General features: G+C 32.4%; 5 protein-coding genes across 6 annotated transcripts; 2 read left to right on the top strand and 3 right to left on the bottom strand.

Annotated features, from left to right (window-relative positions):
• Positions 1-16,363: 16,363 nt before the first annotated feature.
• Positions 16,364-19,069, bottom strand: LOC134714240 (uncharacterized). Its single transcript, XM_063575481.1, has 2 exons — positions 18,983-19,069; positions 16,364-17,567 (listed from the first exon to the last, which is right to left on the bottom strand). Exon 2 carries the CDS (start codon positions 17,517-17,519, stop codon positions 16,602-16,604), a length of 918 nt encoding a protein of 305 aa, XP_063431551.1. The 5' UTR covers positions 17,520-17,567; positions 18,983-19,069; the 3' UTR covers positions 16,364-16,601.
• Positions 19,070-25,304: 6,235 nt separating this feature from the next.
• LOC134716134 (tetraspanin-33-like) lies at positions 25,305-51,147 on the bottom strand. Of its 2 annotated transcripts, XM_063578922.1 has the most exons (8): positions 50,986-51,131; positions 41,984-42,187; positions 38,854-39,030; positions 37,870-38,004; positions 36,141-36,185; positions 35,311-35,430; positions 30,760-30,837; positions 25,305-29,609 (listed from the first exon to the last, which is right to left on the bottom strand). In XM_063578922.1, exons 1-7 carry the CDS (start codon positions 51,064-51,066, stop codon positions 30,760-30,762), a joined length of 840 nt encoding a protein of 279 aa, XP_063434992.1. In that variant the 5' UTR covers positions 51,067-51,131; the 3' UTR covers positions 25,305-29,609. The 2 variants fall into 2 exon arrangements, with proteins under 2 accessions (XP_063434992.1, XP_063434991.1); XM_063578921.1 differs by lacking the exon at positions 30,760-30,837 and having other exon boundaries at positions 50,986-51,147.
• A 7,545-nt stretch (positions 51,148-58,692) lies between these two features.
• Positions 58,693-76,007, top strand: LOC134716133 (biorientation of chromosomes in cell division protein 1-like 1). Its single transcript, XM_063578919.1, has 13 exons — positions 58,693-58,917; positions 61,855-61,979; positions 62,635-62,843; positions 64,367-65,242; positions 65,714-66,120; positions 66,689-66,839; positions 67,364-67,550; positions 68,304-68,539; positions 68,811-69,105; positions 69,980-70,489; positions 71,880-71,930; positions 72,823-72,873; positions 73,787-76,007. Exons 1-13 carry the CDS (start codon positions 58,792-58,794, stop codon positions 74,697-74,699), a joined length of 4,137 nt encoding a protein of 1,378 aa, XP_063434989.1. The 5' UTR covers positions 58,693-58,791; the 3' UTR covers positions 74,700-76,007.
• A 3,940-nt stretch (positions 76,008-79,947) lies between these two features.
• On the bottom strand, positions 79,948-90,838 carry LOC134716132 (zinc finger protein Pegasus-like). Its single transcript, XM_063578918.1, has 3 exons — positions 90,722-90,838; positions 83,569-84,051; positions 79,948-82,565 (listed from the first exon to the last, which is right to left on the bottom strand). Exons 2-3 carry the CDS (start codon positions 84,041-84,043, stop codon positions 81,310-81,312), a joined length of 1,731 nt encoding a protein of 576 aa, XP_063434988.1. The 5' UTR covers positions 84,044-84,051; positions 90,722-90,838; the 3' UTR covers positions 79,948-81,309.
• Positions 90,839-128,575: 37,737 nt separating this feature from the next.
• On the top strand, positions 128,576-135,734 carry LOC134716131 (kyphoscoliosis peptidase-like). Its single transcript, XM_063578917.1, has 2 exons — positions 128,576-128,835; positions 135,033-135,734. Exons 1-2 carry the CDS (start codon positions 128,722-128,724, stop codon positions 135,573-135,575), a joined length of 657 nt encoding a protein of 218 aa, XP_063434987.1. The 5' UTR covers positions 128,576-128,721; the 3' UTR covers positions 135,576-135,734.
• The last annotated feature ends 8,445 nt before the right edge of the window (positions 135,735-144,179 follow it).

Here is a 144,179-nt window from a genome sequence, read left to right as displayed (position 1 = left end):
AGCCATCAAAAAAAAATTCCACAATGGCCGCCAATATCAAAATGGCTGCCAACAGTCATGAAGCAGAGTCCAAAAATATAGTATAATTTATCATTTCAAAATAAAAGCACAAAACTTTGCATATCGCTAGATATGATGCTAATTAATCTTTTCTGAATATGGAACAATAAAAAAAACATAATAGCCGCCAATTTCAAAATGGCCGCCAACACTCATGAGGCAGAGTCCAAAATATGGTATAATTTATCATTTGAAAATAAAAGCTCAACCCTTTGTATATTGATAGTTATGAGCTTATTGGTCCTTAATTAATATGGAACAATCAAAAATAATTCCATAATGGCCGACAAATTCAATATGGCCGCTAACAGTCATGAGGTAGAGTCCAAAAAAAAATATGGTATAATTGATCATTTGAAATTAAAAGCACAAAACTTTGCATATGGCTAGTTATGATGCTAATTAATCTTTTTTGAATATGGAACAATCAAAAATAATTCCTAATTGGCCGACATTCAAAATGGCGACCAAAAGTCTTATTATCAGAAACTATATCGTGTCTAGAAAGCTATTAACAATCAACAAATATTTGTTCTTTGCAAAACTTTCAGGATTTCAGGTCATCAAATCTTGAATTACATACGTTTTGTTAGTCTTTTGAAATTTTCGATTCAAATTAGCTTCACTGATACGTTATTTGTAGACGAAACACGCGCCTGGCATACAGAAGTTATCCGCAAGGAATATATAAACCAATTTACGATCATAGTTCTTACAACATGCCTACTGAAAAGACGTTCAGGATATCAAGTGTAGAATATGACAAACCGACTAATTCAAAAAATATTGATTGGGCAAATAATATTGATTGGGTAAATTGCATCCTATGCCAAGAAGTTATAGATGAAAAACTTAACTGACCATTTGATTCTAAACGTCTCAATGGTGTTGGTGCTGGTTATCAATCTTTAGCTGACAATATTAAGAAGTTTCATGAATAACGATTGATACCGGACTGCATTAGTGTGTGCATTGAAAACTTAGACGAGGGATCTGGAATAGCACAGTCTTTCATTGACCACAAGGCAAGTTGGCACAACTTAAAACTGAACAGGAAAAAGTTGAAAAGAGCAGAAAAACGAACCTCAAATGAGAGAATAAAGGATAAAGCAACCACATCTTAATGAAAAACTAGACACATCTTTTCCGTTCAGTCCACCATTAACCCGGTTGTGTGCTTTTTCTGTAATGAAAATGGCCAATAAACCCTTCATGAGTCCTCAACGTTTGGACAAGATACACGTGTGAGATAATGTGCAGTAAAATTAAATGACACGTTGTTACTTGCAAAGTTAGGCGCTGGTGATCTAATTGCACAGGAAGCAAAGTACCACTCTAAATGTTTAGTTTCTTTATATAATCTTGCATCTCGAATTGAAATGAAAAATGATAATATGGAATGTAAGAAGGAAAGTCAAATCCATGGTATTGCATTTTCAGAACTAGTCTCTTATATAAATGAAACAAGGTCATGCGATGAGACCATAAGTGTTTACAAGTTGTGAGATCTATGTAAACTTTATACGGAAAGAATAACATGTCTAGGTGCAGATGTTTCATCTCGAGTTAATCGTACACGAATAAAACACACAATTTAATCTTATTTCCCTAACTTAGATGCTTATCAAAAAGGCCTTGAAAACATTCTTCCTCAGTTCAAAGATGTGTTTACTTCATCTGCTGTAGACAACATTGATCACATTCAAGCAGTATCTCGTTAAATGATTCATTCCATGGTACAGGTATATCTTTATTCAAACATATTTCAGAGGATGTTCAGAAGATGTACTAAGATTCAGCGAAACAGATATCCAATTAGTAGAAGGGGAACTTTCAATGGATATGTCTTTATTCCCAGCTGCATTAAAAGGCGAATTCAAATGCCTGAACAGCTGTGAAAGGTTTTGTCACTGGAAAGAACTTCCGATATATTTCAATTCATGGATTGTGCCTTGCTCTAGGACCATTAAATAAAAATTCTTTCCACTGTTCCATTCATTTACCGGTTGTGACACAGTCTCAGCTTTTTCTTGGAAAGGTAAGAAATCAGCTTGGGACACATGGTCCGTATATGAGGTGTTATCAGAAGCATTTCTGCAGGTTATTGAGAATTCAAATGAAGTGGAAATTTCAAAAGTGTTAAAAGTAATAAAACGATATGTTGTGCTTTTATATGATTGTTCTAGTACAGCTAATATGGTGAATGAGTTAAGAAAACAGTTATTCACGCAGAAGACAAGAACAATTGACAATATTCCTCCAACACGAGATGCACATTTTCATTAAACATACGAAACGTGCAGCTTACCAAGGTTGTGTTATTTGGGGCAATTGTTTAGTTGCAAATCCAAGTATGCCATCACCAGATTTATTTGGTTGGCAAAAGCTTGATGGTATTTGGGTACCATTCTGGTCTGTGCTTGCTGAAGCTTCAATGTCATGCCAAGAGCTTATCCAATGTGACTTTAAGGTAGATTGATGGTATACCGCCATCTTGGATTGTACAATCACAGTACAAAATCGGTCTAGTTATTTGCCTAAATCTGCAAATTTGGAGACAGATTTGCAATTCAATTGTTAGAAGTTTTTTCTATTTAAAGAAAACTTGTTAATTAATTGTATTATACAAAATATTTTAACAAATATCATTTTCTTTGGTTTTAAATTCATTTTTTTTTAATGAGCCATTTAAGGGGAGATAACTCTTTTAGTACAAAATTTATACTGGGCTAATAGGGAATTTTTTTATATTTACTTGTAGCAAGAAAACAAGTTCGGTGACACCATGTTTTCTTTTTATTTTCTTAAAACATATTATGAAACCTTTCTTCTCACAATTAATTTCAAAATTCTATCTCATAGAATTTTTTTTATGCACACTAATGTGATTTTTCATGAACAAACTAACCAAATTTTGGCAATTTTCAATGACTCATAGCTTGAAAAATAGTACGGTGACCCATACTTTTTATTAATTTTTTTAAAAGAGCATAGTAAAATCTTCATTTTTGCAAATTATAAAAAAATTCTGTCTCAAAAAATATATACTGGTGATCTACCTTAAGAAAAAATGTTGAGGAGCATGTAAATTCTTGAAAGCAGCATTAAAATGCACAGCATTATGTAACTGCTCAACGGACTGTGAAAGAGAAACTGATTGAGACTGTGCTTTCTTTTGATTTTCCTGTATTAGTATTATATTTTAATTATAATTTTAATCTGTTGATATGTTAAATAGTTATTTGTGAGATTTTTTTTATTCATTATCTAATTTCTAAAAAAGAAATACTCTTTGTAGGATTTAATACTGCCTATGTTGGGGTTTTTTTTATTTCAGGAACATTGTGAAATTTTTGAAAGTCATTACCTATAACTGTGAAAAATGAGAACTCGTCAAAGACGTCATTTTGAGTTGTATCAACCATTTTTATTTCATAGTTACTGTCACATGTTACATTAAATAATAATATGCTTGTATATACGTGCTTGTATTGAAATAAATGATCCATTATATTTTATTCATTTTTATACCATGTTTAAAAACAAACGTCAAATTTTGACATGTTAAACGGCGCCATTTTAAAAATATTATCTATGCACCCAGGTATTAATTATACATTGAAGGCCTTTGTCGATATCAAATGATCAGTTTCATGGATTTGGTAACTTTCTATCACACAATGATGGTGTACACATACACATACTGTCAAACTTAGACATTTTGACGCGCCATTTTGAATTTGGACGCCATTTTGGTGATTTCTGTATTGCAAGGTTTAAAAAAATAATAATTGACATATCTTAATTGTATTTCCTTAAGTTTGTGACATCTTCTGAACTTATTAAATTTGGAAGACTTCATCAAGTGAATTATGTTATACTTATGTCGGCCATCTTGAATTTGGCGGCCATATTGGAACTTTTTTTCGTGGTTCTATGTCTGAATTTTGTCTATGCCCCTTAATCTTTCACTTTGCCAAGATTCATGCTTTTACCATAAAGTGATCAATTATTCTGATATCCGCTGGACTAATATACAAAGACTGTGATGCGTGCCATATATAATAGGATTAACACCGTCACAAAAAAAAAAAAAAACTTAACAATAGGTAAAGAGCGATAATCACTTTTGTCGTTAACAAACTGCTTTTGTAACGATATTACTTGTAATATATTATCCTTTGGAACAATCTAAAGAGGTTTCTATTAAAATGAAATGATTTCTTTTGCATGGGAGAGTTAAACAAGATGTGGAAATGAACATCGCGTTGTTACTGCAGGCAAGCGATACAGTTTAAATATGTGGCACTATATTAATTATAACGGTTCTTAAAGAGACTTAAGATGCACTTAACTAGTACCACGTTTTATGTTGTTATATTTTCATTTCAGTTGCATTTACTTCGTGCGCTACCGGTAGTGTGTATGGAAGTGGATCTATAATCAAATTTCAAAGTGTGAAATTTCAAGTTGGATTCAGTAATGGTTCTGTTTTTACAAGCACGGGGAAATTCAAAGCAAGTCTTCAAGGTCTTTATCATGTATCAGTGTCGATTTTATCAGACACAAGGGACGGCAGATTTAACATTTATAAAAATGGTGAATTGATTTCTAATAACTTTATTTCACGAAGCGGTGTTTATGAAATGGCAACTGCTGTTTTGGTTCACCATCTAGTCATAAATGATACTGTTTGGGTTCAATCATCAAGTAGTAACCTAGATGTTAGTGGAGAAGGGTCATGTTTAACAATTGTAAAGATAAAGTAGTTTGTATGGTTTTTAAACAAATACAATAAAAATATAGTCTGAAAGCTAAACATACCTTTACACCGACTTATTCAGAAATGATAAAGATACGATACTTTTATCTCATCATTAAAGATGATATATTTTGATATTAAAAGTAACATCACAAAAATACAGAACTCAGAAAAAAACTCAAAACGGAAAGTCCCCAATCTAATGGAAAATTAAAAAAAAAAAACGATTGTAATTGTGGTACAGCATGTAGAAAGTGGTGAATTAAACCTAGTTTTATAACTAGCTATTCCTCTCACTTACATGGCAGTAGCATTTATACTGATTCATTCATATGAACTTTGCATCAGACATAAACACATTTATTCAAAATCCAGTTGTTGGCATGGTACGGGTCATGTACTTCTCATATAATCTTTATGACTGTATGATACTTAACCCTAGACAGGTGGGATTGTGCTTGATTTCATATGATGAAGCCATAGTCCTACAATTAGTTCTATTGCGGTCTGAAGCTGGCATGTCAGTATATTTCTAGTAGTCCTTTGTTAAGATATGTATTATTGTCATTTTGCTTAGTTTCGGTTGTTACCCATACTGACATCGGACTTAAACCTCTTTTAAACTGAGTTTTACTTTGCGTATTGTTGTAAGTTTGTTTATTATACATTTGCTAGAGGTATAAGGGAAGGATTGAAATCTCAAAAACATGTTTAATCCCGCCGCACCCCTCCCCCTTTTTGTCCCAAGTCAGGAGCCTTCGGGCTGTATTAGTCTCACTCTTGTATGTTTTTTTTTTGTTGAAGTTCATTAATATGTGTGACGTTCATTTTTATTGAACTAGTACACATTGCGTTTATGGGTCAGCTGAGGCCCGCCTCTGGGATCGGGATTTTATCGCTGTGATGAAGACAACATTGGTGGCCTTTCGCTGTTTTCTATTCTTTAGTCGAGTTGTTGTCTCTTTTACTCATTCCCCATTTTCATTTTTATTTTTATTTAAACATCTTGATGAAGCATTTTTAGTTTTTTCATTTTTTTTGTATCTAACAGTTTATTTACCTTCCGTCAAGTTTTTCTTTTGCTTTTCCTTTTTGTTTCTTTTATTTAATCTAATTTTGTGTCTCGTTTTTTTTTTTTTGGATACTTATTTTGCGATTTGACATTATACGATAAATAATATGTTGGTAATAGTTAGGGATGCCGCTATTTCACTACACATTTCTTAATTTGACGATACATAAAGATATATACTATTCAAAGTAGGGTGCATCCACGGTCTATATGTCGACTACCGAAAGAAGTCATAAAAATACCATTCAATAACGAACTTGAATGTGATGAGCATTTAAAAATGTTGCTTTTGTGAAGCATAATTACCAAACGGTCTTCGAAACATATAATGGCAAAGAAATGGGAGTGACATATCATTTCAAGCGCACCTGAATATCGTTTGATTTAAGTAAAGTTCTCCTGACCTTTTTTTATATAATAATTGTCAGAACTTCTGTACATATACTTACATGATAGTAACATAGTTTTTTATTGAAATCATCGGTTTACATTTTAAAATGATTTTGAAACAGAGATTTCCAATCCTGTCAGCAAAGTAAACATAAGATAATTTTGACTATTTTGTTACTGGCTATTTAATCATCGTAACATAACATTTAAGTATTGCTGTTAGCTATTTGATTATTGTAAAAAGTAAAATCACAACAATCAGAGGAAAATCCAATCGGACAGTCCATAATCACATGGCAAAATCAAATGACAAAAACACATCAAAAACGAATTAACAAGAACTGTCATATTCCTGACTTGGTACAGGCATTTTCAAATGTAGAAAATGGTGGATTAAACTTGGTTTTATAGCGCTAAACCTCTCACTTTGCTGACATTAAATTCCGTTATATTTTAAATGATGCGTGAAATAAACAGACATAATAAATAATATAGTCAAAATATGGGTACAGCCGTCATCATCGTGTAACAATTTTAAAAGGAACAATTGAACAGAACACAAAAACATCTATCCACAAACCACATTCATTGATTCGCGTGTCTGACATCAGAAAATATATACGTAACATATTTTTGTCGTTCAATGTTTATACAGACAATTTTAAAATTTCACATGGGCAATTTTTGCAGACATGGTTAAAAAATCAGAAGTAAGAAATGAATTAATTTCAGAAATAAACCGAGATTTAAAATAGTGCAAAAGTTATATAGAATTTATAAGAATCCACAAATAGTTCATTCATCTACGCGATTGAATAATTTTGGTATCAGCTTGAAGTATACATTCATTACACTTTTGTTTATAAACTTTCTAAGCAAACTAAAATATCTAGCAGACATTGCAACCAGCTGACATATTCCCTGACTAATAAGGTGGATATTATATAAAAAAAAAAGAAGATGTGGTATGATTGCCAATGAGACAACTATCTATAAAAGACCAAAATGACACAAACAACTACAGGTACAACTATATGCCTGTCTTCGTCCATTATACACTGACCCATTTCCTTCAATACTTCAGGATCATGCATACGGTATTCATATTTTATCGATTCTCTTTCCGGATTGTTCCTGGAAACATAGACAGTTGAACTTTCTTTGAAGGTGTTGCATAATATGTTTTCCATAGAGATAAGGCTACACATGTGGCGGCTCCCGTATATTGTTTCGTATATTTTCAATATTTTTAGTTATCATTTGTTAGATTTTATGTCATGATAGACTTCGATTCTTCCACATAAAACAAAAAGCCATCACAGTAAAACATGCCCAAATACACATATTCGGTTTTTATAGTTTTTACTTCTTTGTTACCAAATAAGCTGATAAAGAAATAACACAACTAATGCCTGCAGTAACTGAAATAGTTTCGTTGTCTATTCAAATAAGTGTAACTGCAAATGACGATTCTGTCGAAATACTACCGTAATACTACTTGATGAAACTTCCGCTATTTTATATTCGAATTTGTCACTAATAAGCTACAAAGATAAAATCCAGGTGTAAGATCTGTTTTTATATTCTGACATTCCTGATTAATCGCTTGGAATTCTTCTTAAATTTCTGTTTCAGCCTTTTCCCCACTGATTGCAACTGTACATGGTTGAGCATTTTTTTAAGTCTGAAAGGACAAGATCCGGTAAGGGCCGATTTTTGGCCTCAAAGTTAAGGTTCATCTGATTTTAGATTTTGGACACTTTTCGAACACTAAAGTCAAATCATATAGTGTATGTGAAAGATTTGATTTAGTCATTAAAGACGCTAAAATTCAAGACAAAATATGAAAAATCTATTAAATATGCTATAAAGTGTCACTTTTCAGATGGTTTTTTTAACAAAAACGAAAGTGGCCGCATACGTCTTCATTCTCAACCTTTATATATGTTACATATAATCATCAAATACAATTAACATTTAAATACTAGCATTAAGAATGAACATAAATGCGGCCACTTCCATTTCAGACGGAAACCGTCTAAAAATTAACTAAAATGCTAAAGTTTCGAAGATTTAAGTAAATTAGCATGACTTCCTGATGCTAGTTCACAATAAATGAACATAGTACTGTCAAAAACATCCCATATTTATATAACAGATGTATTCTTTTTTCCAATAAATAGCTAAAAGTTCAATTTTGCCGATTTTGTAAAACTGCCATTACTATTAGCTATTTATTGGAAAGTAGGGTTGTTTAGGAGAAAAAGGGGTCTTACTAGGACGGACGGATTTCCTATATATATTTATACTTGTTGTTTGCTGAGCCTTAGGTAGGCAATTTTGAATATAAAGGTTTTTCATATTTGGCCATATGATGCGCCATAAAATGATACAGAAAAAAAACAAGAGGCAGAAATTACCAAAGGGATATAAAAACTCACAAGTCGATAAAAAGCTGACAACGTCATGTCAAAATACGAAAACCGACAAAAAGACAACATTCTACAAAACATAGAAATTCAAAGACTGAACAACACCATAAACACCAAAACTCGTTGATGATTTAAAGGGATATGCAGATTCTGCTCAACGTATGGCACCCATTGATTAATTCACAAATCACATTCTAAGTCTTATCAGTGAGGTCATAATTTGGAAAGTATGTCATTGTGGAAACGACGATTGGAACGTATTCCTTGTCATCTGGTATAAAGTTTCTATATATGTTGGCGGTTTTTTTTTTTTGGTTTTTTTTGTAGAGTCGTGTTTCTGTTGTTCCGTTAGTTGGTGATTTGTGACTTTTGAACAGCGGTATACTGCTGTTGTCTTTCTTTATACAGATATATTACACGAGGGTCATAATGGGGTACCCTCTTAAATAACGATCAACCAACTCGTGATGACGTCTGTAAAATGTTCGAAGGGATCACTTCAATTTTACGCGCTAAACATGTTCACTTAAACGTGTAACATTCGGTTAAACATGTAAAAAAACATAAGGTTAATGTACATGTAAACCCAATTTGAAAGCAATATGCAATTCTGCAGCTTACATAAATATAATTTTATTGCACAATAAAATATATTTAAAAACATTCACGGAGTTCAAAACTGGTTATTGGTGTCTTATTGCTTTTGTAAAACTAGACATTCGTTCATTATTAATGTGGTTTTTTTAAAAGAATTTTTTTTTCAATCTTTCTTTACGTTTAGAATAGAAAATACTAGCTTTAAGGAAAGAAATAGAATTCATATGTTGCAAGAAGTTATTTTATGTACTCTGACAAACCTTTCATCAATTCCATATCTGATTCACAACACCCCTAAAGTAGGACGAATGAAAATATATTTCCCTTATGAAAAGATATAATTCATGCACCTGCGCATGCTTTAATTACATGGTTTATTCTTATTGATATATTACACCGTGTAGAACGCCACATGCGGGGTGTCGGCTATGTTTGACATGGGGTGGCAATTTTGAAGCGACAAAAAAGTAACAAAGTAAGTTCAAGCATCAAAATTTCTTATTTCTAGACTTCTCAGTACCATATAATGTATTGCACGGAAGGAACTGCAACATAATCTATTTCCTGAAAGTACAAGCAGTCAATTTCAGTGCTCAGTTTTCTCAAACACCTCGCCCTAGTTTTCCGTGTTGCAGATTTTGAGGCTTTATAAGCAAATTTCTGTATAAAAACTACTTTACACAACTACCCTCCGTATTATTTATATATAATTGTATTCCTCTCATGGATTTCTACCAAATTCCAGTTTCTCAGTTAAAATTAATTGGTTTTAAAACTTTTATTCATCAAAATATAAAGTGTCGCCCGGGGTGTCAGATTTTGCATCTCAAGGGGTAGAGGCTTGTCATAAAAAAAGAATACATTTTCTTAGAAATCGGTCTCTTTCTGATACTATTTTATTCAAACACATCTACACTGTTATGATGACAAATTACAAACTTAAGGTATGTCATTTGGTCCATATTTTAGTCTTTTAAGTAATGTGGGATTTTGGTCCTCAATGATCTTCAACTTCGTACTTTATTTGGCCTTTTTAACTTTTTTTGGATTCGAGCGACACTGATAAATCTTTTGTAGACGAATCGCGCGCCTGGCGTATACTAAATTTAGTCCTGTTATCTATGATGAGTTTATGTATTGATAAACATAGCAAATAAAGCCTCAAAATAGAATAATAATTGGATATGAATAGAAGTTTAATGTTATTTGTTTTATATTATACCTTAAAATAACAAGAATATCAACAAATACACTTAAGAATATGAAAATTACACGTATGAATGAAGACAGGTGTACACGATTTATTATCAAATCATTAATGAGTTAAATTGAGTTGCATAGGAATACAAATAATTAAATACTTTGAACAGACCAATCTTTAATCTTTCTATGATTGATTTTTTTTCAATTCCGTAAAAGCAAATTTATATTCGAGATCGTAAATGTTAAGTAATTGTATCAGATTATTTTCACAAACTGATTGACGCCCAAATAAATTACTTTTTGTTTAGACATTATATAAATGCATAAACGTATATATTTTTTTTTTAAGGAATGGAACGAGAAGGATTTGAAATAGACCACGAAGATGAGGTTGGCGAACAGTTTGTATGTCATGTGTGTACCAAAATATATAAGCTCGAGTCATCCCTTTATACGCACCTAAAGAAACATAACGGAGAGGAGCATCCTTGTAGGAAATGTGAAAAATCATTCCGTACCATGGACCTATTAAAACAACGCAAAGGAGGGACACACACATAAAAAAACTACCCACCTTTGTGCTGAGTGTGGTGTCTGGTTTAATTCAAAAACGGCATTGAATAACCATGTGAGGTTTAAGCATAGACAAAAAACATTGGTGTGTTCAATTTGAGACAAGGATTTTAAAGACAAATATGCTTTAAAACGTCACCAGGAGTCGAACGTAAAAACAATTGCAAACAATCTTTCAGGGATGTTGTACAGCTCCTTAAAAATTGTAAAGTAAAACAATAGAAGGACAAAACAGTAAGAATGTGACCTCTGTAAAAATAAATGTTTGTTCAAAACATATTTGCAGAATCATTTGATTTGTAAGCATCAAAATCCTGAAAAATACAGATGTGCTTGTGGGAAAACATAGTCGTATTCCAGCTCACTGAGGAGGCCCGAACGAATGTGTCCAAACAAATTCATCTTGAAGCACCATCTCTTTAATGCCTATAATGGCAGGGATATTCTATACCATTTCTTTTTTCGATGAACAAAGTTCAAAAGACCTGGTGATGAACTATGATGCAATTTGGCTGGTGGAGGTTTCGGGAAGATCTTATATTGAGGACTATTTTGTGATTTTCAACCAGGTTTGGGTTTATTGAACCATAGCCTTGACTTTTGTCTGACCATAGTAGTGACTAAAAAGGGAAATAAACATTTACCAGCTTTAAAACTAAATATTTTGAGCCATTTTTTACAATGCATGAAATCAAAAGCACATGTTTTATAAGACTAAAAACAGGTAAAATGAAGTACCCTTATTTTGTCATAGTATAGAAGTTGTGTTTGAAATAAAATGTATCATATGAAGACTAACTTACATGCAAATAGATCTTTTTTAATGACAAGCCTCTACCCCTTGAGATGCAAAATCTGACACCCCGAGCGACACTTTATATTTTGATGAATAAAAGTTTTAAAACCAATTAATTTTAACTAAGAAACTGAAATTTGGTAGAAATCCATGAAAGGAATACAATTCTATATAAATAATACGGAGGGTAGTTGTGTAAAGTAGTTTTTTATACAGAAATTTGCTAATAAAGCCTTAAAATCTGCAACACGGAAAACTAGGGCGAGGTGTTTGAGAAAACTGAGCACTGAAAACGACTGCTTCTACTTTCGGGAAATAGATAACGTTGCGATTCTTTCCGTGCAATACATTATATGGTACTGAGAAGTTTTAAAATAAGAAATTTTGATGCTTGAACTTATCTTGTTACTTTTTCGTCGCTTCAAAATTGCCACCCCATGTCAAACATAGCCGACACCCCGCATGTGGCGTTCTACACGGTGTATTAGCTCTATAAATTTTAGATTTTCAAACAATTTGAATTCGAACATCTATTCAAATATATTTTGTCAAATTGCGCATCTGGTTCCAACAAAGCTCTTGTCCGGCATTGGTAATACGAGTCGTTTTTTTTTTATAAATTTAGTCTTTCAATTTTTACTAAGTTGTTGGTCTTCAAATGTTTTGGCCTCAAGCATCACTACGGAGATATTTATTGTTGAGATGCGAATCTGGTGCAGCAAAATAATACCGTTAATTTTATAACTCTGCCAAAGTTTCATATTTCTACCAAAAAGGATTTATGTCTTGTAAAATATTTAATTCCATATACTAGTGAAAAAAAAAAAAAAATCTTCAAATACAATTTTATAAACTTTGTGCCATTATTTTTTGTCACCGTTTTAGTAAGATACTAGTTTTCAGAGAAAAGATTAAAAAGTTTCAGACCTAAGCACAGAAGTCTGTCAAAATTATTAAATATAGTAGATATAATCATAATCATAAGAACATATACTTTCAGAGGAACAGAAAAGTGTATGTTTAATGAATCAACGTATAGCACTGTTTTATATAATTATATAAAAGCCCCTGACGAAACAATGCTTTCTATATTCTATATTTCTACAAAAAAAAATGTATGTCTTGCACAATGAAATATTTCTAAGTCTTTATTTACACACTGTGTATACTCGGAAGTTATATACCATACTTGTTAGTGATGAGGTGTTAACTATTGCAAATGTCAGTTACCTTACACTTATTGATTACCGCATCTTTGTGTGACCTTGTAAATACACATACATAAATAAGAATAGATTGTTTATTATTCGGTGCATGAACTTTAAGTGAACGTCTTTCTCAGTTTACTGCTTAACCTTGAAATAAGTATGACATGTTAAAAAAACGTCTTTAACCGAATGTGTACAAAAAATGCGACAGTTTATTCGGAGAAGTGACATTTTTTAAATGGGTAAACGATCTAGACAAAACACTTAAGTACGATTCTTTTTGTTTCAAGTATTAAAAATATTAACAAGAGCGGAGGTGTGATTAAATAGTTGTCATAAGCAGTCAGTGTGCCTCAAATTTGACAGAAGTAACTCAACAATTTCGATGATGTATTGTTGACTTGCTAGTTGAATTTAATCTCAGTTCAATTCGTATTCATGTAACCTTCAATTAAACCCCTGGAAATTGGTAACGCTGGTACTTGGAGTGTCCAGCTATAAAATAAGTTAACTGCAGAACAAGGGTGAACCATTTTTTTGACTGGTTCGATCAACACACAAAAATATACTACAGGTAAAAACGATGATTAAGATTTCCATTCGTTTGATGTGTTTATGTATGTGCTTTTGATTTCGCCATTTGAAAAGGCACTTTCAGTTTTGAACTTTCCTTGGATTTCAATATTTTTATTATTTTACTTCTTAATATGTTATAAGTTTAACATGAGAATTGGGGTCAAATTGGCAAACACGAATCTGACAACTAGTAAGTCCCCTTTTAGATAATGTTGTTCAGCAATACAGAGGCTACATATTCAATCGCTCCATACTTTATTTGAGATGCTATCATTTGTAAAAGTACTGATTTTGGCATTATTCATAAAAAAAATAACGAACAGGTTTGTTTAAGAAGTGATGCTTTGCGTGTATTGTTTTGTCTTTAGAAATGATTGTTTAACATTTATAAAGTAACACAACTAAAAAAAATGAAGAAGGAGACCCACCACAAAAAAAATATATGTTGATTTGTTGTTAGTGGTGTTAATTGGCATTGTATAAATGTTTCAGAACATTGGGTTAATCTATGGCAAAGTAAAGTTAGGGTGTAGAAACGACAAATTTGCTATTTGTTTTCATTTATAAAGGGACCCTACTTCAAAACAAAAAAAAATACCCTATTCAAACCTTATCATGATTTGTTTGGTAGTAATAAGCATAATATTTTAGTTTCATAACATGTGGTTGAGGTAAAACCATTTTCGGGAAGTACAATCGAAAGGACGGACAAGGTTAAACCTTAATTCCCACGCCACACAGCGGGGGCGCGATGAGAACTGTTTTTGGTCGATGCCACTGCTGGTGGACGTTTTGTACCCGAGTGATCACCAGCCAAGTAGTCAATACTTTGGTGTTGACATGAATCACCACTGGGTCGATGCCACTGCTGGTGGACGTTTCGTCCCCGAGGATATCACCAGCCCAGTAGTCAATACTTAGGTGTTGACATGAATATCAATTATGTTGTCATATTTTAAAGGAGTAGGTCCAGTAAGACCCCTTTTAGGCCCCAAAATATAGCAGTTTTACAAAATTGTTAAAAAGTGAAATTTTAGTAATTTATTGGATAGTAGAATGGTTCTGCTACATAAGAATGGGCTGTTTTTTGACAAGGAAATGCACATATATTGGGTACTAGCACTATTAAGTCATGCTAAATTACTGAAATCTTCATAATTCGAGCATTTTTGTTAAATTTTAAACGGTTTCCGGGTAAAACGAAAGTGGCCGCATTCGTGTTCATCCAAAATATTGAAATGGAAGTTGTATTTGATGATAATACATAACATATATAAAGATTGAGGATGAACACGGATGCGGCCATTTCTTTTTTGACAAAAACCATCTGAAAGGTGACGTTTTTTTCGCATATTTGGTAGATTTTTCATATTTGAGCTCAAATCGGATCGTTTTTAATGATTAAATAAGTTAAAATCTTTCACATAAATTAATTGAATCATATCAAATAGACACTTAAGTGTTTAAAAAGTGGTCAAAATATTTCGTCAGATGAAACTGAAATTTGAGGCCAAAATCGGTCCTTACCGGACATACTCCTTTCCTGTTGAATTTATCGAAAAACTAAGGATTTTCTTATCCCAGGCATAGATTACCTTAGCCGTATTTTGCACAATGTTTTGGAATTTTGGATCCTCAATGCTCTTCAACTTTGTACTTGTTTGGCTTTATAATTATGTTGATATGAGCATCACTGATGAGTCTTATGTAGACGAAACACGCGTGTGGCGTACTAAATTATATTCCTGGTATCTTTGATAACTATTTACACCACTGGGTCGATGCCACTGCTGGTGGAAGTTTCGTCCTCGAGGGTATCACTAGCCCAGACGTAAATACTTCAGTGTTGAATTGAATATCAATAATGTGTTCATTTTCTTAAATCCTGTTAATAAAACTTTAAATTTATCGAAAAACTATTGATTTTCTTATCCCTGGGCATAGATTACCTTAGCCGTATTTGGCACAATTTTAGGGAGTTTTCGATCATCAATGCTCTTCAACTTTGTACTTGTTTGGCTTTATAAATATTTTGATATGAGCGTCACTGACGAGTCTTATGTAGACAATACGCGCGTCTGGCGTACTAAATTATAACCCTGGTACCTTTAACTATTGTATCAGAAAAAAAAACTTTCCTGTTTATAAAACTTTGAATTTATCGAAAAACTAAGGATTTTCTTATCCCAGACATAGATTACCTTAGCCGTATTTTGCACAATGTTTTGGAATTTTGGATCCTCAATGCTCTTCAACTTTGTACTTGTTTGGCTTTATAATTATGTTGATATGAGCATCACTGATGAGTCTTATGTAGACGAAACACGCGTGTGGCCAGAGACATATAATACATGTATTATATATGTCTCTGGTGTGGCGTACTAAATTATATTCCTGGTATCTTTGATAACTATTTACAGCATCTGTCATACTGTTCGGGCCAAATTAAGCAGGACTCGTCTAGTTTGTTTTCTCTTATTTCACTATGAGTACAAATCATTTTTTTCTGAATAATGTTCGTTTCGAAAATTGATATTTAAAGAAGTTCATTTAGCGTTAACCATCGCAATCTCATCGTCAGGGCGCATGCTGTTTAGAAAGCATAGCTTAACTAAAATGAGTTGCAAAACTGTAAAACAATTCTGACCACTGTATATAAAATAAAATATTTTAATTTCAATTAAAGTTCGTTCAGCGCATGCAATTCGCACATATTGTACAAATGTAAACATGATCATTGTTTTGTTACGCCACATTTAGTAACATGAAAATAATTTAAAATATCCTTATTCATATAATGACATTCACAAACTGTTTATAGATTCTCAAACAACAGTGAAAAATATGTGTTTTCTTATAATGAGGCGATGTCTTTTCGTGTCTAATACAGAACAATAAGGGAAAACAGGCCACAATCATAACAAATATGTGTTCACAAATTTTGATCAGCTTGGTGTTCTGGTTTAGCCTTCTTGAAAATCATAAAATATGGACTAAGTTCGTCATCATCTGATAATAAGTTAAGTATCATAAATCGTTTTGTTTTTCTGTCATAATCAATAGCACTCGGATAAATAAGCCCGTCATCTTTGCCTAATAACTTGCGACAATTGTCATATGAACATGTATAAAGAGCTTGGGCCGATACTAATATCACCTGACGTAGTTCTGTGCTAACGACATAAACATGTCCGTCTTCATCCATTGTACACTGTCCTTGGTCTTTTATTACATCGGGCTCGTATATCTGGTATACTTTCTCTGCATATTCTTTATCATGATTAATCTTTAATACCAAGACATCTGCATTTTCATTTGAGGTATAGCACAGTCTGTTACCGAATGAGGTGAGATGGGACTTGCAATGACTGTTGTAGTGTTTACCATTCAAATAATTTAACATTTGTTGGTTGCCATTCGATAGATTTAAAGCAAAGATACATTCCCATTCAACCACAAAGTATAGGAAGCCATCATAGTAAGTTATGCCCCAGCACCCAGTCTCTTCAGTTTTTATGGTTTTTACAACACTGTAACTAGACAAACTGATTATGGAAATTAGACGAGTGCTGCCTCCAGTTACAGCAATAGTTTCATTGTCGATGGAAGTAATTGCAAATGGTGTTTCTATCGAAATACTTGCGCTGAGAGTTCCGTCTATTTTATAAATCACCACAACATCATCCATATGATTAGCAAATGCAATGTCAGAGTTTGGCAGATACAAGCAGCAGGTATAATTTCCAGGTTTAATATCTACTTTTATGTTCTGATACTGAAGTTTGATGGACTTGAATTCTTCTCGGATTTCTTTACTTGTCTTGTTTTCCCATTGATAGCAAGGTTCCATGGTGTAGCAGTGTCTACTTGCATCAACACTGAAATGTCGTCTTTAGATCTACAATCAAAAAAATGCTTTCTAATTGTCAAGTTTAAAAACATTTCTTAATCAATTTTACTAAAACTGACCCTCAAATATTCAGACTAAACCCTTTCTCTTTATGGCTGTTTTAATTTGTTTTTGAAGTCTCATTTACGGCAACGAATTTTTGCACAATTTATCAATTTTGTATGCAGTTTATTTTTAACTTTATCGTTTGTTCCTAGAATCCGATGCATTTCGAGCATTTGCTAATTTATTTTCCTGCCATACTATGATGCTTATTACTAAATTAAGCAGTAACTCGTTTATAGTTTTTATGTCTAGACAAAGAAGAAATTGTGTGAGGTTCGGGTTATTTTGCAATTCCCTTATTGAAGGAACTCAAATTTCAGAGTGTTTTGTAATGATAATTTTTTTCTGGTATACAGAAAAACTAATGAATTATGAACATACGTTTATAATTTCCTTCAAACATAAAAATGTAAACCGAGTGTTCATAAATAATCTTGTGTATATCTAAGTATTTATTTAATGTGCAGCAACACCAATTAAAAAAAAGATAATGTTTAAAACATCTACCCATCTATAACTTCGTCCTTTTTGTCTATGGATAGCTTTATAATTTGCAATTATACCACATCCCTTTATTTTAGTATACAAAGAACACAGAATACTACTGAATAGGCCATGTTTTTTCCAGACAAAAACAGTACAATAACTTAAGTTGTCGTAAATTGAAGGTTTCAACATTTGACCACCAAAGATATATAGTTTCAAACGTCTCGTATTTCATAAAATTACGCTTTTTCAGAGAAAAACATATTTCTACTCATATTAAAATAATATAGGGTTAATGTACAAAGTACAACAATTATTATATTTCTAATATCAAATCATCTGTATGATAAATCAATGTGCTTTTATGCATTGTTTATTCCATTACAATATACGCTATATAATACATATACCTTCAATTTAACAGTAGCTCAGTTTTGATATTTTGGAAACTTACTTTTCAAATTTTCAAATGTATTCGCTTTGAGCATCACCAAAGAGACATTTATTGTCGAAATGCGCATCTGGTGCAGAAACAAAAGGTTACAGACGAAACGCGCGTCTGGCGTAAACATAAAATTTAGTCCTGGTATCTTTGATGAGTTAATTTACTGTGGATTCATTATTATTCGTTGGATACCAATTTTCGTGGATTTCAGGGGTACAGGTAAACCACGAAATTAAATGTTCAACGAATGACAAATTTTCTATAGGCTTGTAATGAGTTGTATGCAGACATCGGCAAAACCACGAAATTAACTATCCACGAACATACAATTTTTCCCTTATCCACAAAAATAGGTACCCACCAAGATAAATGAATCCACAGTACTATTATTGTAACTAATCGTCCGTGTTATTCTAAAATCACTTACCTGCTTTGTCTGTGTTGATGTTTGATACTATTGTAACCGTCTATGACCTTGTAAACCAACGTATTTTCATAGAGATGTGTGACCTTGTAACTATTCTTATATATAAAAAAAATATTGATGGTTTAGCTTAGTCTGATACTCGTCTGCGCAGACGTATTTACTTTTAGATAAACTTTGTGTATAAAACCTCATTCACAGATGATGTATTTTCATTTAAACGGTTTGGAAGAAAATATTACTTTATTTTTGAATTAAAAATGATTACGATATTTTTTTTCAAATTACGGTATTTAGTAGCTTTGTCGCTGACAAGTTATTGATTAATCTAAAATCCATGACCTCAAGTAACTGTTGTTTATATACATATAAAAATGTTTTATTTGCGCCTGAACTTTGCATACACTTTAACTTGAATAGATAGTTGTCTCATTGACACTCATACTATATCTTCTTATTTATAATCAGTACAGGAATGAATATGAAACATGAGAGTTGTTTAAAATGCACTGATTATCCTCCAATTTCACTCCTTTAAACAAGATATTTGTAACATGGTTTTCACTGGTCAAAACAATTCAAATACCGTATTTACAAATCACTGATAACACTATTTCAAATAAAAATAAAATTGCTAATCTATTATTTTTTTGCATGCATGTTAGCATGTGTAAGTTTTTAAAATTTTGTATTATGTATACGTGTAAAGGAGAAATTAAGGAAAATGTAATTGAGACATGCACCCAGAAAGAAATTCAGGGACCACTATACAAGATGGGCATACTATGTTCGATTTTGGGGAACCTTGCACGAAAATGATAAGTATACCATAACAGTAAAAATGTCCTTGAAAAGTAATGGAATCATAGTCGGTCAATATGCGTATACAGTGTTTAACTTCTTATCTTTAATCTGTTCAAACTAGTTGACTCTATAGACTTATACTTTTCTTGTGATAACGGACATTATGCATTTAGTAAGTTTACTAACACGAAATTTGCTCATTTATATGACACTAGAGTCTCAAAATTAACGAATAATTTATTGAATTTCATATAAAAACGAAAATTAATGTGTTTTGGTTTGTAAAAAGGGTGGTGCATATATGCGGCATTTTTTAAATGAAACTGCGTGATGTTGAAAATTGGACTTAGTACAATCATGTACAAAGGTTAAATAGGTCTATCTTATGATTTTCTTTCGAATTTTAGCTACACACCTGCTTTCGACTTAAATCGAACCGTCTGAAAAAAACAAGAATTTTGCACTGATTCATTTTTGTTAGATTTTGATAAATATTTTACCATTGGTCGCATACATTTTTTTAATAATGTATACAGGATTTTAATAACGATAGTCGTTCATTTCCATAATTGACTCACCAAACTAACTATAGTAATTAACTAATATGCCTTTTCATGCCGATTGGAATATTAGGCAGACACCAGGTCTCTCCATTGTTGTCTATCCTTTGCAATATTCTCCATTTCACCACAGGTCTTTCACATGCTTTTAAATTCAGTGTCAATTGTCCTCCTCCGTGTTTCTTTTAAGTTTTCCTCTGTTTCTTTTACCTTTTTTATGGTGTCCATTTCAGAGCTGTTTTTGGTAACGTTATCCTGGTCTTTTTTAATGTATGTCCTAGCTATTTGAATCTTCGTTGTTTTATGGTGGTGATCTTTGTGTCCTGTTCTTTCGTGCAGTTCTGTCTTAGATATCTTTGCTTTAGCTCAAAAAAGGCTCATTTAAACTATTATTATCAGTTTGTGTCCGGTGTCTGCCGTCATCATAGTCGTTGACAACTTGTGGTCGTCTACAGGTATTTCCACATTTCACATTATGATCTCGTCTAAAACCACAGGGCCAGCTAGAACCAAAAACTGGTAAAGTGTCCTTGGAAATGGGGTTTTATATATCATACTTAAAATGACAGATATTTTAAGGTGTTTTGTCATTTGTCAAATTTTCCATTTTGAAAGCTGTCTCACGTGTTGTAAATTTTGCTTTTCTTTGCTGCTTTGAACCATGTATTCAGATTTGTTCTCTTCGAAAGACATATATCACTCGGACGGTATTGCCTCGGGAAAAAGAAAATGTTCGTGTGCTAACAAAATGACTTGTGGAGAGTTGTCTCATTGGCAATCATGTCACATCTTCTTTTTCTATGTGATATATCAAGTATACAATTGAGATAAACATAATACAAGTACGGGCTAATTGGAGATGTCACTGCGACATATTCACATTTGTTTATACATTTTCTATGGCATGAGCCTATGATTCATAAATCGATTAAACGATTAAACGAAAGATACCAGAGGTACAGTCAAACTCATAAATCGAAAATAAACTGACAACGCCATGGCTTAAAATGAAAAGGACAAACAGACAAACGATAGTACACATGACACAACATAGAAAACTAAAGAATAAACAACACGAACCCAACCAAAAACTAGGGGTGATGTCAGGTGCTCCGGAAGGGTAAGCAGATCCTCCTACACATGTGGCACAGGATACAAAATGCATGAGAAATAACAAAATGGGTTTCCGATTCTAATGTTTAAGGTAAAAAAAAATGAATCTGAACGCTATGACAACTCTAGAAGAGCTTAAATTAACATAAAGAAATAACTAAATTCGACTTGTTGATCTGCTTAACATAGAACAGCATGTAAGGAAACCAAATATTTGCCAGTAAAGTCAGAAATTCGCTATTATTAGATATCAAGACACAGACCATAATTTTACAGGGCATTTTTCTTCAACTGTTGGCCTATTCAGCTGTAGGAGGGTTTATACTTGATAGTAAGAACAACGGTGGAATTCAAACGGCGGTAAATGGTCAATATTTGACTCCTACAGAATTCCACAGCACCGTAAAGCAATTACAACAGGAAAACGATGAATTGCGACATAAAATGGAGCAAAACCGAATCGAATCTGATAAAACATTAGCTGTACTGACTTCTCAGTTGCAGATAAAATTCAAAGATCTTGAAAAAACCTTGACCGCGGCTAATGATACTGCAGAAATGTATGAGTCGACACAGAACAAATACTCCGAGCTAGCCAAAAATCATACAAATTTACAAACTGAATTTTCAAGTTTGCAAAAGGATTACGTATTGTTAGAAAACGAACTGTCACAGACAAATTTCAAAATAGTGTTGTTGGAAAGAAAGTTTGACACATTTAAAGACATAAAAGCTGTACAACAACTTACAGATTTGACTGCTTTGAAGCAAAAAGTCCAATTAATAGAGAAACAGACGCATTCATTGGAAGTCAATGAAAAAGCCAGAGGTCAAGACTTTTTAGCCTTGTATAACCAGACAGTTGATATGAAAGTAAACGGAAAAAATCGTTTCCTACAAATGGAACAGAATATATCCGATATTCGTGAAACAGGTATCATTATTTTTTTCTGTTCGTTGGAAGCTAAAGCATTTAAAACAGAATACAATATAGATGTTTTACTCCACAACTTTTTTCTATAATATAATATTTTTTGAAACAAGAAATTGAAATTCAATGCAGTAAGGTACATGTATTTGAAAATAATTCCAAATAAGGAAACGTGGTTTTATTGTCAATGATACTAAAGAATATGTGATCAATTAAAATGTTACAAAATGGGCTTTGATCTTCGACAATGAGTAAATCCAGTACCGGTGTGTAGTATGTAAACGGCCACCGAATGACAAACTATGAAACAATTCAAAAGAAAAACAAAAACAAAAATCATGATTTGAACTACAAATGGCTATTGATTTGGAAAAAGAATACAGAGTACAGAATATGGGAGGGTTAAATATGTGCGTTATAAAACTATTCCAAATTATTCAATTATTAGTTGTAATTGGCTTTGAACTAACTTTTGGTAACAGTTGATATTTAAGATCAGTTCTTTGTGTTTATAGCCTCTATTAATATGTTCTTGTTGTTTTGGGGCTAAAAGCTCTTATGAGTCAATACATTTCAAACTCATTCAACAACTACCCGAGTTGGAAAGATAGAGCACATAATTCAAAATATGTTTAATCGCCATATTCTTTATGATCATGGCCCAAGCAGAGATAATATATATTTAAGTGGTCTTCGTTGTCTGGTTATCGGCTATCCGTCATATTTTTCTATTTGTTTATTGTTTTGTCATGAATCAAAACATTATTTTTTTTGTTTGAATTGTTAACATTTTGTCATGTCGGGACCGAAAGCTACTATAAGCTTTGAAAAAAAATTAAAACGTTATGTAACAGACTGTCTTGTATGTTCAAGTTTAATCATCTTGTTATTCATTTTGTAGTTGCAGTTACCGCTTGTGCACAGTCACCTCTATTATACTTTGACGCTGGATCAATTATAAAATTTCCTTTAGTAAGAACTCATATCGGAACAGATGACTTATCTGGATTTCAAAGTAGTGGAAAATTCAATTGCACAATGGAAGGACTCTATCATCTTACGGTGTCTATCTTATCGCTTACAGTTGACGGTATCTTTGACATATATCATAACGGTATTCATGTACACCATACTTACATTTCCAATGATGCCCACTTTGAAATGAGTACGGCCACATTAGCTGTTTATATGACGATGCATGACACTATTTGGGTTCAATCTAACACCAAGCGTCTTTATGTAGACTACGAAGGATCCTGCTTTACTATCATAAAAGTTAAATAAAGTTGTTCCTTATTTGAATTATTTAGCCGTCCGAACACTCTGTGACCCTAGAGATCAAACTTTATTTTTAGACTGATAGGTGAATACATCTCTCATGTCGGCTAAATATGTCGCAATGTTAATTGTTTCCTCAAGTGGTATACCCTTTGCCATTGCCGTAAATGTACTGGTAATCAGTTTGCTTTTGAAACGATTGATAATGATAAGATATCAATGGATGGATAGCATACATAATGATATTTTGATTTCTGTTTACAAATTTCCTCTTGTTATTTCATTATCTAGTTACTATAAGTGCATGATCTGCATATCATTCCTGTGTACCTGGAATCCTCCCCTGTTACTTTGTCGGGGCTCAGTCTTTAGTTTTCTGTGCACCAGTATTTTTTTGTAGACTGCTGTTCGTCGTTCTCTTTTGTCGACCTGCATTGCAGAACCTTTCTATGAAATAAATATATGTGCTTGTTCTTATTGTAATGCTATTAAATACAATGTAATTTTCCACAGAAAATGAATTTCCAACATTTTCCCGGTAAAAATAATTGATTTTAGATAACTTTTAAACCGTTCCCAAATGCATTGCTACAAATTACATAAAGATCCTACAATGATCGCTTACAGTGATGGTATCACCAGTCTAGTAGTCAGCACTTCGGTGTTGACATGAATATCAATTATATTGTAATTTTTATAAATTTCCTGTTTACAAAACATTCCAAAAAACTAAGGAGTTTCTTATCCCGGACATAGATTACTTTAGCCGTATTTAGGAATAAAGGGTCTTCAAAACTTTGTACTTGTTTGCCTTTGTAACTATTTAGATCTGAGCATCACTGATGAGTGTTATATAGACGAAACGCGTGTCTGGCATATTAAACTATAATCCTTGTACCTTTGATAACTGTTACAGTGCAGATTTTCATATAATTTGTATTTCGAAGTAGCATAAATCCTTAGAACTCATCCTATACACTCCTGCGAAAAAATATTATATAAATTTCATAGAAATCTGGCAAGAATTGTATGGATAAATGCCTTTACAGGACCACAATACATATTTCACAAAACACCAGTAAAGCACAAATTTTAAATATAACAATACAGTAACTGACAACTGGGATAGGCATACGAACATGTCAATATAATGTATTATATATTTAGAAATTATGTGTATATCATGTAGTACATGCCCTTGATATAATCATATTTATTCTTGAAAATGTAGATAGCAAGTCTTTCATAGAACTGTTTTGTGATGCATAGATATAGGAAGATGTGGTGCATTCAGCAATCATATGCTGCATCCGTTTCCTTACTTTTTCCATTCTTTTTTTTATGTACAAGAATGTTTAATTTTCATCAGTCAATGTGTCATTAAGGGTAATATATTTGTCTGAGGTTTCCATCTTTATATCCCCACCAAATCTGATATGACATGAAGAGCCCTATGCCTATACATATTTTCATATATTTTTTTTACATGCTTCCTCTTAAGGTTAGTTTGTGTCTCTTTCACACTTTCCCTATTTCTATTCTCAATTTTATTGTGCTTATAATTTCGACTTCCCTGTAACTAGTCACTGACTGGAACAAGTCATTGGTTCATATATGGATAAACAAGAAATGTAAGGTGTACCAAAAAACCATTTTATTTTTCTAAAAATATTCTCCTCTGTTTTAAATGTAGATTACAAATTGTAACAATATATAAACATGAAAAAACTTACATTGCCAAAAATGTAACAAGCTCTAAAAAGAGTAATATCTTTTATACAAACTGTTCAACAATTCTAAGGTTGATTTCATTCAATTGTATTTTGTATCTTTGTTGGTTTCTTTCTGACATAAAATGTTATTTATTGGGGAAGGGGGTGTGATTTAAATAAATTAAGTTCATTGAATAGTTCTCAGACAGAGAATTTGTTCTTTTTTTATCTTGAAAATTGAAATCTATACTAATCAGTAAATTTATATGATGAACATAATATTTGAGATATGTTATTTTACATTGTGCAGATTCTGGAGTTTATATTTTTGATATTTTATATATATGTAGATGGGTTTGAGATTCTTTTTTAGTAATAAGTATTGTACAGTAAGACAAAAAACAAATGACATTTTCTTTCTAAAAATATTGATCTTAACAATACTGTTAAGATTATGAGGTATAATAATAGTTCAATGAGACAGCAGCCCAATGACTTAAAAACAGTAAGAAATATTAGGCCAACATGATTGTGAGGGTCTGGATGGGGTTTACAGAATACAAAAAAAAATGTGTCAAATGTACAGAAAAAAACCAAAAAGCTTAGAGAATAATAGAGTGCCAAAATGTAAAGAATAGAGAATAATGGGGAAAAGTTATAAAGAAAAATGAACAACATTATCAAAATAAACAGAAATGAAGAACCTACCATCCAGACACTTATTTCTTCAATACAATATCAATACTGAAAATATATTTTTCTCTTATTAAACTTGAATATTTAAATGACAAAGTTAATTTTATGTAAATGACAAAAAAATGACATAACATTGGTCCAAATTTTTGTAGTATAAATTAATTACATTATATATATATATATATATATGTAGCTTATTTTAAAAATAATAAACAGACAGGAATATTAAAATTATCAAGTACATTTAAATTAACATTTCAATAAAAAAAAACTTACATCTAAATGTCTCAACTACAGATCAATATAAAAATCTCAGAAAATGAGTATTTAAGGAAGTATCTGTAAATAACTGTACCACCTATGTATATTCTACTGTACAAACTCTTAGGATAAAAAGTTTGGGAAAAAAATATCAAAATATTTGTTTAGTCTCAAAAACAGAATTTAATCTAAAGGTGTGCAAATTTATATATTATAAAGTATAAATCAAGATTAATTCCTTTTTTGGAGACCAATTATTGCTGATTCTGGAAATATGTTTGTGTGTGGTTTTTTCTTTGAGAACTTGTGGCTTTTAGAAATTCTTGTTACAAGGCAATACGTAATTCTTATGTTGTTGAATATTTTTTTTAAATTGCACTTTTTACACAAAAAATATGTAAAAGTATAAAACACAATGGAAGACTTTCAAAAGACTAGAAAAATTTGGCAAAAGAAGTAAATATTTATGTCACATGTATATTTATGCTTGGTACCCTTCAATGTTTCTTATTGAAAAAAAATGTGTGTTTTATTCCTCGTGAAATAACTGACAAAATAAAGCCAAATTTTGTCATTATATAAACTCAATATATAGTTAAAACATATCTGATTTTTAGCCTTTTGCCTAATGTCCAGTGGCAAATATAACAAGCATATTAAATATTTATTAAAAATGCTAAATTGATGCAAATCTATGGGCAAAAGGATCATAACTCTCTGAGAAGATGGGGGGAAAAACATTTTATCATTTATGATAAAGAATAAGATAATCCTGCACCTTTATATTTCTCTTTCAAAAAATGAAGATATGTTACATATAAACGCTATACAAAAACTGAGATTTACAATAAAGATAAAATAAAAATGGCACTAAAGACAACACATAAGGAATGAATAAAAGTTTGAAACTTCCTTTAAAAAAACACTTAACTTCAATGTGATGTATTGTGTAGGTATGTACATTAATCTCAGCTTGGTAAATCTGTCAGCAGTACATCTATACAGTGATATTCATTAATATTTAAGAAAAATGTTTGCAATAAATATATAACACTTCTACCACAATACCACATTGAATTTGATATTTAGCAACCTGAGATTCTAAAATATTCAAGTTTCATGTTGCAAAATTTCCTAAGCATTTTAAAAAGTAAAGAAATGTATAGTACTAAGAAATCCTTAATACATGTATATGGTAACACCCAATTCTGTAATAATTCAATTCAAAACTTTGTGTGCAGTGTTCTGAAAAGATTCAGAATGAAATCACATGCAACAATTTAAACAATTTGTTGCACGTCAAAAAAGAACATTTAAATGGTTCAAACCAGTTTAAACCCTTAAAATAGAGAAAAAAAATTGTTGTGGAATGTTAATTGGAATTTTTTTAATCTGAAAAGGGAGGGACAGAACGACAAACAGACGCACAGACACAAACAAACATAATGCGCCTCTTCTATTCTATATGAGCTATAATCATAGAAATTCTACCAATAGAAAAATTCCTGTGATGAATTAAAGAACAAACATCCGAAGCATAATAATTGAAGGAAAAAAACACAGTTAAATTATTTGACTCTTCATATTGGATGCTAAAAACATATAAATTAACTTATTATAGATACCACAAGTTAAATTTTATATTTGTGCCAGACGCACTTATAAGGCACTTCTTTCCCCCTTATCATTCAATTAATTATGATTTGTTAAATGTAAGACAGTTACCACATTTTATGCGTTAAAAAAAAAACAACTAAATTTTAAAATTTTCTAAAATCTCTTTTAAGGAATCTTTCCTACCAATGAGAATGGTAAAGGGTTATTTCGTGCAGGTGCAAAGTGTTTTGACATTTTTATTTCACGTGCAGCCTTCAAAAAGGTTTGTTATTCACCGTATTTCATGAAATAGGTTAAAAGATCAACATGCAAGAAATTTAATTGTTCATTCATCTTGAAATGGCAATTTTATTTTGTGTTCTTTCTTGCAGATACCCTCCTTTATACCCCTCACCAATATACATTTAGATTAAACAGATAACACAAGGTATAATAAATCTATGAACATGACTAATATACAAGACTAGTATTGTGCAGAAATGACTACTTATATAGTATATCAAATATATATAAAATGTGTAAAAATAAATAAGAATGTATTCAATTCAATGGAAAATAAATTTGAGACTTATAAAAAACAACAGGAATTAAATATATAAACAAATTAAGATAAAGTTTTTAGGAAAAAGTGCCTGTCTGGCAGGTCTGAAAATCACTTACAAAAGTTTAACTCAATAATGGGAAGTTCCTGACCAAATATCTTAAGATTCCTTAATGCAATGTAAAAGACTAGAAGCTGAAAAAAGTGTAACAAGTAAAAATAGTTACCCAGTCAGTGTACATAAAAAAATAAAGTATTATCAAGTATCATCAAACAGGAAGTAGATTACAAGCAAACATAAAAATAACTTACTCTGAACAACACAACATAATTCTAACTCAAATTCTTCATATTTTCTTACATTAGAAGTTGAGTAAAATGTAAATAGAATTAAAGAAAAGCAATTGAGCAGACTTTGCAGTACATACGCACCAATTCCTGTACTGATGTATAATAAGTATTTACATGATTAAATCAAAGTCACTATGACATGGAGACTCATATTCACTTGTACCATCAAATCCCACAATTTGAAGAAGACAATACCATTGGAGCAACTCACAAACCATATGTCCAAGATTGCTGGATTGGTAAGTTCCAAAAATGCCATCAAACATCACAATAGTCTTTGATTAACCAATAACTAATAATGATAACAATTAATAATCAACTTTTCAGGGTCATGGTCATAATTTTATATAGACCACTATTACAATTTATAGCCTTTTCAAGACTTATCATCCATCAAATTTATATAATACAATACTTTTGAGTTTTGTTTTGTAAAAAATTCCACACAAATTTATAATTTATGCAGAGTCAAAACTTATCTGGCAAGATTCACTTCTTAATATCATTTGGCAAGTTCATGACAGGCACATTTTGTTTTGTCACAGGAAATGACAGATGACAAAAATCTTATAACTACAAATACAATATACAAATGATATATATAAACAAATAACGTATAAAATGTGATATATGATAACAAATTATAATTCAAACTCCTTTTCAATAAATGAACCAGTGTAACTTCCTATCCCTGATATCTTATCCATCTTTCCTTCTGGTCCAGTATCTGTCCTTCAAGCATTCTTGCTAGGAATATTCCAACTAACTGTTAAAATAAAATACATCACTGTCATTTTAATATGCTTTATAATTCAAAAAGAAGCATAGTCTTCCACTACTCACATTGGCATACTTGTCAAGTTATTAAATAATTATAATACAGATGTTAGGCAATGCATTGTGATGTTGTTAAATAATTACATTAGATGTATGTTTCATTATAATATGTTATTCTGATTGGCTAACTGCACATCACATGTTATTCCTTAATCAATTTCAATACACAATAAAATTTATCATTCGTATTGACATGAAGTCTCACAATAAAGTGCACAGGTAAATTTAATAAAAACTTGATAAAAATAGTGTTTCATGATCCAAGCTAAAAAATGTAATTATAAGTATTGAATGCTTCTTTTTGTAACTTCATAGGGTTTTAAAATTGTTGGCGGTGCCCACACTTTTAGAATGAAGCGCAAATGTACTTTGGTCAACGTTTTTACACCCCAATGAAGTTATGAAAAGAAGTATTCAATTCTTAATTGAAACAGGGTCAACACAGTTGGATTATTACTTTCATATATATTGAGGTATGAGCTTCATATTGAAAATTATGGTAAAGAGGATAAGAGAATATGTGGAATATTTATCACTTTACATGTGTACAATAACAGTAAGACCACTTTCAGCAAAACTATATTTTAGTCCCCTCCCCCTTTTTTTGCCAAAACAAATTATTGAATATAAAAAATGAAAATGCAAGAGGACACTGACTAACTTTAAACTAGGAGACTATAGATTAATTTTTGTTGCTATCTGAAGTCTCCTCTTATCAGTACAAACGTGCTTACATTGTGGGGTTTCATGTTTTTTGTATAATTTTTATATCACATTTATACTGAATTTTCTGTAATTCTAAATATATATACAACTCAAGTAAATGGCATATAGAAAACCGAAGCTTTTCATTAAGATACAGAAATTCAACAAACAGTTTGAAGTACATTTGATTTTAGGCCAATTTTGTCGCAAATCATATTGTCTCCGTTAATGGCATATATCAAGCCTGTGTTGATTTTCACCTTTGTACACTCTTCACTAATATTCCATGCTTTACCTAAATGGCCTCCTGGACTTAACTTTTAAATTGAGAAAAAAAATCAACTACTTCAGATGTTATCAATAGAAAAGTTTACTTAGTTGGGTAAATTCCATCTGGCTTTTTGATCCATAATCTGCCCTTCCAATGCTCTTGATAAGCATATTCCAAAAATCTACAAATATATATTCCACATCAAATGTTAAATGTGAGTTCTAACTGTCTATAGCTATACCCATCAGATATTTAATATTGCTGTATGTGAATTCAATTAAGTATTCGAAAAATTTCAACTACAAAGTTAGACCTTAATTTGACCAGTATCATATGAATCAAAACAAACAGACATAATAGAGTCCCTTTTTTTTTTGTCCATTGATACTTGATTTAGAATAAATTGTAGTTCTTCAATTCCACTTTGATAAAAATCCATATTTTGAAGGTTTTCCCCTGAAAAACCAATTTAAAAAAATTATGGTTACTGGTATTAATCTAGGTAGATGGGTGTCCTAATAAAAATTGATGAAATTTGGCAAAATGATCAAAGAGCTTTTTTCAAGCTACAAGTTGTTCAAAATTTACACTATTTCATAGATTATTTGTTAAAAAACAATTTTGTGATAATATAAGAAAGCTAAATGACAGATTATTGCAAATAATTATGAGAAATCGGCGTTTGTAATGTGTTTTCAGAACATAGAAAATAACAAGAGGCTGTCACAACGACAGCAAACCGGATTTATTAACATTTATTTGTATCCTGTCAATATCACAAGAACCATAACTGATGAAAGGTGAAAGTGAAATACGTCAATATCAAATTTGGCCTCCATTTTGTCATCAGTATCAACATATTAAAATTTATAAAAAGCTTAGGTTGAATGGTTCATGAGTAAATGCAAGGACACGACTGGAAATACCATTTTTCAATCTTTCAAGAACCATAACTTCTGAATGGTAAAAGTCAAAATCGTCATTATTGAACTTGACCTCCATTTTGTCATTAGTAACAACATATTAAAATTTGGGAGGCTTTGGTTGAACAGTTCATGCATAAATGCACAGACACGACTGGAAAAGCCATTTTTCAATCTTTCAATAACCATTTCTCTGGAACAGTAAAAGTCAAAATCGTCATTATTGAACTTGACATCCATTTTGTCATCAGTAACAACATGTTAAAATTTGGGAAGCTTCAATTGAACAGTTCATGCATAAATGCAAGGACACGACTGGAAAAGCCATTTTTCAATCTTTCAAACCATAACTTCTGAACGGTAAAAGTCAAAATCGTCATTATTGAACTTAACCTCCATTTTGTCATCAGTAACAACATGTTAAAATTTGTGAAGCTTTGGTTGAACAGTTCATGCATAAATGCACAGACACGACTGGAAAAGCCATTTTTCAATCTTTCAAGAACCATAACTGATGAACGGTAAAAGTCAAAATCGTCATTATTGAACTTGACATCCATTTTGTCATCAGTAACAACATGTTAAAATTTGGGAAGCTTTGGTTGAACAGTTCATGCATAAATGCACAGACACGACTGGAAAAGCCATTTTTCAATCTTTCAAGAACCATAACTCCTGAACAGTAAAAGTCAAAACTTGACCTCCATTTTGTCATCAGTAACAACATATCAAAATTTGGGACGCTGAACAGTTCATGCGTACAGACACGACTGGAAATGCCATTTTTCAATCTTTCAAGAACCACAACTCCTGAACAGTAAAAGTCAAAATCGTCATTATTGAACTTGACCTTCATTTTGTTGTCTGTAACAACATATTAAAATTTGAAAAGCTTTGGTTGAATAATTGATGAGTAAATGCACGACCAACATTTGGTTGCCGACCGCACGCGGTATATCCCCAAATCAGTAACCTACATTTATGTCACAAAAATCCGGTTAAAAATTGAAGTTACAGAACTAATTTTCTGTTTTTTCTAGATTCATTCATATCTTTAAGGTGAACCCGAATGATACTGGTCTGATTAAAGGTATAAAAATATTGAAAAAAAACAAACTCATACAGCAATTATTAATCATCTGATTATCCTTTATGCAGCAACATTAGCAACATTAAGTATATTCAAAACCCAGAGTTCTATAATTAGGTCATTACCATGGAAAGTTACAAATTTTTCCATTTCTGTTTACAAGTTTTCAAAATTAAGTGTTTTATTTCAACAGTACAATGTATAACTTTCTTAACATTTAAGAAATGTGTTTGAAATCAGATATCTCAATAAGTGTTAAATAAAAATACAAAATGAAATGATAGCTATTTTTTATAATTAGGAGAGCAGGTCATTCAAAACATCATTTATGCATGTATTTAGTAGGAAATATATTTAAAACCACTTTTCATATATTCATAAAATTTTATGACAGACAATTTTAAGAGAAAGACATAGCTAGGAGTCCTCAGATGAAGGAAACACAAAAACAATATTAGTCAAGTTGCAATGCATATTCTCAGGTTTGTTGAATAAAAATTGGTAATAGTATTCATGCTCAATCTGTCTTACATGCTTACATTGACCATATTAGCAATTTAGGATTCAGGAAGTTTATCTATGACAAGAAAGTGTTTATCCTCAACCAACTGGGTATATAAATCATATATGACAAATATATATGGCAACTGCATGTAGCAGAGAAAGTGCTCAGAATACCTAGTAAATACAAATTCAAAATCATAACTCTGTCAACTACCATTTAGCCTGTAACCCAATTCGCAATACTATATATGTATACATTTATACCAGTACACCAAAATGTTAGTGTTATGTTTACCATTCAAAGTAAGAAAAGGTAAATTAAAGATAAACTGACCAAAACTCCTTCCTAAACATGTATTTACAAGCATTGCAAGAACAATCATGCCATGTATAATTTTCATTCAATTCCTATATGCAAGGGCTGTAATTCTATCAAAAATTTGTCAACCATGATAAAATGTAAAGTAAATCTTTATTTCATTGATGTTTGATAACATATATGAACCGACATCAGTCTCATATCTGGAAGCCAAAGAAAGAAAAGTCTATACACCTGATATAAAATTTCTGCAAATGGTGGAGGACCATAAAATTTAACATTTGACCGTTTTCTTTCCAAACCATTAATGTACATAACAATCAAAAACCCTGAATATTTAAAACGTAATTTAAAATATTTTAACTACCACACTGTATTTTCTGAAGCATTCAACTAATCAATATTATAAATGCACAATTAATGTATATTTTAACCAAGGTAACAATAGGGTAAATATGAGCTAACAATGACCTAGCATTGTCATCTGATGGTTTAAGTTTCAACATACTCAATCATTTTGACCAATAAAACTTGATATATAGATCATACAAAATATCAAAGTACAGGAAACAAAACATTAAGTGAAATACGATGGTCCTATCTTATATGGTTTGTGAGCAATCTTTCCATATTTTAAAGTAACATGTTGGAATGACAATAATTGGGAATGTGTTCAAATTCTAAATCCACTAAAAAGTAAAAAGGTATAAGGTAGACAACTGTATTTCATCTTGACATACTGGTGTAGCTAAAAGATCAACAAAGTCACATTAGGATATCATGTTGCATGCAAAAGTTTTAGGTTCGGTGGTATAATATATATCAGTCAGTATACAAAGTTAAAGCAGCAACAATTTTTCTTGGATAATATCAGAGTATATGATAAACCATGCAAAATCATCACATGCAGTCTGCTGTATCCAATTGTGTTCATGCAAAATATATGTTTATGCTACATGCCATGCCTTACAAAATGATCACTATTAAAGTATTTTTTTTTTAAAAGGATGTTAAAATGGTATCTCTCAGTCCAGTTTTAAATGACATGCATATAGAAGGTTGTTTAAAGCAAAACTGACATCCCAATAAACAGAAAAGGTTTTTAACAGATCTAGATAATGCATAAGCAGAAATAAGAAACTTTCTGGTCATAATGGATTAAATTGCGGTGCTTTACTTAGGAATAAAAAACAAAACTTTGAGTTTTTCTTTGTCAGAAATTCAAAGATGGAGGTCATGATATGAGTGGTAAAATATCTGTTAGAAATGAGAAGGTAGAAAAGTTGAAAGGAATCAATTGTTATCATTATAGTAATTACTTTCATGTGTCTTTTTATCAAGTTTAAGAATTGTTTAGAATAAAATACCTTTGACATAATTGCAACTTTTTATATTCATAATATCTTTTTAATCATTAAAGTAACAAAAATTAGATATTCCTGGATATGTGTGGTTAACATTTAACAGGAAAAACACCCTTAGTTTCCCTTTTTTCAGTGCCATTGATGAATGCTAAATTTAAAAAAAGGTAAAAATGATAGATGGCAAGCGTTGCAATGAAACAACACTTATTTTCTATTAGAAGCAACCTCTTTTTATTGATTACAGTCTGATCTTGATCAAAACAATGTTATTATTGGAAAATTAAAAACTAAGACTGAGATCTCTGATTGCAAAAAAAAATTAACAATTAACAAATTCTCTAGTTTCCATGGAAATGACTTAACTAATGCATCTAGGTTTGAATATATACAAATGTTACTACAGCAAAGTTACTACCTACCAACAAAGTCAATGACTTTCTACCTAAATACCTACCATTGGCAGAAGAATTCCAATACATACACCTCCAACTATTGGTAAATTGTTGGGAGAAAAGACCAGAGATAAAATGGCGTCCACACATCCCTGAGTGTATATCAGTGAAAGATCTCCTGCCTACAAAATAACACTGATATTGTTAGTTCATTGTTCAATAATAAAAGAAAAAATTAATATCATGCAGGATTGAATATTTTCAATTGATAGTTCTGAAAAGGCCATGTATGAAAATTTTTAAAAAATGTGACAGGAAGCCAAATTACCAGGAGAAAAACACTAATCTAAACAGGTAAATTAGTAATTAGGAAAGGAGCCAAACATACCAGCAATGAAAGGGGGTTAACTCACAACCTCAGTGTTGACAGGATAGTAATGGCTGTAGATAGACTAATCCAAGGTTTATAACAACTTCCTAAATATATCCATTCTATACATCTATAGGAGTACACATGTATCAGTTGCTATTCTTGATACAATTTTCAGATGATAATAGTTGAAATTGTATATACATTGTGTATGTAGATTTTACCACTGAATCAATTGTGATACGATATGTATCCACTCAAGACAGCTAAATTTCAGATATTTGAAAAATTAACTGTCTCAAGTGGATAAATATTCTATCACACTGGATACAATGGTAGATTCTATATTTAATTGATGTTATCAATTGTTTATATGTACATTTGTATGTTACCTAGAAGTTTATATTGTTGGGAAAGGACCTTTTAAGTTGTGAAATCTTGTATTTATTTTCTTTGTTACAATTAAGCAAACAAATTTGATAATGTAATCTAAAATGTTTCAATGATTATATAAGTACTTACTGAATTCAAGACATTTCTTCCACACAAAATATTAGTCATACCAGACTGAAATAAAAAAAAATATAATTTAACTCAAAATCTTCAATGATCTGCTTTAATACTTAAAAGTAGAAATGTTTAAATGTCATTAATGGATGTTTTTATATTCCTAAGGAGTAGGTCTGGTAAGGGCCGATTTTGGCTTCAAATTTCAAGTTCATCTAACAACAGATTTCAGACACTTTTTAAACACTTTAGTGTCTATTTCAGTTGATTCAATTAGTTTATGTGAAAGATTTTAATTGATTTACTCATTAAAAATACTCCATTGTAGCTTAAATATGAAAATTTTATCAAATATGCCAAAAAATGTCACTTTTCAGATGTTTTTTGTCAAAAATCAACGTGACCCATCCTATTCATCCTCAACCTTCATATATATTATGTATTATCATCAAATACAACTTGCATTTTAATATTAGGAATGAACACAAATGCTGCCACTTCCATTTAAGACGGAAACCATCAAAAATTTAACTTAAATGCTAAAATTGTGAAGATTTCAGTAACTTATCATGACTTAATAATGCTAGTACCTGATATATGTATTGTCAAAAACTGCCCATGTTTATGTAGCAGAAGCATTCTTCTTTCCAATAAATAACTAAAAGTTTACATTTTATCAATTTTGTAAAACTGCAAAAAGGGGTCTTACTGAACCTACTCCTTTCTTCTATTTCTTTTTAGGATCTTTCTAAACTCAAAGTATAACCTCAGCATAATTGTAGATGTGTATAGTAATTCAAAATGATGGTGAAAATATAGGTAACATATTCTTATCATTAAAATGGTCATATGCATAAACCAATATGAAATCTAAGAATAGAATATAATGCAATCTAAATACACTTTTCACCATAAAAATAAGAACATGTTGTATAATTGTCAATGAGACAACTCTCTACCAGGGCCCAAATGACATAAAAGTTAACAACTCTATCATGTACCTGTTTCAACCCATGAGCATGTTGTAAAGTTATTCAGTGGGTGTTGTTTGTTCCTGTCAGGTCATTAAAGATTGCATATTTTGGCGTTAATATTGATTCACTTATAGGGTCTTTGCATCGGAAATAAACACATTTATTCAAAAACCAGTTGTTGGCATGACACGGGTTATGTTCTTCTCATATATGTTATGTTGGTATGATACTATACCCCTAACGGGAAGGATTGTGCCTGATATTCATATGATGAAATCATAATCTTTCAATCAGTTTAATTGAAGTCTGGAGCTGGCATGTCAGTTAACTGCTATTTAGTTTTGTATTATTTTAATTTCAGTTTCTTGTGTACAATTTGGAAATTAGTATGGCTTTCATTATCACTGAACTAGTATATATTTGTTAAGGGGCAAGCTGAAGGACGCCTCCTGGTGCGGGAAATTTCTCGTTGCATTAAAGACCTGTTGGTAACCTTCTGCTGTTGTTTTTTTCTATGGTCGGGTTGTTGTCTCTTTGATACATTCCCCATTTCCATTCTCAATTTTATTGTTTTAAGTTTTTGGTGGATGGTTGTGTTTAGGTCTTTGGCATGTTTGGTGGATAGTTATGGGTTGCTTTTTATTTTTGGTCTTTATAAAGTTTATAGTTGTTCATTGGTAATTACAACTCATGTCCTTATCTTTATAAAACAGAGTTGGAAACCTGCCTTATAAGTATCATCTGAGCCACCTTTTTACAGAAACTGTTACCTTATAAGTATCTTGTACTCTGCAACATGAGTGTGGTACACTGCAGCGGAGTGAATTAGTCAGCAATGAACTGGAGCAGTTGTAATATTGATTTTTATTCCAATCTTTGTATGACTCTACTCCACAGCATTCAAGCTGAAAAAGTATTTATTATGCAATCAAATATTAAAGCATCCAGATTCTGAAAGAGGTCAAATCAACACATTGAAACTTTTTATATCAGAAAAAAATATATTTTGGGTATATTAATAAAGAAATAGCAAAATGAATTTCTCTATGCTCGTCACTTTTTTCACCATTACAGACAATTACTCCCAATCTTGTGTGGAACCCTGGATTAGCTGTGATTAGCTCCTCACTTCCTTGCAGTTCACTTTGCCTTTTCATAATCTTAAGGACTTTTTATATTCTAATTGTTTGTACACCAATATGAAAACAACTTTAAGTTGTTAGTTGAATTTCCATTGTTTAATACGTGTTAAAGTCATAAATATTTATCAACTTTTATAAAGGTATAATAATAGTTTTTGATATGAATGTAGTCTCAGCATCATTTTTTTTTTGGTTTGACAGGAAACAAATGTTGACATAGCAATATATCTTGCCTTTACATAATTCAGACAGTTTAATGCATTACATTGAAATTAAAATTGAAATACTTTAACTTGTTAAGTGTACGCTTCACATTCAAAGTCAATGAACCATGACTGAAGATACATGGTCAATAGTCTCTGCATAAATGAGAAATTTCAATGCTTATAAAACTGCATACAGTAAGTAAGTAAGTAAGTATTTTTTATTGGTTTAAAATCCAAAATTACAGGATGGATTGATACCAAGACAATACAAATTTGTTATACACAAACATACAAACATATATATATCATAACAAATTTATAAATATTATATGAGGAGGTGGTACCACACATGAACTAAATACCGTTGTGCTAGGGACTAGCATTTAATCTTTAGATATATATTTACCTTTTCTTGAACCCAGTCAATGACTGCCTGATCATCTCTATCATCCTGGTATTTAGTAATCAAACTGTCTTTCAGTACTTGGTGTTTCAGGAAATCATTTACTTTGTCTTTCAAAACAAATGTAGCTACAGCAAGGCCAATCAAGAACAAAAATATGATGATCATAATATAATAATACTGAAAAGAAAAAAAAATCTTATAAAAACATGTACAATGGATATATACTTTATTTTATATCAACACTATTACAATAAAGTCATAAATATTACATTAATTGATTTTTCTTGTCAAACTTCTATTCAACATAATTGGTTTAAGGGGAGATAATATTAACTTACAAAATGAACAATCAATCATTCTAATTATAATGTCCCTTTGTTGCCCAATAATACCGTTATGAATAATAATTAAATCAATTTTAAGAAAAAAAAATATTCTGCATATGTTACAATAGACATGTTTTCTTCCTTTTATGTCCATTCAACATTAAAAGTGCTTATATGGTATTAGAAAAGAGTGTTTGGGCCTAAGCTTGAGGGAGGGAATAATAATTTCAGACAATATAAAGGGATACATGAATCAGGGATAAAATTAAGAATGAAAATGGGGAAAGTGTCATAGAGACAACAACCCGACCATAGAAAAAACAACAGCAGAAGGTCACCAACAGGTCTTCAATGTAGTGAGAAATTCCCGCACCAGGAGGCGTCCTTGAGCTGGCTCCTAAACAAATATATACTAGTTCAGTGATAATGAACGCCATACTAAACTCTTAATTGTACTCAAGAAACTAAAATTAAAATCATACAAGACTAACAAAGGCCAGAGGCTCCTGACTTGGGACAGGCGCAAAAATGTGAAGGGGTTAAACATGTTTATGAGATCTCAACCCTCCCCCTATACATCTAGCCAATGTAGAAAAGTAAAGGCATTTACAATATACATGAATCAGGGATACATGTATCCCTATGTTTAAACATACAATCACTAAAACAAATAAACATTCTTAAACATTGATGAGTTTTCATAAATGATTCTAGTAATTAACCAGATGCTCCGCAGGGTGAAGCTTTATACAACCCCAGAGGTTGAACCATGAACCGTTGGGGCAAGTATGGACACAACATTCAAGCTGGATTCAGCACTACATTTAGATTGTGATTAAATAGTTGACACAGCATAGATTTCTGACACAGAATGAATGTGGGTTCATGAACTTAAATTTTTTTTTTGCCTTTGAGCAATTCACTATGCTGTTGAATATTAATCCTCTCAAAAAACTGTTTGAAGAAATTTTCATTTTATTTATGAAATCTGAAATGAGAAAACATGACCCCCCCCCCCCCCCCCCCCCCCCATTTTTTTTTTCACATCTCATTTCAAATTTCTGCTCATTTAAAAACATCATAAAATATTAAAATGTAAAAAAAAGTGCTCGTTATCACTGAATGGTAAATATGGTTTTAATTTTTCAGTTGGTAGTAAAAGTGAAAATACAAATATAGAACAATGATTTAAGTTGATTCAACTACTATTCTTGACAAAGAAAGATTACTCCAATTGAAAATTTGTTGCTATTGCACAATATTGTGCAATTAAATATTTCTTGATATTGCGCAATACTGTGCAATTGAAAATACTTGCTATTGCACAATACTGTGCAATTGAAGATTTCTTGCTATTGGACAATACTGTGCAATTGTAAATTTCTTGCTATTGCACAATACTGTACAATTGAAGATTTCTTGCTATTGCTGAATACTGTGCAATTGAAACTTTCTTGTTATTGCACAATACTTAATATACTAATTTTGAATCCTGATTTGAACCAACTTGAAAACTAGGCCCATAATCAAAAATCTAAGTACATGTTTAGATTCAGCATATCAAAGAAGCCCAAGAATTTAATTTTTTGTTAAAATCAAACTTAGTTTAATTTTGGACCCTTTGGACCTTAACGTAGACCAATTAGAAAACAGGACCAAAAATTAAGAAATTACATACACAGTTAGTTTTGGCTTATCAAAGAACCCCAATTGTTCAATTTTTGATGAAATCAAACAAAGTTTAATTTTGGACCCCAATTTGGACCAACTTGAAAACTGGGTCAATAATAAAATATCTAAGTACATTTTTGGATTCAGCATATGAAAGAACCCCAAGGATTCAATTTTTATTAAAATCAAACTGAGTTAAATTTTGGACCCTTTGGACCTTAATGTAGACCACTTTGAAAAGGGGACCAAAAATTAAGAATCGTAACATACACAGTTAAATTCGGCATATCAAAGAACCCCAATTATTCAATTTTTGATGAAATCAAACAAAGTTTAGTTTGGACCCTATAGGCCCCTTATTCCCAAACAGTAGGGACCAAAACTCCAAAAAATCAATACCAACCTTCTTTTTATGGTCATAAACCTTGTGTTTAAATTTCATAGATTTCTATTTACTTATACTAAAGTTATGGTGCTAAACCAAAAAAATGCTTATTTGGGCCCCTTTTTGGCCCCTAATTCCTAAACTGTTGGGATCTCAACTCCAAAACTCTATCCCAACCTTCCTTTTGAGTTCATAAACCTTGTGTTTAAATTTCATTGATTTCTATTCACTTATACTAAAGTTATTGTGCAAAAACCAAGAATAATGCTTATTTGGGCTCTTTTTTGGCCCATAATTCCTATTCAGTTAGAACCAAAACTCCCAAAATCAATCCCAACCTGTCTTTTGTGGTCATAAAACTTGTGTCAAAATTTTATAGATTTCTATTTACTTAAACTAAAGTTATAGTGCCAAAACCAAGAAAATGCTTATTTGGGCCCTTTTTGGCCCCTAATTCCTAAAATGTTGGGACCAAAACTTACAAAATCAATCCCGTTACCTTCTTTTTATGGTCATAAACCTTGTGTTTAAATTTCATAGATTTCTATTTAATTAAACTAAAGTTATAGTGGGAAAACCAAAAGTATTCGGACGACGACAAATACGACACAGACATTGTTACAACGCCAACATGATACCAATATACGACCAAATATTAAAATTTTTGCGGTCGTATAAAAAATATATATGATGCATATAGAATGTATGAGCTGTATAAACATGAAAATATCAAAACATAAAAACTTACAATTTTTAAAAGCAAAACATTTTCTCTTAAGGCACCGATACAACCACACAAGGATACTATGAATATTGTTATTCCGATTAGAATTAACGCTACAAAAGCAAAAGAAACGTTTTCTAAGGCATCATCCAGACTTGTTATTCCATGATATTTATTCTTTTCTATGAAAGCCCATATTCCTGCTCCTATAAAAACACCACCTATCATCTACAAAAGAAAGAAAAATAGATATGTAATAGATATGTAATAGAAAGAAAAAGCAAGAGGAAGTTTCTATAGGCCCACTTGCATTACATGTTTCCCAATTTCATATTCAGTGGAAGGCAAAATCTGGTGATCTCTTCATTTCAAAGGTTAATATACATATTTTTAAAAAGGTTAACGCCATAATGAACTATAAGTTTATGTATGCATATGTCCACTACAATAAACATGATAAACAGCCTTAAACCAAACATTCAAACTTATGCAGGTTAAACTGATAATTGAATGTAAAAACTTGAAAGCATGATGCCCCTCTCCCCAGGAGATCATAAGAACAATAATTTCTGAATTTAAAGTAAATCTGAAATACAATTGTTAGGGTTAACAGGCCCGTAACCAGGAATTCCCAAGGAGTTTGGGGGAGGGGAGGGGGGGGAGACTCACTTACTAAACTTTAACAGTCACAATTTTAAAACAGAACCTTGATCATGACTTTAACAGTGCTTATTTGTTTTCAAGGGGGGTTCATTCGAATTCCCCGAACCCTCTCTGGCTATGGGTATGGTTAAACCATGTACATGTAAGAACCAGATGCTCCGCAGGGCGTAGCTTTATACGACCGCAGAGGTTGAACCCTGAACGGTTGGGGCAAGTATGGACACAACATTCAAGCTGGATTCCGCTCTAAATTTGGATTGTGATTAAATAGTTGACACAGCATAGGTTTCTGACACAGAATGAATGTATTCAAATGAACTTAAAATTTTTGTTTTCTCTTAGAGCAATTCACTATGCTGTTGAATATTAATCCTCTCAAAAAAATGTTTGAAGAAATTTTCTTTTTATTTATGAAATTTCAAATGAGAAAAATTGAACCCAATTTTTTAATCACATCCCCCTTTCCCTTATTCCAAAACTAATTTCAATTAAAATATTCTAATGGAGTTTGCAACAATTACTACTCATTTAAATACATCATAAAATATTAAGATGTAAAAAAACTGCTTGTTATCACTGAATGGTAAAGATTATTTAAATTTATCAGTTGGTAGTAAAAAGTGAATATACATTGTATATTGTATATAACAAAGATTTAAGTTGATTCTGGACAAAGAAAGATAACTCCAATTAAAAAAAATTCTTGCAGATATTTCTTGCTTACTATACTGGACAAAGAAAGATAACTCTTAATTTAAAAAAAATTTGCTATTTCACAATATTGTGAAATTAGATATTTCTTGCCATTGCACAATACTGTGCAATTGAAAAGACTTGCTATTGCACAATACTTAATATAATAATTTTAGATCCTGATTTGGACAAACTTGAAAACTGGACCCATAATCAAAAATCTAAGTACATGTTTAGATTCAGCATATCAAAGAGGCCCAAGAATTTAATTTTTGTTAAAATCAAACTTAGTTTAATTTTGGACCCTTTGCACTTTAATTTAGACCAATTTTAAAACTGGACCAAAAATTAAGAATCTACATACACAGTTAGATTTGGCATATCAAAGAACCCCAATTATTCAATTTTTGATGAAATCAAACAATGTTTAATTTTGGACCTCGATTTGGGCCAACTTGAAAACTGGGCCAATAATCAAAAATCTAAGTACATTTTTAGATTCAGCATATCAAAGAACCCCAAGGTTTCAATTTTTGTTAAAATCAAACTAAGTTTAATTTTGGACCCTTTGGACCTTAATGTAGACCAATTTGAAAACGGGACCAAAAATTAAGAATCTACATACACAGTTAGATTCGGCATATTAAAGAACCCCAATTATTCAATTTTGATGAAATCAAACAAAGTTTAATTTTGGGCCCTTTGGGCCCCTTTTTCCTTAACTGTTGGGACCAAAACTCCCAAAATCAATATCAACCTTTCTTTTATAGTCATAAACCTTGTGTTTAAATTTCATAGATTTCTATTTACTTATACTAACGCTATGGTGCGAAAACCAAGAAAAATGCTTATTTGGGTCCCTTTTTGGCCCCTAATTCCTAAACTGTTAGGACCGAAACTCCCAAAATCAATACCAACCTTCCTTTTGTGGTCATAAACATTGTGTTTAAATTTCATTGATTTCTATTTACTTTAACTAAAGTTATTGTGTGAAAACCAAGAATAATGCTTATTTGGGCCCTTTTTTGGCCCCTAATTCCTAAACTGTTGAAACCAAAACTCCCAAAATCAATCCCAACCTTTCTTTTGTGGTCATAAACCTTGTGTCAAAATTTCATAGATTTCTATTGACTAAAACTAAACTTATAGTGCGAAAACCAAGAAAATGCTTATTTGGGCCCTTTTTGGCCCCTAATTCCTAAAATGTTGGGACCAAAACTCCCAAAATCAATACCAGCCTTCCTTTTATGGTCATAAACCTTGTGTTAAAATTTCATAGATTTCTATTCACTTTTACTAAAGTTAGAGTGCGAAAACTAAAAGTATTCGGACGACGACGACGACGACGACGACGACGACGCCAACGTGATAGCAATATACGACGAAAATTTTTTCAAAATTTGCGGTCGTATAAAAATTATAAATATTTAAAGATTTTTCCTGCCAGTTTGACATCATAAAACAGCATGTGCTAGCTATAGGATTTTCTTACTGCAATTTGAACTTGCTTTACAACCAATGGAATTAGCATTTTTTCCAATTTTAAATGGACACAATTTATGACACAATATATGATATCAACATATGTTGAGCGTACAAAATACATACATATTGTTAATTGATTAAATGCTTTATTAACTAATCCATACATGTATATTGTGTCTAATGCAAAAGTCGAAATTGTGGTTGAAAGGTGGATTTACAAAATGTAGATAAGGCATAACTTGGTTTATTTAATAATGTGACCAGATGACAAGAGTTCATACATATACATGATATATGTACAAATGTGTGTTAAGTTCTCAATAACTAAACAAGTACATCTACTTTATATGATCTGAACCATAACATTCCTTGTTCCACTTAACAACCCTCAGTAACCCCTGACAGAAGTTTGACCTAAGCAAAAAAGAATGTCAGTCATAGAAAACTTTCATATCCATATGTTGGTCAGATAAAGAAGTAACTTTTATGGATCCTAAAATGTTCTGCCTTTGAAAAAAGTGACACAAGCAAATCATAGGCGGATCCAGGGGGGACCTGGGCGGCTGGGCCCCCCCTTTTGTGGGAAAAAATTGGTTGATTATAAAGGGAATCATTGAAGCATGACAGGGCCCCCTCTTAGGTCAGTCAGAGGTCCCCCCTTAGGAAAAGTTCTGGATCCGCCACTGCAAATTAAACATTCATGTACAAGTACATTGTACATATATATACATGTATATATGAACACGACCAAATTGTTACAAATTAAAAACAGATTTAATCACATAAGTATCTAAACCTGAATTAGACAAATAATCAAGCACCAGCTGGCCATTTATTAGGTCATATCTGGTAGTTTTCCCGTTGGAAACAACCAAACCAAATGAGACAACAAATGGTTAAAATATGATTTCAACAATAGACAAGTGTGTATTACATGATCTGAATTACCATACATGTATATTAATAAGACAAGTTGTGGACTAATTTGATTGAGATTCATCATAATACTAATAGGGTTCTACTATTATCCTCCAACATGGTTAAATCTGAACTGTGATCTGGATGGTTTGCAGGTCAGGTGACCTTGCTAACTGGCATCTCAATAAATGGCTTGTGAATGTTTTAAGATTTTTTTATTTTGCTAAAAAAAATACCTGGTGAAGCAGTTCGTAATTTCTGACCTTGTGAACTGGGGGAACCTTACTGGACTCCTTACCATCAGCACCAACTTCAATAATTACTAAGTAATGAATTTAAAAAAAAATCTTAAATAGCATGTATATTAAAATCAAAATCTTATCAGAAACAAAAAGCTATTTACTTTATATGGACAAATAGAAAGAAACTAAGGTCCTAAATTAAAAACTTAATTTGGTAGAGTACTTTGAATACATTTGAAATAAAATTAGAAGATGTGGTATGATTGACAATGAGACAACTCCCCCCTAAAGACCAAATGACGTAAGAGTTATATTTTCACATCTTTTCTCTGACACACCATCATGATCATGACCTCATTTAATTTATGACCATGTTTATAATTTCCTTATTCAGGTTATTTATCCCTTTATAGTTTTCTGTTAGGTAAAATATTTTTATAATGTTCAAATTGAAGATATTATCCTTCATAAACTATGACATATATTAGTTTTACCTGTATATTATCATAACAAAAGATAATTGAAATTCAAACATCAATGAAGTATAAAAATACATTATAATGTCTATTTAAGTAAAACTGTACCGGTTAATGTAGTCATTCAAAAACTGTAAATTTGACTTTGTGCAGTTAACATTATTCTGGATTATTATAATATATGTGAGTTAAAACAAATTTGATACGAAAAGTACAAGATTAAATCATATATATTAGGTACCATTCCTTAATTATTTTCAGCTCTAATATGTTTTGGTCCTTGATAAATGTAAGAGCTATTTCAAACTTAAACTAAGGGTGTTGAAGGCACTCTTTTCTCTTGATAATCTAGGTTAGGATTTTCAAAATAATAGTGAGAATATCTTGTTTTGAACCACACTGCCCCTCTATTATAAACATTAGGTGTTGTCTGACCACAAAGTGAAACGGTGACAAAACCCTTCAATTAATTCTGATCCTGAGGTTGTTAAAGTTTCACATCATTTGTTAACCTGCATTCTAAATATTTTGACCTCAAGGACTAGTGTTAACATCTTGATAATTATGTATATCACTAATTATGTTTTAAAACGTCTGAATGTACATGATGTATATTATCATGCACATAAATAAAGTGCCTAGAAAATGAAGTGGGCTGGCACCTGTACTTTTTAATTCTAACTGCTATAACAACACCGCCTAGCATTGCTCAGAGACCCTATCCCCTCCTCTAACTCTAGCTTATAAAAATAAGCTTTTGTTTCAGGAGGTGGTACCTTCCCGTAGGAAATAAACAAGGATCTCTGATACAATACACGAAGTTACTTGTATTATTTTTAGTGTACAGAAATGATCATCTACTCATCATGTTCATGTACAATGTACATGTATATATATATATTGTTTCTAATTTGTATGTTTTGTTTTGGTTAAATACTGTTTGCAAATCTTTTTATCTTTTTATCTTTTTAGTTTTTATTTCTTTTCTTCAAGGAAATCTATGTTAAAGTGGATAAAATGAAAATTTTGAACTAAAAACAATTCTGGTCTTTTAATGAGACAAATGTTGCAAACATGTGTGTTTTGTGCATTTTTATTCACTTTACACCAACATGACCAAGTTACTTCTGCCTATATACATGATATAGTTACAACCATTATATATTCAAAAACAAAAATCTCCTTCAAGCTTATGTTATTTCAGTAACTAACATGATGAACATATATAAAATGACATGAAGAAAACATCTGCAGGCTGTTTGACATGTATTTTTGGTTGACCTTTGTTGACCTTTGATGATGTTTGTCATTTTCAATCAATATTTTGTATGGTTCAGTTGAATAAGAAAATATGTTAATTTACAAACTAATGAGCTTATTTTTCTTTAAAGATGCAAACTACAATTTATTTGTAGTTCACACAATATTTGTGTTTGTAATTTTTGTGGACACATAAAAGATCCAACATTAGCATGACATCAAAGGCATTTTTCTTTACAATGCACATTTCTTCCCTTGAAGGACTTCTTAGGGAGACTTAAGGTTATGAAAGGTTCTTATGTACAATTTAAATCAAAACTTCATTTCATATAAATGATCATAACACATATGTAATAACAGTCCTCAAAAACTGAACAAGTTTTAATCATTTTTCAATGAGGTGGAATTTAGACATTTCATCAGATACATTAAAATCTACAATTAAAAAAAGAAAGAAAGACGGAACACAGAATAATATGGAAAAAAGGTTTATGCTACATTTTCTTAGAAGTCAATCATAATTTTCTTAGTTGACTTTCCATGCAATTATGACATGTATGAGATTTTTTTTAAATAATTATAAAGAAATACTGAATTAAACAGAAATAAACATATCAAACTTTGAATTAAACACTAAGCATGCTAAGGACACAAAAGTTAAAGTTTTAGGAGTTCATCTCTTAGGTCATATGTACACATGCTATTGCCTCAGAAAATATAAGAAATTGAAAAAAAACCATCTGAGTTAAAAGAGGGCTTAAAATATAAAATATTTAAACTGGGTCGACTCATTAAGAAAAAAAAAATAGCAATACACTATACATGCACTAATCAAAACATGATTGAGATCTATTCATCATAAAATAAAAAGTCAGAATCTTTCTTCATTTTGAAACAAACAAAAAATATAGCAATACATTCACTAATAAACTTGGGTCATTAATGCTCTTCAACTTTGTACTTGTTTGGCTTTATAACTTTTTTTATCTGAGCGTCACTGATGAGTCTTACATTTGTATGTAGAAGAAACGAGTGTTTGGCGTATGAAATTATAATCCTTGTACATTTTGTACCTGAGATAAATTATTTACACCACTAGGTCAATGCCACTGTTGGAGGACGTTTCGTCCAGAGGGTATTACCTGCCCAGTAGTCAGCACTTTGGTGTTGACGTGAATGTCAATTGTATGGTCTTTTTATAAATTTCCTACTGTGGATTCATTTATTTTCGTGGGTACCAATTTTCGTGGATTAAAGAAAACTTACATGTTCGTGGATATTTGATTTCGTGGTTTTGCCGTAGTCTCCATACAAGCCTATAGAAAATTTGTCATTCGTTGAACATTTAATTTCGTGGTTTACCTTGATCCACGAAATCCACGAAAATTGGTATCCAACGAATATTAATGAATCCACAGTATTACAAATCTTTGATTTTTTTTCGAAAAACTACGTTTTTTATTTACCCAAGAACAGATTACCTTATATTAGCTGTAATTAATTAATGCTCTTCAACTTTGTACTTGTTTGGCTTTATAATTTTTTTATCTGAGCGTCATAGATGATTCTTATGTAGACAAAAAGCCCATCTGGCATATTATTAAAATTATAATCTTGGTACATGTACCTTTGATAATTCACTAACCAAAATATGATTAAGATTTATTTAAACAAAAATGTCTTACTATACTTATCCTTGACAGTGAAAGGGGGATGAACAAATGGGCGTGAACATGGGTTTTTTTTACGAAGGGACACAGATTCTTGATCATGAGAGCCCAGGTACAATGTAGTCAATATGCAATCAACCATCTAATTTTTGTTCAAGAATAATTAAAAATAAAATTCATGTATCGAGGCATAAACACCAAAGATAGCCAATGAAAGGTTTGCATTCAATTGTATAACTGTTCCGGAACCGTATGAGTATTTGGACCATACGCGTATGGTCATGACCATATGCGTATACTCATATGGTCCGACCGTACGCGTATGGTCGGACCATATGAGTATTATACTCGTTTGGTTATTAACGGGCCGGACCATATGAGTATTTGGACCATATAGGTATTTTTTCAAATATACAATAGAAATAATACAATAAACTTTATCTTAAAAACAAATGTGTTTACAAAAAAATGTATTAATTTTACATGTCAAAAGCTACATAAACATTAAATATTGATGCCACAGTCAGTTGATCTTAGTTTTCATCGCTAATTGTATTCGTGTATGCTTTTGTATACTTAAAATGAAATTCACACGGTACCATACATGTAGTTTTTCTGAGATTGCTTGTTTTGGCTGCGTGCAGTGATATCGACTCGGACAATTCCGATGTGTCTACGGTGTTTTTGAGAAACTCTAGATCTCCAATATCGTAAAATGAATTTCACAGATCAAATTAGATAAAGACAGTGGCTATTTCAATGCTATTTTACCGTCTTATAATTAAGATTAAATAGAAGTATAGAAAAAAAGAATAGAAAAAAATAAAGAAACATACACTTTTAATATTTTACTTTTAAAATGTCTTAAAAAATATCATGATCTTTAAAAAATATCATGATCCTTGCTGGTGATGTTACCTACTTTAAACAATAGAATTCCTTGTACAATATGTTCATTTAATTTTGGCATCTTTTTATAATTGTACTTACAAATAGTAAGAAATATTAACTGTACGAAACTGTTTTTTTTTTAAATATTTTTTTTTTAATATACATAAAATGACATTTTAGTGACGTAACAAGCAGAAGGGTCACACCTAATGAAGAGTTTAAAAGTATACGTGTTGATTACCCCACAGGCACTAGACGTTCTGTCAATAGCATGAAAATATTGGCAATGGGAAGAAAATAGTGTCCATATATAATATATATATGGACACTATTTTCTTCCCATTGCCAATATTTTCATGCTATTGACAGAAGACGTTCTGTCAATAGCATGAAAAAATTGGCAATGGGAAGAATATATGGACACTATTTTCTTCCCATTGCCAATATTTTCATGCTATTGACAGAACGTCTAGTGCCTGTGATTACCCCGACCAAACGCGTACGGTCCGACCATACGCGTATGGTCGGACCATATGAGTATATACCCATATGGTCATGACCATACGCGTATGGTCCAGATACTCATATGGTCCGGAACATAACCAAAATCAAATTACTTTAAAACTGTGAGTGTTTATAAATTTTTAAAGAAAGAGGGGGGTCAACCAGAGTGTGTTTTTCAGTTTTTTTAAAGTATAGAAAACTTCAAGCAGCGAGAAGTAACTTACCCAACATAAGAAATTCCAGAAAAATAATGTGTATTTTACACATGGACTGATAAAAGTGTCATCTGTATTTAAACATCCCATCTTTTACTTTTACGCGGAAATCAAATTCGTGTGATTGTTTATTTTCATTTCGTTCCGGAAGTAATCTTTTGTGGTCACGCCCACTTTTGTTTGTAAGGCTCAAAAAGGGGTGCGTGATATTTATTTTTGTAAACAGAAAATTTGATAATCAAATTCGTATTCTTTTAAGACGAACGCTTAAAATTAAAAATGATATTCAAGAAAAGTTGTGATTGTTAATGGATAAAATCGGATATGTATATATATATGAAGTATAACTGTCTAATAACACATCAACAACACTGACAAAGATGCAGCCAGTTTAAATTTTGTATGTATAATTTATCATGGAATTGAAATAGAAAACTAAAAAATAATATTTTTTATGAAACGTTAATAGATTTATATAAAAAAGCAAACAAACTTACATGAAATGGTTTATCTATTTCAATTCCATATGTTCTTATAATTTATCATGCCATGTACATCTTTTATCACTAAAAAAAATCAACATAAACTACAGTCATGGGACAAAAGTGAGTTCTCACTAAAAAAAAATGTCCTATCATTTCAACCAAAATCGATATTTAAAAAAAAAAATACCAACTAACTGTATGAGCGATTTTTATAAAAAAAAAAGATACCTACAGTAAAGATGTAAAAAAATGTCTGAAGTTTTATTGTTTATTTAGACTGACATAATTTTCTTGAGTTTTGTTTTCATCATCTGATAAGTTAAACACAAATGCAAATTTTTACGATTTAAATTTGGTTAGAATGATAGCAAACTTTTCAAGATTTTTTTTCATTGTGTTTATCTCGTCAGAAAATTAAAATGAGCATGAATAATATTATAACCAAATAAACAATAAAACTTCAGATATTTCTACAACTTTTGGTATCTATATTTAGAAAATCGCTCATAGCTTAATCTGGCGCAATTTAATTAAAATATTAATCTCTGATTTCGTTATACTACATTATATGCATAATTACATTGAACTTGGCGTCTCTTGGTAGCTACTGCTCTAATAAAAATAGATATATCGGATGAAAAGGAGAGATATGTGTCAATGTAGCTTACGTACATTCACGCAGACAAACACACACACATCATGAGACAAGAAAGCCATATATATTATACAAATATAGCCTTTGTATGAGGTCGATACAAGGATATATTGACCTGAAAGAAGTATATTGACTGAGGACGAAGGCTATATTTGTTATATTATTGATTTCCGACCATATTTGTATTAAAATCGTCATTTAGGTTTGTTGGAATTTTATAAATATTACATCAATTTGTCTCCTTGACAATAACAACATATTAGTTGTTATTTAATTTACTTTTTTTTAGACATATTATATATTTGAAGATTTTTTCCGTCAAATTATTGATCACAGATCTCATGTGTTTCACAACGTTAAACAATATCCTGAAATTCATTACATGACGTCACAAAATATATCGGTTTTTAGATATTCTAAAAATAACCGTGCGATATGCATTTTGCCTGCCGGTCAATATATGCTTTTTGCTATACGCCGTTTTCTCTCTACCTTCTCAAATATAGTTTAACATGTGACTATGCCTAAACAAATCAAATTTGTTAAATAATACGAATTAATAATATATAGACAATAGACAATAGACAATATTTTATTCGCACAAACACATTTACATTAAATGGTTATGGCATACAAAATGAAAATTAAGACAATAAACTTACAATAGTTAAATTGATTACAATTATATTAGAGTGACAGTGGTATTCACAGCAAAGAAGAAAACAGGCTATAAATATCAACAGTTAACACATTATTAATGTTCATGAACAATTGAAAAAAGAACACAAACAAAAATTAGGTTGGCATTGCATATTAAAAGAAATACAAGTTATACAGATGTTCTTAATAAAAGACAATCATTAATATACTTTATGGTGATTTTTATAATGACTGGTAGACTGCTATTCAAAAGTACAGTCAAATGCTTAAGTGTTATAGTGGACTGCAATTTAATAAAATTGAAATTAAGATTTTTATTAATATTTTGTATATAGGTATCCCTTAATGATGTATAGCATGGACAGATTGAGAAGAAATGGTATTCATCCTCAATTTCTTGTCTGTTACAGGATAAGCAAATGCGTTTACTTCTTTCAATGTTGGTATAACGCCCTCTTTCAATTGCTAGGGAATGTGCACTTAGTTTAAATTTACTGAAAACTGATCGGTCAGTTTTGAATTTACATATATCAATATATGGGGGCCTTTTTCTAATTCTTTTAGTATGACAAAAGAAATTTAATTTTTCACATTTATTGATAGAACAATTTATAATTTGATAAGCCTGGTCATAGATTCTTTGTTGGATACTATTTATGTGATATTTTAAATTAAAAGTATCAAAAGTGAGATGACCAAAACCTAATTTATTTAACCAGTCTTTTACAATGTTAACCCATTTACTTGTTTTCTCTACATTATTATATATTTTATGGACTAAAGTATTAGGCGAGTTTACAATATGGTTTAGAAATTTTATAGCTGAAAGCTGAATTTTAAAGTACAAAGGGATTCTGTTTGTCTCAGTTAAACAGGCTACATTTGTTGTTTTGCACTTTACACCTAAAATTTCTTTAATAAATTTAATATGTAAATGTTCAAATGGATCTGAATCTTTGAACACTTGGCTTACACCCCAAACTTCACTCCCATAAAGAGTTATTGGAACAACTAAAGTATCAAATAATTTTTCAAGCATACTGCAGGAATTATCTAAAGAGACTGTTTTTTTAATTTTAAACCAAGCCTTTCTCCCTTTTTCCATAAGATTTTTTTTTGAATGACTTAAACTATATATTATTAAAACGGCGTATAGCAAAAAGCATATTGACCGGCAAAATGTAAATACTAAATAATGCAATACATACATTTGTTGCAATAAAGTCATATCAAAACATGTAGAAATTATTTCTAAAACAAGTAATTTCAGTATAATGCTACTTGTATCGGCACAAGCAAGGCTCCATATTGAAGACCATGCCTTGACCTATCATGGTTTACTTTTATAAATTTTGAATGGTGGGTGGGGAGTTGTCTTAGATGGCATTCATACCAATTCTTCCTATTTTTATAAGAATAAGATCGAAGATTTTTTAACTTTATATGTTAAGGTAAACATCTCATTGTATCATAAATTTGATAAAACATTATACAATATAACAAAGTCAATCACTTAAGCTTCAAAAATCAAAAATGTTTCAATCAACTTCAAATAATAGTCAGTTATTTAAATTGCATATAGATCTATGTGTTTTTTTCAGTGTCGGCAACAAATTAATTTTATTGCAGCTGGAGCCGGTAAAATAGCAATTTCTGTAGAAATGATCAAATTGTAGATTAGCGGATGATAAGCACATACAGAATGTGGTGGAGATGAACATGTCTGTGATCGCCTAAAGTAATATACCATAATCTGACCAGCTAGTGAATGGTGAAACAGTACAACATAAAATTGAGAATGGAAATGGGGAATGTATCAAAGAGACAACAAGCCGACCATAGAAAAAACAACAACAGAAGGTCACCAATATGTCTTCAATGTAACGAGAAATTCCCGCAACCGGAGACGTCCTTCAGCTGGCCTCTAAACAAATATATACTAGTTCAGTTATAATGAACGCCATACTAATTTCCAAATTGCACACAAGAAACTAAAATTAAAATAATACAAGACTAACAAAGACCAGAGGCTCCTGAAGTTGGAACAGGCGCAAAAATGCGACGAGGTTAAACATGTTTATGAGATCTCAACCTCCCCCCTATACCTCTAGCCAATGTAGAAAAGTAAACGCATAACAAAATGTACATTTAAAATTCAATTCAAGAGAAGTCCGAGTCTGATGTCAGAAGATGTAACCAAAGAAAATAAACAAAATGACAATTATACATAAATAACAGCAGACTACTAGCAGTTAACTGACATGCCATTTCTCGAATTTAATATGTACGTACGGGAAACAAGGAACATAAAAAAAATGGATGTTATTACAAAGGATATTCATAAGATATACTGGAATTGTCCTACAAAGGATATTCATAAGATATACTGGAATTGTCCTGGATCTCACAGATATTAATATGTTTATGTGTTGATCTATCATGGGTATATATATATTTATATTAATGAAATCATTCACCGAATACAGAACCACCATTTTACTAGTGGTCGACCCCAAACTTCAATAATCTTCAATTTCTACCGAATATGGGCTGTCAAAAATGTTTCTAACATTCCAATTTCCAATAACAGTTAACAGCAAATATATTATCACAATAACTTGGCAGAAAACAAACAAATTAAAAGTTCAATAACAGCTAACAATATATAAAAAAAATAACAGCTAACAGAAAATATATTTTCAGAATAACAGATAACAAAGAATTAAATTGCCCCATAACAGTTAAACCCCTTGCCCCCCCCCCTCTCATTAAATTTGTATTTACGCCAGACGCGCGTTTCGTCTACAAAAGACTCATCAGTGACACTCGAATCCAAACTGAAAGTTAACTTTTGAAATGCTAAATAAAGTACGAAGTTGAAGACTGCATTGAGGACAAAAAATTCTAAAAGCTTTGCCAAATACAGCTAAGGTAATCTATTCCTTAATGGATAGACTAAAATGGGAGCCTCTTAAAGATCGCCGCTGCAAAGACCGACTCACTATGGCATACAAGATCCGCAATAAATTGGTGGATATTGACCCCTCTAATAATTACAAACCCGGAGATTCAAGGACCAGAGGAGGCCACCGCATACACCAACAGCGCACTCTAAAAGATCAATACAGGTACTCCTTCTTCCCAAGATCAACCAGGGAATGGAACACTCTACCGGGAAAAGCCACAACAGCAGCTACACTAGAAGAGCTCAAGGCCAGCCTTACCATCCTGCCAGAGGCCTTGACAGGATCTTCACACACCTAGAACTCCTTTGACCCCAGATGTACATAGTTTTATTTGTAAATTTTCTTGTAAATAGTTAAATAGTTTTTATTAAGTGAGGAGGGAAGGCCTCATGATTTAACGAGCAAGAGTCATTTATACACTCAAGAAGAGTCCGACTCTGTACTAAAAGAAGAAGAAGAAGAAGAAGAAGAAGAAGAAGAAGAAGAAGAAGAAGAAGAAGAAGAAGAAGAAGAAGAAGAAGAAGAAGAAGTTAAATAATTTGTTGAAATAGAACTAGTTAAACATTATTTAAATATCACATGAGTTTAATCAATAAATATTGACTCTATCAGTTCTTATCAGTACACGCAGCTACTGTTCTCGTGAACACTAAAACTGCTGTTTTTATATCCTCATTGTTTTCAACACTTAAAATAACCAAGTTTACAAATTTATGTTATTGACACCTTGTAATTGGTCATCCACAACTCATAACTGCAGCAAGATGGCAGATATCCAGCATGTGGGAAGCAGGTATGTCGCTGTGATAATTGCACGTATTGTTGGTCATCACCATTCCACTATAAGTCGTTTTGAGAAAAAAATCATGCAAGAAACGATGTTAAAAACCTTCCAGGGTCAAGAAGACCCCCTATAACATCTGCTAGGGAAAATAAAGCATAAATGAAGGTTGGTCAGAAGGAAACCCATCGCAAACACTACAATCCTAAAAAGAGAATGATGACCATACAGGCGCATTTAAACAAGAACTGTTCGAGATCGGCTCATCGCTGCTGGTTATCGTGTGAAATTATCATTTCGGGGACCTTTGCCTACGAACAGACACACAGATGCCCGTATCCAATATCATGCAGAGCTCGCCAAAGTTGGAAATTAGCGTCGCGGAGGAAGATCCATTGTTCCAATGGAATTCAGTTTATGTTCCTTGGCCCTATCGTAGCCCGAATTTGAACCATATCGAGCATATATGAGACACTTTTTGGCGTAAAGTGCATGAAAGGACGCCCCAGTTCAAACAAGTCATGAAATAAACAATATCCTTCGTCAAGAATGGTATTACTAGCTTAGTAAAAAATTAGTCAACTTATGGCAGGAATCAGAAGACGTTAAGATGCGGTTATCCGTTTGAATGGAGGCTGCGCATAAAGTACTAATTCTTTGGCGTATAACGACCAACAATGATGTGAACAACCATCTAAAGATTTATTTTGAAATGTCTGACATTGTAAAGTTCGAGTACAGTAAAAGTTGTAAAATGCATTTTTTTGTACAAAAAACACTTCATTTTGTTAAAAAAATTTTGGTTAGAAAATTAATTTTTTTTCTACATTTTTTGTTCGTTTTAAAGTCAATGATGTCATTTACTACTTTTCAATATTATTTTACTAATATTTTATCATATTCCATCCAAAATAAGAGACTGATTTTTCAAGTTTTAAAAAATCAAGGTGTTGCAATACTTTTTTCATGTGTATATAAATATGACCATATCAATGATAACTCATGTTAGCAAAGAAGTGCTGACTACTGAGCTGGTTTGCACCCTTAGGGATTAAAACGCCACCAGCAGCGGCATTGACCAAGTGGTTATTAATACACTCATCATTCAAAACTCTAATGAATGTCTTATGTCTTCATTTAGTTTGGCAAGTTGTTGGACAACTTCCAAATGAAAGTTTTCAATGTACTTATTTACCTTAAAAATAAATTTGGAACAAAGGGTATTCTTTTGTTTCAAGTTATTCAATTTTCATCTTGGACTATGATTCTAACGTCAGTATATCAGTCCCAGATGTCATGCCTAAACTTCTTCAATTAAGATACTTTTGTCGCATGTGATCTGCAAATGTTGGGACATATTTGCTATTAATAAACATGGACTTTTTATAAAAAAAAAAGTTAGTACAGAGAGTCCCTGAATTAAATTATTGACATGTAATGTGTAAGAATGTTAATTTTTATAAAGAAAAATAAGTGATGATTACATAATACAGAATGTTTGGACAAAAAAATCAGATAATTGTGTTTCAGAATCAATTTTTTTTACTAGTTCCTTTTTATAGGAGATAACTCTGATTGTTTTTTTAAACACTAGATGATAGTTAAATTTTCAAATTTGTTTAAAGCTGGAACAACTTTTTATTTCTATTTTCTTAAAGCATATAATAAAACCTATCTTCACATATTTTAAATTCGAGTAAATGTAATGTGTAACTTAATTTATTTGAATAATGTATATATGCTCCAAAAAACAAATTGAATTCGTTCTATTCGTTTACAACTATTTTGAAATGACCCCATGTCCGTTTTCATGCAATTACAACGGATTCCATTGAGTGTGTAGCCAAAGGTAATATCTTTAGTTAGATTGCTTGGTGAACCATGAAGTCATGTTAGGTTAGTAGGTAAACTATCCTTCTTAAGAAATAGACTAGTCCGACAGAAAACTAATCGATCTGTCTGTTGGACTGCTAATTCGAAAGGAGGGTAGTATAACTGACCAAATAATGAATTAACGGTTCAGTTCACAAGCAAGCTAACCAAAAATATTACCTTTCGCTACACACTCAATGGAATCCGCTGTAATACTTTTTGAACTTTCGATCCCATTCAGGGCCTCTCGTCTAACAGTTCGGAAAAAAGTTTTAAAAATCCGTCATTGGACATTTTTTAAAATATCTTGGCGTCATCCGGCCAAAAAAATGAAAAAATGAAATTACAAAATGAAATGGTTTTCAATCAATTATTTGAACATTCTTGTCAATAACAATGAGCTCAAGTACGAGTACAGATGCAGACGAAGAAAGGAGAGTTAAAGATATCATAGACACTTTGAAATCGGAAGGACTGTTTGATCAGTTTAGGAAAGAATGTCTAGCTGATGTTGACACAAAGGTATCCCAACAGAAACACATACAACAGGAGAGACATATACTTTTTCTTTAGTTACATTATCTGCCATGTCATATAATCCCAAATGGCATTGCAACATTATCTTACATGATTTAGTGATTTTGAAACAATAATCATAATATTAAGACATCAAGCTAAAACAAATTGTACATGTCCAAGAACCTTGTACTAGCAATGACTAGTAAAAGAAAAACGAAAACCCTAATCCCAGCTAGTCAGAGATTACTCTGACGTCCAGCGGCTGTTTTGCCAGACAAGCTGGGGCCGTGGGACGTCAGAGCTCGTCCCACATGAAAAAGTGGTAATTTGCCTGTCCAAAATAGATGTTCTGCTTTGTCACTTCTGGTGGGTATCGGGACCGTTCGCCCTAGTAACATGTTTGCCCTGGGTCTGTTTGCCCTGAGTTCGTTCGCCCTTAGAGTCCGTTCGCCCTACTAAAAATATTAATATTCAGGCATTTAAGTTGAATAAACTTAATCAGATATATTTCTATGGTATATATTCTTGAAATTTATGGAAACATGGAAATATCTAAAAGTTTATGGCTTGTTATAAAGGATCATTAATTTATTGTTTTATGACAAAATAATTCGGATCACTGCTTATTGTGATACCTGTCTTTTGATGGATTAATAATATTATAAAAACAAATTTGTTTTGATAATATATTCAGCTTGAAATTAATTTTAAAAAAATGTACGAACTGTAAAACAGATTTACAAGTTCATTCATTATAATACTCTGAGACTAGTCTAAGTTATACTGCATACATTAGTGAATGACTGAATACAATTATTTTGTTAACAAATATCAATAAAGATAAATACATTGTATTCCAGTATTCTACTGCAATCAAAGGGAAAATGATGAAATTGATTTCGGCAATATAAATATTCGGTGAATTTTTCAACAAACATATTTTGTTCAAATACATAAATTTATGCCACTAGACAACAATTAGAAAAAAATAATAATCAGGGCGAATGGACCCTGGGCGAACAGGTATCAGGGCGAACAGGTACTAGGGCGAACGTGAATCAGGGCTTACGGACCCGGATTCCTTCTGGTGCCAACTAACGGCCTTGGAATAATATAAATTGGATATCAATTTGTTAATTTTTCATTGATGTAAGATTCATTTACCTGACACCCTTTTTTTCTCATATTTAGACAGTTTTCACAGTGACCCATTGAATGATCGATTCAGACATTTTTACTTTAATTTTCAAAAGATATCAAGTTACAAGGGACTTCACGATCGAAACACAATTTAAAGCAAATATTTATGCTTTTTTCTTCTCTTTTTACAGGAGATCAGTATTAATCAATTAGTAGCCAACTACGATTTTTCAGCTCCTTTATAGGAAATCAATGTTAAGCATTTAGTAGCCAACCCTGATAACAATCGGAAGCTCTCGGACATTTAGATTACTTGTATATATATAGTAAATGAACGAGGTGTTAGATTATGTTTTCATATTTACCTAGGGTCATAAATTTGCATAAATCATCTCCCATAATCAATTGGGTCTTACATACTTTTTTCTCGTTGATCACATTACAATCTTTGAAAATGAAAGTTAAAATGCCAGAAACGAATGGTCACTGTGAAAACTGTCTAAAAAAGAGAAAATGAGTGGCAGGTACATGTAGATGAAACTTACATAAACAATGATAAACATGAAAAATGAACAAATTGATACTCGATTTATATTATTCCAAAGCCGTAAGTGGGCACCAGAAGCAACGAAGCAGCAGATCTTTTTTGGACGGGCAAATATCCACTTTTTTATATCGGACAAGCTTGGTGGTCCCACTGCCGCAGCTTGTCTGGAAAAACAGCTGTTGGGTGTTAGATTAAACTCGGACTAATCCCAGCTAACTCCAGAATCTGTCCCCCTCAAACTATTGATGTCATACAACAATCACTATTCATTCTGTTGTGGCATCAGTTTATTTTGTGTTATAGCGTAAAAATTTTACAGGAACCTGTTGAATGGTGAGTAATGGTGGACAAATAGCCAAAAGGTGTATTGGAGTCCATTTGCTCCAAAGTTATTTTAGTTTTTCCCCTACACATATACATGTTCACTCCCCACATTTATATAAAGGGAATAAATTTGAAGTCTGTATCAATTTTTTTTTTTTTAATTCTATTATATTTTAATGTTCAAAAAGAAATGGAAATACTGTATCATTTCCAATGTTCATTTTTGTAAGTGATACTCAAAGTCCCAGGAAAGAAAGGAAGAGATTACATGTACTGCCCAAATGTGGAAAAATAAAAAGTTTACGATTTTGAGTTGACTCAGTTCATTAGTACATAAGAAATTATAAATATATACATTTTCATTTTTGTATTTATATTTTTTTATTGATTTTTCTACTGTAAGAGGGGACCTTGTCTAATAATCATGATAGTTGCTATGAAATAAAGAATAAAGAATAAGTGTCATAATGACAGAAGTTAATTTGTCATAAGTTTGTCTCTTTGATTTAAAATTGTGTGTCAGACATTTTTTTTTACAAGATTTTGTTTAGTTCAGTGTGTTGTGGATTATTTTGATGAAATGAATAATGATCATGATGATTGTTTTTATGATGATCAAAAGACCAATATTCATTCATCTAACTCAATCTAAGCCGTACGGTGGCCTATAATTGTTAATGTTTGTGTCATTTTGGTCTTTTGTGGATAGTTGTCTAATTGGCAATCATACCACATCTTCTTTTTTATAAGACATTTAAAAAAAGGAGAACGATTCTAAAAGGCTATCAAACTCATCTTGAGATTACACCAGTGCATTTATTTCCATTGAGGCCATAATACTAAATATTGCTTGTGAAATGACACTTGAGTTACTTGAAAATGTTTGCATTATGGAATTTTGATAACAAATTTTATCTTTTTATTTACAGCCAGCCTATCAGAATTTAAGACAAAGAGTTGAAGGATACGTATCCCGATTTCTATCAAGACAACAATGGAGTCCAAGTCTAAACAAAAACCAGCTCAGAGACAACTTAAGAAAGCAAATTACTGCGTAAGATTTTCCAATGTTTATACCCGTAACATGTACATGAATAAGAAATTTCCCTAACATTCAATGAGTTACTTAAGGCTATAGTTGAACTAGAGTTGTCTTCCATTCATGTCATTTATACATGCACATTTTAGCTGAAAAAATGGAGATTTATTATATATAAAAATAAGAAGATGTGGTATGATTGCCAATAAGACAACTCTCCACAAGAGACCAAAATAACACATGAATTTATAATTAATAACAACTTCTTACTGAACACAAGTACACACTTTCTTTTATAACGAGTCATTTATGCACAATTTGTGTTTTGGGTGTTTAATTACTACTAAAAGTTCACAGCATACATTTGGTAAGAAGGAAACATTTTAGCTCTTAAGAAACGATTTTTTTTACAGTGGGTTAAAAAAGCACATGAGGGACAAATTTATGTATAATTAATGGGTAATTGATAAAGACACACATGGTTAATTAACCACTGATATAAGTGAATTACCCATCTTTTTCTTAAGGCTTGTACGCTGAAATTATTATCATTTAAGCTATGAAATCAGATATTCCCCCCCAAAAAAAACTTTACCCAATTAATGAAAATGGAAATAATAAAAAAAAGATTACGTTTTGAGAAAATTTTCACTTTGCGCATGTTTTACAGATCTGGGATGTTGGCTAATGGTGTAGAGAGAGTGATAGAACAAGTCATAAATCCTAAAATACTTCAGCTGATTAAACCAAAGATTGATGAAGTTGTTTGTAGTCATCTGGGTATTGATTCTAAAGAAAGAAAAGCCCAACAAGAGGCCCAGAAACAACAGCAGAAAGAAACGATGCAGAGTTTAATGAGCATAAATATGTCTCAAGCTGGTAAAAAATTGGTGAAAATAGATAGGATATGGGTAGGGAAATTGGTGAAAACAGACTTGAAAAAAATTGCATTGTACATAAAATTGAGAATGGAAATGGGGAATGTGTCAAAGAGACAACAACCTGACCAAATAAAAAAAAACAACACAACAGCAGAAGGTCACCAACAGGTCTTCAAAATAGCGAGAAAGTCCCACACTCGGAGGCGTCCTTCAGCTGGCCCCTAAACAAATATATACTAGTTCAGTGATAATGAATGCCATACTAATTTCCAAATTGTACACAAGAAACTAAAATTAAAATAATACAAGAATAACAAAGGCCAGAGGGTCCTGACTTGGGACAGGCGCAAAAATGTGGCGGGGTTAAACATGTTTGTGAGATCTCAACCCTCCCCCAATACCTATAACCAATGTAGAAACAAATATAAAAAAAGGATTGGTATAATTGCCAACTACATCTATCCACCAGAAATAAATAAAGTGGATTTACATTAGCATTTAAAGGTCGCTGTTTAGAACAAACATAATTTAGGAAATAATTCATCATTTTATTACCAGTTGAATACGTTTCAGATTTCAAATTTGTGACTCTTACGATTTTCAATTAGAACTTAAATAAGCTGTGCTTGAATTTAGGATGTACTTTTTGGGTATAATTTATACAATTATAAAAATAACCAAATTTATTTAGTGCCATATTAACAACCACCACATCTTTTATAAACTTTTATACTGTACAAGAATTCAATATTGGACAATATATTGTAGGTCCAAATAATTACATTAGATGCAAGTTTCATTATAATACGTTATTCTGATTGGCTAACTGCACATCACATGTTATTCCGTAAACAATTGCATTAGACAATAAAATTTACCATGCATGATAACACGAGGTCCCACAATACACCTTATCGCTTTTTTTCCGCCATTACTGGATACCACATAGGTTCCAGTAAAAGTTTGACGTCACAATACAAAATATCTGACGCCACAATGAAAAAATGATGTATGCGTCAAAAGTTCAAGCAGCCGGGATTAGCGATTAGATGTATAAAGTGGACAGGTGAATTAATTTAAACTGGATAAAAATCGTGTTTTCATGATCCTAGCTAAAAAATGTATTTATAAGTATTGAATGCTTCTTTTTGTAACTTTATAGGGTTGTAAAAGCGTTGACCATGCATACTTTTTTAGAATGAAGCGCTTCCTCGCTTCATACAAAATGTACTTTGGTCAACGCTTTTACACCCTCATAAATTTACAAAAAGAAGCATTCAAGTCTTAAATGAAAGTTCAGAATTTATAATTGATTTTTATGTTTGACTGCTTCATTTACTAATATTCTTTTTAACTTTATATAACAAATCAGGGTCTTTCCAGATTCTTTCTTGTGGTTTTAACAAATGATCTTTTGTCTTCTATTGGAAGATTATACTTACAGTGAACTATTTACTAGTTTTTGTTAAAACTTTACTTTGGTTTACATAAATTATTGTGTATTTTAAATTGTATTTTTAGAACAAAATCAGACCAGTACTCCCAGTAGTTTTCAAGGAGAGCAATCAACAACACCGGCAGCTCCAACCTTCTCATCACCATATTCACAAGCTATCTGGACTCAACAGATGCCACCACAAGTAGCCTTTGGTGGCATGATGCCAAATTATCCAATGGTTCCCCCATTTGGTGGATTTCCACCCTTTGGAATGCCCCCTCAGATGTTTCCATATTGGAATAATTTCATGTTTCCACAGCCGATTCCAGGGATGCCTGGAATTCCAGGGATGCCTGGAATTCCATTCCCACCACCTATGTCTTCAGGGGCCACCACCACGACAGTCACATCAAGTCAGTTCCCTGTTTCTCCAATACCTCCAGTACCTAGTACTCCAACAACTACAACACAGACAACAGCTGTTGACACGCCCACTCCTCCTAAATCATCCCAACCACCGTTACCCCCCACACCACCACCCCCAGGAACAGAGGATATACCGGTTGTTATACCAAAAGAAGAAAGTAAGGACAAAGTAACTAAAGCTTTGTTTAGTAAGCAGGAAGAAAAGGGCGAAACATATGATATTCCTCTGCCACCTCTTGCCAGGTCAGCTGGAAAAGTGAAAAGTAAAATGGGTATTGTTGTTGAGAATGAGGACAGCAATCAAAGCTATGAAATGGACATTGATGAAGATGATGAGGGAAGCCAAGACACAAAAAGACCTTATAAATTTGCCTGGGATGAGGTTGTTGATGCAGACCAGAAATCTGATATCACCATTAGTTCTGTCCACACCAGTGATTTATCATCATGTGACTTTGACGAGTTGGGAAGTGGGAGTGATAACGATATGTTTGATTCAGATAAATCTGCATCAGAGGATGATGAATATATAGGTAAATAGTACACTTAATGATAATTTTTCTCTTTACATACATGCAGTGACAAATCCAGGGGGAGGGTTCCAGGGGTTGGAACCCCCTTTTTTTGGACAGTCAATGCATTTGAATGGGAACATATAGTTGCCCCCCCCCCCTAATTTCCAATTAACATTGTTTTGTATAATGAGATGATGAGTCATTTAGGATTTATTTTCTGAATGGTTCAGCATACAAGTTCCTTTCTATACAACAGAATATACACATTAGACTGAAAATCTCAGATAGGCTAAATAAATGGAGGGAAAATAGATGTGTTTGGAGAAAGTACACAATACACATAAATACACATAAGAAGTTCAGTTAAAAATACTTTTTTCGATGATGGTAAGGGATAAAAGGTGATTGTTTGTGCTCTACCTGCCTATAAAGACTGGTAGTTCTAACTCACTTTAAAAATTTAACATAAATTTCTTTTCATTATTTCAGAGAGACCACAGGCAAGTCCATTATCTGTAGCTGGAGATAAAACACCAGATATAAGTGAAGACGAGTTTGAACATGTTGAAGATTTAGAAAGCACAGAGGTTCCTCCAAATACCAGCACAGACATTGATGTTCCAGAAGAAGAGTTAAAACCATCTGCCAGTATAGAAACAGAGGTACCTCCAACTACCCACACAGAAGCAGAGGTTTATCCAGCTATTAGTACAGATATTGAACAGGAAACTCCTGCTAGTCACCCTGAATTGTCTATACCACTGCCACCTACCTCTGAAGTGGCAACTGCTGTAGAAGTTGTCTCCCCTTCTAAACATAAGAAGTTAATATCACTGCAGTACAATTATAGTGATAGTGAAGACGAAGAAACTAGAGAAGCCAGGAAATCAAGAATAGTTAGTATATACTTGTTATATAATTATAGGGGGATATGGAGGGAGTATATACTGGTTATATAATTATAGGGGAATATGGAGGCAATATCAATGAGAAAGCAACCCAACAACATACAATAAGCACAATGTCATTCTGTTAAAAATCACCCTTGGTTGGTTGAGTTAATAACAGGGATGGAAGAAGAAATATAATATATAAATGTTTTTTATTGATCTAGGTTTGCAGTTTTAAATAACTGAAAGAAATAAATTCTTCCTCAATTGATATTAATTTTTTTTTTAAAACAATATTTAAATAGAAATTAAATTGAATTGGATTGCTATTCAATTATTCATTAACATTTAAAACATCAATTAAAAAACCAAAATCACTTGCAGTGACAATATTTTATTCAAAACATTTACTTACAACTGAATAATGTGATTCTGAAACGTACCCTCAAAGTGAAAACATACTGTGGTGCAAATTTGGTGGATCTTCTTGTGGTAAAGATAAATTTTTTTCTAAAATTGATGTGTTTTATGAGGATTATTATGTATTAAATAATTATCTTATGATGTGCTGCAGGCTAAAGAAAAAGAAGAACGGTATTTGAAAAGAGCACAAAGAAGAGCTGAGCTTGAAGCCAAGAGGAGGGAACGAGAAGAAGAAAAGGTCAGGCTTAGAGAAGAGAGAAAGAAAATTAAAGAACAAAAAGCTGACGAAAGCACAGATAAAGGTAAATTGTACTGTCAAGATGTCAAGGTTATGAAGCATAGAATAATGAAGTAATAGCTCCCAAGTTTACATACATTCTTAAGCGTTTTTGTGAGATGCATGATATTATTATTAGTAATAATTTCACATCAAATAGCTTTCAAATTTAAATGTTTTAATTATCTGGTATAAGAGGAGTTTTTTAAGATGTGACACTACTTGCACCTGATTGAAATTACAAATTAATTTGTGCATTTATAATTATGAATCCTTGATCTTTCTATGTCACTGGTTATTATCTGACTTGCAATATCGTTACTAATGTAATAACTGTAAATTTTGATATTATTGCGAGGTCTCATTAATGAGAATAATGTCACTAGATGAATAATGCAATAAAGAACTCCCATTCTGATATCGAATACATATACCAGTAACTGTATTCAGATCTTCATAAAATCACATAAATTCAACTTTCCTCATCATGACCGGTGAGGAAAGTGGAATGCAAAGAATGTTATATTGATTGAAAAGATCTAATTGTAGCTCAAACAGATTCTAGTGAGAGGGTAGAAAGGACAGACAGTTTAGAGGAATCAAGTCCTGAGAAAGTACCAAGTTCTCCTGAAAAGAAAAAAAGAAAAACAAAAGCTGAGCTCAAAATGGAACTTACTAAACAGAAAGTTATGGAGAAGAAAGCAGCATTACGGAGACAGAGGACAAGAAATAGAAGGTAAACAAAATTGTCTTACCCATTTTGAAAAATAAATGCTGTATTGAAAAAAGAGCAGATCTTTGGTCCTTCCCTTATCAATCATCTAAGTATCGCTATAATAGTCCTTCCCTTATCAATCATCTAAGTATTGCTATAATAGTCCTTCCCTTATCAATCATCTAAGTATCGCTATAATAGTCCTTCCCTTATCAGTCATATAAGTCTTGCTATAATAGTCCTTGACTTTTGTAAAAATCTGTTCTTTTCAGCCTCTGATATTTTGAAAAAACAATCAAGATTAATTTGCCAATATGATAGAGCTTACTCAATTATTCTCTTCATTGCCAGTGGAACATAAGACCATATGATAGAGCAAAGACATTAAATCCCAAGTCAAAATTGTGTAATTGCATCAACATGATGAAAGAAAAGGAAATGATCTCTATACCTGTTGAAGAATATAGATATTAAACACTTCCTAAGTTATAAAATTAGATGTGGTATGATTGGCACTGAGACAACTTTCTACCAGGAATCAAATGACATAAAAATTTACTACTATAGCTCATTGTATGACCTTCAACTATGAGCAAAACCCATAACGCTTAGTCAGCTTTTTCAAAAATAATTTTTACTTTTTGAGATATTCATTCTGTCATTATAATTTTGAAGTGCCTACAGTAGTAATGATAAATTTCAAACAGTGCTGATATACTGTTTTTATATTTCAATGTTTATAATTAACATTTTTGCTTTATTTTAATAATGCAGGTATACATCAGATGAATTTACATCAATTTTTAATGAGAAAAAGCAACCATTTTCCAGTCAGAGCTATTCTGAAGTTGTCTTTGAAGAGCCAACTATTGAAGAAACCATTGTTACAGATCATATTGAATATATAGTGGATGAGTCTCAAAATCACCCAGACTTCCACACTCAGGAAGTGTGTGAAACAATGGAAGGGGAGGTTATTCTAGAGGATGGAACACAATTAAAAGTTGAAGGTGACTATATAGCTAGGTTAAAATTAATTTATTGATTTTATACTGTAGGTGCATGATGGTTTATGTTGTTTGATTGTAAATGATCAACTCAGAACTTGAAGAACATTTTCAAATAATATGAAATACAGATCTTGAAAACTTTATATTAGTTTTTAGGTCTTTTTTTACCTCATTCGACCCAAAGGGTAAATCTATGAAAATTGTTACCAAGGAAAATAAATGAATTCACAATAGTTTCTCCTTTCATATATTTGGTTGATTTGTGTTTCAGTTTTCATGGAAGACATGCCATCTACGCCTCCTACGCCAACTCAAGATGAACCCTTTACAGAAGTAGTAACAATAGATGAAGATTCATCAAGTGCACAAGTAGAAGATAACTCAGCATCCAGTACACAAGGAAAAAGTATTGACAGTTCTGAGAGTGCACGGAGAGCCACAAGTCCACTTAGTGATGTATCTGATGAGTCACTTTCTGAAGTCACAAGTAAAGGGACAAAAAGAAAACGGCAAGGCAGCGAATCAAAGTATGCTGATCAAAATTCATACAGAAATCAGAATCAATGGTAAACTTAAGCCACACTCATTTGATTGTTTGTTCTTTTGATTTTTCTGTATTAATTTATTTCATTGATCAGGATTTTAATGATTTTATTTATCAGAAGCTTTTCTACATTTGAAGAAATTAAATTAAAGGTTCTACTGAACAGGTACAGGTTATAACATGTATGAGGTACTTTTGTACATGTTATAACTTGTATTTTTGCATTATACAAGTTATAACATGAACAATATTTTTGTACATGTTATAACCTGTACAAAATCACAACTTGTACACGACATATATGTTGTTCTGCTGATATTTAGATGATTTCAATATATATTCATATTTTCAAAACTTGCACTTAATTATGTTTTCTAAAAGCCACAAGAACTTTTAAACTTTTCAACTTGCTGTTGCCTAAGCTTATATAATAGATATGTGTGTTGCTTTTTACTCTGAAAAAATACTACATAGAATAATTGATACCTCAATTCTGCACAAAGCTACACATAAAATATAAAGGAATAGACGCATAGGAGAGGGCTATGCACAAAGCTACCAATGAAATAAAAAATAATAGATATACAAAACATTGTAAAAGAAGACTATGCACAAAGCCATACATGAAACAAAAAGTATAGATGTACAAGAAATGGCTTTGCACAAAGCTTCACCTGAAATAAACCAAAATAGATGTACATTTGAAGGCTATGTACAAAGCTAAACATGAAAAAAATATAATACTGGTAAATGTACATGAGAATGCTATGCACAAAGCTACACATGAAATAAAAAAGAAAAAGCAACACCTGAAACAAACTAGAATAAATGATCAGGAGAAGGCTATGTACAAAGCTTTTAAAAAAATAACATAACCAATTTCTATTTGTTTGAAGGTCTGAAAAAGAACATAAGAAATCTCAACGTTACGACGAATCAGACCTATACAAACCACGACCAAATATCAGTGGTAGTAGGCGAAGAAACTCCTCACCAGGGGCTGCATTTGAAAAAGATGAAAGCCAGCAACAACCTAGAAGAAAAAGACAGCCCAGCAGAAAATCAGAAACTTCAAGATCATCTAGACATTCAAGTAGGTCAAGGTCCAGGTCAGTGAAATCAGACTGCCAACCTAGTCCAATCTCATCATCCTCATTGGCATCAGTACATAGCAGAGGTTCTTCATACTCAAGGTCAGGGTCCAGTTCATCATCAAGCTCAGAAAAGTCTAAATCTAGGTCTAGGTCTAGGTCATCAGGGTCATCTGTTGATGAGTTTGGTAGAAGGAAACGCAGGAAGGGAAAGATGCCAATTGAAATGATTGATTTTGGAGAAGCTGAGAGGATGATCGAAAAAAATCTGTACAGAGTGAGCTTTGGTGAAGCTGAGAAAAGAGCTGCTTCAAGGTATGGAAATTATTCTTTATCTAATTATGTAGGTTTTAAATTTTCCAACAAAAAAAAATCCTTCTCATTGGTTCCTTTTCCATTTGATATTTAGATACAGTCTAAGGTTATATTTAGATACAGTCTAAGGTTATACTTAGATACAATTCTAAGGTTATATGTAGATCCAGTCTAAGGTTATATTTAGATACAGTCTAAGGTTATATTTAGATACAGTCTAAGGTTATATTTAGATACAGTCTAAGGTTAACCAGTACCAGACATCAATAACTTTTTCAAACATTCATGGAATAAAACAACTTGGGCATAATCTTCTATAAATGAAAATACATATCAAGAGCAAAATTTTGACATCAGTTCTTATGTATGTCCTTCCTTCTCAATAGTAGTTTACATTTTCTTACTTTACTTTGCCTTGACCAAATGTTATTAATCTTACATGCAATACTTCATTGTACTTATTATCATAAGACACAGATTAAGTTGAAATTTGAGTAGTGTAGATCAAGGTGAAATTTGGGTAGTGTAGATCAAGGTGAAATTTGGGTAGTGTAACTTTCCCAGTTCTTTAGTTAGTCGTTATATGCAAACAGGAGCATCATCTCTGTCCTATGGACACATTCAGTTTTTTAAGAAATACATTTTCATAGCATCTTAAGAAATAAGAAAGTTTTTTTCTGGTATTTTAAGATAAGTGCACTGCATTTGTGGCAGCCAACATCACAGTTTTACACTGACATCAGCAATAGCATGCAAGACAAGGGGTACCACAGTACTGGTACTCAAAATCTTTATATAAATAAGGCCCATCCTAGCTTATGGAAATTAGAAAGACTGTTATGCTTGATAATGTTAAAAAAAAATGAAAAGAAATCTGCTACACCATACTTCAATTAGAGCAAGACATATTTATAATTTATTAGTTTCTATTCAAGCTAAGTAAATTTGCCATGATAATACTTTGAATATAAAGGGAAATTGTTAAAAAGAAATTCAAGAGATTCTCATGTCACTTTTTTTGATAGAATTTAAAGGAAATCTTCTAAAACATATTTCAGTTCAAACATTTTATCTTAAAATAAATCATTAGAATAGGGTTTAATAAACTGTATGGATTAATAAGCCCATCATCAACAGGAATAGTAAATGTAGTATGAATTTAGATTATTTTTATGAAATGGTTAAAATCTGTACTGTATATTGATATACAATGTACTAGTAAATGTTTAGTTTGTACCTATGTCAACTTTTCACTAAAAAACCTATAGCTATACTACATAACTTGCAGCTGATGAGTTTTGTCCGCTGTTATTCATATAATTATGTATCACAGTGGACATCTGTATATTTGCTGTTAGTAATTTTGCTTATAATTTTTTTTTTATTGTAGTATGGATGTTCCCAGCATACCAAAGCCTCCAAAAATGGTAAAATATGAGAGGTGTGTAATTTATTTATATTGATCATATAAGAATTGACCATGTAGTTTTGATACAATACTCCTATTTATAATGCAAACATTCAAGTTACTTTTTGCAAAGTTTTAAAAAAAATTGATAAATACTCTTATAAAATATGTATAATTTTTATGAATTATCATCTTATCACATAATTTGTAAGTGGAAAAAATAGAGAAAAATAAATGGTAGAAAACTAGGAATGGCTAGTTTAAAACTTTTCAATAAATTTATTGCATCTGACTATCATGTATTTTTCTTTCTTGTTTATGTTTTGTCTGTTTGTTTGGTTGGTTCTTTTTTTTTCACTTTGCAAAGTTACTAATTAAAAAATTCTGCCATTAGTAAAAAACAAAATAAGGCTTTTCCTTAACTAAATAACTCAACATTGTCTGTTTATAGAATGGGATTCAACATGCCAAAAAAAGATCAACATTTATTCTAAAAAAATGGAAAACTTTTCAAAAGCTGTATGAACTTTTAATACTAAACTGTAGCATACCCCTAAATCTCATATGATCCCCTAAGTAGTTTATCCTTTTTAGTGTTGTTATCAAAACATACTAGGGATTTATAACAAGAACAAGAGAAGACAACTGCTGCATTTTTTTTATGCCCCACCTTCAATTGTAGAGGGGCATTATGTTTTCTGGTCTGTGCGTCTGTTAATCCTTCCGTCTGTCCTTCCGTCTGTTCATACTTGCATTTAAATTTGAGATTTCCTATTGTCTTTGACTACATGACCTACAGTAAAGTATCTTGGGATACACCTGTAGGAGTTTTTCACCTTTTAATCAGAAGCTGGTGATTGTTTTGTGTCAAAATTGACATCTCAATATTGTATTTATGCTTATCAGTTGCTATTTTTTATTGTAGTATGGATGTTCCGACCATTGCCAAGCCTCCAAAAATGACCAAATATGACAGGCATGTAATTTATTTATATTGTTGATAAGAACTGATCCTTTTGATCTTGTGGTTTAATTTTTAAAACTTTGTTTACAATATGCATACTTGCAATTTTTCTTTTGGAAAGTGAAATGCTTTATACAAAGGTTATAAAATATGATAAAATATCTATCATTTTGATATACTAAATGATTTTATAACATCATGCACATCAAAATGCTATAAGATTGACAAAAAAAACTAAATGATTAACCACTTTTCAGTTTATGATAAGTACGAAGAAACTATGTCTTTATATTTTTGTCTTTTTTTTTAATTTTGTTTGCAACATTACTTATTTGAAATTGCTTCTATTGGTTAAAAAAACGGTTGCCATCCCTACACATCACAGTCTGACATAATCAGGCAAAAAAATTAACTGATTAGAATTGTTGCATATCAACACATAGTAGTTAACAGTGAAATTGTAGAACAAAATGAAATTTCCAATCTGCATTTTGAAGTTATGACCTTATTAAGCCTTCCAACAGTTTTGATTCAAGGGGTCTGATTTATAAAAAAAAAAACAATACCCAAAAAAAGAATTATGGCAAACAGTAACAAATAACAACCACTGAATTACAGGTCCTGATTTGGTAATTGTGGCAGTTTTAAACATGTTTGTGAATGCTGTTCCTTCCAGCTTAAAGCCGTGAACATGTTCTTTTAAATATGTGAATGATGCAATACTTGTTATCCTGATGTGATGATGTTTCTGTGTGTTGAGGTTTTTGTTTATAGAAATTGATATGGCCCTTGAACTTTGAAACTATGATTTTATCTTAATTATGTTAGCACTAAAATGTAGATGTATCTAATACAATGCTTATTAGTATTATCTCCCTATAATAACCTGAATTTGAAATAATGAAAGGTTTTATATATTTTTCAGACGATTCAAAGCAAGAGGAAGAGGTGCAACAATGACAAGAGGTACATGGCAAAGACAGAATTCATGGCAGTTTCCTGAAGGAGCAAACTCCGGTTCATGGTCACCACAAGGGTCACCTACTAAACGATATTATTTTCCAGAACCTGGGAGATCTCCTTCTCCCCAGTCTCCAGTGAGAGAAGTCTCTCCTGGTATGTGGGATGATAGATCAGAATCACCTCCATATTATCCTGGAACAAGGGGACGAAGATCTTCATCACAATTGTTAGAAGACTCTCCACCGAGACGATCTCAGTTCGCCATGGGGAGACGACCTCAGTCTCCTCCACCAGAGTATCTACGAAGGTCATTGTCTCCTTCAGAACACATGATGGCGCCTGAACCATGGGGGAGAGAACCATCAATGTCCCCACCAAGAGTCAGAGGTCATAGGTCACCATCTCCACCTTACCCTGGTGATAGATTAACGCCGTCACCTCCTCCCTACATACCAAGAGGTCAGAGGTCACCATCTCCTGGGAGACCATATCTTAGAGGTAGATCTCCCTCACCATATAGACCAGGAATGAGGAGAACACCTTCACCCCCATTATCAAGAGGAGCTCATTCACCATCACCACCACCATTTTATAGAGGATCACCTCCACATCGACCTGTCACTAGGGGCAGATCACCCTCACCACCATTTCATCGTAGATCACCATCACCTCATCGACCAATGACAAGAGGTCAAACTGCTATTCCCCCACATGATTTGAGAAAGAAACCAGTTGTAAATTCTCCCAAGGTTCCAATGACAAATAAACTTAGAAATATCAAATTTGGGTCCCCTTTTCAACAGATGGGACCTAGAAGAGGAGGAAGGTCATCACCACCATCAGAAAGACCTCCTAGTAAAAGAGGCAGACGATAAAACACCATTTCTTATAATAACAATTTATGATGTACAATAATATTTGAAAAAATAGTGTTCAACCTTTGATATAATATACTATAGATGAGGTCTGTTTTAGAATTCTAGCTGCATAAAAAAAACTTATTCACCTTCACCCTCCCCTTTCTATGAAATTTAAAAGCAAAATAACTTTATGTTAGTCTAAATCAATTTGATTTGACTTGTTATTTTGTTTGATTGTTTTAAAAAACAAGTAAAATTGTCAAACAAATGTCATACCAGTAATTGGAAATGGAATATTGAGTACGCTATCTAAACCAAAAAGTCAATTTCAATGCTATTTGTCAATCATTAAGGTTTTATAGCGTGCTATGTTCAAAGTTAAAGTTTGTCTATGAATGTTTGATCTTTTGGCTTGTGTTCAACAAATTCCTTACCACAATTTTTTTTTTAATTGAGAGGACTTTATTTAATTTTGAAACTGAGGTTTTCTTGCCATCCTTATAGTAATTCAAACTTTGAATTAATTATCTGTTTGAGATGGATTACTAAGATTGTACTTTTATATGTGGATACATTTGTACTATTTTTAGTGATTTTCATGGACAACCTTATTCATGAATACACTTGTTGTCCTAATTAAAACATGGGAAGATCCTCATGTAGGTTTGACTACATGGATACATAAAATTATCTTCACAGTATTGGAATTTCACATTGTACCACTTTGGGATATTTTTCTGACATTTTTTTGAAAATGCATAGAAGAGTAATCTCTAAAAACTAATTTGATAACAGATCGCATTTATCATGAAAATGTTATGTTGTCAAAAAAACATTTGTATTCACCTTGTCATGAACAGAACTTGTAAAAGATTTCATGATGTGAGATCATGTTAACTGTGCAATTTATGTAAATATTAATCATGCAATGTTAAATATATGTACAACTTTGCTTAAGTATCTGATAAGAATTTGTGTCAAATTAAGGTTGTTTCAGCCATTTCCTACAAAATCCTATTAAACTGGAATTTTTCCTCAGCAAAATTTTGTAAACTATTTTCAGCAACTCTTTTCACAAAAAATGATACGATTATATTGAAATGCTCAACATTTTTTTTTTTTTTTTTTTTTAAATTTTGGAACATGATTTGTAATTGGTCAAGTCATGGAAATCATCATATTTATGTGGGATTTGAGCAGCAATCATTGACTAATGCTTCTTGTTATTTTTGTTGTGCATATAGATATTAAATATTGCAATAAACAAATGTCATCATTCTTAATGACAGTTTATTATTGGCTCATAAATATGTATAATACTTATTACTAGGTTTCTGTCCTTTAAAACATTTGAAGTTGATGGCATTGGCGGCAGATCTTTTGTAGACATTTATTCACCTGTCTCAACTCTAATATGGAGAAAATACATGTCATTTGGAGGAAACCATGTGTAGACCGAGATGTGGAATCCCAATCAATGAGACAGTCACCCAACAGCGCAAAAAACAAGAAAAAAAGATATACTCCAAATAGACCTGTAAAAAATAATCACAAAAGCTTGACATTGCCTTGTGAACCATGAAAATGAGGTCAATGTCAGAAGAAACCTGCCAGGTAGTCATGTACACATTATTATCTTTCCATACACCATATAGTCAAATTATTAATTTACTTATAGTAGTATAACAAGAGTGCACACGCTGAAATGTCTCGCCTTCTGTATTAATCATTGATATTATGTTGATAGTCCCAAGTATAAAGCTTTGTTACAACTGTCACATAAACTTAACATTAAACAAGATAACTAAGAGATAACTAAACAAAGACCAATGAACCATGAAAATGAGGTCAAGGTCAGATAAACCATGCCAGGCAGACATGTACAGCTAACAATGCTTCCATACAACAAATATAGTTGACCTAATACTTATAGTTTAAGAAAAATAGACCAAAACACAAAAACTGAACACTGAGCAATGAACCGTGAAAATGAGGTCAAGGTAAAATAAAACCTGTGCGACTGATATATAGATCATAAAATATTTCCATACACCAAATATAGTGACCTATGGCATATACTATTAAATAAAAAGACCAAAACTCAAAAACTTCACTTTGACCACTGAACCATGAAAATGAGGTCAAGGTTAGATGATATTTGTCTGATAGACTTGTACACCTTACAATCATTTTATACAACAAATATAGTAGACCCTATTGCATAAAGTATGAGAAAAACAGACAAAAACCCAAAACTTAACTCTAACCACTGAACCATGAAAATGAAGTCAAGGTCAGATGACACCTGCCAGTTGAACATGTACACCTTACAGTCCTTCCATACACCAAATATCCTAGCCCTATTGCTTACAGTATCTGAGATATGGACTTGACCACCAAAACTAAACCTTGTTCACTGATCCATGATATGAGGTGGAGGTCATGTGAAAACTGTCTGATGGGCTTAAGGACCTTGCAAGGTACACACATACCAAATACAGTTGTCCTATTACTTGTAATAAGAGAGAATTCAACATTACAAACAATCTTAACTTTTTTTTCAAGTGGTCACTGAACCATGAAAATGAGGTCAAGGACATTGGACATGTGACTGATGGAAAGTTCATAACATGAGGCATCTATATACAAAGTATGAAGCATCCAGGTCTTCCACCTTCTAAAATATAAAGCTTTTAAGAAGTTAGCTAACGCCGCCGCCGGATCACTATCCCTATGTCGAGCTTTCTGTCTGCAACAAAAGTTGCAGGCTAACAAAAATCATAAACATGTGCACATTACATCATTCCTTAAACCAAATATTCAAATGATTTTTAGATTATATGTTGTTCTGTAACACAACTGTTCCCAGTTAGGGGTGGGTTGAGAGCTGATAAACATTGGTAACCCTGCCACATTCTTTTAAATGTGCCTGTCCCTAGTCAGAAGACTGTAATCCAGTGGTTGTCATTGGTTCATGTCTTTGAGTTAATTGTTGTTTTAGATCAGGTTGTTTGTTTTCTCTCTTCATTTTAACTTTGGTGATACTTGTTTCAAAAGCAACAATGCAATAGCACATCTCCTTAAAAACATCACAGTGGACTCATTCCTTACAGTCAGGGGTACTACTTATACAAGTGTATTTTATTTACTTGAAGAAGTAAAAAAATATATACACATACAAGTAAATTTGTAGGATACTTATACAAGTGAATTTTATTTACTTGTATAGGTAAAAAAAAAATTGGCTTAGTTATGTCCCTTAGGCATTCAGAATTTTTTACTTGTATAAGTAAAAAAATCATCCTTTCTTCTTTTCTTGATTTCTTAAGATTTCTTTGCTCTAATAGAATTTTAAATTGTGTAACCTTTACAGATGTCTTTGCTAATCATTCAAGTGTAATTTCATGGACAATGAAAGTCCCATTTGTTTGTTATCTTCTTAACACTGCTCATTTACAAGCCCCAAAGGAGCAATTTTTGAAGGCCTTGCGCAAATATACAAGATCTTTGCTCAATCAGTTTCTTTGATGAATTAATGAGATGAAACATTGATCTTTAATGAAAAAATTTGAGCAAACCTGGGAAAAAATTTTAAAGGCATGATTTTACATCTCAAAACTTGAGGATTTTTGTTGGATTGTAAGAAAAATTTACTTATACAAGTAAATTTTTCAGAAAATTAAGGGGAGATTATTCAAACATTATTTATTTACTTATATGTGTATATTTTTTTTCACTTCTTTAAGTAAATAAAATACACTTGTACAAGTAGTACCCCTGACTGCCTTATAAGTCTACAGAAACAGATTAAACCACAAAAACTTTACTCATGGATGAGCCTTGGACTGAAATCATGGTCAAATGAAACCTGCCAGTCAGACATGTACTCCTTACAATCATGACATACACAAAATATAATTTACCTTAATTGCTTAAAGTACCCATGATACAGACTTGACCACAAAAAAATAATTATAACAAGCTGGCTAAAAATCTAAGAATAATATCTAGTGCTGTAAAGTCTATCCTATCCTGGATACCACATCAGTTTCCAGTTTGTTATAGCTAGTTATTACTTTAAATTCAGAAATTATTACATGCATTTATTGTTGCGATTTTGTCATTTTTGACTTAATACGATTTTAATTTTTACAATTTTGAGGAAAATCCTATTCATTTGTGATATCAACCTACTGCTAGTTTTGATGCTACCATAACTTGAGCCTGGACAAAGCAATGGGCTTGAATAATGTATTCTATTCAAATGTAATCACCAAGAGTAAAAAAAATGTTTATTGTTGAACTAAACTGAGATATGTTCATGCTTTTCTTTAATTTGACTCGATAGGTATAAAGCAGACAGTTTTGTAAGTGATATCTCAAATAGATGCCTCACCTACAAGGCAAATACATGTACTCTAAATCGGTTACATTATAGATAGTCTTTATTAGCAAGTTATAGATTTGATCTCAGAAAAAACTATCTGAACTTCTCAAATAAACCAGTGACCCTTCCTATGAAACTTGGTTCTGTGGGATATTTTTGTTTATAACTTTTTATTAACCATTGTTTTAGAGCTATGTGTCTTCATCTGAGGAATATCATCAGTTGTTTTTTGTTTCTGTGTCATTGATGTTAATATTGTACATCACACCTCTTTTTATTCACACAAAGCCACTTCATATCAGAATGTGTATGATTTATACTAGACCCCATGTTGGCAAAGTGTTACCTTCTCAGCTTTAAAGGACATTTACAACAAAAATTCAGGAGATGTGTTAATTACCTGATTTAAAACAGTCAAAATTTAAACCAAATATTCATTTGCCTATCCCCCTAGCAGGGAGTCCCAGAATTTCAATTTTCATATGTTAACTTCAATTATTCATCACAAACTTAGTGCTTACCCTACATATTTTCAAATGTATGCATTTTTTACCAATAAAACAAAATAAAAATGTGTCAATATTGTATATACATGGATTATCTGTTAAACAGTCAAATTAAAAAAGAAAACTTCTGGTCTAGGAATGGAGAATGAGTAATTTTGTGTACTCAGTTGTGATACAAAATCCCTACACACATTTTAGAAAATACAAAGCAAAAGAATGGTGCCTTTTTTTATATGAAGATCCTCTACTTAATTTCAAAACCACAGTGAGGCCTTCAACATTGAGTAAAAGCTTAATGAATCTTTGAGGCTATTTTCGTGATGAACAGCCTGCATTGTTATTGCCCTGTATAATGATGAATGAACAAAGCTTAATTTTTTTATATCTTTTTTACTTGTAATACATAGTCATAAATTTTCTAGATAAAAAATAAAAATAAAGGTACAATGTATATTTCAAATAAAAAAAATAAAGTTCTAAAACATGTAATAAATTTGTATAACATTAAATTTGAAAAAGATAACTCCATATAAAGCAGCATTTAAAGCAAAAAAATAAACATTATGCTTCAAGTTCCCCCAACAGACCATGCATACCTGCCAACTTTTCAAAATGGCCATGGGGGTTTTGTTTGCAAGATGGCTGCCATATATGTTTTAAAAAAAACTTCAAGGGGGCCTTCAAATACGTTTTAAATATTGTTTTTTTTTGGCTTCATCATACTTTTACAAGCCCAAAGTAATTGTAAAATTAATTGTTTTGTTTAAAGTTGTAGACAAAATTGCTATTTCACAATTTCAATTTGGGAGCCTCTATGGGGGAAATCCCCCCGCAAATAGTGACAGTTGGCAGGTATGAATGACCCTGTTTTCTCACCCTGTGATTTCTATGGACTGAAATATTTCTGACTTGCCTTAACTCCTAGATAAGTCAGCATAAATGCATCATTTCCCACAAATTATTAACATTATTTGAAATGTAACAATTTAATTGTATTACATCAAACACACAGAAAAATGAAGAGTGCAAGACATTAATTTCCCTCATAACACCCTCAGACATTTCCTATTATCTATAATTCAATTTGTCAATAGTATTTGACATTTGCAAGATATGCATAAGTAGTATTCTTTTCAAATGTTAGATTCTATTCATGTGGATTCTAAATAATGGCTTAATATTTTTTATTGCAAAATATAATTTAAATAAAATTTCTGATTTGTATAAGGAATTCCAAATTGCAACAGGCTTTTGCACTGTCAGCTTTTAATTTAAATTCAATAACAGCAAAAATTGTGTTATGACTTTTCCATTGTACAATACTTACATGTACTGTAAATTCAGAAATTATTGCGTGCATTTATTATTGCGATTTTGTCATTTTAGACTTAAATGTGATTTTAATTTTTACGATTTTGTGAAAAATCCTGTTAAATTCCTATAAAATATTTCGAAATGCGAGTTTAAATTATTGCGTTTACAACTCAGTCGCATTTTTCGCAATAATAAAAACCTCGCATTAATTTCTGAATTTACAGTATTTAAAAGTGGAAAAAATGAAGAAATCTCTAGCAATAAAAATACAGATTAGAAATTTTAAACCTTAGAATGTGTCTAATTCCCCCTGTGCTTACAAAAATGGGATGCTGCAGTTTATAAAAATAGTCAAAATGACTTTTCATTTCAGGTTTGTAATTACATGTATTGCAAGAAACAAAACATTAACATTTTCTTAATAGTGATGTCCTCTCATTATATGAGAGTAAAAGCCGTATTTATTAGAGCACTGTTTCCCGCACACATTACACACAAATGGGTCAGTGTGGCTATGGCACCCAATATGAATAGAATATAAAACTTCATCATCAAATGTGATGCCACAGTGACCACAAGTGTTTTCTTTGACTGGACAATCTGCTGCTACTGCTCTTGAATGATGCATCAATTCACACTGAATACCACAGTCTATAGTCGGTTGAGTTTGTGAAATTTCTATTAATGAATCAGATTTGTGAAGTCCACATTGCACGCCTATTGTTGTAGTTTCTGATTTGACTGTTGTATTGACAACATTGTCTGCACTTGATCTAACTTCCTGTTGTGATGATGACGAATCGGTAGAATTTGTTCTGATGCTGTCCATACAGTTTGATGACTCATTTTGTGAATTATTTTCAAATGTTTCTACAAGTCTTTGCTGGTAGGGTTGCATGTTAATCCGATGTGACATATCTTTTGGTGCTCTGTATGGGGGACCAGAACTTGATACATGTAAATCAGTTGCTTCATCGTAATCTCGAGGTTCTATTTTGACTTTTACTTGTCTTGAGCTTGGTAAATTACTTTGGTAATTTGATGATAAAGATGACGACTGACATTCTCGGTGAACCTCAGTACTTCTAGGCAGAAAATAACCAGATGAAGTCATGGTACTTGTGACAGGCACCCTTGGTGGCATGTTGGTGTTCATAATGGATGAGACAATAGATCTTAAGTAGTTTGATGCCATGTGATTTTCTTCAGTTTGACGTTGAACTTGTGGTACATAATTACTAAATTGATTGAGACATTGGGTTTGTAAAGTTGGATTGTTTTGTGGGCGATACGATAATTGTGTCGGATGGATGCCTGATAGTAATGAATGTAATGCATTAGTTGCTGTCATGTTTGAATTTGAAGGTGATGGCTGACCATGAGCACTGAGATCCAAGGTATCAATTTGCAAGGGGGTTTGGTGAAAAGTTGGGGGTTGGTATGGTGAGTGCACTGATGTTTCAAAATGATGTACTCTTGCTGGTTCAATTCTGTCATTATGAGCTTGTAAGCAGTGATCACGAAATTTCCTTGGTAGAATGGTTGTGTAGGCACATTTACTACACTTTAATACATTAACAGGATTGCTGCCCATATGTAGTCTTCTATGGCGACGGAAATTACTTTTGTCATTAGTTGTATAGTCACATAATGAACATTTCAATGCCTTCACACCTGAAATAGAAAATAAGAATTTAAACTTTTTTATGATTTTCAATTGAATTTTGATCCAACAATGTAGCATAAATAAATTCATTTCTGCAAACACATACATATAATGTAAATTCAGAAATAATTGCGTGCATTTATTATTGAGATTTTGTCAGTTAAGACTAGAATGTAATTTAAGTTCTTAAGAAAACTTCTTTTTTTATTGTACAATTTTATTTTTAATGCAAGTTTAAATTATTGCGATGGTTACCCTGTCCCATTTTCACATTGATAAAAACATCACAATAATTTCTGAATTTACAGTACTTGTTTCCTACTCAGATGAAGGGTTGGTAAGAAAGTAAGTTCATTTTTACAAAGACTTTATCATGTTTATATGATAAGACCTTGCATAAATATATATATATATATATATTAATTGACTTTTAAAAGGGTCTAACCAGAAATGTACATAAAATGCTTTGATAATTAGGTAAGTACAAATGAAGAGACAGAAGTGACAGAAGCACAAAATGTATACATATTAGCCTTATCTTAAAAACTTATTTTACTCAGGACAAAGTAGAATGCAACAATCAAATTGATGAGTTTTAAGTAAGATGTTTTAAAAAATATTTGTAACTGTGGATTATTTTGGATTCCCAAATATATCATACATTATTTGAATAATTATGTTGTTTTATCTAAATATATAATGTGTTTTTTTTGTGGGAAAGCCAGGTGTTACAATGTATGTACGTGTTGTACATGCATGTGCATTAATATATTACTTTCTTTACATCTGGGTTTAACAATATTTTTACACCAGCTAAATGTTAGAGTCATTCACAGTCTTTTTCCCATGCTGTATCTGGTTTTACCAACTTTGCCAAACATTCAGATAAGATTAATTTTATGTTCTTGTCCTAAATATATTGGCTGAAATCAGTAATCTTTTTGACCATTGGCTTCAAATTCCATAGTGTTGTCTCCCTTTTTCTTTTAATTATCTCCCTTTGAATCTTACCTCCATGTTTAGGCATATGAAGTTGAAGTTGTGTATATGTACTTGCTGTAAATGGACAAAATCTGCATTTGTAGAATCTAGTTGGTGAACCTGTTCTCATATCCAAAACATTTTCTGGTGACGAGTCCATGTACTGGCCGTATGGGAAATCGTCATTATTTTCCCCATCATCCATTTTAATGGAATCGTATCCCAATCGACCATCTTCAAAACTTGCATCACTGTTTTGATAACCAGTGTCATGTGATAGGTTCTGTGGCGATGAACTCTGTGTTGACCGTGGTGACTGTTTATCTTCATTTTGTTGTATATATGAACGATCTAGTTCCCTTTGTTCTTCAAAACTTGTTTGACATGGTGAGTGGTTATCTATGTTGTCATCTTGTATCATAGAACTTGCCTGAATCAATGCATCAATTGAATTGCCTGTTGACTCTACAATATTGTCTGATGTGGCAAATTCTTTTTCAGTCATTGTTTAATCTGAAAAGAAAAGGTATGCACAACATTGTATTAATAGTTAAAAAGATGAAGTCTGAGCTACATGTACTGCTCACTAATTTATACATTTTTATATGGTCTTCTGCATGTATATTTAAATAAAAAGATAACAAACAATGACAACAGAAAAAAATAATTAGCAAAATAAGATTAAAAAGAGTTTGTTATAATTTAAGTTTACAATTCTATAATTCTTTTTAAATCTCATATAGCATGTATAGGCAGATAGGTACATTTAATATTTTTCAAATTCTGTAAAATTTAAGTACTTAAATTTGCATTTAGGCCACACCAATTTGATGCATAGTTCTTTGGACAAAAGCTCCAAAAAATATGGGGCGAGTGAGTGAAATTTTTTTTATTGTAAAAAATTCTGGAAAATGAGTTGTTGAAGGGGGTCCTTTACAAGCATGACAAGTGGAGCAAGCAGTATATTTTTTTTTTAAATTGTGCATACATGTTAAAACATAGTAACTTCAAAAAAAAAAGGAGGAGAAACAATAGGCTACTTGCCAATTCCCCTAATTGACCCTGTAATTGGAGATCCCTCTTTCAATTGTCTCCCTTATGAGGGACATTAATTTTCATTTATAATGGGGAGCTTGCAGAACGAGCAAATTTACCTGTGCGTCACGTGAATAATATATAAGGCTTTCAAATGTTTTAAACGTTTTAATTAAATTAATTTGTGGTTAATCTAAATACTTATGACATTAGAAATTATTTTTTATGAAAAATTAGTTAAACGGCTGATACATCACTTTCAATTCATCATATATATACTTTGCATTGGCAAACGCCGATTTTGTCTGGTATAATAAGACATCTTATTATGTCTAATGGCAGAATCAAATCTGTAATTGGCAAATGGACTTATAATATCTATAGATCTATAATAATATTGAAGATAATAACAAAACACTGCAAAATTTCCTAAAAAACTACAAATAATATTAGGTGGCAGCAACCCAACAATGTGTTGTTCAATTTGTCTGAAAATTTCAGGCCTGATAGATGTTGATCAATTGAACAATTATACTGCATGTCAGATTTGCTCTAAAAGCTTTATTTTTTAAGATACATGTATAAGCCAAAAACTGCATTTGACCCCTACATGTATGTTCTATTTCAGCTTTTGTGGCCATGTTTGTCAATGGATCAAAACTTTGGACACAATTTATAAACTAGATACCCTAAGGAATATTTATTTACAGTTTGAAGGTATTTGGCCCAGTAGTTTCAAAGCAGAAGATTTTTTAAATAGTTTAAGTCCATGGATGCCAAGTGATGGCATAAGCTCACATGGGGCCCTTTTAGGAATCCGGGTTCCTTCAACCTAATTCACGTTCGACCTAGTACCTGTTTGCTTTGATACCTGTTTGTCCAGGGTCCATTCACCCTGATTTTTATTTTTTTTCTAATTGTTGTCTAGTCACACAATTGTAAGTATTTGTCAAAACAAAATATGTTAAAGTTTGTTGAAAAATTGATAGAACATTTATAGTGCCACAATCAATTTATCATTTTCCCTTTGATTTGCAGAATTGAATACTGGCATGACTGGACTGAATACAATAAAAAAAGTACAATGTATAAAATTTATCTTCAGTGATATTTGTTAACAAAATGATTGTTTCCAGTCAATCATGAATGTAAGCAGTATAACCGAGTCTTGAGACTAGTCTCAGAGTAAATTAATAAATGAACTTGTAAATCCGTTTCATGATTTATCAATGTTTACATGCAGTTCTTACATCATTGTTTTAATTAATTTTAAGCTGAATATTTTATTAAAACAAAATGTTTGTTTGTATTATTAATTTCGTCCAAGACAAGTTTCACAATACTCAGTGAACAATTAATAATCCTAAACAAGCCACAATGTTTTAAATATTGCCAAGTTTCCATAAATTTCAAGAATATACATGTATCAAGGATTTGTATAGTTAGAAGGATTGGAATCTCGTGGTCTTTTGCATAGACTGTAGTATAATATCTTATGCGACGCGAGATTTTGTGAGATTACCCGTGATGCATCTGGAAAATGCTAAACGTGCCTTGATTAATGGCGGACATTTGCATCACCTAAACAAACTGACACCCGATATGTAAGTATTATAATCCATATTTATCAATTTTTATGCTTGAAATAAGAAGTTTAAAATAGTTCTGGTGTAATAAATAACTTTTACGATCGCAGTATGAGTACACGGCTCCATAGAATGAATTTGCATAATGACCGAAGTGACCTCACCCTATTCCGCCTATTGGGCGGTCCAAACATCATTTTCTATTTTTATACTCCTTCCTCAAAATACGGAGATGAGTGATAAAATTAATATTTTCTGAAAGGTATATGATTTCTCCGTGTATTGAGTAAATTTCGTAGTGATTGATGCATTAGTTTTCCTAATTTTTCCGTTTCTTTGAGCTGATTACAACAAAAATGGCGTTCTGGAGCGAAAATGGGGGTGGCTTAGGAAAAATCAATAAAGTTCTTTAATTGGTCTTGATTGATGTTCAAACTTGTTTGTAAATGTAAAACATTAGTGATAAAGTGTATAGAGGAAAGCTCAAATCGCTAAATAAGGTAATTGTGACACTTTTCTGTCTTGAAAAATCAATGTGGTTCTCAGATGAATCGCAATTTACCAGGCCTAAATTGGGAGGGGATCCAGTTGTCATAATCAGCCGATACTTCCTTCCTGAAATGAAACCGTTAAACCATGTGTTTTGAAGTTTAGTCTATTTTAACAAGCCATGTTCCATAGAAAACACCATAGCTGCATGGATGGTAAGTTTTTCAAATGTTCAACCCAATGCCGGTAACTGACCTTCCTAGTAAATCACGTTGTCGTTGTGTACAAATGAATGTACGTTTTTACTGACGTTAATGCACCAACACTGCGCATCTGCTGATTAAATAATGCATAGGTAGTGCTGTTTTTGTCTTCATTATAAATCATTGCCACCCAGCTTTATTATGCATGGTATTGTTATGGACTCCCTAAATCTCTATCTGTTTACAGGGGGTCTCATTGGGGAAGGGGGGGGGGGGGGGGGTCCGATCCCGGATCCTGCTTACTGTTTTGACAGATTCCCGTATCCTGCTTACACTATATACGTAAGCAATTCTCATTTTTTTGTCATTTCCCGGGTACTGCAAGACCTCATTTCCAGTTTTCACGACACAATAATTTGACGCTTACAAAAATCAGCAATCCCGGGTCACGCTTAGACCCCCAATGAGACCCACTTTATACCACATATCAAATGCATTACAAGTTATAAACATTTTATACAAGGCTACATTTGTTTTTCCTTCAGCATGTTCAATGGCGTCAAAGTATACATTAAAAAGGCCTTGCAAGATGTTTTCCTGCAACTGTGTGAAAGAAATAAAAAAAAATCCTTGCAAGGTGTCTTCCTGCATAGCTGTCAAGCAAAAAAATGTTGTACCCTTTAAGACTGGTTATTTATTATATTTTGTAGTGTACTGTATCTTTATTTTATGATCCATTGCCCCGTAAGATAAATCGTTGGCTATAGCTATTATTCAGTTATTTTATATATATATATTTAGAAAGACTCAAATAGTTCCAGTTTTTTTCTTAAATCACTTAATATTAAATTTTCCCATATTTTTTTATTGTTTAATAATTTCAATATTGTGAAAATATGAAAATTTCATTTGTCGTATGAACACCCACATGCATGTTATGACAATGTGCTACATAATTAATGATTCATTTAGGTCCTGCGTTATCTATTATGATATGTAAATGTGTACATAGGTTTGTAGTTAAGCAAGCACCATTAAAGTATATGTTTCTTTTGGTTGCGACATCAAATGATCCTACAGTCAATATTGAAAATATAAAAAAAATATAGAAATGTTGCTACATGTAGGTAATTCCTGAATTTGCACGTGTAAGCTGGCATATATGTAGCATAAACCCATGAATTAGAAAACTAACATTAGTCTTGCAAATATAAGTGTTCGAACAAAGATCTTGAGGTAATATAACTATTGTTAAGACAGATTTGATATTGGAATTATTTAAGCCATATGCTACTGTATTGTTAGTGCCACATGTAACTATATTACACATTTTTTTTCCAGTATTTTCCAAAATGCCCAAACTGGTGAATGTTAAGAAGAAAAGTCCAGGCACAAGAAAAGTCCCCAAAAAAGTCTTAAGCAGTTGACCATTCATGCACTAATTATGTGGACTAACATATGGCATGTCTTCAAATAGAAATACTTGAGTATTGCTACAACTTAATGCGACTATCGACTAGAACGCTCCTCTGAATATCACCTATGGAAAGATATACCAACATTATTTCATTGGATCATTAACATTCAATCTCTTTTAGCAAAAAATGGAGAGCTACACTTTGTGTGTAGGGGAATTTGATAGTGACTTGATAGATAATCATGTGCATGTGATACCAGCTGAACTAGATTATATCTATATTTTAACGTAAAAATAAATCATTGAATATTTTAAATTCTTTTACATGCCAGAATCATTTAATATTGGCCTAATCTGCTTGGTGTTGAGGGTATATTGACTATTCTCTTTCTTGTCACAGACTTTATTTATCCAGTTTTTCATATAAATCTGTGTGATTAATGTCTATGAGGATGTGTAGTAAGATAAGCAAGGACACATAGGATATGATTGAAATGAGACAACTATCCATCTAATATCAAATGAAGATTTTAAAAACTAGTTGTCTACATGTATAATAGATAAATGAAACCAACAGTCCATACATAAAACATGTAAAAACAATAGTTTGTATATATAAGTTTAGAGGTGTGGTATGATTGTCAATCGAATTAGACATCTTAGTTCACCCAAGTCCAAATGATGTTGATCATGATGTCCCGGTAAGCAATTATTCAATCAAACTTTACTTCTATATTGATAGACAAAAGTTATTGTTTTACATGTATATTTGTAATTGTGCTTATAGTCAATACAAGCCAAAATTGTACAAAAAGTATCTACTGTTAGACATTAAACATTTTTGTCATGTTATAAAGACATTTATTGATTTAAATATCTAGTCGCCACAGTTAAGACCTAGCAAGCATTAAAGTTACTAACAGAAAAGTAAGACTTTCATTTTAATTCTTGGTGTAATTTGCTGTTACTTACCTCCTATGTATAGTCAGAAAAAGATGAAAGAAGTCTTCTTTGATATATGACAAGTCGCTCTTTTCAAGTTAACTTCTGTATTTTACTACATGTATAATACATAACCAGGAATAATTTCATGATTGACTACTTGAGTGGATTTATGACAGAGAGCTGACACTATAAGGTTGTCCTATTTAATTCATGCACAAATTTAGTTAAGTACTCTGACAAGAAAGAAAAGTTCATTTAAAGATGTAATGTTATTTATTTCATAGTACAATTAAAAACATTGCTTGCAGAACACACTGGCTAAAATGTAATGGCTTTATCACGGTTATGATGATTGAAACCGGCTAGCTACATAAAGAGTAACATGAAGATCGAGGCAGTTTTATAGGGTTTAGCACTGGGACCCCTCTTTAACAGTACTTGTCCCAACCTTATGAAAATGATCAGCCACTGACATGTATATAAAACGCAAATTATGCAGTGAATCGTCCTGAAATGTGAGGTCAATTCTTTTTTGCCACAAATATGGTTTTGCACCTGTTTTCCACAGATTGATAGTTTCCGAAGTTGAAAATAGCTATAATGACATCATTTACAATAATGAGATTTTTGGCAATTTTTGACTGAAAATAAAAATTTGCAGAAGTTACATACAAACACATTGTCAACTGTCGTAATACACATTGCGTACAATGTCCATTAAATAAAACACTTAAATTACGCTATTTTGTCAATTGAAAATTAAGCGGTAATCAATAATGATCAATAATGATTACATTTTAGAATGAATAAAGTCCGTTACCATAACACTATTGTCTATACGTGACAAAAATTAGAAAACCACTCGATACATGTGTACAAAAATTACGTTCCGATATCGTAAGTGACGAGTACAAAATGTAGAAGTAGTGGTGAGTAGTGCGAAGTCTCGCCGCGGAAGAGATTACGATAAACCGCGAGATTCCAATCCTTCTAACTATACAAATCCTTGCATGTATACTAAGAAATATCTGAATAATATCATCAATGCCCTGAATATTTTAATATATTTTTTAGCAGGGCGAACAAACTCTATGTGCGAGTAAACTCAGGGTGAACGGACCTGAAACCCTCTTTAAGCAACGGTGAGCTAAAAAGGGGAAAAAAGGGAAAATAGAAAAATAAGTATAAGAAAACAGAAATAGAAAATAATGCCCCAATAAAACAGAAAGTAGATCAGAGTGTTTCCACATTTTGTATGTGAAGTGTCAATATTGGATAAGTATTTTAATCAGAGTGTTCGTGTCACTGAATGTTGAAAAAAACATGAGTCAGTCTCACGTCTCACGTTGGTGTGTATTTAAAAAAAAAATTAGGATGATGATTTTCACATCTTGATTCTTGTGTACATAGACATTTGATTTTAGGAATTCACAAGATTTATCTAAAATTTGATGGGATGATGTAAGCTCTCAAAGAATGTTGTCGTTCTACGATAATTTTTGACCTACAAGGATAAAAATCTGTGTATATCAATTTTTGTGTCATTTCTGTTTTTCCATTTTCGTGTCCTTCACCTTGACACAGGAGAGTTCTGACAGAAGATAAGTCTGAGAACCAAAAACTATGCAACGAACTAAAAATAATTGGCATCGACTTTGGTATTGTTATTTTGATAGTCTTGTTATCACTGATTAAATACGACACTTTTAACGCCTAGTTTGAATTTGAATTTGTGTGTCCTGTTATTACATGGAGGAAAAGACACCAAGAACAATAAATCTTTTTCAGTCGGTTGCTGTATTAAAAATAGTCATATTTGAGCGGGAGGACAAAAACAGTTAACAAAAAGGAAAAAAAATGCTGATAACAGTTTACAAAATGGGTTGAACAAAACTTCACATTGTATTTATTGTAAACTTGTTCACCATTTGGAACTCTTGGTTTAATCAGAGACATATATACACATATATGTCTCTGGTTTAATAGCTTCCTTGTGAGCAGCAACCGAGAAAATCATGATAGGAAATGCAAGCACGGGAATGTCGTATCAATTGGGAGATATATACCCCGTATGCAAGTGCTGCTGGAATGTTGTTACTTAGAAATGGAAAGTTCGCAATCGTAAGTTACAACTACACTCTTTCCTCGTTGAAAATCTGATAAAAAAATGTTCATTCTTATTCAAATAAATGCTTGAATGTGGGATATCACATTTTGAAAATAATTCAGAAGTAAATAAAAGAGAACACATACACAATACGCCTATTTCCAAAATAAGTCTTACAGATAATAACTGTCAAAGAGGTTTGTGTTGATACCTGCCGACAAAGAAGCCAACTGTGTGGTTGTGGTATGTCGTAAACACTACACTCTTCAGAATGAACTGAGTTTAAATTCATCTACATCCAAGTCTGTTCGCTTCACGGAGAGTCATATAGTAAACACACCTACATACCTACAAAAAATGTACATCAGAGCTTAAAGCCTCTTCTGATCATTTGAAGGTTCTTACTATGTTTCAGATATCTAAATTACAGAGAGAAAAAAAAACCAGAAAAATATCGTTTTATCTTTACCACTAGTAAGTGTTCCACATTTAATCGTTCAGTGTTTTAACTATACACCTGGAAAAAAGTATTGCAACACCAAATTGAAATTGATTTAAAAAAACACTCTTTATTTTTTTGTGATATAATTTGGTAAAATAGAACTAGTTAAACATTATTTAACACGTTTAAGTATCACATGAGTTTAATCAATAAATATCGACTCGATAAGTGTTTATCTGCACATGCAGCTACTGTACCAGTAAACAGCAAAAAAGATGTTTTGATTCTCATTGTTTTCAACACTTTAAATAACCAATTTTTTTAAATTATGTGATTGACACCTTATAATGGGTCCTTGCCAACTCTTAACTGCAGCAAGATGGCAGATTATCAGCATAAGAGAAGCAGGGATGTCGCTGTAACAACTGCACGCATTGTTGGTCATCACCATTTTGAGAATAAAAATCAGGCAATAAACGCTGTAAAAGACCTTCCGAGATAATGAAGACCCCCTATACCATTTGCTAGAGAAAATCAAGCATAATGAAGGTTGGTCAAAAGGAAACCCATTGCATACAAGACAATCCTTAAAAGAGAGTGGTGGTCATACAAGAGCCTTTTAACAAGAACTGTTCGAGATCAACTCATCGCTACTGGTTACCGTGCGATAATACAATTTCGGAGACCTTTGCCAACGAACAGACTTACAGTTTTCCGTATCCAATGTAGTGCAGAGCTCGCCAAAGTTGGAAATTAGCATCGTGGAGGAAGATCCAATGTTCAAATGGAATATGGTTCATCTTCCGTGGCCCGATCGTAGCCCGGCTTTGAACTATATTGAGCTTATATGGGACACTATTGGGCGGAAAGTGAGCGAAAGGACACCCCAGTTCAAACAAAACATGAAATAAATAATTCCCTTCATCAGAAATGGTTGCTGCTACCTTAGCAACAAATTAGTCGATTTATGGCAGGAATCAGAAGACGTTTATTAAGATGCGGTTATCCGTTTGAATGGAGGCTGCGCACAAAGTACTAATTCTTTGGCGTATAACGATCAACCATGCTGTGAACAGTCATCTGAAGATTAATTTTGAAATGTCTGACATTGTAAAATGCGTTTTTTTTGTACAAAAAACACTTCATTTTGTTATTAAAATTGTGGTTATATAAATAATTTTTTTTTTAAACATTTTTTGTTCGTTTCAATGCCAATGTTATCATGAACTATGTTTCAATAATATTATACACATATTTTATTATATTCCATCCAAAAAAAGAGGCTGATTTTTCAATTTTTTTAAAATTAGGTGTTGCAATACTTTTTTCCATGTGTATTATAGTTCTTTTACTTCTACCTAAGAACCTATCATAAACTTTTGTAATATATATGAAAATAATGGACAAAGATAATTTCAATTTAGAGGGAATAAATTCTTTGGATGTTATAGATAAATTATGTGCTTTTGATGGTCCTTATGATTGTGGACATGCAATTTTGACTTTTTAACTCTTTACACTACACTTCCACATTATCTTAACAAACAAGTTTGCCTATTTAATTAAATGACTGTTTATGCTTTGTCTATATGCATTTAGTGTTGCTTTCAAAACTTGTTTCTTTCTCGTCTCATTTTTGCTATGATCTTTGCCTTTTTATGTTTCTTCGTTACATTTACGACGTGGATCTGTACTTATGCATCCCGTTATTGTACCAATCTTTTTGTCTTTAATTTTTATTACAAGTACATCCCAGGCATGTATGACATTTCATGTGTCCTTGTTTCATGTTTGTAATTTATTTTTTAGTGAGTTTAATTTTAGCACAATGTCGACTTGTGTGTATTGACAATTTTACCTTTAATTACTGTTTGTTTTGTTAACGCAATAAAATTGAAATGAAGCGAATGTCATACAAGTGAGACGTTTATCTAGTTATAACCTGAAGCTTTCTACGTAAGAAAATCCCTGTATCAATTGTTATCCATTCGTTTGATGTGTTTGAGCTTTTGATTTTGACATTTGATTATGGACTTTGTTTTCCTCGGAGTTCAGTATTTTTGTGATTTTACATTTTGGTAAACTTGAATGCAATTATATGTAAAGCCTTCTACAGTAAATAGGCAGGCAAATATGCTAGATACACGTACAGGAGGTGTAGTGAGATGATTGAAGCAGGTAATTTTCACCTTGATATTTATGCACGTGTCGACAACCAAATCGACAGATGGTGGGTATCCTGTGGGCACTAGTTACACCCCTTTAATAACAGACTTGTTTTTTTGTACTGCTATTCACCTGTTATGAATAACAGTTTATGACCAAACGCTGTTATTGCATTTGATTGACAAATTCAACAACACCATTACCGTTATCTTTTTTCGTTAATTAATCAAACATTTTCAAATATACTGCCGAAATTTACTCAAATGAACTTTCTTTAAATAAATCAAATGTAGACTTTAATAACTCTCCTTTCCTGTAATTAGATATTTAAGTTTAACACGGGAAATTCCACACTTTTTACGACAAAACGGACTATTCGTTCTCTACTGTCATTTTCATTTTTCGGATGACGATCGATGTTCTTTTGACACCATCTCACGGTGTTTATATTTCACAACTCGTTCGCTATGCCCGCGTGTCTGTTGTGACTTTGTGACGTTTTAGGTTTTTTTTTAACAAACGTTATCTATGAAGTAATAGTAAATTATCAAGTCCGTGATTTCTTTAAGCATTAGAAGTACTTAATTCTTTAAACCATTGACTAAATTCTTCTATAGATAGAAAGATTTGGTTTTGAAGGTCGGTTGTACCTTAAACGGGATAGCACATCCTCATTTATACGGAGATGATGTTGCCGTGATTGAAAAAAAATCCATATACAAAATTCGGCTCGTCCTCACTCGGTATAATAATTGTTATCAACGTACCATCAAGTGCAACAACAACATTCGGCATACCAGACATTGTTTAAAAGTTATGCTTGATCTCTCTCATTATGAATTTGTCATAATTATGAATTAACTGTTTACAAAACTTAATTTTTGAAGACCTTAGGTTTTTCTACCTCAGGAATAGATTACCTTAGCTGCATTGGCAAAACTTTTAGGAATTTCGGTCCTCAAAACTCTTAAACTTTGTAACTTTATTTGGCCTTTTTAACCTTATTTGATTCGAGCGTCACTGATGATCGAGTCATTTGTAGACAACACGCGGTCTGGCGCATATTAGAGGTTTCTCAACATCTTACGAACGAACGAAAATCGCCCTAATTAACTTGACGTAACTTGCCGTAACGAGAAAAGAGGGAGCAGTAATTTATCTTATAGTATTGGATTATCGGCTGTGCTCTTCTTCCCTTTGAAATGTCTTTTATATGTAAAATATGCATGCTTGATTTTTTAAAAACATTTTGAATCAAATACATATTATATTTATTTGATAATATATAATATATAATTTACTGTTCAATCAACACAGTTGAAAGTCTTACTGATCTATAAATGTAAGCGAAGAATATATAATATTTAATCAAAGGACAGTAATCGTACAAGAAATTTTAATAAATATAATGACAAAATCACTAATTAGTATATGTGAAAAAGATAAATATAGATATATGAATGGAATGAAAGGATGGGAATCTTTTTGAATCTTAGATAGACGTTGGTTAACGGTAAACATTCTTTCGTGGACATGAGGTAAAATAGATCTAGGAGTGAACGCCTTTCGATTTAAATTTGACAAGAAAACATCCCAATAAGTTCCGGGATAACTTCTTTGCCCCAACCACTAAAATCCAAATGATCTCTTCTTATTGATATATTGTTATAAATTGGTAGACTTAACAAGAAAAATTAAGGAAAATATTGAAATACATATTTAACCTTAAATATTGTGAGTTTTGTTTTGTTATCATGGCCTTTCTTATTATATGTGTGTATGTTTCCTTTATAGTATAATTATAAGTATATACATTTTTTTTTCTTGTTTATTGTTTCAGTTAAGCTTCTATGGAATACTGTGCATATTTCCTCTGTTTTTCATATATCTCATTTTTCTTTTTAGTTAGAGGTGTAATATATAAAAATATGTATTTTGATAACTATGTGACTACCAATTTTGTTAAGGCTGTAGCACTCATACTTTCAACAAAAACACACAAAACTCTATTTCTAACGATAGATAGAGTGCAATTTTAAATTTCTTAAACTGATTCCCAATAAATAAAAAAAGCTATGTTACGACGTATCTATCCAAGATACTCACCGAAACGAAAAAATTAAACTCATAGTAACTCAAACCAATTGGACCCATAGAAGGGACGTGTGGATATACGACATATATTAAGTTGTGTTATCTCAATCACTTATCAATCCTTTACCAAACGCTAATTTCGCAATGAAATGAATGGAATGTTTGCCACTGAACGTTAAACACCAAACAATCAATCAACCAATTGCAAAGTAGATGTATAATTTTTTTTAATCAAGGACATCATAACAAAAATGTTCTTTTTGCATGGATAAGGGAGATAAATCGGACGCATATATGCGACATGTCAACAAACGGAACTCAACGTAAGAAAACGAAACAGTCAACAACAAAAATTGAATTGGAACACGGATGTTTAATGACAACAATAAAATGCAAGGTTGAAAAAAAGGATATCAAGTTGTTTACTGTTGTCTTTTAAAAACACTGCAGTATCGGAAGACATTTATTATGGATTTTATTATAACAAAATTACTGCTCCATAACGATACGTTCGTAGAGTTTCGTCCGTTCGTAAGATGTTGAGAAACCTCTATTACAAAACTCAATCAATACTGGTATCTATGATGAGTTTATTTCCATATTTCTAAACTAGCTAAAATTTGTATAACATTGACTTATCTCGCCTTCGCTAGTATGAGGCACTACGTGTTCGGTCGGTCTGCATGTCTGTTCGTCATATATCATGTTAAAGTTTTGATACGCGCGGTGAAGGTTCTGGTATGCATTTTGTTTTTGCATGTAAATAATATGACCCTAAAATTATGGTATGATAACCAATGAGAGCCAGACCAACAAGTACTCTCCAACATGCAGAGACTAAATAACATATAAGTTATATTGCAAAACATGTTTCCCAATCCACTAAAAATAAATATGTTTAGACAAATCATCATAGACGTTATAAACAACGAATGATTGGCAACTGGTTTTCCACAAAGATTTGTTATCTCCCCAATCCTGTTTAACATTTTCATAAAAGATATTTTTAAATCCGTGTCTGCAGACTGCTGTAAGTTTGTAGATGATGCAACTATTTGGCATTCACATTCAGATCCAAAAGTTATACAAGAAAAATTGCAAAAAGACCTTAAGCAAGTTCTTAAATTGAGCAATGATTGGATAATTTTTAGCATTCAAAAAACAGAGTACAGTATATTCAGTAAAGAAATAAAATTAAGTCCAAAAAATGAAACTCAAGCTTGGTGACACAATTCTAAAATACAACCCTAATCCAGTTATACTTGGATTAAAATTGGATGAACAATTAAAATTTCAATAGTCACATAGAATCTACAGTGAAGAAAGCCAAAAGATCTTTAGGAATTATAAGAAATATCAAGGGAATAGCATAAGTTCCAACCAAGACACTTATTCAAATATATGACAGCTTAGTATGTTCAATTTTTAATTATGCTATTAGCATTTGGCAATCCAGCACTTCAAGTCATCTTGACAAATTAAATAAAATACAAAGAAAAGGGTTAGCAATGTGTTTAGATTTACCATCTCAATCATCTCTTGAAGCATTAGAAGTACTTAGTGGAACATTACCAATAGATTTAAGATGAGAAGAAATGGCCATCAGAGAGTTAGGAAAAAATAATTCATACAGTAATAACGTCCCAATTAAAAGAAAATTTGAAATTTGGAAAGAGGAGGAAAATCCAGAAAAAATTATATCACCATTAGGAAAAATGTATCAACAAACAGAAGACATGAGAGATACAGAATTGGTTGATACAAACAAGATAGAACCACAGTATGAATACCAATGTCTAGTATCAGTCATTAGAGCCCCTGACTACTAGGGTAACATAGGCAGCTCAAAATCCAGGACAACAGCCCAATAGAGGAAGGAAAACAAATTATCTCTGAACAACTCAAATCTCAAACACCAAACAAAGAAGTCGCCCTTTTACATATGGGTCATGTTTGGGAAATCCAGGCCCATGTGGTGCTGGAGCTATAATTTACATCAATGATCAAGAAGAAAAATCAAAAAGACCTGTCTCTAATAAAGGATCAATCTTGCTAGCTGATCTTATCGCAATAAAAATTGTACTGGATTACATAGAATCTTTTTCAAAAGCGCATATTGATACTTTAACCTTATTTTTGGACAGACAAACTTTAAAAATTTAGATAAACGTAATGTAAAAAAAGTATAAATTACCTGCTAAAAACATTTAAGATTGAGAACTGTCTCTTCATTTTTAGCTCACCTGGCCCGAAGGGCCAAGTGAGCTTTTCTCATCACTTTGCGTCCGGCGTCTGTCGTCGTCCGTCGTCGTCGTCCTGCGTCCGGCGTTAACTTTTACAAAAATCTTCTCCTCTGAAACTACTAGGCCAAATTAAACCAAACTTGGCCACAATCATCATTGGGGTATCTAGTTTAAAAATATTGTCCGGTGACCCGGTCAACCAACCAAGATGGCCGCCATGGCTAAAAATAGAACATAGGGGTAAAATGCAGTTTTTGGCTTATAACTCAAAAACCAAAGCATTTAGAGCAATTCTGACATGGGGTTAAATTGTTTATCAGGTCAAGATCTATCTGCCCCGAAAATATCAGATGAATCGAACAACCTGTTGTTGGGTTGCTACCCCTAAATTGGTAATTTTAAGAAAATTTTGCTGTTTTTGGTTATTATCTTGAAAAATATTATAGATAGAGATAAACTGTAAACAGCAATAATGTTCAGCAAAATAAGATTTACAAATAAGTCAACATGACCGAAATGGTCAAATGACCCCTTTAGGAGTTATTGCCCTTTATAGTCAATTTTTAACCATTTTTCGTAAATCTTAGTTATCTTTTACAAAAATCTTCTCCTCTGAAACTACTGCGCCATATTAAACCAAACTTGGCCACAATCATCATTGGGGTATCTAGTTTAAAAATTGTGTCCGTTGACCTGGTCAACCTACCAAGATGGCTGCCATGGCTAAAAATAGAACATGGGATAAAATGCAGTTTTTGGCTTATAACTCAAAAACAAAAGCATTAAGAGCAAAACTGGCATGGGTTAAATTGTTTATCAGGTCAAGATCTATCTGCCCTGAAAATTTCAGACGAATCGATAGTCAATTTTTAACAATTTTCATAAAATTTGTAAATTTTTACTAACACTTTCAACTGAAACTACTGGGCCAATCATTATAGATGGGGATATATGTACGCAGCAAGAATGTTCAGTAAAGTTAGATCTACAAACATATCACCATCACCAAAACACAATTTTGTCACGAATCCATCTGTGTCCTTTGTTGAATATTCACATATACAAATGTACCAAGGTGAGCGACACAGGCTCTATAGAGCCTCTAGTTACACCTTAACATCAAATACATCGACCAAGTAATTAGCGATTGTTGATTACATGTTCGTTGTATAAACATACCTGTCATGACAACTTTATGACTGGTGATTACGATAGACAAATTGATTTGATCGACGAATTTATTTTTTAAAATGCTCAAGGAGCACCATTTTTGCTAACCCACAGGGTGGTCACCGGCACCGAGTGACCACCCCCTGGATCCGCCTCTGAGTTGAGTGATATTTTCTGCATTTGGCAAATTGATTGTTTATAAATTGTCTAAATTTGTTTGAATTTGTTCTGTTATGGAGTAGATATAATGAAATAATTTGTCTCTGGCATCTGAATACAGATCACATTCAAAAAGGTAGTGTTGTACATTCTTTTTTGTTTTTCGAGTTGATGTGTTGGTTTACTATAAATTGGTATGCATTCAATTTGGAATAACCTGTTCGTAAACTGTTGATTATGTTGTAATTTTTTTTTTGACGGGAAGTCTTTTTTTACTTTATTTTCAACTTTAGGATGAAATTTGAAATAATGACGTCCAGCATTACATTTATCCCATCTTCGTTACCATTTTTTTTTTAAACTGAATTTTTAGCTGCTTTTTGACATCTTTTTTGAAAATACTATGTCATCAACTGCTAGTGTTTCTGCTTCTTTAACAGCTTCTTTCGCCAGGGAGTCTGCCTCATCATTTCCTTTTATGATGGCATGTCCTGGTGTCCAGTTTAAGTTGATTAAAATTCCATGTTCGTTTCAATTTTTTATTTTCCCTTTGATTTCGTTAATGGTTTGACGATAGCTGTCAAGTTTCAAGTTAAAGGTGTTATCGAAATAGGGAGGTACATGTTTGGAAGGGTAGAGCCATTAAATATACTCGATAAGTTGATAAAACAATACCTTTGTTAATATGATTATTAACACCAATACCTTTGTTAATATGATTATTAACAAATTTACATAAGGTGCCGTTTATGATGTTCTGGTTTAAAACCGGGTTTTAAAGCTAGCAAACATCTAATAATTAGAGTTCTTAACGTCAAGTTGAGGAACAATCGGCCTTTCTGTTTGCACGAAGAAATATTGTTTTGCATAGCGAGAATGGCCGAGTAGTTACGATTGGTTGGGGAAACAGTGGTTTGAACCTGGTTCTATAGCAACAAAATCTCTCGATATGATAGTCGCTTAAAGTTTCATTATATTTACATCAATATGTGAACAAAGCAAACAAATTCGACAGGTAAAAATGTCGAAAATAGGGATACAGCTGTCTACTTTGTTAATATCTATAAAACAAACAAATATGTCAGCAAAGAACAACAAAAGGGCATAAAAACAAAGCATATTATCGACAACAGCACCACAACACATTTTTGTGATGCAAAAGTACCGAGCCACGTCTAAAGGATATTACCTTTACAGCAAAGGATAATAGTTTACAAGAAGAATTAGAATTATGTAATTAGAATAAGAATTATACTATTTACCGGATTTGTAATCACACAAGCAACACGACAGGTGCCACATGTGGAGCAGGATCTGCTTACCCTTCGGAGCACCTGAGACCACTCCTAGTTTCGGTGGGGTTCGTGTTGTTTATTCTTTAGTTTTCTATGTTGTGTCATGTGTACTATTGTTTTTCTGTTGGTCTTTTTTCATTTTTAGCCATGGCGTTGTCAGTTTGTTTTTGATTTATGAGTTTGACTGTCCCTTTGGTATCTTTCGTCCCTCTTTTACAAAGACAAAAAAAGGTTACACTTAAACACAGCAAATGGTGATTTATTATCCCGTCACTTCCACATTCTTTTTATATTAGAGTGTAAAGGAAGTTCAAGAATGGAAGAAACTCCTACGACCTAACAACTAGGACATAGCAAGTAGTGAAATAAAATCAAATTCATCAGAAGACGAAGCATTGATAGAAATGCTCTCCTATGCTCTATAGGTAGTAAAAAATGGTTTGGATTGCACGGCCTAAATTGGCATGCGAGTGTTGGAACACTATCTTACTATTCTACAATGAATTTACAATAAACAACATAATCCATGAATTTGAGATATTGAGATAAGACGTCGCACGGTACTTGTCTATCCCAAATTCATGTATTTGGTTTTCATATTTGTTATTCTCGTGGTGTTTTGTCTGATGCTTGGTCCGTTTCTGTGTGTGTTGCGTTTCGGTGTTGTGTCGTTGTTCTCTTATATTTAATGCGTTTCGCTCGGTTTTGGTTTGTTACCCCGATTTTGTTTTTTTTGTCCATGAATTTATGAGTTTTGAACAGCGGTATACTACTGTTGCCTTTAATTGATAATGCCTCTCAAGATCTAAAGTTGTCATAAGAAGCTATTACATACTATGAATCCTTCACTGAAAAATGCCTTTATAAGGTCAGACAAAGCTGTTGTTTTCGTGGATTTTTTGGCAGTTTGGGAAATAAATCTAATGAATATAGACGAATATACGAAGGGTTGTGTAAATAAATTTAGCTTATCCCAAAGTAGGAAAATTCATCTGTGATAGGAGGGCTGCCTATATTAAATCAGAAATCCGAGAAAACTATATGTTAATGAAGGACATGATATGCGCACTGCCGTTGAATTTAAGGAAGCAGTTCAGAAATTGTAGTTTTAAAATTGTACCAGTGGCTGTTTCCATACTTCTAGATTAACGAGGATTATGTCACGCAATGGGCTAAGCGCGAGAAAGAAGACATAGACACTCTTTCCAAATAGATTAAGGCCGTAAGGTCGTTGATACAAATCAGAATTAAGAAACTTAATGGGTCTATCAATGCCCATGCTACGTCAATCTTTAAAGACCCAAATGTTGCAAAACACCTATCCTACCTCCATGACAAATATGTTATTGTCCCCGCAGATAAAGCACCAAACAACATCGTGTTGTGTGTAAAACTCATTACATTAACTACTTGATAAACGAATTAGGTATTGACACTGCCTATTCTAGAGGTGGCGTGAATCAGATGTGGATACTTCAAAATTCCAAAGATCTTTTAGAGTACATACAATCTAACTCTCTTTCATCTTGTAACAGTATAAAAAAAATTGACTTTTCAACTCTTTACACATGTACTCCACATTCCAAACTAAAAGACAAATTGAAAGAGTTGGTATTCCTTTGCTTCATAAAAAAGAATGGCCAACGTAGATACAAGTATCTTGTCTTAGGGAGGGATAAATCTTACTTCGTAAAGGATCACTCTGATTCAAACAAAAAATTCCCTGAAACTGATATTATCAAGATGCTTGATTTCTTCATTGACAACATATTTCTTACGTTCAGAGGACGTGTTTATTAAGACTGCCGGCATTCCATTTGGGAACAAGCTGTGTCCGTTTACTTGCCGACTTGTTTCTTTATTATTATGAGGCTGACTTCATGTAGGAACTTCTTAGGATGAAAGACAAGAAGTTAGCAATATCCTTTAACTCTACTCTCCGCTATATAGATGATGTTCTTTCACTAAATAATTCAAAATTTGGTGACTATGTTGAACGCATCTATCCCATCGAACTAGAGATAAAGGATATACAGATACAGTTAAGTTGGCCTCATATCTTGACTTACATCTACAAATTGACAATGAGGGTCGGTTGAAAACAAAACTTTACGACAAAAGAGATGATTTCAGCTTTTCAATTGTAAACTTTCCATTTCTTTGTAGCAACATTCCAGCAGCACCTGCATACGGGGTATATATCTCCCAATTGATACGATATTCCCGTGCTTGCATTTCCTATCATGATTTTCTTGACAGAGGGGGGATGCTGCTCACAAGAAAGCTATCAACCCAAGAAGTCCAAATGATGAAGTTGAAATCATCCCTTCGTAAATTTTACGAACGCCATAACGAGTTGGTTGACCGTTATGAAATAACTGTTTCACAAATAATATCGGATATGTTCCTTACGTCGTAACTACTATCCCCTTCCCTTGCCATGCACATGTGGAACAGGATCTGCTTATCCTTCCGGAGCACCGGAGATCATTCCTAGTTTTTGGTGGGGTTCGTGTTGTTTATTCTTTAGTTTTCTATGTTGTGTCATGTGTACTATTGTTTGTCTGTTTGTCTTTTTTTCATTTTCGGTCATGGCGTTGTCAGTTTATTTAAGATTTGAGTTTGACTCTTCCTTTGGTATCTTTCGTCCCTCTCTCTTCTAGAAAGCACCAACAAAAAGAGGTAAAATCTCAAGTGGCAAATATCACAATCTTGAACAATTTTGCTAACCATCCAACAGGAATAAGAGTGTTTCGACAGTATGGCATAAGAGAATGAAAGCTACTTTCACACACTTTAAAACTGCAGTTGTTGAGTTGCAGCAAGATTTCTATTGTAGAAGCTTTTGCTGGCCACTTTTAGTTCCATTCCATCCAGACAAAATGCTTCAGTTCAAGACTGCAGAGATGAGACTGACAACAGTATGGAATGTAGCAGTAATATATTGAGGATGATGAGGTGGTTGATAGTATTGGCAACAACTTGTTTCCCTGTCCAGAACCAAATGTATCTTATCTTTCAGCGAGTGTGGCAATTTTTGTGACTCATTTATATATAAAATTTAGTCCTGTTATCTATGATGAGTTTATTTACAACTATTGGGTTGATGCCACTGCTGATGGAGATTTATTTCTCCGAGGGTATTACAAGCCCAGTAGTCAGCACTTTTTTGTGCTGACATGAATTTTATCATTGATATTGTTATATTTATAAGTTAACTGTTTACAAAATTTTTGAATTTTTTGAAATACTAAGGCTTTTCTACCTCAGGCATAGATTACATTAGCTGTATTTGGCAACACTTTTAGGAATTTTGGATCTCAATGCCCTTCAACTTTGTAATTTTATTTGGCTTTTTTAACTTTTGTGGATTTGAGCGTCACATATGAGTCTTTTTTTTTAGACGAAATGCGTTTCTGGCGTATATATAAATTTAGTCCTGTTATCTATGATGAGTTTATTTAGTTGCAACAGATCATTTAACATCAATTTTATGAAAGAAAAAACCCACTTTCAAACCCTAGCTCATCAATGATACATGTCCCATCCTCTTAAAATGATAATCATCGAAATTTATCATGTTTATAGTTTTAAAAGGAGTTATGGATTTTAGGTTAATTTATTAAGATTTATCAGCTGCCTCACAGATTATATCATTCAGTTTTAAAGTCATATTTTGAGAATCAGAGTCGTCAGACAAAAAGTTAGATACTTGCATATCATTAGAGGTCAGACTCTGATTGAAATTTCTGATTGAAATTTTAATGCAGACTGATACGGAACATTAATTGAACATTATCGCATACTCCAAACACTGTAATGACCGATTGTTTGATGACGTCGTTACTCCTGATTCATTTAATGAATAGATTAGATTTCTTGAGTCAGACATATAAATAGTGCTATGAATGTTTAACTTTTAATATTTCAGTATACACTGAGAAAGTCTGTCTGTTTATTGGTATTTAGCAGACAACTTACCATGTACAGCAGGTGATTGTGAGATTTCCCCTAGGCTGAGTTTAAGACATGCAAATCATACTGTTTACCATACTACGTTTCTTATTGACTAGTATTTATATCCATATCACAGGATCTACAACGTACGTCACGCGCCATGTGATATTTGTTAGTTTCCAGTGGCCATTTTCGAATCGAACAAAGGTAAGAAATCTATGATTAATTTGCCCTGAAAGCATGTATAGGTAAAAATATATAGACAAGCACATTCGTGTACGACGCGTATTTATGCCGTTTACTGCCAAGTGAACATCAAAAGAAAGAGGAACCAAGTTTCCGAGTTCTTCATTAACATAAATCTTTAAATAATTCCAAATCATCATCAAATAGCATTTTGTTCCAATTCCAGTAGATAAAAACAATTTAACTTGGGACCTAATCTGTCATGTTCGATCTCTCCGGTAAAAAAACATATAGAGTTCTATGCACTGTTTGATTTATACTTATTAAATTACAGATGTGCTTAGGTACATGTCCCACGGATTTTCCTAGTATTTGACCAACTGTCATGTCTCCTTGGGTCCTCTCTTGTGACCACATTACGTAAATGTGGCATGCTTTCTGTTGGTGTTTTCACCACAACAGCCCATACATCATGTGAATTAGTAGGTTCGGGCTCACAAACCATTGGAAAATCAATTACACTCAAGAGTTTTACTTGAAAGTGATGGTATCTTACATTACTATAAGACGTGACACGGTACTTATCTATCCCAAATTCATGTATTTAGTTTTGATGTTATATATGTTAGGATTTTGTCTAGTGCTTAGTCCGTTTCTGTGTGTGTTACATTTTAATGTTGTGTCGTTGTTCTCCTCTTATATTTAATGGGTTTCCCTCAGTTTAAGCATGTTACCCCGATTTTGTTTTTTTGTCCATGGATTAATGATTTTTGAACAGCGGTATACTACTGTTGCCTTTATTTATTATATGAAAATCAAAATGCATTAGGTCATTTTTGCCGTGATTCATTTTAATTTTCTGGTATCTCAAATTCATTTTTTTTTTGTGTGTATAGTCTGCTTGTTTTCATACGTAGTTGAGTTATTTATAAGGTTGTTTTTTAAGTCATTGCACACCAATTTCATCATTTATCATGTTATTCAGTAGCTTTATTCTCCAGTTTTGTTACCTTGTTGTTATATTGCCTTTTGTTGTCATAAGTGAAAAAAACTGTTTTCTACCCATCTACGACAAAAAAACAAATAAAACATTGTTAAAACTTGCCCATTAATGGTCGATGCAAATACTAAGGGTTGAGTTCCTCTCCATTCCATCCCTCTTTGTCTCTTTAATATGTGAATTTGTTGAACAAATTGGAACGCCATTATCACTAATCTGCTATAGTCTCTGATGTATCATGGGTCGTCTCAAACAATTTTTTTCAAATTGAGAAGTAAGTGGATATGGGGTTAAAGTGTATATGACAAGCTCACAATTGACACACACAATGAATGATTTCAATATGAAAGCTGATGCTGTTCCCACGATTTCAACAAATAAAATATATAAAAAAGAGATGTATGGAGAAATAGAACATGAAGAGACAAGAACAATAGAACTTTAGTCAATACCAGAAAACTAAACTATCTCAAGAAAACAACAGAACGATGAATCGATTTTGCTGATAACAGATAAGTTAAATATATTATCTTGATCGATACTATATCTAAGGTCTTCAACAATGAACACAAGAGTATAACTTAACATGAATTATGTGCAATGCTTTGATTTCTTTTGAAAGTTTATGTTTTGCACTTTTAGGACATGGGTATAACAAGAACTGACAAGATCTTTTGAATTTTTTAATCAATTCACACAAACATGCCACTGCATTATACGTGACCCCAGTTCAAATTCAATGCTGTGCAAAACATCCGGCAAAGATCACTGTAAGCACGATTTCCAATATTTAATTGAACAAAATCTAATGGGACGAAGAGCAACCTGGGTGTGTACCAGTTGCTAAAACTTTGCTAAGGAGAGTCGGAACTAAAAATTTAGTGAAGAACTGTTTAACTCTGAGGACTTAAAAACGGATGCCACATGTGAAGCAGGATCTGCTTACCCTTCCAGAGCACCTGCGATCACTCCTAGTTTTTGTCGGGGTTCGTGTTGTTAATTCTTTAGTTTTCTATGTTTTGCCATGTGTACTATTGTTTGTCTTTTTCATTTTTAGCCATGGCGTTGTCAGTTTGTTGTAGATTTATGAGTTTGACTGTCCCTTTGGTATCTTTCGTCCTTCTTTTAAATTCACAAAAAGAATCGGAAAGTAAAGTCTGATGACGACTCCAATGAAGTCGATGAAGCAATTTTTAATATCATAAAACTAAATAAAGGATAAAAATCTTCATGACGACCAAATTTCAAAATTGTACTCTGAATTGGGTGCTTCTACTAAAACTTAAATTCAAAATGCATCTCATAATTCATCATATAAAATTTTTGACAAACTTCATGAGATTACTGTCTTCAAGAACAACCTATACCCTTGATATCATTTCTGTGTAGAGCTATTACTATAAGTTATAAGCTTTATAACATAAACAAGAAAACATGTTTTCTTTGGTGACTTTGATTGAACATCTTTATTTCACGAAAAATAATAACTAGATTGGAACACTTTCTTTCTGAAACGCGAATGGAATATAAAAATCATGTAACTTACAGCAAAGTTGTTTCGGAACGTCATCCAACAAAACGAGTTTGCATTTGTGGAAACATTTGTCTTAAAACCGAATCTAAATGCATGACATGTCTATACGAGTCAAGTGTTACGGAACGAAGTTATCTTTATGGCGTCGTTCCTGCTGGTCATGACAATAGATCCATAGTGACGCCAGCTGAAATTATAGGAGTAAATCTCAATAGCAGGGATACAGTGAAGACTGTTCTTATCGAAATAGGCAAAGCAAGTAAGGTTGGCCCCTATCGAGATTGGATTCGTGTTGGTTGCAATGTTGTTCCCTACAACATAACGTGCTTTTTGCTTAATTTATGTACTGATTTTTTTTGAGAGGAAAATAGACACTTCCCAAACCCCTTTAATTGTTCACCTAGAAGAAAAGCACAAACGTAACAAAGCCAAAGTTTCATTCAAGCTGTACTTTGATTACGTCTTTCTTGTCCCAGGGGTTGGAATTTAGAAAAAAAACCTATTCCGGGCACTGATGGTGGCCTACATATGAAGTCCTCACCAGCTCCTGACCATACGCATAAAAATATGATACAGCATATCGTAACTCACCAAACTCCTTCCGACACCGAGCCGACCGTGCGACTAGCAGTCGATCTTTAACCATTTTTAACTTTTTTGAATTTGATCAAAGACATAATTGTCGACATAAAAGCCGACAAATATGAGATCGCCAATCCAACTAGAGAAAAGACTTGCAATTAGTCTTAGATATCTAGCCACTGGAAAGTATTTAAACAAAATTAGAACATTATTTTTTTTTCATGCTGCAATTTGCCGGTTTCCCCTATTAGTCTTTGTTAAATTTGCTCTTTTCAAAAAAAAAGTGTAGAATTTATCTTTGTTTCAAATAAAGAAATACTTGGCATGAGTAAATCTTTATCCTGTCCAGTACTATAGAAAAGAAAATCACATAACAGTTCATTGCATATAAATACTGGTTATTTCAAGTTTTGTCATAATCAGTTCAACAGAAAAATCTGGTATAATGAAAGACGACATCTTCAGCGATTCGAGCAAAATTTCTCAGAGAAAATGATTTTATTACAACTATCACATTTGAATTCTCTTTTCCTGGCGTGTGTTTGTAAATGCCTCTGGTGATTGGCGGGACTAAAAAAGCGAAACCCACATTCCAAACATTTATATGTCTGTGTCGGGCTTCATGCTGTGATAATCATGTTCTTGTCTTTAAACTCTCTCCACAGACGAACAAACAAACGATTATATAATAGGTAATTCTACAAAAATTAACAATTTGAACACAATTGGTAGGTGTCCAGGTATCCGTCGTCTGTATTTCCTTGAAAGACGAATTAGAGACATAAGTGGACGTCAACTCGGACAGTTCTATCCAGTAGAGTTTCTCTCTACAGGCTAACCCTGCCGTTTCAAAACGATGGATCCTATTTATTGTATTCCTATCAAGGTTTATTATGTCCCGGAGAGCAAGATATGAGTTCACATATGAAGACGGCGCTCCCTCAAAGAAAATGCTGGGATCCTGCGTTTTAAAGTCTTTAGTCGTCCTGCCCTATTCATGTGGTAATGGCAGGTATAATCTTTGCTTGCACAAATTCCTCTGTTGTCCGTTATTTTTACTAGCCGCCTCTTTTAATTGTGTTAATTTCACCAGCGATTGTTCAACAGCCTTCTCATTGTGCTCGGCTTCAATCTCACTCTGAGCTCCGTCTGGTTTAGGCATACCCTGATTTTTGTAAAATGCATAATATTTTTCATACTTTAGTGCTACTGAAACGGCATGATCCACTGATTATGGTCCATTTTGATGGACGGAACAGTTCATCACCTAAAACATCTAAGGTCAATTGATCCCCACGTTCCACCGCTGCCGTTGAACATAGCCATTCGCATCACATCCGGAGTTAATTCTGGTAAAATTCGTCAAATCGTTTTGCTCGGCTACAATCTCACCCGGAGCTCTGTTTGGTGTGAGCAATGTTGTTTTTGTGTTAAGTTGTGAATTGAAAATGAAATCTCATTAATTTTCAATTGTTACAGATAAATCGAGCATGAACTAATTTAGAAACATAATCTAATCACTTTACAGACATTGGGAAAACCTTGAAATTAGATTTCCACAATTATAAATAAGTTCTTTGATCCTCGAAATTAAAGAATCCACAGTATGTGTTAAGTATGTTTTGATTCATGTAAATATATTTTTAGGCCATTATAAAAGTAACCTGTTTGTTGGCATTTAAATAGGTCATCCATTCTCTTCCATGAACGAGAACCGGCTCCTGGTCTTACACAGCAGCTCCTCTTAATAAGTTATCAAAGGTACCAGGATTAAGCTATACTTTGCAAAATTGTGATCTGTCGTATTCAACTAATAAATGATTGCAAAACGACAACATCAGACTGTCTCCAAAACAGGTTTCTTGTGTCGGTTTCTTTGAACCAGAGATATTGCATCTGGGTTTTTTCTACTGTTTCTTGGGATTTGTCCATCCCAGGGAACTTTTGAATTACGGAATTGGTCCCTGTTCTTATGACTGCTCGAGTTACTCCTAAAATAAGGTGTAAATATACACAATAAACAGCTACATAAACTAAATTAGTAAGGTTTCATATGACCATCATATGTTGAGGTCTGTTTGCAAATTCTATCATAGAACCAATCAACCATCCAAATCACAGCTGTGGTGCTTAAAATTTCTGACCAACAGTAAAAGATGATGGCTTATCCCTAATACATGTACCTTTTCTTCTTCACCATGGCTGGAACATACTCTATTCTTTTCAATAGACATACATATAGAGAGTGTAACATAAATATAAACTAGAGGCTCTAAAGAGCCCGTGTCGCTCACCTTGGTCTATGTGAATATCAAACAAAGGACACATGCAGATGTATTCATGACAAAATTGTGTTTTGGTGATGGTAATGTTTTGTAGATCTTACTTTACTAAACATTCTTGCTGCTTACAATTATCTGTATCTATAACGAACTTGGCCCAGTAGTTTCAGTGGAAAATGTTAGTGAAATTTTACAAATTATATGAAAATTGTTAAAAATTTTCTATGAAGGGCAATAACTCCTTAGGGGTCAATTGACTATTTTGGTCATGTTGACTTATTTTTAGGTCTTACTTTGATGTACATTATTGCTGTTTACAGTTTATCTCTATAAATAATTATATTCAAGATAATAACAAAAAACGTCAAAATTTCCTTAAAATTACCAATTCAGGGGCAGCAACCTAACAACGGGTTGTCCAATTCATCTGAAAATTTCAGGCAGATAGATCTTGTCCTGATAAACATATTTACCCCAAATCAGATTTGCTCTAAATGCATTGGTTTTAGAGTTATACGCCAAAAACTGCATTGTACCCTATGTTTTATTTCACCAAACACATTTTTTAAACTAGATACCCCAATGATGATTGAGGCCAAGTTTTGTTTAATTTGGCTAAATAGTTTCAGTGGAGAAGATTTTTGTAAAAGTTAACAGACGACGACGGACGACGAACGCAAAGTGATGAGAAAAGCTTAATTGGTCCTTTAGGCCATGTGAGCTGAAAAGGAGATACTGCGTATATAAACTCATCATAGATACCAGAAATGAAATTTGATATTTGCACAAGACGTCAATGACGCTTGAATCAAAAATTGTTAAAAAGGCCAAAAAAAGTAAAAAGTTGAAGAGCATTGGGGACAAAATATTCATAAAGGTTTTGCCAAATACAGCTTAGGTAATCGATTCCTGAGGTAGAACAGCCTTTATATTTAAATAATTCAAAGTTTTGAAAACATAATTTATAGTTATAAACATATGAATAATAACTCAGTTCAACACAACATTGCTTAGTACCGGGCTATTTTTGTCAATACGATAAGCAATATAGCATAAAATCATATAGCTTGCTGTTCGGTGTAAGCCAAAGCTCCGTGTTGAAGGCCGTACCTTCACGTATAATGGTTTACTTTTTTAAATTGTTATTTGGATGGAGAGTTGTCTCAATGGCACTCATACTATATCTTAATAACAAAAAGACATCTTTAAGGTCAAATAGTGCATTTTAAATGGCAATTGATATTCTTTCTTGTGAGTGTGTTTTCACAGCGATCTTATATATAATTATAAAGAACAAATACAAAAATAAAATCAGCCTTTCCTAGGCCGGGTACAGTATTATAATCGACCATTTTTAACTGACTTGTATCTTTCAATTCAGGTCTATCAGTCTAACCATGTATGCTAACATTGCCTATGTTAATTTTAAAATTGGATTTTCTTACCCCAGGAGTAGATTACCTTAGCCGTATTTGGCACAACTTTTTGGAGTTTTGGGTCCTCAATGCTCTTCAACTTTGCATTTATTTGGCTTTTTTTAACTATTTTGATCTGAGCGTCACTGATGAGTCTTATGTAGACGAAACGCGCGTCTGGCGTATAAAATTATAATCCTGGTACTTTTGATAACTATTGTATGCACATTGAACGAAAAATTAAAAATTTTGACGTCAGACACTCAAATGAATCAATGTGTTCGTAGATAGTAGATGTTTTTGTGTTCTGTGAAATTGTTATACGATGATGACTGATGTACCCATATTTTGACTATTTTATTTATTGAGTCTATTTATTTAACGCATCAATGTAAATATAACGGAATTTTATGAGACTGTCATTAAAGTGACAGGACTAGCGCTATAGATAAGGCAACAGTAATATACCGCTGTTCAAAACACATAATTCCACGAACAAAAAACAAAATCGGGGTAACAAACTAAAACCGAAGGGAACGCATTAAATATACGAGGAGAACAACGACACAACACTAAAATGTTAAAAAAAATTAAACACACATGGACCAAGCATCAGACAAAGTCCCGCGAGAATAACAAATATAACATCAAAACCAAATACATGAATTTGGGATAGACAAGTACCGTGACACGTCTATAGAACCAGGTTTTACCACCATTTTTTACATTTGAAAATGCATGTACCAAGTCAGGAAAATGGCAGTTCTTGTCCATTCGTTTTTGATGCGTTTTGTTATTTGATTTTGCCATGTGATAATGGACTTTCCGAATTGATTTTCCTCTAAGTTCAGTGTTTTTGTGATTTTACTTTTCTCTGAGATCTGATATGAATTCCTAGAATTTTAAACAGTAATAATAGAACCTGTGTCATTCAAACAAGTAGTAGGAAAACCAGCCATATGTGAACTTACATACAAAGTTTTACCGAATCTATTACATTTCATTTTGAAATTGAATGATTCATCAAGAGCTAGAGTAGGGTCCTTCACTCCAGCTGTGTCTGGTTTGTATTCTGAATTAACTGGTACTGACGTATCTTATTTTATAAATCCTTCTTTCTCTTATTACAATTTTTCCTAAAATGACCCTATCCCCCACATTAATGACACTTGTTAAAATTTATTTTTTTATACAAGGTGGTGTTAATTTAGGTCCGATAGAATTTAACATTTGGTGGCATTGGTTTGGCAGATTTGGAAACAACTATACGAAAAATGCAGAAATGTGAAAACCACCGTCATACATTTTGCAGTCAATGATTTAGGAAAGACGAAAATACGTTATTTAAAAAAAGAAATTATGGTCACCTTGGAGAAGGTAAACATTTATTTACTCAATACTACGATTATTTGGTCTCAGGTTTTACCGAGATCACATTGACGTTACTCAGAGAGTTAGGATTGCATGATAACATGCAGACTTAGGATTAATAGTGCCATGGTATCATCTGTGTTAAATTATAAATTTTTTAATAGTGTTTTTTTTAAAGGAAGATGTCATTTCATATACAGGTGTCAAGCTATAACGTTGTGACGTCAAATTTTGACGTTCAACGTCTTTTTAACTTTGAGCAGACGTAAAATAATTTGAGAGAGAAGCATTTGTCAAATACAGCTAAATTAATATATTCACCACTATACAATACAATGTAAGATCGGTAGCGTCAACATACAAAATAAGTCGTCGCCATTTTTTACAATATATGTGATGCAAACATGTGACCTTTTTGGTTTTTGTAAGGAAACTCCAATTTAATTGCATGATTAATTTGATTTATGTAATGATAAAATTACGAAAAATTGGTTTTTAAATTCCACAGAAAATAAATATAAGTTATTATTGGACTTCCATGGGCGATGTTATTAAAAATGCAAAGTTCGCACTTCTTTTATGGAAAATCTAAATAAAACTATCCAATCACTTTGCTCCCACACCTGCTCGGTGTCAAGGACGCCAAAAAAGCGTAGTATATAATAGAAAAATGTTTGTAACATTCTAAGATACAGAATACTTCAGAGGAAGAGTTAGAGGGATTTTCGGAGGGTGAGGTAGAATTTGCTTGTAAACGGTATCAAATGCAATTAGCTCAAAATGCCATAGGTGATGATTTCATGATCAGTGATGTTTAAAGTGATCTTTCAGACAGAAATAACGACGAACCACAACTGGTAGACGTAAATAAGGCCGGTGATGCCCCCAACAATGATGGATGACACCAAGATTTTTATATTTTTGAAAGAGGTCTCCCCCATCTGTTCCAACCTAGAAGTTATACTTGCCTGCTACAAAACATATTATAGGCCTAGAAAAGGATATTGATTTTTTCAACTGTTCCTATCTGACAACCTTATACAAATTATAATTAAGAAAACTGCTAGTTATGCAAAAATGCGAAAAGATATAAAGCAGCTTGGTGTTATCCCTCATTGTCTAAGATGAAGCCTCTTCTTGGTATTAATTTCCTTATGGGTACTATGTAAAGTCAGACATTAAATCATATTAGTCTTAAGATTGGTTAGAAAACTCATACATGTATTTTGCCACAGTTTGGCACGTGACAGATTTATGCAGATAATGAGACATCTGCATTTCACTGATCCGCACCAGCGAGTTCCACAAAGAGGGGAGGCTGATCATGATGGTACTTACAAAGTCAGATACACTATGGACGCCCTTAACAAACAAATGAGAGACCAATATATACCTAAACGAGAGGTGACAATAGATGAGTGCATGATACCGTACAGAGGAGGGGTTGCATTCAAGCAATACATGCCTGCTGAACAAACGAAATGGGCATAAAACTTTGGGCATTGACAGAGTCTGACACCAGATATTTGTCGTATTGTGAGATCTACCAGGACAAGACGGATCGAACACTTGTAGGATTGGCCAGCACCGTTGTTATATCTTGTCTTTAGAGAGCTATTTTATCCGGACAAGGTTACCATGTTTACATGGATAATTACTTTTCAACTCCTGCATTGTTTACTAGTTTGTTTGAAAATTTTGACACTGGAGGTGTGGAACTGTCCGCCACAACAGAAGAGGCTTGCCAAAGGATTTGATGAAAAGAAAACTAGCTGTTAATTTTACAGATGAGATAGTCAGTTTAGGCAAAAGGAGGCATTATATCAATTACATATTTCTTAATAGTACTTTTTAAAGAAAGATGTCATTTCATATATAGGTGTCAAGATGTATAGTTGTCACATCAAAATTTGACATTAATGTTCTTTTCAACTTTGGGCAGCCGTTAAATAATTAGAGAGAGAAGTATTGTATCAAATACAGCTAATGTAATATATTCTTGGTATTTCAAAGTTATATCGGTCAGCAGTATAAAGTAGAATCACAAAAATAATGAACTTAGAGGAAAATCAATAGACCACTTTCGAGTTCATCCGTCACCGGAAAAAACTCGTCAATTATACGCGCCTTTATAACGTCATTTACCAGATAGAGGGGGTCGCCTGTATCCCTGCACTATTTACGTTCATCAAGCGTCTTAGTGATCGTCATTGTGCAGGATAAACTAGAAATAATGGTTGTTCTGTAGGTACTTAATGACAATTCCCTAATGACCGCAAGGCTGATTGTCAATTTTGGGAATTTAATTTGCCGAATTATTCGTACAATATAGAATAATAGTTTTCCAACCACTCGCTCAACATTGGAACGGAAGTGACGACGCCCCTAAACGCACAAATGACGGTGATACAGGCGCGTATAATTGACGAGTTTTTTCCGGTGACGGATGAACTCGAAAGTTGTCTATTCAGAAACTCCATAATCACATTGCAAAATCAAATAACAAAACGCATTAAAAACGAATGGACAAGAACTGTCACATTCCGGACTTGGTACAGGCATTTTCAAATGTAGAAAATTGTGGATTAAACCTTGTTTTATAGCGTTAAACATCTCACTTTGATAACAGTCTCATCAAATTCCGTTATATTTAAATTGATGCGTTAAATAAACACACAATAAATAAAATAGTCAAAATATGGGCACATCAGTCATTATCGTATAACAATTTTAAAAGGAACAATTTAACAGAACACTAAAACATCTATCTACAAACACATTCATTGATGTGTGTGTCTGACGTCAGAAAATTGTATACGTCACATAGATTTGTCGTTCAATGTGCATACAAAGAGGGGAGATAGGAGGGGTCATGATCCCGAACTTTAAAACACGAATTCCTGAGGTCCCGAATTTAAATAAATAAAATTTACCTAGGCAATGTTAGCATACAGGGTTATAACTACTTTTGCCTTTATTCGTCACAAAAGAGCTGACGACTTGGCTGGTGATACCCTCAGGGAATAAAACTCAAGCAGCAGAGGCATCGAACTAGTGGTTGTAAGACAATAACAATCAAAATAAAGGAGTAAACAAAGACTCACTAAAACCAAAGGACATTTACATCAACAGTTATAAATAATAATTAAGAAACAACACGAATTCCACTAAAAACCGGGAGTGAAATCAGATGCTCCGGAAGGGTATACGACACCCGTCGTGTTATTTCTTTGTTCAGTCCGGTAATTATGGAAGGTTATTTTGACTGAGGAAGAATATCAGATAAGATTTCTGACACACTTTTGTCATAATGGCCAATCAGCTCATGATGGCGACCGTAAAATTTCTTGAGTGATGACTTTAATTTGATTTATTCATAGCCCTGTCTTGGCAACTTTTGAGAAAATTAATTCATCATAGATTCCAGGAAAGGAATATTTTATTTGCGCCAGACAGTATTTTCGTAAACAAAAGATTCATCAGTGACGCTCGAGTCAAAAAAGGATAAAATGGTCAATCAAAGTACGAAGTAGAACAGCATTGAGGACCAAAAATGTATAAAAGTTTTGCCAAAATACAGCTATGATAATATATTCCTGAGGTAGAAAACCCTTAGTATTTCAAAAATTCAAAGTATTGTAAACAGTTATTTTATAATTGTAACCATGAAGCCCCACTGGAGTATGACCTGTTATAATATGTGTCTGATTTCCCGACAGGTAGTAACTCTGCATTAGGAAGAAATACACAGGAGTTTTGGTTTCTCATTTTGGCCCCGGCGGATTTAAAAAAAATTAAAGTTATTGTAAAATAAATTCATGTTTTAGACAGCTGAGTACTAATTTAGACTTCAAATATGGTTTATAACACCAAGACTATGTTTTACATGGCTATAAAAGAGGGAGGTTTGGCATGCCACAAAACCAGGTTCAACCCACCATTTTTTCCATTAAAAATGTCCTGTACTATGTCAGGAATATGTTCATTGTTATATTATAGTTCGTTTCATTTAAACGTTGCGTTGTTTGTTTTCTCTTATTTTAGTGGGTTTTTTTTCACATTGCGATAAGACGTGTCACGATACTTGTCTATCCCGCATTCATGTACTTGGTTTTGATGTTATATTTGTTATTCTCGTGGGATTTTGTCTCATGCTTGGTCCTTTTCTCTGTGTGTTACATTTTAGTGTTGTGTCGTTGTTCTCCACTTATATTTAGTGTGTTTCCCTCAGTTTTGGTTTGTTACCCCGATTTTGTTTTTTGTCCATGGAATTATGAGTTTTGATCAGTGGTATACTACTGTTGCCTCTATTTATTTTACATGTTTTATGGGCTATTTTTTGTTTGACTCGCCGTATTTTCATCGCTAAACCGACTATCGGTCCAGACATTGAAGGTAGCAATACACAGTTAGGAGTTTAGTTTCGCATTATTGCCCCTGTGGATTTTTCAAATAGGAAAGTTATTGTGTAATAAAAATATTTTTTAGACAGATGAGTGCTAATTTAGCCTTCAAAGATGGTTTATAAGTGCATCAAGATTATTTTTTACATGTTTTATGGGCTGTTTTCTGTTTGACAGTCCGTATTTTCATAGCTAGACCGGCCATCGGTCCAGAAATTAATGAACTGTTTATAAGCACTCTTTTTCTACAAGAAGTTTTTGACGCAATTTTACAAAAAAATGAGACGAAAGACATGATTTTCATTGGATTTGCTGAATGATTTATGTAAAATTGAGAATGGAAATGGGGAATGTGTCAAAGAGACAACAACCCGACCAAATAAAAAAACAACAGCAGAAGTTCACCAACAGGTCTTCAATGTAGCGAGTAATTCACGCACCCGGAGGCGTCCTTTAGCTGGCCCCTAAACAAATATATACTAGTTCAGTGATAATGAATGCCATACTAATTTCCAAATTGTACACAAGAAACTAAAATTAATATAATACAAGACTTACAAAGGCCAGAGGCTCCTGACTTGGGATAGGCGCAAAAATGCGGCGGGGTTAAACATGTTTGTGAGATCTCTAACCAATGTAGAAAAGTAAACGCATAACAATACGCACATTAAAACTCAGTTCAAGAAAAGCCCGAGTCTGATGTCAGAAGATGTAACCAAAGAAAATAAACAAAATGACAATAATACATCAATAACAACAGACTACTAGCAGTTAACCGACATGCCAGCTCCAGATTTCAATTAAACTGACTGAAAGATTATGATTTCATCATATGAACATCAGGCACAATCCTTCCCGTTAGGGGTTTAGTATCATACCATCATAACATATATGAGAACATTACCCGTGTCATTGTCATGCCAACAACTGTTTTCAGAATACATGTGTTTAGTTCCGACGCAAGTTTCCGTTTTTCATTCCATTTCCGTACACAGTTTCAGAAAAGGTATTACTTCAAACGATAAAAATTCAACTTTTAACCAAATTTTGAGGAGATATGTGACATCTCCCCCTCCCCCCCCCCTTTTTGCAATATTTTATAACAAATAAATGCAGATTGTTGCCATGGATACAGCAAAATGAAATTATATTTTACCATTTTATATACTGGAAATAAAATCTATGGAAGATTCTGATTACATACATATGCCCATGTATGACACAAACAGTAAGCTTGATATTGCAAGAAAGCAGTGAAAAGGGAATGGTAAAATTCATAACGGCAAATTTTAGTATTTTTTCCTTACTGTTTATTGCTACCTGATGTAATGTTTACAAACACTTTTTTTTACACGAAGTGTTTGATGCAACTTTTTTTTTAAATTGGACAAAAGACATATGGTTTTCATTGAATTTATTGGAAGATATATGTAAATAGTTTCAAAAAAGGTACGACTTCAAGTGATTAAAAGTCTACTGTTGGACAAATTTTGGGGAAATATGTGCAACCTTTATCCCCTTTTTGCAATATTTTATAAAAAAAAAAAAAAAAAAAAAAAATGCAGATTGTTGCCATGGAGACACCCAAAAGACATTATATTTTACCATTTTATATACTGGATATAAAATCTATGGAAGAATCTACTTAATATACATATGCACATCTATGACACAAACAGTAAGCTTGATATTACAAGAAAAAAATGGAAAAGGGGACGGTAAATCTTATGAGGGAAAAACATAATATTTTTCTTTACTGTTTATTGCTACCTTACTGTTTCTTTTCTGATTTAACTGGTACTGGCTTACCTTATTCTATAAATCCTTTCTTTCATTAAAAAAGATCCTGTCCCCAACAATAATGACACTTTTTAAAATTTATTGAAACTGATAATAGTGTTAGGCTGACGTTAGAACTGCCTCCAAATTAAAGTCTGGAATTCTTGAAAATGTTACAGGATTCCTATTTTGGTCATTTAGGAATAAACCGAACTCCGGCCGGAAACAGGTCAAGGTTTTTCTGGCCAAATTTAAAGCAGGACTAGGTGGTGCGATTTAAACATGATCAGTCTTCCAATGGAGAAAATAAACTCCTCATAGAAAGCAGCATATATTTTTTTTTAAAAAGACTCTCGAATGAAAGTTGAAGAGTATAAAGGACCAGCAATTCCGAAAAGTTTTGTCAAAGGCCAAAAGGTAAGGTAATATGTTCCTGAGGAAGAAGAAAAAACTTAGTTTTTTCAAAAATTCATAGTTTTGTAAACAGTTGAAAGTAAAATCACAAAATAACTGGAACTCCGAGGAAAGTCCCATTATATTGACAACGAATTCAGAACAAAACTAAAACTCGATAGCAGTTAAAAACAAGAGGCTGTCACAACGGCAGCAAACCGGATTTATTAGCATTTATTTGTGTCCTGGCAATATCACAAGAACCATTACTGATGATTGGTGAAAATGAAAATCGTCAATATCAAATTTGACCTCTATTTTGTCATCAGTATCAACATATTAAAATTTGAAAAGCTTAGATTAAATGGTTCGTGAGTAAATGCAACAACGTGAATGGAAACACCATTTTACGATCTTTCAAGAACCATAACTCCTGAACGGTAAAAGTCAAAATCGTCATTACTGAACTTGACCTCTATTTTGTCATCAGTAACAACATATTAAAATCTGAAAAGCTTTGGTTGAATGGTTCATGAAAAAATGCACGAACACAACTGGTAACACCATTTTTCAATCTTTCAAAATCCACAACTCCTGAAGGGTAAAAGTCAAAATCGTCATTATTGAACTTGACCTCCATTTAGTCACAAGTAACAACATATTAAAATTTGGGAAGCTTTGGTAGAACAGTTCATGCGTATATGCACGGACACGACTGGAAACGCCATTTTACGATCTTTCAAGAACCATAACTACTGAAAGGTAAAAGTCAAAATCATCATTATTGAACTTGACCTCTATTTTGTCATCAGTAACAACATAATAGAATTTGATAAGCTTTGGTTGAATGGTTCATGAGAAAATGCACGGACACGACTGGAAACACCATTTTTCAATCTTTCAAGAACCATAACTCCTGAACGGTAAAAGTCAAAATCGTCATTATTGAACTTGACCTCCATTTTGTCACCAGTAACAACATATTAAAATTTGGGAAGCTATGGTAGAATAGTTCATGCGTAAATGCACGGACACGACTGGAAAAGCCATTTTTCCATCTTTCAAGAACCTTAACTCCTAAACGGTAAAAGTCAAAATCGCCATTTTTGAACTTGACATTCATTTAATTGTCAGTAACAACATATTAAAATTATCAAAGCTTTGGTTGAACGGTCACAGGCACTTGTTTCTATCCATTGGAAGAACCACTATCAACGTATATTTACGAGAAGGTACCCAACTACTTTTTTCACCTCTCCGCTTAAAATCCTTATTTCTCTGTCAATTCAGTCTCAATGTTTTAGTAACATACACCATTCGATTCATGAAAAGTTTATCTTTCAGATGACATGCATTGTATTTGCCCTTAGAGTACCCCTTACCCCCAGTACACAAGATTTGTCAATAAATTTTCATGTGATCGCTTTTAGTCCTCCTACAAAATACAACTATTTCCGTTTGAATCGAATGGTGTATGTTACAAAAAATTTGAGACTGAATTGACAGAGAAATAAGGGTTTTAAGCGGAGAGGTGAAAAAAGTAGTTGGGTACCTTCTCGTAAATATACGTTGATAGTGGTTCTTCCAATGGATAGAAACAAGTGCCTGTGTGAACGGTTCATGAGTTAATGCACGGACAACATTTGATTGACGCCCGCCCGCCGAGCATCCCCAAATCAAAAACTGACATTATTGTCACAAAAATCCGGTTAAAAAGTCAGAAATAGGAGTACAGCAGTCAACATTGTGTTATATTCTTACTTACTATAAAAACAAAAAAATATGTAAAAGGCACAATAAGGTTTATATCAAATTTAACAACCTCTTTCAGTGCTTTTTTATTAAATGATGTTAAATCCACCCATGAAGGATTGAAAGATTTAAGTACTAGGACCGAACGAATCCTTACCCTGACAGGCAAATGGTTGTGTTAATATCAGCTCTAATGTAGAATCCCGCGTTTGACGTACATCAGTTGATCAGCATGCAAACGGCACACAGCATGGTATAAAATGATTTTGTCGTTCAAAGTATGAACATATTAGTTATCAAAGGTACCAGGATTATAATTGAATACGCCAGACGCGCGTTTCGTCTACATAAGGCTCATCAATGACGCTCAGATCAAAACAGTTAAAAAGCCAAATAAATTCAAAGTTTAAGAGCATATAGGACCAAAAATTCCAAAACGTTATGCCAAATATGGCTAAGGTACTTTATTCCTGGGGGGTAAGAAAAAGTTTTGTAAACAGGCAATTTATAAAAGTATTATATATAATAGTCTATGTTTGATTTTAAGGCATATCCTCTGCAGGATCTAAATTAGAAGTTTCCTTTGCCGTTCTTTCCGCTTGTCTTTATGCTTATTGTGAATTTCTTCTTAGAAGGGGCAGTTATGTATATCAGAGAAACACGAAAGGAAATATAGACAAAATATTAGCAAATATTAACGACATGTAAACAAAAATTATCATAGAACAATAAACACAACGGCGGGATGGATAAGTACAGAGCCATGTCATATGTATCAAAGTAACCTGAAAAGTCCTATAGACAAAGAATAGATAAGAATACAAAAATTATGAACAATGACGAGATGCATAAGTACAGTCACGTCAAATGGATATTAACACAAAGAGACTTAACAGTGAAAGTAAAATAAATAAAGACAAATTAATATATATGACTATATCAATGATAATTAATGCCATCACAAAAGTGCTGTATGATGGTGCTGGTGATACCCTCGGGGCAATTAAAACTCCACCAGTAGTGGCATCGACCTAGTGGTTGTAAAAAAACCTCATCATAAATACCAGGATATATAATTTTTTTGAATTGCGCCAGACACGCGTTTCGTCTAAAATTAACAGAGATATGGACCGTGCAAACATTTACGAACTGTAGATTCTAATAACAATTTTCACTACCCATGTTTATAACTTATACGTTGGCATATAAAGAAGACTTATAGAAAGATATAAAAACTCGCCGAAAAAACTAAAGAATGTTCATCTAATGTGCAGGATACAGGTATGTTACTTAATTGCAAGTCTAATATAGACAAAATATAAACCAGGATGTTGCATAATAACAATAGCACCACACGCAGTGATAAACTGGCAACTGTATTCAAAAAATATAATACAGGTTTTGATATAAAAGAAAACATTTCACGCTTGATTTTTTATTTCACTTTCTCTGCTCTTCCAACATGCAATTTAAAATATTAGTTATTTAGAATTTCTTTGAGTGTAACTAAATATTAGTAGCATGTAATGCCGGTACGGTTGAACCAAATGCCTTTTATGTGATTATCGTCAAATTCTTTTCATTATTTTACTGGTCAAATTAAAGTGAAGATTAAGTAACTGTCCGTTGTAAGACATGAAGCTGGTACGTTTTTTCTCTGATTTTAGAATGCTGTTTAATACAGATATGTGCTCGTCACCGTCACCTGAAAACTCTTACTTAGTCAAACGTGAATAGAAGAAATTCTCATTTCAAGATATTGTAGTTTTAAATCTTGTATGATTCTTAGGCTGAGATCCTAACACGATATTCTCAAAACAGTAAGCGGACTTCTGTTTTGAATATACTAGGCTGTTCAATGTATTTATATGAAAAGAGGGCTACAATTAGTACCTCAACTCACCGAACTTTGTCCTAATTCTCTACACTGTGAGTATATTTACGACTAGATGCGTCAGCAAATATAAAAAAGAAGATGTGGTATGATTGCCAATGAGACAACTATCCACAAAATACCAAAATAACACACATTGACAACTATAGGTCACCATACGGCCTTCAACAATTAGCAAAGCGCATACCGCATAGTCAGCTTTAAAAGGCTCCAATAAGACAATGTAAAACAATTCAAACGAGAAATCTAACGGCCCTTTTTATTTTTAAAAAATGAACGAAAAACAAACACATAAACAAAAGACAACCACTGAATTACAGGCTCCTGACTTGGGACTGGCACTTACATAAATAATGTGGCGGTGTTAGATATGTTAGTGGGATCCCAACCCTCTCCTTACCTGGGGCAGTGGTATAACAGTACAACATAAGAACGAACTATAAAAATCAGTCGAAAAGGCTTGAATCATCAAATAGACAAAAAATACAAGTGGACGTGGCCGGGTACTTATACATCCCGACACAAAAAGACACAATGAGTACTCGCAGTTATCTGACAGCTAGTTCAAAGCCACTAACAACTAATAAAAAAATCATGCCTCTAAGACTTAACAATCAATCCGTACACATCCAACATACAATGGATTTAGTGTAAAGACGTCATAAACAGCCAGAGAAAACATGACCGATACCTTTCGTGTTTTATTTCCTTAAATAAGGTTTTGTTTATTATTTGCTCCGAACGGTCGATGAGGAACATTAAGGTCCCAGTGGTAAATTGTTTTACCACACCTTGACATGTAGTACCAAAAGTGTTGCATATAGTCTTATGTATTTTCAATGCATTAAGACATTTCACAAGGCCTTAGTATGTGTACGTGTTATTGTACGTCAATCGTGATTAAATGATAGCAATATATGTCGGATCACAATTTTGTTTGGTAGTTGTTTAAAAACAGTTAATGAAACAGTAGTAAAAATTATTTGCATGTGTTTAAAAATTAAAATGTATATAACAAGTTTTGATGATAAATTTTAGAATAGGCAAAATGCATAACTTTTGTTTCAGGAAGATTCTTTCTTTATGACTGCTGCCTGTAAATCTTGCCATTTTTTCCTGGTTTTGTTCTTTCCTCTTTTGTGTTATATTTGAATTGATGATTGAAAAATCGAAAATATTTCATCAGGATTTAAGGTCATTCGTAACTTTAATTCTCTTTTGATAAATTGAGTAATTATTTAGGTACCAAGGTTCAAACTTATACGGCGAAATCGACCTTAGAACAATTGATTGGCCTGTTAATGTTCATATAGGTCGTTCTTGCCATTAAGACTATTTTGTCCATTTTGCGTCTAACGGTAATGTGTGTTTATACCTCCCTTGCTTTTAAATGTTTAAGATTCAGCGTCCTAGGTGAAATTGAATTCAGAAAACGCTTCTGATGCAAGAAGTTTCCATGCCTAGTAGCAGCACGTTTGCGTTGACTTGAGTTAGCATTGATATGTTCATGATTATAAACTAACTTTTAACAAAACTTTAAATTTTTGAAATACTGAGGCTTTTCTACCTCAGGAATAGATTACCTTGGCTGTATTTGCAAAACTTTTAGAAATTTTTGGTCCTCAATGCTCTTCAACTACGTACTTTATTTGGCCTTTTAAACAATTTTCGAGCGTCACTGATGAGTCTTTTGAAAACGAAACACTCGTCTGGCGTAAATATAAACTTTCAATCCTGGTCTCTGTTTATATCTAGTTGTATGTTTAGCTTCATCAAAATTTTGTACGGGTTTGTTCTGAGTATTGCTCTAGATCATGTCTAAAAATCAAAATCGCCAAAATACTGAACTTGGAGGAAAATCAATTCGAAAAGCCAATAATCACATGGCAAAATCAAATAACAAAACCCATCAAAAACGAATGAACAAGAACTGTCATATTCCTGACTTGGTACAGGCATTTTCAAATGCAGAAAATGTTGGATTAAACCTGGTTTTATAGCGCTAACCCTTGTACTTCAAATGTGTATGAAATCCCGACAATTGGTATACAAAAATATTGAAATGTTAAAAAAGAGGGACAGTCAAACTCATAAATCTAAAACAAACTGACAACGCCATGGCTAAAAATGAAAAAGACAAACAGACAAACAATAGTACACATGACAAAACATCGAAAACTAAAGAATAAACAACACGAACCCCACCAAAAACAACGGGTGATCACAGGTGCTCCGGAACGGTAAGCAGATCCTGTTCCACATGTGGCACCCGTCGTGTTGCTTATGTGATAACAAATCCGGTAAATAGTCTAATTCGGTAGGTCACATTCATGAGAGGAAAGGGGATTGTAGTTACGACGTAAGAAACATATCCGATATCATTTGTGAAACAGTTATTCCAAAACGGTAAACCAACTCGTGATGGCGTCCGTAAAATTTACGGAGGGATGATTTCAACTTCACCGTTTGAAACTCTTTAATAGCTTCCTTGTGAGCAGCAACCCTCCATCAAGAAAATCGTGATAGGAAATAAAAGCACGGGAACATCGTATCAATTGGGAGGTATATACCCTGTATGCATGTGCTGATGGAATGTTACTACTTAGAAATGGAAAGTTCACAATTGGAAAGCGTAAATCATCTCTTTTGTCGTAAAGTTTTGTTTTCAACCGACCCTCATTGTCAATTTCTAGATGAAAGTCACTGAACTGTATCTGTAGTATCCTTTATGTCTAGTTCGATGGGATAGATGCGTTCCACATAGTCACTAAATTTTGAATTATTTAGTGAAAGAACATCATCTGTATAGCGGAAAGTAGAGTTAAAGGATATTGCTTAAATTACACCTTTGTTTACACCGCCAAACTCTTTATTCGTACACAAATGTAACCAATGTTGAAGAGAGGTCAGTCTTTAAACGTAACTTTCTTGGTCTCATGGTTGGTCATATTTGTGGATTGTTTTTGCTACATTACTGAATTCAATAACAAATACTCTTAAGATAGGACTTTTAACCAATGGTCCAATAGTCATCTTTGGTACATTAACGTTTCCGATCGGTCAAAGTCAGAGCAAATAAGTAAAGATAAAAGTCGCATCCAATTAGTAGTTGTAGTCGTGTTAAGGTCAATGATAAGTAATAGTTAGGATTATTTGGTTCAATCCTATTTAGCGTAAGATTCTAGGTTCTATTTGCATCTATATGTTTTGTGGATGGTGCCAGAACATGATTTTTTACTAAAACTTTATATTACATTAGAATATGACTAGTTGTCTGGAGACTGGCTTATTGTATTGCTTATCTATGAAATTTGTTTATGTATTTCAAAATAATGTGTGTGCATTTGTAAGATAAACATTTTTCTCCGATCTGCCTAAAAATATAAATGTAAATAAACAAAATTTTATCGATTTAATGTATTTTCTCCAGAGTGATTCATGTAAGATATATTAAAATGCAAATTTGTAAGAGGTGAATCTGAGTCAGTCGCAGACAAGATTTGTATAACAGTGTTCCAGCTGCGTGATTTCTCTAGAATCATCAGTTATTTTTGGCAATTGAAACAGTTTCTCTGATTAAATATACCTGTTAACTATAATTCGCACATTTGATGAAAGATTGAATAGCCCCCTTCAAGAAAGATCTGATATACTTTCGCAATACCAGTCGATTCTTTAATATACTATATCATTTCGACTGAAGCCCTTAATCGATCCTTTGATTAAATGCACGTGCTTAGGCTTTAAAGACTAAACTATAAAGATTAAAGCATCAAGTATACGTGTATAGAAACCATGAATAAATTATATGAAATAATGCACAGATTAAATAATAAAATAGAGGGTTCTAATCTTTTGTTGGCAATAGCTAGGCAAATACATCAAACTACAATAATGAATATCCTAATTAAACTCCTTTACTGTTCATAATTAATCAGTAAATTACAAACAAACAAACACAATGTACTTCAGAAAGAAAATCAATGCACTTCCTCGCGGGATTGTGGGTCAAACGCTACTTTGTCAACCCGCCACCAATGCCATTTTAATAAGGACCAGTCAAGTGAATAAACAGTTCGCTGTAAATCGCTCGTCTGAATTCGTGTCCAGTGTCTCACTCTCCAACACAACGTACCAAGCTTAATTTAAAATCATTGTGCGACATGGGTACCAGGATTCAGATTTTGTAATTTGTATGGGCCAATGTTTGCTAGAAACTAATTATTATATCGCTATTTTACTTTCATTAATGATAGAACAAAACAACATCATTTTGCAAGGAGTAGCTATCACATTTGCTTATCTGTCAACTGCAGCTTAGTTTGAGCTTGGACGTATTTTATAAAGTGGTACAAATGAACTCATCATGAAAAGTACGGGTTCAAATTGTATACGCCAGACTACAAAAGACTAATCAGTGACGCTCGAATTAAAAAAGTTAAAAGGGCCAAATCAAGTATGGAGTTAACTTGAGAGCATTGCGGACCCAAAATTCCGAAAGGTTTTGCCTTATACCGATAATGTTATTCACTCCTAAGGTAGAATCCAAAGTTTTGTTGATTTTCTTAGATGTACTTCAAAAAGAAATAAATATTAAAAATATATATCATTGATATCTTCTCAGTTTTGTTTGTGAAAAGAAATTACATAACAGTTAATAAAATATGCGTTTCAAATATTTATAATTATGTATACCATGTATACAGTTACTTTGCATTCAGCGTGTGCATTGGGAAGGAAATGGTTAAAAATGAGTTCTTAATTATTCGGTATTATTCAGTCAAAATTTCAATAGCGTCATTCTTTTACAAATGATTTCAATTGACTGAATGTAAAAGCATTTAAATTTTATCGATCACTCTCTTTACATTAAAATGTAAATACATATTTTACATTATAGCACCAGTTTCAAAATATTTTTTAATTCTCAACAATAAACTAAATGCTTTGTGTATATTTACATTCATGTATTAGACTGAAGACTATCGACAGCGTCGAGTATAAGTAAAAACATAGATTCTGTCAAAGTTAAGCCTCTGACTGATAATGATAGAACTGATACGAGAGGACGTGTTTACCTTTACAATTTCTATCAATCAATTTCATCTTTAAACATAGGTAAATCGTTGTCTGCTTTCATTGGCTCCCTCGCTTTCACGTTATTTAAACTTATAATTCTCCTCTCTTCTTTTATTTTCTTCACTCTGGACGACAAATATCTCTCTGAACAGTCTGAGTCAATTTGTAGTATATCAAACATTTTAGATAATTAACTTGCAGAAAAATGGCAAAACCAGAGCTACCACGGGGCTACTTAGGAGCTCAACCAAAGTTTGGTGATGTTGGACTAAGCACACTTAGTCATGATAATCCTGAGATTACTTTGGATACTAACGAGGTAGGCTTTTTTTTTTTAACTTTACCATGTGTATTTTATTACTTAAGCTTCAATGCAAAACTACATATACTAACCATATTCCTATCAATAGGCTTATCCGGTTCTGTATAGCTACACTTTTAATTTTGAACTTTACATTTGTTTATATAACTTAGTAACGTTTATGCAAAACTGCATACTATAAATATTCTTAATAGTCGATCTTTGTATTCCTGTCTTAAGAATCATGCTGAAACGGTGATCGTTAGAATCAAACTGCTGATATTTATGTTTTTAAAATGAGGAAAAAACTTTAAATATACATTACAGAAAGCTTAACATTTATTTGAAATAATCTTGTGTGTTAGATCAACACCCTTTCAACTTTATCAAGGACACAACTTTAAAAATCATATGTAAAGGAAAGGGATATCCTAACACTTTATTATATCTTATTCAAATATTGAACGTAAACTCTGATTTTTTCATGTACGGGTGACTTATGTTTTATTTTGAAATATACAATGTGATGTTTAAATGCTTGATTATGAATATTTCATACTTTGAAATTAACGGTTAAGTTATTATGAAGAATGAACATTTCATAAACTTATATTTGATAACCGATAATATAACAACAAAAGTTGTAAATGGAATTTGATGAATTCCTTGTAATCATTTATCGAACAATTTCTGCGAGAAATGATCAGGTATTTGTTGATTTCCGCAAGACTGTAATAATGTTAATCAAAAGAGCCCACATCAAAAGCAATAATACTTATGTTTTATATACATAGTTAACCTATATATCAAGCTTAATCATTGTAAGCATGGTTTATGATGGTGTGTATTGATACTGGAATTCTCTACCTGAATCTATCAGTAATAATAATAATCATGACGAAGAGAGAAGCCGACATACCGTTATATGTCAGTCTTTATACATGATAGTTTATGTTTTCTTCGCTATCTATAACTAACGGAAGTACAGTATACAATCCCGGGAAGGGGCAGAGCTTTTGTCAGATTTTTCTATTGCAGAGCTTACGTGTTTTATCAAAACATCTTTGATAGAGGGCTACTGCTTGCAATAAATGTATTTATCTATAGCTCCTAGTGGTAAAGAGGGAAGCATTCCTTCGAAAGTTTTACATGACACCATTTGAGTTGGTTGACCGTAATGGAATATGGTGAACACAGATGACCAAGAACATGTTTAAATTACAGATATCATGATCCCGTCCTATTTTCATCGATTGTAATATCGCCGAACGAGACATATTCCAAATAATGTTCTTATATGAGCTACACGACGGGTGCTACGTGTGGACCACGATCTGATTACACTTCCGGGGCTCCTGATGTGTTATGATTTTAGATTTGTTTGAAATTCTGGTCGTTTATCGTGTTGCCATGGTTTTGTCGGTGGCTCTTTGACCCGATATATATCAAATGTGCAACTTTAAGTTTACAAACATAATATTTAAGAATAAATATTCATCCTATAGTACAATTCAAACCTAAAGAATGGTTGGGATCTAAATTTTAAAGTTGAGAAAGGAACCATATCATGCTGACAGCATGTTTCAGAAACTGTAAAATACTTTTTATGAATTCATATGATCTGTTGCACTGGACAACGGCTGTACGCCGGTTATAGAACTTGGTTCATTATTTTTATTATGCATACTCCCTATTTGTCCCAAGTTCTGAACAAGTGTTATTACTTGTGATGTTAACTTCACGGGGTCTTAAATTTAGTTTAAGAGATTCAGACGTGCTTGTTCTTGCCTTTTTAAACTGGACAAAGTCCCTCCCCTACCTTGAAAAGCATTACCCAAATTGCTTTATAGTGTAATCCCATCCTCTCTGCAAAGAAAAAAAACGTCCGAACAAAACCACCCATTCTTGCTATTTATAATTATGTACAAAATATGAGGAAATAAATTTTAAACGTTGCAATTATCGTAGACTACTATCGTTTTGACTCATCATATCAAAGGGCTTTCTGTTTTATAGTCCTCTTTAAGACATTAAATTGTAGTTGTGATATTTACGATGGGTTCTCTTTTGGTTTAAATAGATTTTAAGCAGATTCTATTATGTGACCAATTAATAAACGTGATGTTGCATCAAAGTAATTTTAAACTTTCATGTGACGATTTAGTATCACCATAAATCGAATTAAATGTAAATTTGATCTGAAGTTTCATTACTCCAATTTGCTTAGTCTATAAATTAAATGCTTGATACCTCGGTAAAACCATCACTTTAAGCTTGGTTTCAAATGAATAGCCACGTGTATAAATATTGACTTTATTCACCCAAATCCACAAGAAGATGGGCTATATTGTGTTGCCCATGTCCGTCTGTCCGGATGATATAAAAGTATCGCTTGACAATCTTTTGAAATTTGAACACAATGACATGGGAACATGCAATATAAGTCTACTTTTATTTTTGGCGTTTTTTTTGCATTTACCGTTCTTGAGATATATACACAAAGGTTTGTTAAATTTACATTCAGGGTCAAATATGTCAATTTCGACTTGCTTATGACATAAAAGTAACACTCTAATTGGCATTTACGCATTTACATGTCAAGATGATATCATCTTATTCATTTATCAGTACAACTGACAGGATTTTGAAGAGATAGAGGAACTTACTATTTAGAGATTTAAGGAGCCAGATAATGGCTCTAATGATAACACTCAAAAAGCCTCAGTGCTCTCCTCTAACTAAGCACTTTTGACTAGGATAAAGGTCGTGGGTTCGGTTCAGGTATTTGTTCTATCGAGTTTATATTTGCTGCTCATCCACCAATGATATGATATTTATCAGAGGATAAATATATCAAATCGAAGAAATGTATCTTAGATCGAGAAGGTTGATGTTATCGTGAACACTGTTACATTGTGAGCGCTAGAACGTTCAAAATTAATGTAATATTTGCCACTGGACTCATAACAGCCATCTAGCAATCACAGTTCCTCTCATTTTGATATACGAGACAGAAACATAAAACGTTTGCTTCGCTAGATTTATATTTTAGGGAAGCAAAAATAGATGTAACCATAGGTACAAATCATTGTAACTTCGTTACATAATGGTTGTCGCGACAGGGCGCTTACAATTTATTTCATTGTAAACGCGATAAGTATTCAAGTGTGCCTGCATGATGCATCATATCTTCGCTTAATGTGAAAAGATTCAATTTCAGATTTATGCTGTAAATACCTATTGGATGACATGATACATAAACAAATCTATAAAAATAGTCAGCACATCTGTCAGTGATCAAACTTGAGAATACAACACATTTGTAAAATTGTACGTGTATTTAAGAAGTTTGTTGAACACTGGCTTAGTAATCAAGTTCGCCCACATTTGCGTCCAAATTAAGTCAAGGAAAGTAAAGAAAAGTTTTATAGGCTTGATGAAAGAATAAAAGTGCAAAAAAATCTAATATTTTATATGATTCAGAATCTGCCAGTCCAATTCAACACTAAGTTCTTTGTTTTTGTTTCAAAAGATTGTTATTTGATGATTTTGCAAAAAACAAAATCTCTCATCAATGCAGATTTTCACATTCTTTCTGTAAACCATATCTTATATCATACCATCAGGTATTGTTTAGATCTGCAAAAGCCTTTTCAGCAGAGAAAACAGATTGTCTAATTTGTTTTTTGGATACCGTTCTTGAGGCTACGGCACAATCAATTATATTTTGGCATTAACAATGCAGTCAAATCATGAAGCACTAGTTACAGATATTTATTCAGTGTTTAACGATAAATAAAGCAAGCTCATTCCATGAGAAACTAATTTGTTAATTAAAATCCAAATGAAAGATTGCATGTTTGTAATTGTGCAGTATTGGAATGTCTCGCGAGAGGAAGCAATATCCTGTTTGTACTGTTAAAATGCACTCAGATATAAGAACATCATTCAGACATTCTTAAGACATACATGTTTCAAATCGTAACATGTAACGAGTTATGTCCAACTGTTCCGTTTAAAATTTAACACTTTGAGACTATGGTTGTCTCAAATTTTAATTCATTAATTGATTGTTCCTTTTTTTTCATTTTCTCATTTTTACATGCCGAAATACGTCTAATATATATATATATGTATAGGATAGACTATAAAGGGAGGGGAATATTGATATGTATAGGATAGACTATAAAGGGAGGGGAATATTGACTGTCATCAAAACAGAAGGGCATCTTGGATAGGGACAAGACAATTGTTTGCAGCAACCTACATCTTTCGAATCCCTTACACCGATGTTCAGTATGCCATACATATGTATGTCGATTGATGTATTGATTTCGTAACGTCCAGTGGCAAATATGTCATACATGTTCAGGCCGAAATGTATTTATGTCTAAAACAAATTGAACAGTTGATTATGTAAGTTTTGCAAAGTAGGTAGACCGGGTAATATGTATTGTCAAAGAGAAAAGCAGTATTAAGCAGGTCAACAATTGTTCCTTGCAGTTTACGAACGAACCCCCCAATCGGTCTCTTGAACGTGCAGATATTTTGGCACTTTCTAAAAACGCGGCATCGGAATAAACTCCCTAACAAATGTACATTGTTTGTACATACAGATAAAACCTGTATATCATAGTGCTTCATGTTCTACTTGTATTTTATAGCTCAATCTGCAACTGCATTAAAAAATTACATGTGACTTTTATTTGCCAAGATTTCCATGGAAACAAAAGATAAACTTTATTGTTTATACAAATTCTACTATTCTATGATGTTAACATTTATATTTACATATTTTATGATTGTTCAAGCTAACTTGATTTGTCTATTTGGACTTGCAAGCAGAGAGATAAGATATTATAATTAAGTATACACATCCAGAGAACTGACAAAATATATACTTTATGATATGCTTATGTTTTTGTATGCATCTCTCCAGAATCCATTAAAAGATAACACATAAAACAAAAACGCTATATGCACGATAAACAAATAAAATTGCAATCAGCTTTTTGATTCGTGAATCATATAAATTGCAAAATGTAACAAATGCGAACTTGAATACAAACTCCACATTATTTAACGGTACAGGGTTAATAGAAATCGTTTTGTACATGTCCATTCAAATGTTTTTGTTTTTTTTTACTTTTCCCTCTTTAATTGAGATTCTAGTATATTTTCATCTGCAGCGGGCAATAAGTATACTACTGGCAGATTTTAGTATCATATATAAATTAGTAAGAAAGAATAAAAGAAAAGTAAAGATTAGTAGATATAAATAAACATTCTGAGCTTGAAGGTATATGCTGAAACTGCTTCAACACGTACACTCTTCATATTACTTTTTAGGAATTTTGGTCCTCAATGCACTTCAACTTTGTACTTTATTTTGGCCTTTTTCACTTTTTTGGATTCGAGCGTCACTGGTGAGTCTTTTGTAGATGAAACGCGCGTCTGGCGTATGTACTTTTAGTCCTGGTATCTATGACGAGTTTATTTATAGGGTTTGTTATGCCAATCTGTTACATTATTCTTTTTTGTAATTAAAAATCTCAACCCTTTTTTCATATATTCTAACTTTCAAATCACAGTTTTGAAGCCGATTTTTCAACATTTAGGGTAGACATAAAGAATTTTCAGAATAAGTGAATAATCAATTGTTAAATTTCATCAGACAAGCATCGTGGTCACCATGCAGGATGTGTCTGATTTCAAGGACATTTTTGTTTATGTTGGGTTTATCGCTATCTATTGGGTATTTACTAAACCATTTATTATATTGAATTTATAATAATAAGCTTATCTAAAAACGAAATCGATGTTCCAATACATGTTGTAAATAATATCATTTGTGTTTGGTCAATATTTTGTTTTATCAACCTCAAAGTACTTTGGTAATAGGACTATGAAGGAATGCTTTTAAATCCGTAATGCTATGAATGCAGACGACGTACATTCCGCGGATTTTCTAGTTTTACTGCACGTGTTTGACGCGTGTTCCTGTGATCACCTTCATCAGGTATGCTGAAGACAAAACGTGTGATAAGCCAAATACATTATATTGTACTTGCCATGTTTAATTACACAACCTGACAAAACAATTACAAAACCATTGTAAAAAACTGTCCTAGTACCACTAAGTGACATATTATATCGCAAACTACAGCTACTGAAGAATGTGCACTGAAATTTATTTTATTTTTTTTTATTTTCAGGTTGAGATCAAATTTCGAACAAGATTCCCTGTAAAGGTGACAGCAAACCTAGTAAACTGTATCACCCAACAAGAATCGTCGGACACTATTTTTACACAGACACAGGGAGATGTCGTCAGTTTCATCGTTAAGATGTCGTCCGTGGGATATCATAAATTTCAGATTTTCGCACTTAAGGCTTCAGATGATAGTAAAACTCTTCCAGGAGTATACAATTATCTTCTAAACTGCACAAGACTGTCTCATCGGGTCTTACAGTTCCCTAAACAATATGCTCAATGGAAGCAGGGCTGTTACTTGACCGAACCACTGACCATTGACCCTGATGGATCATTGAATGACATCAGATTCCGGGTCTTGGTCCCAGGTGCAAATGCGGTAGCCGTAACTGTTGGCGATAGCTGGACACAATTAAAAGATATTGGGCAGAACAACTGGGAGGGAAGTGCATCAGCAGCGAGGGGAGATAGACTAACATTGAACGTTAATTACGCTGGTAAAGATAATACGAAATACGCTACTCTGCTGGAATATTCTTTGTAGGAACTTTTATTTAATTTTCACTTATTATCAACTATAGGGCTTTGAAATGTTTTATAGCAGCAATAACTTTTTAAATTAACATTTAACTTGTTTTATGAAGAGACAATCTGTCTGTGCAAATAAAGGTTGGGTTATACCAATACAATATTATTAGTGATATACGATTGTTTCAATGCTTTGATATCATCTTTTAAAATATTTGTAATAAATTAATATATATGCAAACAAACTAGTGTCTATTTTAGAACCGTTTGTAAAATATAATAGCACTGGTCTCAAGTTTAATTGCTTAAAAACTCTCAGATGGATGTTGAATAAGATATTTCCTCTTTATTTGTTTTGCTCTCTAAACTTTCTAAAAAAATAGATAATGTAGTCTACATAATTAACGGAATACAATTTTAGATGTATCCATAGAATAATAACATCAAATCTAATATTTCAAAAGAGGCAAACGATTCTAAAAGCACATACAAAACTGACTGTGCAATGGTAAAAATAAACCCGTAAGACAAACAAAGCAACTAAACTCTGCATAAAAATTACACTAAGCAACACAAACCCCCACTAAAACAAAGGGGGTGATTCGAGGTGCTCCAGAATGATATATAGAACCTGCTACATTCGTGGCATCCGGTAAAGGTAACATATTGCTGATTATGTCGAGATGTTATTCGTAAATGAATTGAACGGAAGACATGTTTTATAACAAACAAATATTTGATTTGTTTCTGATGAGTTATAATTCCTGCCTTTGCTTTATTTCGATAGAGTATCTGTGTTGGTTTAGTATGTCAGTCTTATTCAGCCAAAATCTCTTAAAATTGCAATTCACAGCCATCTTTCGGCATGTTTAAAAGTACGCTGAAATGTCGTTATAAGCTTTACGTCTAAACTTAAAGTTGTGATATAAACGATTTAAGGACTTTTTGAAAATAAAAAAATGTGAAATTGACTCGTGAGAAATTTGCCTTACATGCTTTTGACACCAAAGATACCCCTTTAACCCATTTTATAATTAAATACATATTTCAACTTCAAAAACCGAATAAACGGCTCATAAAAAATCTTATAACACCAACATAAAAAGAGTTTTACTATTTATAATGTTACACCTTTCTTTGCTCAATATTTTATTGTCTTTATGAATACGAATCACAAAACTCTTCTATTTTATAACCATCTTAAGTTAAGTAAACTTTCCTTTTACAAACAAATATTATTTTTCATCTTCAATGGTCCTTCAATGCTGAAATAATATTTTGTTGTTGAAATAAGAAACGTTTGCAGACCGAATAAAATGGTATTTTAAAGCAAATAAGGATGAGGATAGTATATTACATAAAAAATAAAAATAAAATATCTTTTGTTCACGTTTCCAAAATCAACAACCATGTCTTTAATATTTTGAAGGATTTTTAATGAAAAGTACATGTATACTTTTATTTGTAAAGTTAGTGAGGTTTATCTGTGTAGGATACACCATACACCAAATATAATTATGATATAATGCATATAGTATTAGAAAATAGACCAACAATCAAAAACTGAACTTTGACCACTGAACCATAAAAATGAGGTCACGGTGAGCTGACACCTGCCAGCTAGACATGGACGACTTAAAATCATTCCATTCACCAAATATAGTAGACCTATTACATACAGTATAAGAAAAACAGACACAAACTCAAAAACTAAACTTAAACCACTGAACCATGAAAATGAGGTCAAGGTCAGAGGACACCTGCAGATGGACATGTACATCTTACAATCATCCATACACCTAATATACTAGACTTATTGCTTATAGTATCTGAGATATGGACTTGATCACCAAAATTTAACCTTGTTCAATAATCCATGAAATGAGGTCGGGTCAAGTGAAAACTGTCTGAATGGCGCGAGAACCTTGCAAAAAACGAACATACCAAATATAGTTATCCTATTACTTAATATAAAAGAAAATTACATTACAAAAAATCTCAATTTTCAAGTAGTCACTTAACCATGAAAATGAGATCAAGAACATTGGACATGTGACTGATAAAAACTTCGTAACATGAGACATCTAAATACAAAGTATGAACTATCCAGGCCTTTCACCTTCTAAAATATAAAGCTTTTAAAAAGTAAGCTTACGTTGCCGCCGGATCATTATCCCTATGTCGAGCTTTCTGCGACAAAGCAACGGTCCACAAAACATTACATAGAAAACAACAGATCTAGTAGCATGACCAAAATCAAAACTCAGATTTAAAATCGATAGAGGATAAACAGTTTCAGTTCCACTATTGGCACCCTATGCGTTGCTCAAGTCGAGTAAATATTCATTGATAAGTCGTCAATGTTAATTGACAAAAAGAGGACGGGATTATGATTACGATTGTATTTAAACATCTCCGTAATGATATGCGACACAAATATTCCATAACTGTGAAAAATATCGTAATAGCTTCCGTAATACTATTACACTGTTGTGGCTTCATCGTATCCCGATAAATCTTTTATCATTATCTTCCTTGTAAACAGAAACTGCACATTAAGTAAATCATTATATAACACATGCAGTGGCGGATCCAGAAATTTTCATAAGTGGGGGCCCACTGACTGACCTAAGATGGGGCCCGCTCCAGTCGCGCTTTAGTGATTTTCTATATAAGCAACCATTTTTTTTCCCAAAAAAGGGGGGCCCGCCCCCCCCCCCCCCCCCCCTAAATCCGCCTCTGCCATGCAGTAATTGGAAGATAGTATTCCCCATAAATGTGCAAATGTATATTTTTTCTCAATTATAGGAAGTCCTACTTAATTTCTTCGAGTTTATGCCTGCATCCATAAGCCAATTAAACTACTAGTAATATATATTCTGTCAGCCATCAAAGGGCGATCATCCTAAAATAGTCTACTAAAAGTTACAGCAAAACTTAATTGTGCATCTGGTCTTGCTAATCATATTTGCTATTCAAAGTATTTATGATATATGTTTAATAGTTCTAAAGATAAAAGATAAAAAAAGACAAAACATATGTAAAATGCGTCATTGCATGTGTGACACTTACTCCAATACGGAGTCGTCTGATGATTTCTGCCGTGTTGATTTATATGTGAATCATATCGAGCTGATCACTTTTGCGATTCCGATTCAAAGTTTCGAACTATCTATCTATTATAGTTTTAAGGATATTATACAAAAACGCAAACAGTTGCTGGTAAAAGATATACTTTTTGTGATAAAAAAGAAACTTTTTAAGATAATAGGAAGTAACGTAAAAAAATTTAAAAAGTATTTAAAAGGGCGATATCTCCAAAAAGGAGTCGTCTGACCATTTTTGTGTTAATGGACAGTAGCAAGATCGAAATATTCTAAATATTTCTGCCCGTCATGTTTCCTCTATTCGAGGTATTCAAGATTATATACAAAACTTACATTTTACCTCATATGTTATATTATAAGCCATGTCTGCCATACATGTTGGCAGGCAGGATCACAACGGACACTGGACACTTTGTTTTTTTTACTAAATATATCAATAATAATTGTTGCCAAGTTTGTTAAATTTAGCTCAGTAATTTCTGAGATCTTTGTAAAAGTTAACGGACGATGGGCGACGACAGATGTTAATAAGTGATGGCAAGCAAATGTTTTGATTATAATCTGCTTTTTTAGCATTTCAAATATATATTCATAAAAAATTATTTTCGATTTTTAGTTGATTATTCAGCAAGTATAAATATTTAAAGGCACAGGTTTTGACTGATTGGACAGGAAATGTATCGTAGGTAGTAAGTTATACAAAGAAAGTAAGTTATTCAAAGAAAAAAAAGCAAACGATTTCTCGATTCTGGGAAAGTGAATTACAATAAATCACTTGCACTTAAAACTGTTTTCGTGGCATTGGTTAAAAGAACAAATTATCAAATAAGAGAAAAACAAATAACCAGTCGAGGTTGTTAAAAAAACCTGTCAACCCATGTGAATAACTTTCTAGGAACATTTGTTTTTCAAAATAAGTTTCCAATGCCTATATGTGTTTCACATAGCATACTAGGTAAACATTCCACGTGTTCAGGGATTCAATTGTATAGTGTTTGACATTGAATTTAAACGAATGAGCCGCTATTCAACCTTAACTGACGCATACAAATTATTTTTTTGTCAGAGACAGTTATGATGCATTGCAATAGGTGACATACGGACCCCCAAAAGAGATGTTGCAGTGCTACTCTTTGTCTTTTCAATCCAGTAGGAAAACCCTTGCCAACGTAGGACGTCCGTAATGATATGCGAGATGTACAAGTACGCAGCCACGTCCGGTCCATATGCCTTAGCTTTACCAAAAATACCATCTTTTTCAGTGAAAGTCCAAATTTCCCCGACCTTGATTCCGGAGTGTCTCTATTGCAGGATGTAACCATTGTATTTATTGTTAATGTTTTCCCGTCTTGAATGTGCATGCAATATTTGCCCCGTTAAGCAACTAACAATCAAACATTCACACTTAATGTTTGGAAACGTAGTAATGTTTTGGCACTAACTCAAATCAAGACAAAAAAAATGAACAAAGGTTTTCATTGTAAATTATCAATTTTTATATTTTCGTGTTAAAAAAAGTTACTGTAATTAAAAGAATAGACATCAAACTTTCCTTGAAATAGAATCTGGTTAGGTCAAATTCGTCCCTTATAATGAACCCATGTCCTTTGATTGACCTGTTAAACAATCTGTGGTATTTGGAATTCTAATTTACAGAAATACCGCATCCAATAGATATGGATGAAACACGTACTATATGTATAGATCTATCGGAAAACTTCATTCATTAAAGAATTCATCAGAATACACATAGTTCTGCTGGTGTGATAACGAAGGATTAAACTCTCAACCTGAGGTCCGTTTAATATTTGTAAAATCACGCCCTTCCGAATCTTTATTATCATTGACATGTTATGTAAATAGAACAGTACATTTCAAATAACTTTGAACAAGAATGACAATCGAAAAATTTAATTCCTGTATATAAATCAGAATAACATGTACTTGAAAAAAATTAATGTGAACGAGAGTGTTTGTTTTAGGAGATTACCAATTTTATTTTATATCAATAAATCCTTTCAACTAGTTGCACAAAAGCATTTATCCATATCTACACGAGTTGCCGCCCACACTTTCTTAAAGTGTTTTATACAAATATGCAGTATATAAAACTTATTATTCAAGTTTTACAATTGTATATAAAACTTATTATTCAAGTTTTACAATTGCACAATAAAATTTAAAAAAAATATGGAATTGACTATTTCAACAGAAACAAAATTACGAAATTAAATTTCGGATAAGACTTATATATTACAATATTATTTCAGTTTCATAAGGAAAAGTTTATCGGTATATCAAATTAAACAAACAATTGACACTACAAATCTTCTCAAGTTTCAGAAAGAACGAACAGTTCAAAATATGTATTTCATTTTCAGTATTATAAAAAAGATATCGAGAAATCTGTATATAATTTAAAACATGCATACAGTCTCGTCCTTATAAAGTTTGTATGAATAATAAACATTATTAGAACATTCATATTTACAATAATACTCTTTATTGTCAAATAAACCTATTTGTGATAATGTATTTAAAATCGACTGGTCAGACAGGAACATATATGTTGCGTATACTTTAAAATAATCAAATAGTATATCTCAAAAGTTATTACACTCACAAAATGAAATTTAATGTGAAAACAACTAGGACAATATAAACGGTCGTTTCTTTCATAGAATACTAACTTTAGCTTACAACATTACATTTCAATATTAAGAGAATATTCCAAAAAATCTGCGATATAATAATTATAAATGTACTTGGACGTGTTAACGTATCAAATTGGACATGTCAATCTTACTTAAGCAAAGCTGGTTAATTGAAGCAAAACAATGTAATTTTAAATATATGACCGCTTTTCGACAGTATTTCAATTTCACAAGGAACAAGTTCAGTATGATTATGCAATAAATTGTCATATGGCATGGTTTCAGGAAGAATTAACAATATGCATTGCATTTCAATATTAAAAAGGAGATTCCAAGAAACCGGTTTAAAATGGGAAAAATATTACGCATACATGAAATTGGGCAATACTTATGTATTTTATCGTCTGTGTATTCTGTCGTAAAAACTTTCCATTCCAAAATATCATATTAAATTTCTTATAATTTCGGCTCATACCATTGTATTTGTCTCAATTCATAGACCTTAATTTGGTGAATGAAAACATCAATGTTTCTAAACTGGTCGTGTACAATTTAAATTAAATTCTTTACATTTTTCGACTCATTGTACCTAATATTGGTGTTTCAATCAAGTTACCATAATTTTACAAATATTGAGGAAGATACAGTTGAAAAGTGACACATAACCGCTACAATAGTAATCAAATTTTGACAGTTGTACAAGTGAGAGGTTAAGCGCTTTAAAACCAGGTTCAATCCTCCATTTTCTACATTTGAAAATGCCTGTACCAAGTCAGGAATATGACAGTTGTTGTCCAATCGTTTGATGTGTTTTATCCTTTGATTTGTCATTTGATTAAGGACCTTCCTTATTGAATTTTACTTGGAGTTCAGTATTTTTGTGATTTTACTTTTTACGTGGGACTTGAACCATGTAGGAACTATACGCATCTATAATAATCAGTTCGGAAGAGATTTATTTGGAACAGAAATACACAACAACGCCATATATTCGAATAAGCAAAGATTGACATTTGTTTAATTTTAAAACTCTTCATTACATACTAGTAATCAACTTATATTTTTTCATGATTTATTTCATTTATAATTTCAATCATTATCACAATCGCGACGTCACAATTATGACAAATCGCAAGTATTGTACTTTGAATAACAAAAACTCTGTACTACTGTTCTGATGAGTAGCAAATTATTATGTATTTATAAAGCCAAACAAGTACATGGTTGAAGAGCATTGAGGAGTCAAAATCCAAAAAGTTGTGTCAAAAACCATGTCGACAGAATAAATCCATTACCTTGCGGTAACCTTGATGTTGTGTTTTTTTCAGTTTATGTTTAGTTTATCACATTTTTAATCTAAATTAAACTTCAAGAAAATAATAAAATGATGAAGAGGACATTTAAACTCAGTCAAAAGTCAAAGAAAAAAAGATTACATCAGGTTAAAATGAACATCTATAAAACGACGAAAAGACACGAATTCACATAAGCACAACTCTGACCACTACCAAAATTAATGCAATCAGGTGCTCCGAAACGGTAATCATGGCAGTAACAAACCAAAAATGTAGAAATTTGACAAATTATTGCTCACCAGACCAGTTCCGTAGGAGTTGCCATTAGAACACCAAATGAAAAAGATAAATGGACAAACTATTTAAAAAAAAAAGAAGCTGCAAATTGAATCTGTGCAAGGGAAACACCTATATATATGACAACCAAAGTGCCAGTTGATTATCTTAGTTAAACTGCATAATCCAACCTTTTTGATTATTTTATACAATTTGAAGATTCTATAATTATGAACATTTTATAACATATTAAGAAATGATGAAATCGTATACAAAATTACTACGTTTCGTATCAACCTGTACTATTGATGAATATATTAAAGTCTGATTTTAGATTGAACCGGTTTACTGTAGGGAAATTGGCCAAAATTGTCCTTAACTGGTGAAATTCCAATCATTCATGAACACGACAGGTCACCATTAGAAACAGAAAAAAATAACTGTTCATGCATTAAAAGTAAAGTTAAACAGTAATGTGATGGAAAAAAAACAGTCATGCCCTTTGAATTTACAGTAAAAACCCAAATGCCCGGTTAAAGCAATAAGGCACACAGTCAATGCACATCAACAAATACGAAGTACAAAGATTTACCATAGCACAATAAAGTGATGTACCGAGCTTCGTCAAAAGGATATCAACAAAATAGATTAAACAATAAAAGTAATAATTTACAAAGACAAATAAAAGAACACAATAATTAAGATGTTGAACAACATCAACACCTAGTATCAATATGTCAAGATCATCGTGTATTATTTATCAACAAGGCCTTGGTATCTCCCGTTGACCTTTTATGAAAAAGGACGAGATGTTCTTTGATATGACCCTAGTTCATTAAATTCTTCTCAGACACTTGTAACATTTTATAAAGTCTGAGCAGCAGCTTCAAGCTCTTGAAAACAGAATGAGTTGGGACATGTATATCTGGTATGCACCTGAAGTTTGTATATTATTATCACTGCAGACAAATATAAAAAAGAAGATGTGGTATGATTGCCAATGAGACAACTATCCACAAGAGACCAAAATGACACAAACATTAACAACTATAGTTCACCGTACGGCCTTCAACAATGAGAAAAGCCCGTGCCGCATAGTCAGCTATAAAAGACCCCGATAAAACAGATAAGACAATGTAAAACAATTCAAACAAGAAAACTAACGGCCTTATTTATGTAAAAAAATGAACGAAAAACAAATATGTAACACATAAACAAACGACAACCACTGAATTACAGGCTCCTGACTTGGGACAGGCACATACATCAATAATGTGGCGGGGTTAAA

The sequence above is a fragment of the Mytilus trossulus genome, chromosome 4, assembly GCF_036588685.1.
Source record: "Mytilus trossulus isolate FHL-02 chromosome 4, PNRI_Mtr1.1.1.hap1, whole genome shotgun sequence".
NCBI lineage: Eukaryota > Metazoa > Mollusca > Bivalvia > Mytilida > Mytilidae > Mytilus > Mytilus trossulus.
Note: the sequence above shows the minus strand (reverse complement) of the source record. Positions and strands in the feature narration are given on the sequence as shown.

Excerpts from the sequence above, each read along its gene's own strand:
- LOC134714240 (XM_063575481.1), bottom strand. The coding sequence starts at position 17,519 with ATGGAACCTTGCTATCAATGGGAAAACAAGACAAGTAAAGAAATCCGA.
- LOC134716134 (XM_063578921.1), bottom strand. The coding sequence starts at position 51,066 with ATGGGATGTTTAAATACAGATGACACTTTTATCAGTCCATGTGTAAAA. Across the intron at positions 38,005-38,853 it reads TTGACTGGGTTCAAGAAAAG|CTTGAATGCTGTGGAGTAGA; the intron begins GTAAATATATAT and ends ATACTTTTTCAG. Across the intron at positions 35,431-36,140 it reads GAAGAAATGTCTTGAATTCA|GCAGGAGATCTTTCACTGAT; the intron begins GTAAGTACTTAT and ends GTTATTTTGTAG.
- LOC134716133 (XM_063578919.1), top strand. The coding sequence starts at position 58,792 with ATGAGCTCAAGTACGAGTACAGATGCAGACGAAGAAAGGAGAGTTAAA. Across the intron at positions 62,844-64,366 it reads CATAAATATGTCTCAAGCTG|AACAAAATCAGACCAGTACT; the intron begins GTAAAAAATTGG and ends TTGTATTTTTAG. Across the intron at positions 72,874-73,786 it reads AAAATGACCAAATATGACAG|ACGATTCAAAGCAAGAGGAA; the intron begins GCATGTAATTTA and ends TATATTTTTCAG.
- LOC134716132 (XM_063578918.1), bottom strand. The coding sequence starts at position 84,043 with ATGACTGAAAAAGAATTTGCCACATCAGACAATATTGTAGAGTCAACA. Across the intron at positions 82,566-83,568 it reads TCATATGCCTAAACATGGAG|GTGTGAAGGCATTGAAATGT; the intron begins GTAAGATTCAAA and ends TTTCTATTTCAG.
- LOC134716131 (XM_063578917.1), top strand. The coding sequence starts at position 128,722 with ATGGCAAAACCAGAGCTACCACGGGGCTACTTAGGAGCTCAACCAAAG. Across the intron at positions 128,836-135,032 it reads TTACTTTGGATACTAACGAG|GTTGAGATCAAATTTCGAAC; the intron begins GTAGGCTTTTTT and ends TTTTATTTTCAG.